Here is a 129573-nt window from a genome sequence, read left to right as displayed (position 1 = left end):
CCTCTGTTTCAGCCCCTCTGTTTCAGCCCCTCTGTTTCTCGCCCTCTGTTTCAGCCCCTCTGTATCTCGCCCTCAGTTTCAGCCACTCTGTTTCTCGCCCTCTGTTTCTCGCCCTCTGTTTCTCGCTCTCTGTTTCTCGCCCTCTGTTTCTCGCCCTCTGTTTCTCGCCCTCTGTTTCAGCCCCTCTGTTTCAGCCCCTCTATTTCTCGCCCTCTTTTTCAGCCCCTCTGTTTCAGCCCCTCTGTTTCAGCCCCTCTGTTTCAGCCCCTCTGTTTCTCGCCCTCTGTTTCACGCCCTCTGTTTCAGCCCCTCTGTTTCAGCCCCTCTGTTTCAGCCCCTCTGTTTCAGCCCTTCTGTTTCAGCCCCTCTGTTTCTCGCCCTCTGTTCCTCGCCCTCTGTTTCTCGCTCTCTGTTTCTCGCCCTCTGTTTCTCGCCCTCTGTTTCTCGCCCTCTGTTTCAGCCCCTCTGTTTCAGACCCTCTATTTCTCGTCCTCTGTTTCAGCCCCTCTGTTTCAGCCTCTCTGTTTCAGCCCCTCTGTTTCTGGCCCTCTGTTTCAGCCCCTCTGTTTCAGCCCCTCTGTTTCTCGCACTCTGTTTCTCGCCCTCTGTTTCAGCCCCTCTGTTTCAGCCCCTCTGTTTCAGCCCCTCAGTTTCTCACCCTCTGTTTCTCGCTCTCTGTTTCTCGCTCTCTGTTTCTCGCCATCTGTTTCTCGCCCTCTGTTTCATCCCCTGTGTTTCAGCCCCTCTGGGTCAGCCCCTCGGTTTCAGCCCCACTGTTTCTCGCCCTCTGTTTCAGCCCCTCTGTTTCTCGCCCTCTGTTTCAGCCCCTCTGTTTCAGCCCCTCTGTATCAGCCCCTCTGTTTCAGCCCCTCTGTTTCTCGCACTCTGTTTCTCGCACTCTGTTTCAGCCCCTCTGTTTCAGCCCCTCTGTTTCAGCCCCTCTGTTTCTCGCCCTCTGTTTCTCGCCCTCTGTTTCTCGCCCTCAGTATCTCGCTCTCTGTTTCTCGCCCTCTGTTTCTCGCCCTCTGTTTCAGCCCCTCTGTTTCAGCCCCTCTGTTTCAGCACCTCTGTTTCTCGCCCTCTGTTTCTCGCCCACTGTTTCTCGCCCTCTGTTTCAGCCCCTCTTTTTCAGCCCCTCTGCTTCAGCCCCTCTGTTTCAGCCCCTCTGTTTCTCGCCCTCTGTTTCAGCCCCTCTGTTTCCGCCCCTCTATTTCAGCCCCTCTGTTTCAGCCCCTCTGTTTCTCGCCCTCTGTTTCAGCCCCTCTGTTTCTCGCCCTCTGTTTCTCGCTCTCTGTTTCTCGCTCTCTGTTTCTCGCCCTCTGTTTCTCCCCCTCTGTTTCAGGCCCTCTGTTTCAGCCCCTCTGTTTCAGCCCAACTGTTTCAGCCCCTCTGTTTCTCGCCCTCTGTTTCAGCCCCTCTGTTTCAGCCCCTCTGTTTCTCGCCCTCTGTTTCAGCCCCTCTGTTTCAGCCCCTCTGTATCAGCCCCTCTGTTTCAGCCCCTCTGTTTCTCGCCCTCTGTTTCACGCCCTCTGTTTCAGCCCCTCTGTTTCAGCCCCTCTGTTTCAGCCCCTCTGTTTCAGCCCTTCTGTTTCAGCCCCTCTGTTTCTCGCCCTCTGTTCCTCGCCCTCTGTTTCTCGCTCTCTGTTTCTCGCCCTCTGTTTCTCGCCCTCTGTTTCTCGCCCTCTGTTTCAGCCCCTCTGTTTCAGCCCCTCTATTTCTCGCCCTCTTTTTCAGCCCCTCTGTTTCAGCCCCTCTGTTTCAGCCCCTCTGTTTCTGGCCCTCTGTTTCAGCCCCTCTGTTTCAGCCCCTCTGTTTCTCGCCCTCTGTTTCAGCCCCTCTGTTTCAGCCCCTCTGTTTCTCGCCCTCTGTTTCTCGCCCTCTGTTTCTAGCCCTCTCTTTCAGCCCCTCTGTTTCAGCCCCTCTGTTTCAGCCCCTCTGTTTCTCGCCCTCTGTTTCTCGCCCTCTGTTTCTCGCCCTCTGTTTCAGCCCCTCTGTTTCAGCCCCTCTGTTTCAGCCCCTCTGTTTCTCGCCCTCTGTTTCAGCCCCTCTGTTTCAGCCCCTCTGTTTCTCGCCCTCTGTTTCAGCCCCTCTGTTTCAGCCCCTCTGTATCAGCCCCTCTGTTTCAGCCCCTCTGTTTCTCGCCCTCTGTTTCTCGCCCTCTCTTTCAAACCCTCTGTTTCAGCCCGTCTGTTTCAGCCCCTCTGTTTCAGCCCCTCTGTTTCAGCCCCTCTTTTTCTCGCCCTCTGTTTCTCGCCCTCTGTTTCTCGCTCTCTGTTTCTCGCCCTCTGTTTCTCGCCCTGTGTTTCAGCCCCACTGTTTCAGCCCCACTGGTTCAGCCCCTCTGTTTCAGCCCCTCTGTTTCTCGTCCTGTGTTTCAGCCCCTCTGTTTCTCGCCCTCTGTTTCAGCCCCTCTGTTTCAGCCCCTCTGTATCAGCCCCTCTCTTTCAGCCCATCTGTTTCTCGCCCTCTGTTTCTAGCCCTCTCTTTCAGCCCCTCTGTTTCAGCCCCTCTGTTTCTCGCCCTCTGTTTCTCGCTTTCTGTTTCTCGCCCTCTGTTTCTCGCCCTCTGTTTCAGGCCCTCTGTTTCAGCCCCTCTGTTTCAGCCCAACTGTTTCAGCCCCTCTGTTTCTAGCCCTCTGTTTCAGCCCCTCTGTTTCAGCCCCTCTCTTTCAGCCCCTCTGTTTCAGCCCCTCGGTTTCTCGCCCTCTGTTTCTCGCTCTCTGTTTCTCGCCCTCTGTTTCTCGCCCTCTGTTTCTCGCCCTCTGTTTCAGCCCCTCTGTTTCAGCCCCTCTATTTCTCGCCCTCTGTTTCAGCCCCTCTGTTTCAGCCCCTCTGTTTCAGCCCCTCTGTTTCAGCCCCTCTGTTTCTCGCCCTCTGTTTCAGCCCCACTGTTTCAGCCCCTCTGTATCAGCCCCTCTGTTTCAGCCCCTCTGTTTCTCGCACTCTGTTTCTCGCCCTCTGTTTCAGCCCCTCTGTTTCAGCCCCTCTGTTTCAGCCCCTCTGTTTCAGCCCCTCAGTTTCTCACCCTCTGTTTCTCGCTCTCTGTTTCTCGCTCTCTGTTTCTCGCCCTCTGTTTCTCGCCCTCTGTTTCAGCCCCTGTGTTTCAGCCCCTCTGGGTCAGCCCCTCTGTTTCAGCCCCTCTGTTTCTCGCCCTCTGTTTCAGCCCCTCTGTTTCTCGCCCTCTGTTTCAGCCCCTCTGTTTCAGCCCCTCTGTATCAGCCCCTCTGTTTCAGCCCCTCTGTTTCTCGCCCTCTGTTTCTCGCCCTCTCTTTCAAACCCTCTGTTTCAGCCCGTCTGTTTCAGCCCCTCTGTTTCAGCCCCTCTTTTTCTCGCCCTCTGTTTCTCGCCCTCTGTTTCTCGCTCTCTGTTTCTCGCCCTCTGTTTCTCGCCCTGTGTTTCAGCCCCACTGTTTCAGCCCCACTGGTTCAGCCCCTCTGTTTCAGCCCCTCTGTTTCTCGTCCTGTGTTTCAGCCCCTCTGTTTCTCGCCCTCTGTTTCTCGCCCTCTGTTTCAGCCCCTCTGTATCAGCCCCTCTCTTTCAGCCCATCTGTTTCTCGCCCTCTGTTTCTAGCCCTCTCTTTCAGCCCCTCTGTTTCAGCCCCTCTGTTTCTCGCCCTCTGTTTCTCGCTTTCTGTTTCTCGCCCTCTGTTTCTCGCCCTCTGTTTCAGGCCCTCTGTTTCAGCCCCTCTGTTTCAGCCCAACTGTTTCAGCCCCTCTGTTTCTAGCCCTCTGTTTCAGCCCCTCTGTTTCAGCCCCTCTCTTTCAGCCCCTCTGTTTCAGCCCCTCGGTTTCTCGCCCTCTGTTTCTCGCTCTCTGTTTCTCGCCCTCTGTTTCTCGCCCTCTGTTTCTCGCCCTCTGTTTCAGCCCCTCTGTTTCAGCCCCTCTATTTCTCGCCCTCTGTTTCAGCCCCTCTGTTTCAGCCCCTCTGTTTCAGCCCCTCTGTTTCAGCCCCTCTGTTTCTCGCCCTCTGTTTCAGCCCCACTGTTTCAGCCCCTCTGTATCAGCCCTTCTGTTTCAGCCCCTCTGTTTCTCGCACTCTGTTTCTCGCCCTCTGTTTCAGCCCCTCTGTTTCAGCCCCTCTGTTTCAGCCCCTCTGTTTCAGCCCCTCAGTTTCTCACCCTCTGTTTCTCGCTCTCTGTTTCTCGCTCTCTGTTTCAGCCCCTCTGTTTCTCGCCCTCTGTTTCAGCCCCTCTGTTTCAGCCCCTCTGTATCAGCCCCTCTGTTTCAGCCCCTCTGTTTCTCGCACTCTGTTTCTCGCACTCTGTTTCAGCCCCTCTGGGTCAGCCCCTCTGTTTCAGCCCCTCTGTTTCTCGCCCTCTGTTTCAGCCCCTCTGTTTCTCGCCCTCTGTTTCAGCCCCTCTGTTTCAGCCCCTCTGTATCAGCCCCTCTGTTTCAGCCCCTCTGTTTCTCGCACTCTGTTTCTCGCACTCTGTTTCAGCCCCTCTGTTTCAGCCCCTCTGTTTCAGCCCCTCTGTTTCTCGCCCACTGTTTCTCGCCCTCTGTATCTCGCTCACTGTTTCTCGCCCTCTGTTTCTCGCCCTCTGTTTCAGCCCCTCTGTTTCAGCCCCTCTGTTTCAGCCCCTCTGTTTCTCGCCCTCTGTTTCTCGCCCACTGTTTCTCGCCCTCTGTTTCAGCCCCTCTTTTTCAGCCCCTCTGCTTCAGCCCCTCTGTTTCAGCCCCTCTGTATCTCGCCCTCTGTTTCAGCCCCTCTGTTTCCGCCCCTCTGTTTCAGCCCCTCTGTTTCAGCCCCTCTGTTTCTCGCCCTCTGTTTCAGCCCCTCTGTTTCTCGCCCTCTGTTTCTCGCTCTCTGTTTCTCGCTCTCTGTTTCTCGCCCTCTGTTTCTCCCCCTCTGTTTCAGCCCCTCTGTTTCAGCCCCTCTGGTTCAGCCGCTCTGTTTCAGCCCCTCTGTTTCTCGCCCTCTGTTTCAGCCCCTCTGTTTCTCGCCCTCTGTTTCAGCCCCTCTGTTTCAGCCCCTCTGTATCAGCCCCTCTGTTTCAGCCCCTCTGTTTCTCGCACTCTGTTTCTCGCCCTCTGTTTCAGCCCCTCTGTTTCAGCCCCTCTGTTTCAGCCCCTCTGTTTCAGCCCCTCTGTTTCTCGCCCTGTGTTTCTCGCCCTCTGTTTCTCGCCCTCTGTTTCTCGCTGTCTGTTTCTCGCCCTCTGTTTCTCGCCCTCTGTTTCAGCCCCTCTGTTTCAGCCCCTCTGTTTCAGCCCCTCTGTTTCTCGCCTTCTGTTTCTCGCCCACTGTTTCTCGCCCTCTGTTTCAGCCCTTCTGTTTCAGCCCCTCTGCTTCAGCCCCTCTGTTTCAGCCCCTCTGTTTCTCGCCCTCTGTTTCAGCCCCTCTGTTTCAGCCCCTCTGTTTCAGCCCCTCTGTTTCTCGCCCTCTGTTTCAGCCCCTCTGTTTCTCGCCCTCTGTTTCAGCCCCTCTGTTTCAGCCCCTCTGTATCAGCCCCTCTGTTTCAGCCCCTCTGTTTCTCGCACTCTGTTTCTCGCCCTCTGTTTCAGCCCCTCTGTTTCAGCCCCTCTGTTTCAGCCCCTCTGTTTCAGCCCCTCTGTTTCTCGCCCTCTGTTTCTCGCCCTCTGTTTCTCGCCCTCTGCTTCAGCCCCTCTGTTTCAGCCCCTCTGTTTCTCGCCTTCTGTTTCAGCCCCTCTGTTTCAGCCCCTCTGATTCAGCCCCTCTGTTTCAGCCCCTCTGTTTCTCGCCCTCTGTTTCAGCCCCACTGTATCTCGCCCTCTGTTTCAGCCCCTCTGTTTCTCGCCCTCTGTTTCTCGCTCTCTGTTTCTCGCCCTCTGTTTTTTCGCCCTCTGTTTCAGCCCCTTAGTTTCTCGCCCTCTGTTTCAGCCCCTCTGCGTCTCGCCCTCTGTTTCAGCCCCTCTGTTTCAGCCCCTCTGTTTCAGCCCCTCTGTTTCTCGCCCTCTGTTTAAGCCCCTCTGTTTCAGCCCCTCTGTTTCTCGCCCTCTGTTTTAGCCCCTCTGTTTCAGCCCCTCTGTATCAGCCCCTCTGTTTCAGCCCCTCTGTTTCTCGCCCTCTGTTTCTCGCCCTCTCTTTCAAACCCTCTGTTTCAGCCCGTCTGTTTCAGCCCCTCTGTTTCAGCCCCTCTGTTTCAGCCCCTCTTTTTCTCGCCCTCTGTTTCTCGCTCTCTGTTTCTCGCTCTCTGTTTCTCGCCCTCTGTTTCTCGCCCTGTGTTTCAGCCCCTCTGTTTCAGCCCCACTGTTTCAGCCCCTCTGTTTCAGCCCCTCTGTTTCTCGTCCTGTGTTTCAGCCCCTCTGTTTCTCGCCCTCTGTTTCAGCCCCTCTGTTTCAGCCCCTCTGTATCAGCCCCTCTCTTTCAGCCCATCTGTTTCTCGCCCTCTGTTTCTAGCCCTCTCTTTCAGCCTCTCTGTTTCAGCCCCTCTGTTTCTCGCCCTCTGTTTCTCGCTTTCTGTTTCTCGCCCTCTGTTTCTCGCCCTCTGTTTCAGGCCCTCTGTTTCAGCCCCTCTGTTTCAGCCCAACTGTTTCAGCCCCACTGTTTCTAGCCCTCTGTTTCAGCCCCTCTGTTTCAGCCCCTCTCTTTCAGCCCCTCTGTTTCAGCCCCTCGGTTTCTCGGCCTCTGTTTCTCGCTTTCTGTTTCTCGCCCTCTGTATCTCGCCCTCTGTTTCAGGCCCTCTGTTTCAGCCCCTCTGTTTCAGCCCCTCTGTTTCTCGACCTCTGTTTCTCGCCCTCTGTTTCTCGCCCTCTGTTTCTCGCCCTCTGTTTCTCGCTCTCGGTTTCTCGCCCTCTGTTTCTCGCCCTCTGTTTCAGCCCCTCTGTTTCAGCCCCTCTGTTTCAGCCCCTCTGTTTCTCGCCCTCGGTTTCTCGCCCACTGTTTCTCGCCCTCTGTTTCAGCCCCTCTGTTTCAGCCCCTCTGCTTCAGCCCCTCTGTTTCAGCCCCTCTGTTTCTCGCCCTCTGTTTCAGCCCCTCTGTTTCAGCCCCTCTGTTTCAGCCCCTCTGATTCTCGCCGTCTGTTTCAGCCCCTCTGTTTCTCGCTCTCTGTTTCAGCCCCTCTGCTTCAGCCCCTCTGTTTCAGCCGCTCTGTTTCTCGCCCTCTGTTTCAGCCCGTCTGTTTCAGCCCCTCTGTTTCAGCCCCTCTGTTTCAGCCCCTCTGTTTCTCGCCCTCTGTTTCTAGCCCTCTGTTTCTCGCTCTCTGTTTCTCGCCCTCTGTTTCTCGCCCTGTGTTTCAGCCCCTCTGTTTCAGCCCCACTGGTTCAGCCCCTCTGTTTCAGCCCCTCTGTTTCTCGCCCTGTGTTTCAGCCCCTCTGTTTCTCGCCCTCTGTTTCAGCCCCTCTGTTTCAGCCCCTCTGTATCAGCCCCTCTGTTTCAGCAAATCTGTTTCTCGCCCTCTGTTTCTCGCTTTCTGTTTCTCGACCTCTGTTTCTCGCCCTCTGTTTCAGCCCCTCTGTTTCATCCCCTCTGTTTCAGCCCCTCTGTTTCTCGCCCTTTGTTTCTCGCCCACTGTTTCTCGCCCTCTGTTTCAGGCCCTCTGTTTCAGCCCCTCTGCTTCAGCCCCTCTTTTTCAGCCCCTCTGTTTCTCGCCTTCTGTTTCAGCCCCTCTGTTTCAGCCCCTCTGTTTCAGCCCCTCTGTTTCAGCCCCTCTGTTTCTCGCCCTCTGTTTCAGCCCCTCTGTATCTCGCCCTCTGTTTCAGCCCCTCTGTTTCTCGCCCTCTGTTTCTCGCTCTCTGTTTCTCGCCCTCTGTTTTTTCGCCCTCTGTTTCAGCCCCTTAGTTTCTCGCCCTCTGTTTCAGCCCCTCTGCGTCTCGCCCTCTGTTTCAGCCCCTCTGTTTCAGCCCCTCTGTTTCAGCCCCTCTGTTTCTCGCCCTCTGTTTAAGCCCCTCTGTTTCAGCCCCTCTGTTTCTCGCCCTCTGTTTCAGCCCCTCTGTTTCAGCCCCTCTGTATCAGCCCCTCTGTTTCAGCCCCTCTGTTTCTCGCCCTCTGTTTCTGGCCCTCTCTTTCAAACCCTCTGTTTCAGCCCGTCTGTTTCAGCCCCTCTGTTTCAGCCCCTCTGTTTCAGCCCCTCTGTTTCTCGCCCTCTGTTTCTGGCCCTCTGTTTCTCGCTCTCTGTTTCTCGCCCTCTGTTTCTCGCTCTGTGTTTCAGCCCCTCTGTTTCAGCCCCACTGGTTCAGCCCCTCTGTTTCAGCCCCTCTGTTTCTCGTCCTGTGTTTCTGCCCCTCTGTTTCTCGCCCTCTGTTTCAGCCCCTCTGTTTCAGCCCCTCTGTATCAGCCCCTCTCTTTCAGCCCATCTGTTTCTCGCCCTCTGTTTCTAGCCCTCTCTTTCAGCCCCTCTGTTTCAGCCCCTCTGTTTCTCGCCCTCTGTTTCTCGCTTTCTGTTTCTCGCCCTCTGTTTCTCGCCCTCTGTTTCAGGCCCTCTGTTTCAGCCCCTCTGTTTCAGCCCAACTGTTTCAGCCCCTCTGTTTCTAGCCCTCTGTTTCAGCCCCTCTGTTTCAGCCCCACTCTTTCAGCCCCTCTGTTTCAGCCCCTCGGTTTCTCGCCCTCTGTTTCTCGCTTTCTGTTTCTCGCCCTCTGTTTCTCGCCCTCTGTTTCAGGCCCTCTGTTTCAGCCCCTCTGTTTCAGCCCCTCTGTTTCACCCCCTCTGTTTCTCGCCCTATGTTTCTCGCCCTCTGTTTCTCGCCCTCTGTTTCTCGCTCTCGGTTTCTCGCCCTCTGTTTCTCGCCCTCTGTTTCAGCCCCTCTGTTTCAGCCCCTCTGTTTCAGCCCCTCTGTTTCTCGCCCTCGGTTTCTCGCCCACTGTTTCTCGCCCTCTGTTTCAGCCCCTCTGTTTCAGCCCCTCTGCTTCAGCCCCTCTGTTTCAGCCCCTCTGTTTCTCGCCCTCTGTTTCAGCCCCTCTGTTTCAGCCCCTCTGTTTCAGCCCCTCTGATTCTCGCCCTCTGTTTCAGCCCCTCTGTTTCTCGCCCTCTGTTTCAGCCCCTCAGCTTCAGCCCCTCTGTTTCAGCCCCTCTGTTTCTCGCCCTCTGTTTCAGCCCGTCTGTTTCAGCCCCTCTGTTTCAGCCCCTCTGTTTCACCCCCTCTGTTTCTCGCCCTCTGTTTCTAGCCCTCTGTTTCTCGCTCTCTGTTTCTCGCCCTCTGTTTCTCGCCCTGTGTTTCAGCCCCTCTGTTGCAGCCCCACTGGTTCAGCCCCTCTGTTTCAGCCCCTCTGTTTCTCGCCCTGTGTTTCAGCCCCTCTGTTTCTCGCCCTCTGTTTCAGCCCCTCTGTTTCAGCCCCTCTGTATCAGCCCCTCTGTTTCAGCCCATCTGTTTCTCGCCCTCTGTTTCTCGCTTTCTGTTTCTCGACCTCTGTTTCTCGCCCTCTGTTTCAGCCCCTCTGTTTCATCCCCTCTGTTTCAGCCCCTCTATTTCTCGCCCTCTGTTTCTCGCCCACTGTTTCTCGCCCTCTGTTTCAGGCCCTCTGTTTCAGCCCCTCTGTTTCAGCCCAACTGTTTCAGCCCCTCTGTTTCTCGCCCTCTGTTTCAGCTCCTCTGTTTCAGCCCATCTGTTTCTCGCCCTCTGTTTCAGCCCCTCTGTTTCAGCCCCTCTGTATCAGCCCCTCTGTTTCAGCCCCTCTGTTTCTCGCCCTCTGTTTCACGCCCTCTGTTTCAGCCCCTCTGTTTCAGCCCCTCTGTTTCAGCCCCTCTGTTTCAGCCCTTCTGTTTCAGCCCCTCTGTTTCTCGCCCTCTGTTTCTCGCCCTCTGTTTCTCGCTCTCTGTTTCTCGCCCTCTGTTTCTCGCCCTCTGTTTCTCGCCCTCTGTTTCAGCCCCTCTGTTTCAGCCCCCCTATTTCTCGCCCTCTGTTTCAGCCCCTCTGTTTCAGCCCCTCTGTTTCACACCCTCTGTTTCTGGCCCTCTGTTTCAGCCCCTCTGTTTCAGCCCCTCTGTTTCTCGCCCTCTGTTTCAGCCCCTCTGTTTCAGCCCCTCTGTATCAGCCCGTCTGTTTCAGCCCCTCTGTTTCTCGCACTCTGTTTCTCGCCCTCTGTTTCTGCCCCTCTGTTTCAGCCCCTCTGTTTCAGCCCCTCTGTTTCAGCCCCTCAGTTTCTCACCCTCTGTTTCTCGCTCTCTGTTTCTCGCTCTCTGTTTCTCGCCCTCTGTTTCTCGCCCTCTGTTTCAGCCCCTGTGTTTCAGCCCCTCTGGGTCAGCCCCTCTGTTTCAGCCCCTCTGTTTCTCGCCCTCTGTTGCAGCCCCTCTGTTTCTCGCCCTCTGTTTCAGCCCCTCTGTTTCAGCCCCTCTGTATCAGCCCCTCTGTTTCAGCCCCTCTGTTTCTCGCACTCTGTTTCTCGCACTCTGTTTCAGCCCCTCTGTTTCAGCCCCTCTGTATCAGCCCCTCTGTTTCTCGCCCTCTGTTTCTCGCCCTCTGTTTCTCGCCCTCTGTATCTCGCTCTCTGTTTCTCGCCCTCTGTTTCTAGCCCTCTGTTTCTCGCTCTCTGTTTCTCGCCCTCTGTTTCTCGCCCTGTGTTTCAGCCCCTCTGTTTCAGCCCCACTGGTTCAGCCCCTCTGTTTCAGCGCCTCTGTTTCTCGCCCTGTGTTTCAGCCCCTCTGTTTCTCGCCCTTTGTTTCAGCCCCTCTGTTTCAGCCCCTCTGTATCAGCCCCTCTGTTTCAGCCCATCTGTTTCTCGCCCTCTGTTTCTAGCCCTCTCTTTCAGCCCCTCTGTTTCAGCCCCTCTGTTTCAGCCCCTCTGTTTCTCGCCCTCTGTTTCTCGCTTTCTGTTTCTCGACCTCTGTTTCTCGCCCTCTGTTTCAGCCCCTCTGTTTCATCCCCTCTGTTTCAGCCCCTCTGTTTCTCGCCCTCTGTATCTCGCCCACTGTTTCTCGCCCTCTGTTTCAGGCCCTCTGTTTCAGCCCCTCTGTTTCAGCCCAACTGTTTCAGCCCCTCTGTTTCTCGCCCTCTGTTTCAGCCCCTCTGTTTCAGCCCCTCTGTTTCTCGCCCTCTGTTTCAGCTCCTCTGTTTCAGCCCCTCTGTATCAGCCCCTCTGTTTCAGCCCCTCTGCTTCAGCCCCTCTGTTTCACGCCCTCTGTTTCAGCCCCTCTGTTTCAGCCCCTCTGTTTCAGCCCCTCTGTTTCAGCCCTTCTGTTTCAGCCCCTCTGTTTCTCGACCTCTGTTTCTCGCCCTCTGTTTCTCGCTCTCTGTTTCTCGCCCTCTGTTTCTCGCCCTCTGTTTCTCGCCCTCTGTTTCAGCCCCTCTGTTTCAGCCCCTCTATTTCTCGCCCTCTGTTTCAGCCCCTCTGTTTCAGTCCCTCTGTTTCAGCCCCTCTGTTTCTGGCCCTCTGTTTCAGGCCCTCTGTTTCAGCCCCTCTGTTTCAGCCCCTCTGTTTCAGCCCCTCTGTTTCTCGCCCTCTGTTTCTCGCCCTCTGTTTCTCGCCCTCTGTTTCTCGCTCTCGGTTTCTCGCCCTCTGTTTCTCGCCCTCTGTTTCAGCCCCTCTGTTTCAGCCGCTCTGTTTCAGCCCCTCTGTTTCTCGCCCTCGGTTTCTCGCCCACTGTTTCTCGCCCTCTGTTTCAGCCCCTATGTTTCAGCCCCTCTGCTTCAGCCCCTCTGTTTCAGCCCCTCTGTTTCTCGCCCTCTGTTTCAGCCCCTCTGTTTCAGCCCCTCTGTTTCAGCCCCTCTGATTCTCGCCCTCTGTTTCAGCCCCTCTGTTTCTCGCCCTCTGTTTCAGCCCCTCTGCTTCACCCCCTCTGTTTCAGCCCCTCTGTTTCTCGCCCTCCGTTTCAGACCGTCTGTTTCAGCCCATCTGTTTCAGCCCCTCTGTTTCACCCCCTCTGTTTCTCGCCCTCTGTTTCTAGCCCTCTGTTTCTCGCTCTCTGTTTCTCGCCCTCTGTTTCTCGCCCTGTGTTTCAGCCCCTCTGTTTCAGCCCCACTGGTGCAGCCCCTCTGTTTCAGCCCCTCTGTTTCTCGCCCTGTGTTTCAGCCCCTCTGTTTCTCGCCCTCTGTTTCAGCCCCTCTGTTTCAGCCCCTCTGTATCAGCCCCTCTGTTTCAGCCCATCTGTTTCTCGCCCTCTGTTTCTCGCTTTCTGTTTCTCGACCTCTGTTTCTCGCCCTCTGTTTCAGCCCCTCTGTTTCATCCCCTCTGTTTCAGCCCCTCTGTTTCTCGCCCTCTGTTTCTCGCCCACTGTTTCTCGCCCTCTGTTTCAGGCCCTCTGTTTCAGCCCCTCTGTTTCAGCCCAACTGTTTCAGCCCCTCTGTTTCTCGCCCTCTGTTTCAGCCCCTCTGTTTCAGCCCCTCTGTTTCTCGCCCTCTGTTTCAGCCCCTCTGTTTCAGCCCCTCTGTATCAGCCCCTCTGTTTCAGCCCCTCTGTTTCTCGCCCAATGTTTCACGCCCTCTGTTTCAGCCCCTCTGTTTCAGCCCCTCTGTTTCAGCCCCTCTGTTTCAGCCCTTCTGTTTCAGCCCCTCTGTTTCTCGCCCTCTGTTTCTCGCCCTCTGTTTCTCGCTCTCTGTTTCTCGCCCTCTGTTTCTCGCCCTCTGTTTCTCGCCCTCTGTTTCAGCCCCTCTGTCTCAGCCCCTCTATTTGTCGCCCTCTGTTTCAGCCCCTCTGTTTCAGCCCCTCTGTTTCAGCCCCTCAGTTTCTCACCCTCTGTTTCTCGCTCTCTGTTTCTCGCTCTCTGTTTCTCGCCCTCTGTTTCTCGCCCTCTGTTTCTCGCCCTCTGTTTCAGCCCCTCTGTTTCATCCCCTCTGTTTCAGCCCCTCTGTTTCTCGCCCTCTGTTTCTCGCCCACTGTTTCTCGCCCTCTGTTTCAGGCCCTCTGTTTCAGCCCCTCTGTTTCAGCCCAACTGTTTCAGCCCCTCCGTTTCTCGCCCTCTGTTTCAGCCCCTCTGTTTCACCCCCTCTGTTTCTCGCCCTCTGTTTCAGCCCCTCTGTTTCAGCCCCTCTGTATCAGCCCCTCTGTTTCAGCCCCTCTGTTTCTCGCCCTCTGTTTCACGCCCTCTGTTTCAGCACCTCTGTTTCAGCCCCTCTGTTTCAGCCCCTCTGTTTCAGCCCTTCTGTTTCAGCCCCTCTGTTTCTCGCCCTCTGTTTCTCGCCCTCTGTTTCTCGCTCTCTGTTTCTCGCCCTCTGTTTCTCACCCTCTGTTTCTCGCCCACTGTTTCAGCCGCTCTGTTTCAGCCCCTCTGTTTCTCGCCCTCTGTTTCAGCCCCTCTGTTTAAGCCCCTCTGTTTCAGCCCCTCTGTTTCTGGCCCTCTGTTTCAGCCCCTCTGTTTCAGCCCCTCTGTTTCTCGCCCTCTGTTTCAGCCCCTCTGTTTCAGCCCCTCTGTATCAGCCCCTCTGTTTCAGCCCCTCTGTTTCTCGCACTCTGTTTCTCGCCCTCTGTTTCAGCCCCTCTGTTTCAGCCCCTCTGTTTCAGCCCCTCTGTTTCAGCCCCTCAGTTTCTCTCCCTCTGTTTCTCGCTCTCTGTTTCTCGCACTCTGTTTCTCGCCCTCTGTTTCTCGCCCTCTGTTTCAGCCCCTGTGTTTCAGCCCCTCTGGGTCAGCCCCTCTGTTTAAGCCCCTCTGTTTCACGCCCTCTGTTTCAGCCCCTCTGTTTCTCGCCCTCTGTTTCAGCCCCTCTGTTTCAGCCCCTCTGTATCAGCCCCTCTGTTTCTCGCACTCAGTTTCTCGCACTCTGTTTCAGCCCCTCTGTTTCGGCCCCTCTGTTTCGGCCCCTCTGTTTCTGCCCCTCTGTTTCTCGCCCTCTGTTTCTCGCCCTCTGTTTCTCGCCCTCTGTATCTCGCTCTCTGTTTCTCGCCCTCTGTTTCTCACCCACTGTTTCAGCCCCTCTGTTTCAGCCCCTCTGTTTCAGCCCCTCTGTTTCTCGCCCTCTGTTTCTCGCCCACTGTTTCTCGCCCTCTGTTTCAGCCCCTCTTTTTCAGCCCCTCTGCTTCAGCCCCTCTGTTTCAGCCCCTCTGTTTCTCGCCCTCTGTTTCAGCCCCTCTGTGTCCGCCCCTCTGTTTCAGCCCCTCTGTTTCAGCCCCTCTGTTTCTCGCCCTCTGTTTCAGCCCCTCTGTTTCTCGCCCTCTGTTTCTCGCTCTCTGTTTCTCGCTCTCTGTTTCTCGCCCTCTGTTTCTCCCCCTCTGTTTCAGCCCCTCAGTTTCTGCCCCTCTGGTTCAGCCGCTCTGTTTCAGCCCCTCTGTTTCTCGCCCTCTGTTTCAGCCCCTCTGTTTCTCGCCCTCTGTTTCAGCCCCTCTGTTTCAGCCCCTCTGTATCAGCCCCTCTGTTTCAGTCCCTCTGTTTCTCGCACTCTGTTCCTCGCCCTCTCTTTCAGCCCCTCTGTTTCAGCCCCTCTGTTTCAGCCCCTCTGTTTCAGCCCCTCTGTTTCTCGCCCTCTGTTTCTCGCCCTCTGTTTCTCGCCCTCTGTTTCTCGCTCTCTGTTTCTCGCCCTCTGTTTCTCGCCCTCTGTTTCAGCCACTCTGTTTCAGCCCCTCTGTTTCAGCCCCTCTGTTTCTCGCCCTCTGTGTCTCGCCCACTGTTTCTCGCCCTCTGTTTCAGCCCCTCTGTTTCAGCCCCTCTGCTTCAGCCCCTCTGTTTCAGCCCCTCTGTTTCTCGCCCTCTGTTTCAGCCCCTCTGTTTCAGCCCCTCTGTTTCAGCCCCTCTGTTTCTCGCCCTCTGTTTCAGCCCCTCTGTTTCTCGCCCTCTGTTTCAGCCCCTCTGTTTCAGCCCCTCTGTATCAGCCCCTCTGTTTCAGCCCCTCTGTTTCTCGCACTCTGTTTCTCGCCCTCTGTTTCAGCCCCTCTGTTTCAGCCCCTCTGTTTCAGCCCCTCTGTTTCAGCCCCTCTGTTTCTCGCCCTCTGTTTCTCGCTCTCTGTTTCTCGCTCTCTGTTTCTCGCCCTCTGTTTTTTCGCCCTCTGTTTCAGCCCCTCTGTTTCTCGCCCTCTGTTTCAGCCCCTCTGCTTCTCGCCCTCTGTTTCAGCCCCTCTGTTTCAGCCCCTCTGTTTCAGCCCCTCTGTTTCACGCCCTCTGTTTCAGCCCCTCTGTTTCAGCCCCTCTGTTTCTCGCCCTCTGTTTCAGCCCCTCTGTTTCAGCCCCTCTGTATCAGCCCCTCTGTTTCAGCCCCTCTGTTTCTCGCCCTCTGTTTCTCGCCCTCTCTTTCAAACCCTCTGTTTCAGCCCGTCTGTTTCAGCCCCTCTGTTTCAGCCCCTCTGTTTCAGCCCCTCTGTTTCTCGACCTCTGTTCCTAGCCCTCTGTTTCAGCCCCTCTGTTTCAGCCCCTCTCTTTCAGCCCCTCTGTTTCAGCCCCTCTGTTTCTCGCCCTCTGTTTCTCGCTTTCTGTTTCTCGCCCTCTGTTTCTCGCCCTCTGTTTCAGGCCCTCTGTTTCAGCCCCTCTGTTTCAGCCCCTCTGTTTCAGCCCCTCTGTTTCTCGCCATCTGTTTCTCGCCCTCTGTTTCTCGCCCTCTGTTTCTCGCTCTCTGTTTCTCGCCCTCTGTTTCTCGCCCTCTTTTTCAGCCCCTCTGTTTCAGCCCCTCTGTTTCAGCCCCTCTGTTTCAGCCCCTCTGTTTCTCGCCCTCTGTTTCTCGCTTTCTGTTTCTCGCCCTCTGTTTCTCGCCCTCTGTTTCAGCCCCTCTGTTTCATCCCCTCTGTTTCAGCCCCTCTGTTTCTCGCCCTCTGTTTCTCGCCCACTGTTTCTCGCCCTCTGTTTCAGGCCCTCTGTTTCAGCCCCTCTGTTTCAGCCCAACTGTTTCAGCCCCTCCGTTTCTCGCCCTCTGTTTCAGCCCCTCTGTTTCAGCCCCTCTGTTTCTCGCCCTCTGTTTCAGCCCCTCTGTTTCAGCCCCTCTGTATCAGCCCCTCTGTTTCAGCCCCTCTGTTTCTCGCCCTCTGTTTCACGCCCTCTGTTTCAGCACCTCTGTTTCAGCCCCTCTGTTTCAGCCCCTCTGTTTCAGCCCTTCTGTTTCAGCCCCTCTGTTTCTCGCCCTCTGTTTCTCGCCCTCTGTTTCTCGCTCTCTGTTTCTCGCCCTCTGTTTCTCACCCTCTGTTTCTCGCCCTCTGTTTCAGCCGCTCTGTTTCAGCCCCTCTGTTTCTCGCCCTCTGTTTCAGCCCCTCTGTTTAAGCCCCACTGTTTCAGCCCCTCTGTTTCTGGCCCTCTGTTTCAGCCCCTCTGTTTCAGCCCCTCTGTTTCTCGCCCTCTGTTTCAGCCCCTCTGTTTCAGCCCCTCTGTATCAGCCCCTCTGTTTCAGCCCCTCTGTTTCTCGCACTCTGTTTCTCGCCCTCTGTTTCAGCCCCTCTGTTTCAGCCCCTCTGTTTCAGCCCCTCAGTTTCTCTCCCTCTGTTTCTCGCTCTCTGTTTCTCGCTCTCTGTTTCTCGCCCTCTGTTTCTCGCCCTCTGTTTCAGCCCCTGTGTTTCAGCCCCTCTGGGTCAGCCCCTCTGTTTAAGCCCCTCTGTTTCTCGCCCTCTGTTTCAGCCCCTCTGTTTCTCGCCCTCTGTTTCAGCCCCTCTGTTTCAGCCCCTCTGTATCAGCCCCTCTGTTTCTCGCACTCAGTTTCTCGCACTCTGTTTCAGCCCCTCTGTTTCGGCCCCTCTGTTTCGGCCCCTCTGTTTCTGCCCCTCTGTTTCTCGCCCTCTGTTTCTCGCCCTCTGTTTCTCGCACTCTGTATCTCGCTCTCTGTTTCTCGCCCTCTGTTTCTCGCCCACTGTTTCAGCCCCTCTGTTTCAGCCCCTCTGTTTCAGCCCCTCTGTTTCTCGCCCTCTGTTTCTCGCCCACTGTTTCTCGCCCTCTGTTTCAGCCCCTCTTTTTCAGCCCCTCTGCTTCAGCCCCTCTGTTTCAGCCCCTCTGTTTCTCGCCCTCTGTTTCAGCCCCTCTGTGTCCGCCCCTCTGTTTCAGCCCCTCTGTTTCAGCCCCTCTGTTTCTCGCCCTCTGTTTCAGCCCCTCTGTTTCTCGCCCTCTGTTTCTCGCTCTCTGTTTCTCGCTCTCTGTTTCTCGCCCTCTGTTTCTCCCCCTCTGTTTCAGCCCCTCAGTTTCAGCCCCTCTGGTTCAGCCGCTCTGTTTCAGCCCCTCTGTTTCTCGCCCTCTGTTTCAGCCCCTCTGTTTCTCGCCCTCTGTTTCAGCCCCTCTGTTTCAGCCCCTCTGTATCAGCCCCTCTGTTTCAGTCCCTCTGTTTCTCGCACTCTGTTCCTCGCCCTCTGTTTCAGCCCCTCTGTTTCAGCCCCTCTGTTTCAGCCCCTCTGTTTCAGCCCCTCTGTATCAGCCCCTCTGTTTCTCGCACTCAGTTTCTCGCACTCTGTTTCAGCCCCTCTGTTTCGGCCCCTCTGTTTCGGCCCCTCTGTTTCTGCCCCTCTGTTTCTCGCCCTCTGTTTCTCGCCCTCTGTTTCTCGCCCTCTGTATCTCGCTCTCTGTTTCTCGCCCTCTGTTTCTCGCCCACTGTTTCAGCCCCTCTGTTTCAGCCCCTCTGTTTCAGCCCCTCTGTTTCTCGCCCTCTGTTTCTCGCCCACTGTTTCTCGCCTCTGTTTCAGCCCCTCTTTTTCAGCCCCTCTGCTTCAGCCCCTCTGTTTCAGCCCCTCTGTTTCTCGCCCTCTGTTTCAGCCCCTCTGTGTCCGCCCCTCTGTTTCAGCCCCTCTGTTTCAGCCCCTCTGTTTCTCGCCCTCTGTTTCAGCCCCTCTGTTTCTCGTTCTCTGTTTCTCGCTCTCTGTTTCTCGCTCTCTGTTTCTCGCCCTCTGTTTCTCCCCCTCTGTTTCAGCCCCTCAGTTTCAGCCCCTCTGGTTCAGCCGCTCTGTTTCAGCCCCTCTGTTTCTCGCCCTCTGTTTCAGCCCCTCTGTTTCTCGCCCTCTGTTTCAGCCCCTCTGGTTCAGCCCCTCTGTATCAGCCCCTCTGTTTCAGTCCCTCTGTTTCTCGCACTCTGTTCCTCGCCCTCTGTTTCAGCCCCTCTGTTTCAGCCCCTCTGTTTCAGCCCCTCTGTTTCAGCCCCTCTGTTTCTCGCCCTCTGTTTCTCGCCCTCTGTTTCTCGCCCTCTGTTTCTCGCTCTCTGTTTCTCGCCCTCTGTTTCTCGCCTTCTGTTTCAGCCCCTCTGTTTCAGCCCCTCTGTTTCAGCCCCTCTGTTTCTCGCCCTCTGTTTCTCGCCCACTGTTTCTCGCCCTCTGTTTCAGCCCCTCTGTTTCAGCCCCTCTGCTTCAGCCCCTCTGTTTCAGCCCCTCTGTTTCTCGCCCTCTGTTTCAGCCCCTCTGTTTCAGCCCCTCTGTTTCAGCCCCTCTGTTTCTCGCCCTCTGTTTCAGCCCCTCTGTTTCTCGCCCTCTGTTTCAGCCCCTCTGTTTCAGCCCCTCTGTATCAGCCCGTCTGTTTCAGCCCCTCTGCTTCTCGCTCTCTGTTTCTCGCCCTCTGTTTCAGCCCCTCTGTTTCAGCCCCTCTGTTTCAGCCCCTCTGTTTCAGCCCCTCTGTTTCTCGCCCTCTGTTTCTCGCTCTCTGTTTCTCGCTCTCTGTTTCTCGCCCTCTGTTTTTTCGCCCTCTGTTTCAGCCCCTCTGTTCCTCGCCCTCTGTTTCAGCCCCTCTGCTTCTCGCCCTCTGTTTCAGCCCCTCTGTTTCAGCCCCTCTGTTTCAGCCCCTCTGTTTCTCGCCCTCTGTTTCAGCCCCTCTGTTTCAGCCCCTCTCTTTCTCGCCCTCTGTTTCAGCCCCTCTGTTTCAGCCCCTCTGTATCAGCCCCTCTGTTTCAGCCCCTCTGTTTCTCGCCCTCTGTTTCTCGCCCTCTCTTTCAAACCCTCTGTTTCAGCCCGTCTGTTTCAGCCCCTCTGTTTCAGCCCCTATGTTTCAGCCCCTCTGTTTCTCGCCCTCTGTTTCTAGCCCTCTGTTTCTCGCTCTCTGTTTCTCGCCCTCTGTTTCTCGCCCTGTGTTTCAGCTCCTCTGTTTCAGCCCCACTGGTTCAGCCCCTTTGTTTCAGCCCCTCTGTTTCTCGCCCTGTGTTTCAGCCCCTCTGTTTCTCGCCCTCTGTTTCAGCCCCTCTGTTTCAGCCCCTCTGTATCAGCCCCTCTGTTTCAGCCCATCTGTTTCTCGCCCTCTGTTTCTAGCCCTCTCTTTCAGCCCCTCTGTTGCAGCCCCTCTGTTTCAGCCCCTCTGTTTCTCGCCCTCTGTTTCTCGCTTTCTGTTTCTCCACCACTGTTTCTCGCCCTCTGTTTCAGCCCCTCTGTTTCATCCCCTCTGTTTCAGCCCCTCTGTTTCTCGCCCTCTGTTTCTCGCCCACTGTTTCTCGCCCTCTGTTTCAGGCCCTCTGTTTCAGCCCCTCTGTTTCAGCCCAACTGTTTCAGCCCCTCTGTTTCTCGCCCTCTGTTTCAGCCCCTCTGTTTCAGCCCCTCTGTTTCTCGCCCTCTGTTTCAGCCCCTCTGTTTCAGCCCCTCTGTATCAGACCCTCTGTTTCAGCCCCTCTGTTTCTCGCCCTCTGTTTCACGCCCTCTGTTTCAGCCCCTCTGTTTCAGCCCCTCTGTTTCAGCCCCTCTGTTTCAGCCCTTCTGTTTCAGCCCCTCTGTTTCTCGCCCTCTGTTTCTCGCCCTCTGTTTCTCGCTCTCTGTTTCTCGCCCTCTGTTTCTCGCCCTCTGTTTCTCGCCCTCTGTTTCAGCCCCTCTGTTTCAGCCCCTCTATTTCTCGCCCTCTTTTTCAGCCCCTCTGTTTCAGCCCCTCTGTTTCAGCCCCTCTGTTTCTGGCCCTCTGTTTCAGCCCCTCTGTTTCAGCCCCTCTGTTTCTCGCCCTCTGTTTCAGCCCCTCTGTTTCAGCCCCTCTGTATCAGCCCCTCTGTTTCAGCCCCCCTGTTTCTCGCACTCTGTTTCTCGCCCTCTGTTTCAGCCCCTCTGTTTCAGCCCCTCTGTTTAGCCCCTCTGTTTCAGCCCCTCAGTTTCTCACCCTCTGTTTCTCGCTCTCTGTTTCTCGCTCTCTGTTTCTCGCCCTCTGTTTCTCGCCCTCTGTTTCAGCCCCTGTGTTTCAGCCCCTCTGGGTCAGCCCCTCTGTTTCAGCCCCTCTGTTTCTCGCCCTCTGTTTCAGCCCCTCTGTTTCTCGCCCTCTGTTTCAGCCCCTCTGTTTCAGCCCCTCTGTATCAGCCGCTCTGTTTCAGCCCCTCTGTTTCTCGCACTCTGTTTCTCGCACTCTGTTTCTCGCCCTCTGTATCTCGCTCTCTGTTTCTCGCCCTCTGTTTCTCGCCCTCTGTTTCAGCCCCTCTGTTTCAGCCCCTCTGTTTCAGCCCCTCTGTTTCTCGCCCTCTGTTTCTCGCCCACTGTTTCTCGCCCTCTGTTTCAGCCCCTCTTTTTCAGCCCCTCTGCTTCAGCCCCTCTGTTTCAGCCCCTCTGTTTCTCGCCCTCTGTTTCAGCCCCTCTGTTTCCGCCCCTCTGTTTCAGCCCCTCTGTTTCAGCCCCTCTGTTTCTCGCCCTCTGTTTCAGCCCCTCTGTTTCTCGCCCTCTGTTTCTCGCTCTCTGTTTCTCGCTCTCTGTTTCTCGCCCTCTGTTTCTCCCCCTCTGTTTCAGCCCCTCTGTTTCAGCCCCTCTGGTTCAGCCGCTCTGTTTCAGTCCCTCTGTTTCTCGCCCTCTGTTTCAGCCCCTCTGTTTCTCGACCTCTGTTTCAGCCCCTCTGTTTCAGCCCCTCTGTATCAGCCCCTCTGTTTCAGCCCTTCTGTTTCTCGCCCTCTGTTTCAGCCCCTCTGTTTCAGCCCCTCTGTTTCAGCCCCTCTGTTTCAGCCCCTCTGTTTCTCGCCCTCTGTTTCTCGCCCTCTGTTTCTCGCCCTCTGTTTCTCGCTCTCTGTTTCTCGCCCTCTGTTTCACGCCCTCTGTTTCAGCCCCTCTGTTTCAGCCCCTCTGTTTCAGCCCCTCTGTTTCTCGCCCTCTGTTTCTCGCCCACTGTTTCTCGCCCTCTGTTTCAGCCCCTCTGTTTCAGCCCCTCTGCTTCAGCCCCTCTGTTTCAGCCCCTCTGTTTCTTGCCCTCTGTTTCAGCCCCTCTGTTTCAGCCCCTCTGTTTCAGCCCCTCTGTTTCTCGCCCTCTGTTTCAGCCCCTCTGTTTCTCGCCCTCTGTTTCAGCCCCTCTGTTTCAGCCCATCTGTATCAGCCCCTCTGTTTCAGCCCCTCTGTTTCTCGCACTCTGTTTCTCGCCCTCTGTTTCAGCCCCTCTGTTTCAGCCCCTCTGTTTCAGCCCCTCTGTTTCAGCCACTCTGTTTCTCGCCCTCTGTTTCTCGCCCTCTGTTTCGCGCCCTCTGTTTCTCGCTCTCTGTTTCTCGCCCTCTGTTTCTCGCCCTCTGTTTCAGCCCATCTGTTTCAGCCCCTCTGTTTCAGCACCTCTGTTTCTCGCCCTCTGTTTCTCGCCCACTGTTTCTCGCCCACTGTTTCAGCCCCTCTGTTTCAGCCCCTCTGCTTCAGCCCCTCTGTTTCAGCCCCTCTGTTTCTCGCCTTCTGTTTCAGCCCCTCTGTTTCAGCCCCTCTGTTTCAGCCCCTCTGTTTCAGCCCCTCTGTTTCTCGCCCTCTGTTTCAGCCCCTCTGTTTCTCGCACTCTGTTTCAGCCCCTCTGTTTCTCTCCCTCTGTTTCTCGCTTTCTGTTTCTCGCTCTCTGTTTCTCGCCCTCTGTTTTTTCGCCCTCTGTTTCAGCCCCTTAGTTTCTCGCCCTCTGTTTCAGCCCCTCTGCGTCTCGCCCTCTGTTTCAGCCCCTCTGTTTCAGCCCCTCTGTTTCAGCCCCTCTGTTTCTCGCCCTCTGTTTCAGCCCCTCTGTTTCAGCCCCTCTGTTTCTCGCCCTCTGTTTCAGCCCCTCTGTTTCAGCCCCTCTGTATCAGCCCCTCTGTTTCAGCCCCTCTGTTTCTCGCCCTCTGTTTCTCGCCCTCTCTTTCAAACCCTCTGTTTCAGCCCGTCTGTTTCAGCCCCTCTGTTTCAGCCCCTCTGTTTCAGCCCCTCTGTTTCTCGCCCTCTGTTTCTAGCCCTCTGTTTCTCGCTCTCTGTTTCTCGCCCTCTGTTTCTCGCCCTGTGTTTCAGCCCCTCTGTTTCAGCCCCACTGGTTCAGCCCCTCTGTATCAGTCCCTCTCTTTCAGCCCATCTGTTTCTCGCCCTCTGTTTCTAGCCCTCTCTTTCAGCCCCTCTGTTTCAGCCCCTCTGTTTCTCGCCCTCTGTTTCTCGCCCTCTGTTTCAGGCCCTCTGTTTCAGCCCCTCTGTTTCAGCCCAACTGTTTCAGCCCCTCTGTTTCTCGCCCTCTGTTTCTCGCCCACTGTTTCTCGCCCTCTGTTTCAGGCCCTCTGTTTCAGCCCCTCTGTTTCAGCCCAACTGTTTCAGCCCCTCTGTTTCTCGCCCTCTGTTTCAGCCCCTCTGTTTCAGCCCCTCTGTTTCTCGCCCTCTGTTTCAGCCCCTCTGTTTCAGCCCCTCTGTATCAGCCCCTCTGTTTCAGCCCCTCTGTTTCTCGCCCTCTGTTTCACGCCCTCTGTTTCAGCCCCTCTGTTTCAGCCCCTCTGTTTCAGCCCCTCTGTTTCAGCCCTTCTGTTTCAGCCCCTCTGTTTCTCGCCCTCTGTTCCTCGCCCTCTGTTTCTCGCTCTCTGTTTCTCGCCCTCTGTTTCTCGCCCTCTGTTTCTCGCCCTCTGTTTCAGCCCCTCTGTTTCAGCCCCTCTATTTCTCGCCCTCTGTTTCAGCCCCTCTGTTTCAGCCTCTCTGTTTCAGCCCCTCTGTTTCTGGCCCTCTGTTTCAGCCCCTCTGTTTCAGCCCCTCTGTTTCTCGCCCTCTGTTTCAGCCCCTCTGTTTCAGCCCCTCTGTATCAGCCCCTCTGTTTCAGCCCCTCTGTTTCTCGCACTCTGTTTCTCGCCCTCTGTTTCAGCCCCTCTGTTTCAGCCCCTCTGTTTCAGCCCCTCAGTTTCTCACCCTCTGTTTCTCGCTCTCTGTTTCTCGCTCTCTGTTTCTCGCCCTCTGTTTCTCGCCCTCTGTTTCAGCCCCTGTGTTTCAGCCCCTCTGGGTCAGCCCCTCGGTTTCAGCCCCTCTTTTTCTCGCCCTCTGTTTCAGCCCCTCTGTTTCTCGCCCTCTGTTTCAGCCCCTCTGTTTCAGCCCCTCTGTATCAGCCCCTCTGTTTCAGCCCCTCTGTTTCTCGCACTCTGTTTCTCGCACTCTGTTTCAGCCCCTCTGTTTCAGCCCCTCTGTTTCAGCCCCTCTGTTTCTCGCCCTCTGTTTCTCGCCCTCTGTTTCTCGCACTCTGTATCTCGCTCTCTGTTTCTCGCCCTCTGTTTCTCGCCCTCTGTTTCAGCCCCTCTGTTTCAGCCCCTCTGTTTCAGCACCTCTGTTTCTCGCCCTCTGTTTCTCGCCCACTGTTTCTCGCCCTCTGTTTCAGCCCCTCTTTTTCAGCCCCTCTGCTTCAGCCCCTCTGTTTCAGCCCCTCTGTTTCTCGCCCTCTGTTTCAGCCCCTCTGTTTCCGCCCCTCTATTTCAGCCCCTCTGTTTCAGCCCCTCTGTTTCTCGCCCTCTGTTTCAGCCCCTCTGTTTCTCGCCCTCTGTTTCTCGCTCTCTGTTTCTCGCTCTCTGTTTCTCGCCCTCTGTTTCTCCCCCTCTGTTTCAGGCCCTCTGTTTCAGCCCCTCTGTTTCAGCCCAACTGTTTCAGCCCCTCTGTTTCTCGCTCTCTGTTTCAGCCCCTCTGTTTCAGCCCCTCTGTTTCTCGCCCTCTGTTTCAGCCCCTCTGTTTCAGCCCCTCTGTATCAGCCCCTCTGTTTCAGCCCCTCTGTTTCTCGCCCTCTGTTTCAAACCCTCTGTTTCAGCCCCTCTGTTTCAGCCCCTCTGTTTCAGCCCCTCTGTTTCAGCCCTTCTGTTTCAGCCCCTCTGTTTCTCGCCCTCTGTTTCTCGCCCTCTGTTTCTCGCTCTCTGTTTCTCGCCCTCTGTTTCTCGCCCTCTGTTTCTCGCCCTCTGTTTCAGCCCCTCTGTTTCAGCCCCTCTATTTCTCGCCCTCTTTTTCAGCCCCTCTGTTTCAGCCCCTCTGTTTCAGCCCCTCTGTTTCAGCCCCTCTGTTTCTCGCCCTCTGTTTCACGCCCTCTGTTTCAGCCCCTCTGTTTCAGCCCCTCTGTTTCAGCCCCTCTGTTTCAGCCCTTCTGTTTCAGCCCCTCTGTTTCTCGCCCTCTGTTCCTCGCCCTCTGTTTCTCGCTCTCTGTTTCTCGCCCTCTGTTTCTCGCCCTCTGTTTCTCGCCCTCTGTTTCAGCCCCTCTGTTTCAGACCCTCTATTTCTCGCCCTCTGTTTCAGCCCCTCTGTTTCAGCCTCTCTGTTTCAGCCCCTCTGTTTCTGGCCCTCTGTTTCAGCCCCTCTGTTTCAGCCCCTCTGTTTCTCGCCCTCTGTTTCAGCCCCTCTGTTTCAGCCCCTCTGTATCAGCCCCTCTGTTTCAGCCCCTCTGTTTCTTGCACTCTGTTTCTCGCCCTCTGTTTCAGCCCCTCTGTTTCAGCCCCTCTGTTTCAGCCCCTCAGTTTCTCACCCTCTGTTTCTCGCTCTCTGTTTCTCGCTCTCTGTTTCTCGCCATCTGTTTCTCGCCCTCTGTTTCAGCCCCTGTGTTTCAGCCCCTCTGGGTCAGCCCCTCGGTTTCAGCCCCACTGTTTCCCGCCCTCTGTTTCAGCCCCTCTGTTTCTCGCCCTCTGTTTCAGCCCCTCTGTTTCAGCCCCTCTGTATCAGCCCCTCTGTTTCAGCCCCTCTGTTTCTCGCACTCTGTTTCTCGCACTCTGTTTCAGCCCCTCTGTTTCAGCCCCTCTGTTTCAGCCCCTCTGTTTCTCGCCCTCTGTTTCTCGCCCTCTGTTTCTCGCCCTCAGTATCTCGCTCTCTGTTTCTCGCCCTCTGTTTCTCGCCCTCTGTTTCAGCCCCTCTGTTTCAGCCCCTCTGTTTCAGCACCTCTGTTTCTCGCCCTCTGTTTCTCGCCCACTGTTTCTCGCCCTCTGTTTCAGCCCCTCTTTTTCAGCCCCTCTGCTTCAGCCCCTCTGTTTCAGCCCCTCTGTTTCTCGCCCTCTGTTTCAGCCCCTCTGTTTCCGCCCCTCTATTTCAGCCCCTCTGTTTCAGCCCCTCTGTTTCTCGCCCTCTGTTTCAGCCCCTCTGTTTCTCGCCCTCTGTTTCTCGCTCTCTGTTTCTCGCTCTCTGTTTCTCGCCCTCTGTTTCTCCCCCTCTGTTTCAGGCCCTCTGTTTCAGCCCCTCTGTTTCAGCCCAACTGTTTCAGCCCCTCTGTTTCTCGCCCTCTGTTTCAGCCCCTCTGTTTCAGCCCCTCTGTTTCTCGCCCTCTGTTTCAGCCCCTCTGTTTCAGCCCCTCTGTATCAGCCCCTCTGTTTCAGCCCCTCTGTTTCTCGCCCTCTGTTTCACGCCCTCTGTTTCAGCCCCTCTGTTTCAGCCCCTCTGTTTCAGCCCCTCTGTTTCAGCCCTTCTGTTTCAGCCCCTCTGTTTCTCGCCCTCTGTTCCTCGCCCTCTGTTTCTCGCTCTCTGTTTCTCGCCCTCTGTTTCTCGCCCTCTGTTTCTCGCCCTCTGTTTCAGCCCCTCTGTTTCAGCCCCTCTATTTCTCGCCCTCTTTTTCAGCCCCTCTGTTTCAGCCCCTCTGTTTCAGCCCCTCTGTTTCTGGCCCTCTGTTTCAGCCCCTCTGTTTCAGCCCCTCTGTTTCTCGCCCTCTGTTTCAGCCCCTCTGTTTCAGCCCCTCTGTTTCTCGCCCTCTGTTTCTCGCCCTCTGTTTCTAGCCCTCTCTTTCAGCCCCTCTGTTTCAGCCCCTCTGTTTCAGCCCCTCTGTTTCTCGCCCTCTGTTTCTCGCCCTCTGTTTCTCGCCCTCTGTTTCAGCCCCTCTGTTTCAGCCCCTCTGTTTCAGCCCCTCTGTTTCTCGCCCTCTGTTTCAGCCCCTCTGTTTCAGCCCCTCTGTTTCTCGCCCTCTGTTTCAGCCCCTCTGTTTCAGCCCCTCTGTATCAGCCCCTCTGTTTCAGCCCCTCTGTTTCTCGCCCTCTGTTTCTCGCCCTCTCTTTCAAACCCTCTGTTTCAGCCCGTCTGTTTCAGCCCCTCTGTTTCAGCCCCTCTGTTTCAGCCCCTCTTTTTCTCGCCCTCTGTTTCTCGCCCTCTGTTTCTCGCTCTCTGTTTCTCGCCCTCTGTTTCTCGCCCTGTGTTTCAGCCCCACTGTTTCAGCCCCACTGGTTCAGCCCCTCTGTTTCAGCCCCTCTGTTTCTCGTCCTGTGTTTCAGCCCCTCTGTTTCTCGCCCTCTGTTTCAGCCCCTCTGTTTCAGCCCCTCTGTATCAGCCCCTCTCTTTCAGCCCATCTGTTTCTCGCCCTCTGTTTCTAGCCCTCTCTTTCAGCCCCTCTGTTTCAGCCCCTCTGTTTCTCGCCCTCTGTTTCTCGCTTTCTGTTTCTCGCCCTCTGTTTCTCGCCCTCTGTTTCAGGCCCTCTGTTTCAGCCCCTCTGTTTCAGCCCAACTGTTTCAGCCCCTCTGTTTCTAGCCCTCTGTTTCAGCCCCTCTGTTTCAGCCCCTCTCTTTCAGCCCCTCTGTTTCAGCCCCTCGGTTTCTCGCCCTCTGTTTCTCGCTCTCTGTTTCTCGCCCTCTGTTTCTCGCCCTCTGTTTCTCGCCCTCTGTTTCAGCCCCTCTGTTTCAGCCCCTCTATTTCTCGCCCTCTGTTTCAGCCCCTCTGTTTCAGCCCCTCTGTTTCAGCCCCTCTGTTTCAGCCCCTCTGTTTCTCGCCCTCTGTTTCAGCCCCACTGTTTCAGCCCCTCTGTATCAGCCCCTCTGTTTCAGCCCCTCTGTTTCTCGCACTCTGTTTCTCGCCCTCTGTTTCAGCCCCTCTGTTTCAGCCCCTCTGTTTCAGCCCCTCTGTTTCAGCCCCTCAGTTTCTCACCCTCTGTTTCTCGCTCTCTGTTTCTCGCTCTCTGTTTCTCGCCCTCTGTTTCTCGCCCTCTGTTTCAGCCCCTGTGTTTCAGCCCCTCTGGGTCAGCCCCTCTGTTTCAGCCCCTCTGTTTCTCGCCCTCTGTTTCAGCCCCTCTGTTTCTCGCCCTCTGTTTCAGCCCCTCTGTTTCAGCCCCTCTGTATCAGCCCCTCTGTTTCAGCCCCTCTGTTTCTCGCCCTCTGTTTCTCGCCCTCTCTTTCAAACCCTCTGTTTCAGCCCGTCTGTTTCAGCCCCTCTGTTTCAGCCCCTCTGTTTCAGCCCCTCTTTTTCTCGCCCTCTGTTTCTCGCCCTCTGTTTCTCGCTCTCTGTTTCTCGCCCTCTGTTTCTCGCCCTGTGTTTCAGCCCCACTGTTTCAGCCCCACTGGTTCAGCCCCTTTGTTTCAGCCCCTCTGTTTCTCGTCCTGTGTTTCAGCCCCTCTGTTTCTCGCCCTCTGTTTCAGCCCCTCTGTTTCAGCCCCTCTGTATCAGCCCCTCTCTTTCAGCCCATCTGTTTCTCGCCCTCTGTTTCTAGCCCTCTCTTTCAGCCCCTCTGTTTCAGCCCCTCTGTTTCTCGCCCTCTGTTTCTCGCTTTCTGTTTCTCGCCCTCTGTTTCTCGCCCTCTGTTTCAGGCCCTCTGTTTCAGCCCCTCTGTTTCAGCCCAACTGTTTCAGCCCCTCTGTTTCTAGCCCTCTGTTTCAGCCCCTCTGTTTCAGCCCCTCTCTTTCAGCCCCTCTGTTTCAGCCCCTCGGTTTCTCGCCCTCTGTTTCTCGCTCTCTGTTTCTCGCCCTCTGTTTCTCGCCCTCTGTTTCTCGCCCTCTGTTTCAGCCCCTCTGTTTCAGCCCCTCTATTTCTCGCCCTCTGTTTCAGCCCCTCTGTTTCAGCCCCTCTGTTTCAGCCCCTCTGTTTCAGCCCCTCTGTTTCTCGCCCTCTGTTTCAGCCCCACTGTTTCAGCCCCTCTGTATCAGCCCCTCTGTTTCAGCCCCTCTGTTTCTCGCACTCTGTTTCTCGCCCTCTGTTTCAGCCCCTCTGTTTCAGCCCCTCAGTTTCTCACCCTCTGTTTCTCGCTCTCTGTTTCTCGCTCTCTGTTTCTCGCCCTCTGTTTCTCGCCCTCTGTTTCAGCCCCTGTGTTTCAGCCCCTCTGGGTCAGCCCCTCTGTTTCAGCCCCTCTGTTTCTCGCCCTCTGTTTCAGCCCCTCTGTTTCTCGCCCTCTGTTTCAGCCCCTCTGTTTCAGCCCCTCTGTATCATCCCCTCTGTTTCAGCCCCTCTGTTTCTCGCACTCTGTTTCTCGCACTCTGTTTCAGCCCCTCTGTTTCAGCCCCTCTGTTTCAGCCCCTCTGTTTCTCGCCCACTGTTTCTCGCCCTCTGTATCTCGCTCACTGTTTCTCGCCCTCTGTTTCTCGCCCTCTGTTTCAGCCCCTCTGTTTCAGCCCCTCTGTTTCAGCCCCTCTGTTTCTCGCCCTCTGTTTCTCGCCCACTGTTTCTCGCCCTCTGTTTCAGCCCCTCTTTTTCAGCCCCTCTGCTTCAGCCCCTCTGTTTCAGCCCCTCTGTTTCCGCCCCTCTGTTTCAGCCCCTCTGTTTCAGCCCCTCTGTTTCTCGCCCTCTGTTTCAGCCCCTCTGTTTCTCGCCCTCTGTTTCTCGCTCTCTGTTTCTCGCTCTCTGTTTCTCGCCCTCTGTTTCTCCCCCTCTGTTTCAGCCCCTCTGTTTCAGCCCCTCTGGTTCAGCCGCTCTGTTTCAGCCCCTCTGTTTCTCGCCCTCTGTTTCAGCCCCTCTGTTTCTCGCCCTCTGTTTCAGCCCCTCTGTTTCAGCCCCTCTGTATCAGCCCCTCTGTTTCAGCCCCTCTGTTTCTCGCACTCTGTTTCTCGCCCTCTGTTTCAGCCCCTCTGTTTCAGCCCCTCTGTTTCAGCCCCTCTGTTTCAGCCCCTCTGTTTCTCGCCCTGTGTTTCTCGCCCTCTGTTTCTCGCCCTCTGTTTCTCGCTGTCTGTTTCTCGCCCTCTGTTTCTCGCCCTCTGTTTCAGCCCCTCTGTTTCAGCCCCTCTGTTTCAGCCCCTCTGTTTCTCGCCTTCTGTTTCTCGCCCACTGTTTCTCGCCCTCTGTTTCAGCCCTTCTGTTTCAGCCCCTCTGCTTCAGCCCCTCTGTTTCAGCCCCTCTGTTTCTCGCCCTCTGTTTCAGCCCCTCTGTTTCAGCCCCTCTGTTTCAGCCCCTCTGTTTCTCGCCCTCTGTTTCAGCCCCTCTGTTTCTCGCCCTCTGTTTCAGCCCCTCTGTTTCAGCCCCTCTGTATCAGCCCCTCTGTTTCAGCCCCTCTGTTTCTCGCACTCTGTTTCTCGCCCTCTGTTTCAGCCCCTCTGTTTCAGCCCCTCTGTTTCAGCCCCTCTGTTTCAGCCCCTCTGTTTCTCGCCCTCTGTTTCTCGCCCTCTGTTTCTCGCCCTCTGCTTCAGCCCCTCTGTTTCAGCCCCTCTGTTTCTCGCCTTCTGTTTCAGCCCCTCTGTTTCAGCCCCTCTGATTCAGCCCCTCTGTTTCAGCCCCTCTGTTTCTCGCCCTCTGTTTCAGCCCCACTGTATCTCGCCCTCTGTTTCAGCCCCTCTGTTTCTCGCCCTCTGTTTCTCGCTCTCTGTTTCTCGCCCTCTGTTTTTTCGCCCTCTGTTTCAGCCCCTTAGTTTCTCGCCCTCTGTTTCAGCCCCTCTGCGTCTCGCCCTCTGTTTCAGCCCCTCTGTTTCAGCCCCTCTGTTTCAGCCCCTCTGTTTCTCGCCCTCTGTTTAAGCCCCTCTGTTTCAGCCCCTCTGTTTCTCGCCCTCTGTTTTAGCCCCTCTGTTTCAGCCCCTCTGTATCAGCCCCTCTGTTTCAGCCCCTCTGTTTCTCGCCCTCTGTTTCTCGCCCTCTCTTTCAAACCCTCTGTTTCAGCCCGTCTGTTTCAGCCCCTCTGTTTCAGCCCCTCTGTTTCAGCCCCTCTTTTTCTTGCCCTCTGTTTCTCGCTCTCTGTTTCTCGCTCTCTGTTTCTCGTCCTCTGTTTCTCGCCCTGTGTTTCAGCCCCTCTGTTTCAGCCCCACTGTTTCAGCCCCTCTGTTTCAGCCCCTCTGTTTCTCGTCCTGTGTTTCAGCCCCTCTGTTTCTCGCCCTCTGTTTCAGCCCCTCTGTTTCAGCCCCTCTGTATCAGCCCCTCTCTTTCAGCCCATCTGTTTCTCGCCCTCTGTTTCTAGCCCTCTCTTTCAGCCTCTCTGTTTCAGCCCCTCTGTTTCTCGCCCTCTGTTTCTCGCTTTCTGTTTCTCGCCCTCTGTTTCTCGCCCTCTGTTTCAGGCCCTCTGTTTCAGCCCCTCTGTTTCAGCCCAACTGTTTCAGCCCCACTGTTTCTAGCCCTCTGTTTCAGCCCCTCTGTTTCAGCCCCTCTCTTTCAGCCCCTCTGTTTCAGCCCCTCGGTTTCTCGGCCTCTGTTTCTCGCTTTCTGTTTCTCGCCCTCTGTATCTCGCCCTCTGTTTCAGGCCCTCTGTTTCAGCCCCTCTGTTTCAGCCCCTCTGTTTCAGCCCCTCTGTTTCTCGCCCTCTGTTTCTCGCCCTCTGTTTCTCGCCCTCTGTTTCTCGCTCTCGGTTTCTCGCCCTCTGTTTCTCGCCCTCTGTTTCAGCCCCTCTGTTTCAGCCCCTCTGTTTCAGCCCCTCTGTTTCTCGCCCTCGGTTTCTCGCCCACTGTTTCTCGCCCTCTGTTTCAGCCCCTCTGTTTCAGCCCCTCTGCTTCAGCCCCTCTGTTTCAGCCCCTCTGTTTCTCGCCCTCTGTTTCAACCCCTCTGTTTCAGCCCCTCTGTTTCAGCCCCTCTGATTCTCGCCGTCTGTTTCAGCCCCTCTGTTTCTCGCTCTCTGTTTCAGCCCCTCTGCTTCAGCCCCTCTGTTTCAGCCGCTCTGTTTCTCGCCCTCTGTTTCAGCCCGTCTGTTTCAGCCCCTCTGTTTCAGCCCCTCTGTTTCAGCCCCTCTGTTTCTCGCCCTCTGTATCTAGCCCTCTGTTTCTCGCTCTCTGTTTCTCGCCCTCTGTTTCTCGCCCTGTGTTTCAGCCCCTCTGTTTCAGCCCCACTGGTTCAGCCCCTCTGTTTCAGCCCCTCTGTTTCTCGCCCTGTGTTTCAGCCCCTCTGTTTCTCGCCCTCTGTTTCAGCCCCTCTGTTTCAGCCCCTCTGTATCAGCCCCTCTGTTTCAGCAAATCTGTTTCTCGCCCTCTGTTTCTCGCTTTCTGTTTCTCGACCTCTGTTTCTCGCCCTCTGTTTCAGCCCCTCTGTTTCATCCCCTCTGTTTCAGCCCCTCTGTTTCTCGCCCTTTGTTTCTCGCCCACTGTTTCTCGCCCTCTGTTTCAGGCCCTCTGTTTCAGCCCCTCTGATTCAGCCCCTCTTTTTCAGCCCCTCTGTTTCTCGCCTTCTGTTTCAGCCCCTCTGTTTCAGCCCCTCTGTTTCAGCCCCTCTGTTTCAGCCCCTCTGTTTCTCGCCCTCTGTTTCAGCCCCTCTGTATCTCGCCCTCTGTTTCAGCCCCTCTGTTTCTCGCCCTCTGTTTCTCGCCCTCTGTTTCTCGCTCTCTGTTTCTCGCCCTCTGTTTCTCGCCCTCTGTTTCTCGCCCTGTGTTTCAGCCCCTCTGTTTCAGCCCCTCTATTTCTCGCCCTCTTTTTCAGCCCCTCTGTTTCAGCCCCTCTGTTTCAGCCCCTCTGTTTCAGCCCCTCTGTTTCTCGCCCTCTGTTTCACGCCCTCTGTTTCAGCCCCTCTGTTTCAGCCCCTCTGTTTCAGCCCCTCTGTTTCAGCCCTTCTGTTTCAGCCCCTCTGTTTCTCGCCCTCTGTTCCTCGCCCTCTGTTTCTCGCTCTCTGTTTCTCGCCCTCTGTTTCTCGCCCTCTGTTTCTCGCCCTCTGTTTCAGCCCCTCTGTTTCAGACCCTCTATTTCTCGTCCTCTGTTTCAGCCCCTCTGTTTCAGCCTCTCTGTTTCAGCCCCTCTGTTTCTGGCCCTCTGTTTCAGCCCCTCTGTTTCAGCCCCTCTGATTCTCGCACTCTGTTTCTCGCCCTCTGTTTCAGCCCCTCTGTTTCAGCCCCTCTGTTTCAGCCCCTCAGTTTCTCACCCTCTGTTTCTCGCTCTCTGTTTCTCGCTCTCTGTTTCTCGCCATCTGTTTCTCGCCCTCTGTTTCATCCCCTGTGTTTCAGCCCCTCTGGGTCAGCCCCTCGGTTTCAGCCCCACTGTTTCTCGCCCTCTGTTTCAGCCCCTCTGTTTCTCGCCCTCTGTTTCAGCCCCTCTGTTTCAGCCCCTCTGTATCAGCCCCTCTGTTTCAGCCCCTCTGTTTCTCGCACTCTGTTTCTCGCACTCTGTTTCAGCCCGTCTGTTTCAGCCCCTCTGTTTCAGCCCCTCTGTTTCTCGCCCTCTGTTTCTCGCCCTCTGTTTCTCGCCCTCAGTATCTCGCTCTCTGTTTCTCGCCCTCTGTTTCTCGCCCTCTGTTTCAGCCCCTCTGTTTCAGCCCCTCTGTTTCAGCACCTCTGTTTCTCGCCCTCTGTTTCTCGCCCACTGTTTCTCGCCCTCTGTTTCAGCCCCTCTTTTTCAGCCCCTCTGCTTCAGCCCCTCTGTTTCAGCCCCTCCGTTTCTCGCCCTCTGTTTCAGCCCCTCTGTTTCCGCCCCTCTATTTCAGCCCCTCTGTTTCAGCCCCTCTGTTTCTCGCCCTCTGTTTCAGCCACTCTGTTTCTCGCCCTCTGTTTCTCGCTCTCTGTTTCTCGCTCTCTGTTTCTCGCCCTCTGTTTCTCCCCCTCTGTTTCAGGCCCTCTGTTTCAGCCCCTCTGTTTCAGCCCAACTGTTTCAGCCCCTCTGTTTCTCGCCCTCTGTTTCAGCCCCTCTGTTTCAGCCCCTCTGTTTCTCGCCCTCTGTTTCAGCCCCTCTGTTTCAGCCCCTCTGTATCAGCCCCTCTGTTTCAGCCCCTCTGTTTCTCGCCCTCTGTTTCACGCCCTCTGTTTCAGCCCCTCTGTTTCAGCCCCTCTGTTTCAGCCCCTCTGTTTCAGCCCTTCTGTTTCAGCCCCTCTGTTTCTCGCCCTCTGTTCCTCGCCCTCTGTTTCTCGCTCTCTGTTTCTCGCCCTCTGTTTCTCGCCCTCTGTTTCTCGCCCTCTGTTTCAGCCCCTCTGTTTCAGCCCCTCTATTTCTCGCCCTCTTTTTCAGCCCCTCTGTTTCAGCCCCTCTGTTTCAGCCCCTCTGTTTCTGGCCCTCTGTTTCAGCCCCTCTGTTTCAGCCCCTCTGTTTCTCGCCCTCTGTTTCAGCCCCTCTGTTTCAGCCCCTCTGTTTCTCGCCCTCTGTTTCTCGCCCTCTGTTTCTAGCCCTCTCTTTCAGCCCCTCTGTTTCAGCCCCTCTGTTTCAGCCCCTCTGTTTCTCGCCCTCTGTTTCTCGCCCTCTGTTTCTCGCCCTCTGTTTCAGCCCCTCTGTTTCAGCCCCTCTGTTTCAGCCCCTCTGTTTCTCGCCCTCTGTTTCAGCCCCTCTGTTTCAGCCCCTCTGTTTCTCGCCCTCTGTTTCAGCCCCTCTGTTTCAGCCCCTCTGTATCAGCCCCTCTGTTTCAGCCCCTCTGTTTCTCGCCCTCTGTTTCTCGCCCTCTCTTTCAAACCCTCTGTTTCAGCCCGTCTGTTTCAGCCCCTCTGTTTCAGCCCCTCTGTTTCAGCCCCTCTTTTTCTCGCCCTCTGTTTCTCGCCCTCTGTTTCTCGCTCTCTGTTTCTCGCCCTCTGTTTCTCGCCCTGTGTTTCAGCCCCACTGTTTCAGCCCCACTGTTTCAGCCCCTCTGTTTCAGCCCCTCTGTTTCTCGTCCTGTGTTTCAGCCCCTCTGTTTCTCGCCCTCTGTTTCAGCCCCTCTGTTTCAGCCCCTCTGTATCAGCCCCTCTCTTTCAGCCCATCTGTTTCTCGCCCTCTGTTTCTAGCCCTCTCTTTCAGCCCCTCTGTTTCAGCCCCTCTGTTTCTCGCCCTCTGTTTCTCGCTTTCTGTTTCTCGCCCTCTGTTTCTCGCCCTCTGTTTCAGGCCCTCTGTTTCAGCCCCTCTGTTTCAGCCCAACTGTTTCAGCCCCTCTGTTTCTAGCCCTCTGTTTCAGCCCCTCTGTTTCAGCCCCTCTCTTTCAGCCCCTCTGTTTCAGCCCCTCGGTTTCTCGCCCTCTGTTTCTCGCTCTCTGTTTCTCGCCCTCTGTTTCTCGCCCTCTGTTTCTCGCCCTCTGTTTCAGCCCCTCTGTTTCAGCCCCTCTATTTCTCGCCCTCTGTTTCAGCCCCTCTGTTTCAGCCCCTCTGTTTCAGCCCCTCTGTTTCAGCCCCTCTGTTTCTCGCCCTCTGTTTCAGCCCCACTGTTTCAGCCCCTCTGTATCAGCCCCTCTGTTTCAGCCCCTCTGTTTCTCGCACTCTGTTTCTCGCCCTCTGTTTCAGCCCCTCTGTTTCAGCCCCTCTGTTTCAGCCCCTCTGTTTCAGCCCCTCTGTTTCAGCCCCTCTGTTTCTCGCTCTCTGTTTCTCGCTCTCTGTTTCTCGCCCTCTGTTTCTCGCCCTCTGTTTCAGCCCCTGTGTTTCAGCCCCTCTGGGTCAGCCCCTCTGTTTCAGCCCCTCTGTTTCTCGCCCTCTGTTTCAGCCCCTCTGTTTCTCGCCCTCTGTTTCAGCCCCTCTGTTTCAGCCCCTCTGTATCAGCCCCTCTGTTTCAGCCCCTCTGTTTCTCGCCCTCTGTTTCTCGCCCTCTCTTTCAAACCCTCTGTTTCAGCCCGTCTGTTTCAGCCCCTCTGTTTCAGCCCCTCTTTTTCTCGCCCTCTGTTTCTCGCCCTCTGTTTCTCGCTCTCTGTTTCTCGCCCTCTGTTTCTCGCCCTGTGTTTCAGCCCCACTGTTTCAGCCCCACTGGTTCAGCCCCTCTGTTTCAGCCCCTCTGTTTCTCGTCCTGTGTTTCAGCCCCTCTGTTTCTCGCCCTCTGTTTCAGCCCCTCTGTTTCAGCCCCTCTGTATCAGCCCCTCTCTTTCAGCCCATCTGTTTCTCGCCCTCTGTTTCTAGCCCTCTCTTTCAGCCCCTCTGTTTCAGCCCCTCTGTTTCTCGCCCTCTGTTTCTCGCTTTCTGTTTCTCGCCCTCTGTTTCTCGCCCTCTGTTTCAGGCCCTCTGTTTCAGCCCCTCTGTTTCAGCCCAACTGTTTCAGCCCCTCTGTTTCTAGCCCTCTGTTTCAGCCCCTCTGTTTCAGCCCCTCTCTTTCAGCCCCTCTGTTTCAGCCCCTCGGTTTCTCGCCCTCTGTTTCTCGCTCTCTGTTTCTCGCCCTCTGTTTCTCGCCCTCTGTTTCTCGCCCTCTGTTTCAGCCCCTCTGTTTCAGCCCCTCTATTTCTCGCCCTCTGTTTCAGCCCCTCTGTTTCAGCTCCTCTGTTTCAGCCCCTCTGTTTCAGCCCCTCTGTTTCTCGCCCAATGTTTCAGCCCCACTGTTTCAGCCCCTCTGTATCAGCCCTTCTGTTTCAGCCCCTCTGTTTCTCGCACTCTGTTTCTCGCCCTCTGTTTCAGCCCCTCTGTTTCAGCCCCTCTGTTTCAGCCCCTCTGTTTCAGCCCCTCAGTTTCTCACCCTCTGTTTCTCGCTCTCTGTTTCTCGCTCTCTGTTTCTCGCCCTCTGTTTCTCGCCCTCTGTTTCAGCCCCTGTGTTTCAGCCCCTCTGGGTCAGCCCCTCTGTTTCAGCCCCTCTGTTTCTCGCCCTCTGTTTCAGCCCCTCTGTTTCTCGCCCTCTGTTTCAGCCCCTCTGTTTCAGCCCCTCTGTATCAGCCCCTCTGTTTCAGCCCCTCTGTTTCTCGCACTCTGTTTCTCGCACTCTGTTTCAGCCCCTCTGTTTCAGCCCCTCTGTTTCAGCCCCTCTGTTTCTCGCCCACTGTTTCTCGCCCTCTGTATCTCGCTCACTGTTTCTCGCCCTCTGTTTCTCGCCCTCTGTTTCAGCCCCTCTGTTTCAGCCCCTCTGTTTCAGCCCCTCTGTTTCTCGCCCTCTGATTCTCGCCCACTGTTTCTCGCCCTCTGTTTCAGCCCCTCTTTTTCAGCCCCTCTGCTTCAGCCCCTCTGTTTCAGCCCCTCTGTATCTCGCCCTCTGTTTCAGCCCCTCTGTTTCCGCCCCTCTGTTTCAGCCCCTCTGTTTCAGCCCCTCTGTTTCTCGCCCTCTGTTTCAGCCCCTCTGTTTCTCGCCCTCTGTTTCTCGCTCTCTGTTTCTCGCTCTCTGTTTCTCGCCCTCTGTTTCTCCCCCTCTGTTTCAGCCCCTCTGTTTCAGCCCCTCTGGTTCAGCCGCTCTGTTTCAGCCCCTCTGTTTCTCGCCCTCTGTTTCAGCCCCTCTGTTTCTCGCCCTCTGTTTCAGCCCCTCTGTTTCAGCCCCTCTGTATCAGCCCCTCTGTTTCAGCCCCTCTGTTTCTCGCACTCTGTTTCTCGCCCTCTGTTTCAGCCCCTCTGTTTCAGCCCCTCTGTTTCAGCCCCTCTGTTTCAGCCCCTCTGTTTCTCGCCCTGTGTTTCTCGCCCTCTGTTTCTCGCCCTCTGTTTCTCGCTGTCTGTTTCTCGCCCTCTGTTTCTCGCCCTCTGTTTCAGCCCCTCTGTTTCAGCCCCTCTGTTTCAGCCCCTCTGTTTCTCGCCTTCTGTTTCTCGCCCACTGTTTCTCGCCCTCTGTTTCAGCCCTTCTGTTTCAGCCCCTCTGCTTCAGCCCCTCTGTTTCAGCCCCTCTGTTTCTCGCCCTCTGTTTCAGCCCCTCTGTTTCAGCCCCTCTGTTTCAGCCCCTCTGTTTCTCGCCCTCTGTTTCAGCCCCTCTGTTTCTCGCCCTCTGTTTCAGCCCCTCTGTTTCAGCCCCTCTGTATCAGCCCCTCTGTTTCAGCCCCTCTGTTTCTCGCACTCTGTTTCTCGCCCTCTGTTTCAGCCCCTCTGTTTCAGCCCCTCTGTTTCAGCCCCTCTGTTTCAGCCCCTCTGTTTCTCGCCCTCTGTTTCTCGCCCTCTGTTTCTCGCCCTCTGCTTCAGCCCCTCTGTTTCAGCCCCTCTGTTTCTCGCCTTCTGTTTCAGCCCCTCTGTTTCAGCCCCTCTGATTCAGCCCCTCTGTTTCAGCCCCTCTGTTTCTCGCCCTCTGTTTCAGCCCCACTGTATCTCGCCCTCTGTTTCAGCCCCTCTGTTTCTCGCCCTCTGTTTCTCGCTCTCTGTTTCTCGCCCTCTGTTTTTTCGCCCTCTGTTTCAGCCCCTTAGTTTCTCGCCCTCTGTTTCAGCCCCTCTGCGTCTCGCCCTCTGTTTCAGCCCCTCTGTTTCAGCCCCTCTGTTTCAGCCCCTCTGTTTCTCGCCCTCTGTTTAAGCCCCTCTGTTTCAGCCCCTCTGTTTCTCGCCCTCTGTTTTAGCCCCTCTGTTTCAGCCCCTCTGTATCAGCCCCTCTGTTTCAGCCCCTCTGTTTCTCGCCCTCTGTTTCTCGCCCTCTCTTTCAAACCCTCTGTTTCAGCCCGTCTGTTTCAGCCCCTCTGTTTCAGCCCCTCTGTTTCAGCCCCTCTTTTTCTCGCCCTCTGTTTCTCGCTCTCTGTTTCTCGCTCTCTGTTTCTCGCCCTCTGTTCCTCGCCCTGTGTTTCAGCCCCTCTGTTTCAGCCCCACTGTTTCAGCCCCTCTGTTTCAGCCCCTCTGTTTCTCGTCCTGTGTTTCAGCCCCTCTGTTTCTCGCCCTCTGTTTCAGCCCCTCTGTTTCAGCCCCTCTGTATCAGCCCCTCTCTTTCAGCCCATCTGTTTCTCGCCCTCTGTTTCTAGCCCTCTCTTTCAGCCTCTCTGTTTCAGCCCCTCTGTTTCTCGCCCTCTGTTTCTCGCTTTCTGTTTCTCGCCCTCTGTTTCTCGCCCTCTGTTTCAGGCCCTCTGTTTCAGCCCCTCTGTTTCAACCCAACTGTTTCAGCCCCACTGTTTCTAGCCCTCTGTTTCAGCCCCTCTGTTTCAGCCCCTCTCTTTCAGCCCCTCTGTTTCAGCCCCTCGGTTTCTCGGCCTCTGTTTCTCGCTTTCTGTTTCTCGCCCTCTGTATCTCGCCCTCTGTTTCAGGCCCTCTGTTTCAGCCCCTCTGTTTCAGCCCCTCTATTTCTCGCCCTCTGTTTCTCGCCCTCTGTTTCTCGCCCTCTGTTTCTCGCCCTCTGTTTCTCGCTCTCGGTTTCTCGCCCTCTGTTTCTCGCCCTCTGTTTCAGCCCCTCTGTTTCAGCCCCTCTGTTTCAGCCCCTCTGTTTCTCGCCCTCGGTTTCTCGCCCACTGTTTCTCGCCCTCTGTTTCAGCCCCTCTGTTTCAGCCCCTCTGCTTCAGCCCCTCTGTTTCAGCCCCTCTGTTTCTCGCCCTCTGTTTCAGCCCCTCTGTTTCAGCCCCTCTGTTTCAGCCCCTCTGTATCAGCCCCTCTGTTTCAGCCCCTCTGTTTCTCGCCCTCTGTTTCTCGCCCTCTCTTTCAAACCCTCTGTTTCAGCCCGTCTGTTTCAGCCCCTCTGTTTCAGCCCCTCTTTTTCTCGCCCTCTGTTTCTCGCCCTCTGTTTCTCGCTCTCTGTTTCTCGCCCTCTGTTTCTCGCCCTGTGTTTCAGCCCCACTGTTTCAGCCCCACTGGTTCAGCCCCTCTGTTTCAGCCCCTCTGTTTCTCGTCCTGTGTTTCAGCCCCTCTGTTTCTCGCCCTCTGTTTCAGCCCCTCTGTTTCAGCCCCTCTGTATCAGCCCCTCTCTTTCAGCCCATCTGTTTCTCGCCCTCTGTTTCTAGCCCTCTCTTTCAGCCCCTCTGTTTCAGCCCCTCTGTTTCTCGCCCTCTGTTTCTCGCTTTCTGTTTCTCGCCCTCTGTTTCTCGCCCTCTGTTTCAGGCCCTCTGTTTCAGCCCCTCTGTTTCAGCCCAACTGTTTCAGCCCCTCTGTTTCTAGCCCTCTGTTTCAGCCCCTCTGTTTCAGCCCCTCTCTTTCAGCCCCTCTGTTTCAGCCCCTCGGTTTCTCGCCCTCTGTTTCTCGCTCTCTGTTTCTCGCCCTCTGTTTCTCGCCCTCTGTTTCTCGCCCTCTGTTTCAGCCCCTCTGTTTCAGCCCCTCTATTTCTCGCCCTCTGTTTCAGCCCCTCTGTTTCAGCCCCTCTGTTTCAGCCCCTCTGTTTCAGCCCCTCTGTTTCTCGCCCAATGTTTCAGCCCCACTGTTTCAGCCCCTCTGTATCAGCCCTTCTGTTTCAGCCCCTCTGTTTCTCGCACTCTGTTTCTCGCCCTCTGTTTCAGCCCCTCTGTTTCAGCCCCTCTGTTTCAGCCCCTCTGTTTCAGCCCCTCAGTTTCTCACCCTCTGTTTCTCGCTCTCTGTTTCTCGCTCTCTGTTTCTCGCCCTCTGTTTCTCGCCCTCTGTTTCAGCCCCTGTGTTTCAGCCCCTCTGGGTCAGCCCCTCTGTTTCAGCCCCTCTGTTTCTCGCCCTCTGTTTCAGCCCCTCTGTTTCTCGCCCTCTGTTTCAGCCCCTCTGTTTCAGCCCCTCTGTATCAGCCCCTCTGTTTCAGCCCCTCTGTTTCTCGCACTCTGTTTCTCGCACTCTGTTTCAGCCCCTCTGTTTCAGCCCCTCTGTTTCAGCCCCTCTGTTTCTCGCCCACTGTTTCTCGCCCTCTGTATCTCGCTCACTGTTTCTCGCCCTCTGTTTCTCGCCCTCTGTTTCAGCCCCTCTGTTTCAGCCCCTCTGTTTCAGCCCCTCTGTTTCTCGCCCTCTGTTTCTCGCCCACTGTTTCTCGCCCTCTGTTTCAGCCCCTCTTTTTCAGCCCCTCTGCTTCAGCCCCTCTGTTTCAGCCCCTCTGTATCTCGCCCTCTGTTTCAGCCCCTCTGTTTCCGCCCCTCTGTTTCAGCCCCTCTGTTTCAGCCCCTCTGTTTCTCGCCCTCTGTTTCAGCCCCTCTGTTTCTCGCCCTCTGTTTCTCGCTCTCTGTTTCTCGCTCTCTGTTTCTCGCCCTCTGTTTCTCCCCCTCTGTTTCAGCCCCTCTGTTTCAGCCCCTCTGGTTCAGCCGCTCTGTTTCAGCCCCTCTGTTTCTCGCCCTCTGTTTCAGCCCCTCTGTTTCTCGCCCTCTGTTTCAGCCCCTCTGTTTCAGCCCCTCTGTATCAGCCCCTCTGTTTCAGCCCCTCTGTTTCTCGCACTCTGTTTCTCGCCCTCTGTTTCAGCCCCTCTGTTTCAGCCCCTCTGTTTCAGCCCCTCTGTTTCAGCCCCTCTGTTTCTCGCCCTGTGTTTCTCGCCCTCTGTTTCTCGCCCTCTGTTTCTCGCTGTCTGTTTCTCGCCCTCTGTTTCTCGCCCTCTGTTTCAGCCCCTCTGTTTCAGCCCCTCTGTTTCAGCCCCTCTGTTTCTCGCCTTCTGTTTCTCGCCCACTGTTTCTCGCCCTCTGTTTCAGCCCTTCTGTTTCAGCCCCTCTGCTTCAGCCCCTCTGTTTCAGCCCCTCTGTTTCTCGCCCTCTGTTTCAGCCCCTCTGTTTCAGCCCCTCTGTTTCAGCCCCTCTGTTTCTCGCCCTCTGTTTCAGCCCCTCTGTTTCTCGCCCTCTGTTTCAGCCCCTCTGTTTCAGCCCCTCTGTATCAGCCCCTCTGTTTCAGCCCCTCTGTTTCTCGCACTCTGTTTCTCGCCCTCTGTTTCAGCCCCTCTGTTTCAGCCCCTCTGTTTCAGCCCCTCTGTTTCAGCCCCTCTGTTTCTCGCCCTCTGTTTCTCGCCCTCTGTTTCTCGCCCTCTGCTTCAGCCCCTCTGTTTCAGCCCCTCTGTTTCTCGCCTTCTGTTTCAGCCCCTCTGTTTCAGCCCCTCTGATTCAGCCCCTCTGTTTCAGCCCCTCTGTTTCTCGCCCTCTGTTTCAGCCCCACTGTATCTCGCCCTCTGTTTCAGCCCCTCTGTTTCTCGCCCTCTGTTTCTCGCTCTCTGTTTCTCGCCCTCTGTTTTTTCGCCCTCTGTTTCAGCCCCTTAGTTTCTCGCCCTCTGTTTCAGCCCCTCTGCGTCTCGCCCTCTGTTTCAGCCCCTCTGTTTCAGCCCCTCTGTTTCAGCCCCTCTGTTTCTCGCCCTCTGTTTAAGCCCCTCTGTTTCAGCCCCTCTGTTTCTCGCCCTCTGTTTTAGCCCCTCTGTTTCAGCCCCTCTGTATCAGCCCCTCTGTTTCAGCCCCTCTGTTTCTCGCCCTCTGTTTCTCGCCCTCTCTTTCAAACCCTCTGTTTCAGCCCGTCTGTTTCAGCCCCTCTGTTTCAGCCCCTCTGTTTCAGCCCCTCTTTTTCTCGCCCTCTGTTTCTCGCTCTCTGTTTCTCGCTCTCTGTTTCTCGCCCTCTGTTTCTCGCCCTGTGTTTCAGCCCCTCTGTTTCAGCCCCACTGTTTCAGCCCCTCTGTTTCAGCCCCTCTGTTTCTCGTCCTGTGTTTCAGCCCCTCTGTTTCTCGCCCTCTGTTTCAGCCCCTCTGTTTCAGCCCCTCTGTATCAGCCCCTCTCTTTCAGCCCATCTGTTTCTCGCCCTCTGTTTCTAGCCCTCTCTTTCAGCCTCTCTGTTTCAGCCCCTCTGTTTCTCGCCCTCTGTTTCTCGCTTTCTGTTTCTCGCCCTCTGTTTCTCGCCCTCTGTTTCAGGCCCTCTGTTTCAGCCCCTCTGTTTCAGCCCAACTGTTTCAGCCCCACTGTTTCTAGCCCTCTGTTTCAGCCCCTCTGTTTCAGCCCCTCTCTTTCAGCCCCTCTGTTTCAGCCCCTCGGTTTCTCGGCCTCTGTTTCTCGCTTTCTGTTTCTCGCCCTCTGTATCTCGCCCTCTGTTTCAGGCCCTCTGTTTCAGCCCCTCTGTTTCAGCCCCTCTGTTTCTCGCCCTCTGTTTCTCGCCCTCTGTTTCTCGCCCTCTGTTTCTCGCCCTCTGTTTCTCGCTCTCGGTTTCTCGCCCTCTGTTTCTCGCCCTCTGTTTCAGCCCCTCTGTTTCAGCCCCTCTGTTTCAGCCCCTCTGTTTCTCGCCCTCGGTTTCTCGCCCACTGTTTCTCGCCCTCTGTTTCTCGCCCTGTGTTTCAGCCCCTCTGTTTCAGCCCCACTGGTTCAGCCCCTCTGTTTCAGCCCCTCTGTTTCTCGCCCTGTGTTTCAGCCCCTCTGTTTCTCGCCCTCTGTTTCAGCCCCTCTGTTTCAGCCCCTCTGTATCAGCCCCTCTGTTTCAGCAAATCTGTTTCTCGCCCTCTGTTTCTCGCTTTCTGTTTCTCGACCTCTGTTTCTCGCCCTCTGTTTCAGCCCCTCTGTTTCATCCCCTCTGTTTCAGCCCCTCTGTTTCTCGCCCTTTGTTTCTCGCCCACTGTTTCTCGCCCTCTGTTTCAGGCCCTCTGTTTCAGCCCCTCTGCTTCAGCCCCTCTTTTTCAGCCCCTCTGTTTCTCGCCTTCTGTTTCAGCCCCTCTGTTTCAGCCCCTCTGTTTCAGCCCCTCTGTTTCAGCCCCTCTGTTTCTCGCCCTCTGTTTCAGCCCCTCTGTATCTCGCCCTCTGTTTCAGCCCCTCTGTTTCTCGCCCTCTGTTTCTCGCTCTCTGTTTCTCGCCCTCTGTTTTTTCGCCCTCTGTTTCAGCCCCTTAGTTTCTCGCCCTCTGTTTCAGCCCCTCTGCGTCTCGCCCTCTGTTTCAGCCCCTCTGTTTCAGCCCCTCTGTTTCAGCCCCTCTGTTTCTCGCCCTCTGTTTAAGCCCCTCTGTTTCAGCCCCTCTGTTTCTCGCCCTCTGTTTCAGCCCCTCTGTTTCAGCCCCTCTGTATCAGCCCCTCTGTTTCAGCCCCTCTGTTTCTCGCCCTCTGTTTCTCGCCCTCTCTTTCAAACCCTCTGTTTCAGCCCGTCTGTTTCAGCCCCTCTGTTTCAGCCCCTCTGTTTCAGCCCCTCTGTTTCTCGCCCTCTGTTTCTGGCCCTCTGTTTCTCGCTCTCTGTTTCTCGCCCTCTGTTTCTCGCCCTGTGTTTCAGCCCCTCTGTTTCAGCCCCACTGGTTCAGCCCCTCTGTTTCAGCCCCTCTGTTTCTCGTCCTGTGTTTCTGCCCCTCTGTTTCTCGCCCTCTGTTTCAGCCCCTCTGTTTCAGCCCCTCTGTATCAGCCCCTCTCTTTCAGCCCATCTGTTTCTCGCCCTCTGTTTCTAGCCCTCTCTTTCAGCCCCTCTGTTTCAGCCCCTCTGTTTCTCGCCCTCTGTTTCTCGCTTTCTGTTTCTCGCCCTCTGTTTCTCGCCCTCTGTTTCAGGCCCTCTGTTTCAGCCCCTCTGTTTCAGCCCAACTGTTTCAGCCCCTCTGTTTCTAGCCCTCTGTTTCAGCCCCTCTGTTTCAGCCCCACTCTTTCAGCCCCTCTGTTTCAGCCCCTCGGTTTCTCGCCCTCTGTTTCTCGCTTTCTGTTTCTCGCCCTCTGTTTCTCGCCCTCTGTTTCAGGCCCTCTGTTTCAGCCCCTCTGTTTCAGCCCCTCTGTTTCAGCCCCTCTGTTTCTCGCCCTATGTTTCTCGCCCTCTGTTTCTCGCCCTCTGTTTCTCGCTCTCGGTTTCTCGCCCTCTGTTTCTCGCCCTCTGTTTCAGCCCCTCTGTTTCAGCCCCTCTGTTTCAGCCCCTCTGTTTCTCGCCCTCGGTTTCTCGCCCACTGTTTCTCGCCCTCTGTTTCAGCCCCTCTGTTTCAGCCCCTCTGCTTCAGCCCCTCTGTTTCAGCCCCTCTGTTTCTCGCCCTCTGTTTCAGCCCCTCTGTTTCAGCCCCTCTGTTTCAGCCCCTCTGATTCTCGCCCTCTGTTTCAGCCCCTCTGTTTCTCGCCCTCTGTTTCAGCCCCTCAGCTTCAGCCCCTCTGTTTCAGCCCCTCTGTTTCTCGCCCTCTGTTTCAGCCCGTCTGTTTCAGCCCCTCTGTTTCAGCCCCTCTGTTTCACCCCCTCTGTTTCTCGCCCTCTGTTTCTAGCCCTCTGTTTCTCGCTCTCTGTTTCTCGCCCTCTGTTTCTCGCCCTGTGTTTCAGCCCCTCTGTTGCAGCCCCACTGGTTCAGCCCCTCTGTTTCAGCCCCTCTGTTTCTCGCCCTGTGTTTCAGCCCCTCTGTTTCTCGCCCTCTGTTTCAGCCCCTCTGTTTCAGCCCCTCTGTATCAGCCCCTCTGTTTCAGCCCATCTGTTTCTCGCCCTCTGTTTCTCGCTTTCTGTTTCTCGACCTCTGTTTCTCGCCCTCTGTTTCAGCCCCTCTGTTTCATCCCCTCTGTTTCAGCCCCTCTATTTCTCGCCCTCTGTTTCTCGCCCACTGTTTCTCGCCCTCTGTTTCAGGCCCTCTGTTTCAGCCCCTCTGTTTCAGCCCAACTGTTTCAGCCCCTCTGTTTCTCGCCCTCTGTTTCAGCTCCTCTGTTTCAGCCCATCTGTTTCTCGCCCTCTGTTTCAGCCCCTCTGTTTCAGCCCCTCTGTATCAGCCCCTCTGTTTCAGCCCCTCTGTTTCTCGCCCTCTGTTTCACGCCCTCTGTTTCAGCCCCTCTGTTTCAGCCCCTCTGTTTCAGCCCCTCTGTTTCAGCCCTTCTGTTTCAGCCCCTCTGTTTCTCGCCCTCTGTTTCTCGCCCTCTGTTTCTCGCTCTCTGTTTCTCGCCCTCTGTTTCTCGCCCTCTGTTTCTCGCCCTCTGTTTCAGCCCCTCTGTTTCAGCCCCCCTATTTCTCGCCCTCTGTTTCAGCCCCTCTGTTTCAGCCCCTCTGTTTCACACCCTCTGTTTCTGGCCCTCTGTTTCAGCCCCTCTGTTTCAGCCCCTCTGTTTCTCGCCCTCTGTTTAAGCCCCTCTGTTTCAGCCCCTCTGTATCAGCCCGTCTGTTTCAGCCCCTCTGTTTCTCGCACTCTGTTTCTCGCCCTCTGTTTCTGCCCCTCTGTTTCAGCCCCTCTGTTTCAGCCCCTCTGTTTCAGCCCCTCAGTTTCTCACCCTCTGTTTCTCGCTCTCTGTTTCTCGCTCTCTGTTTCTCGCCCTCTGTTTCTCGCCCTCTGTTTCAGCCCCTGTGTTTCAGCCCCTCTGGGTCAGCCCCTCTGTTTCAGCCCCTCTGTTTCTCGCCCTCTGTTGCAGCCCCTCTGTTTCTCGCCCTCTGTTTCAGCCCCTCTGTTTCAGCCCCTCTGTATCAGCCCCTCTGTTTCAGCCCCTCTGTTTCTCGCACTCTGTTTCTCGCACTCTGTTTCAGCCCCTCTGTTTCAGCCCCTCTGTATCAGCCCCTCTGTTTCTCGCCCTCTGTTTCTCGCCCTCTGTTTCTCGCCCTCTGTATCTCGCTCTCTGTTTCTCGCCCTCTGTTTCTAGCCCTCTGTTTCTCGCTCTCTGTTTCTCGCCCTCTGTTTCTCGCCCTGTGTTTCAGCCCCTCTGTTTCAGCCCCACTGGTTCAGCCCCTCTGTTTCAGCCCCTCTGTTTCTCGCCCTGTGTTTCAGCCCCTCTGTTTCTCGCCCTCTGTTACAGCCCCTCTGTTTCAGCCCCTCTGTATCAGCCCCTCTGTTTCAGCCCATCTGTTTCTCGCCCTCTGTTTCTAGCCCTCTCTTTCAGCCCCTCTGTTTCAGCCCCTCTGTTTCAGCCCCTCTGTTTCTCGCCCTCTGTTTCTCGCTTTCTGTTTCTCGACCTCTGTTTCTCGCCCTCTGTTTCAGCCCCTCTGTTTCATCCCCTCTGTTTCAGCCCCTCTGTTTCTCGCCCTCTGTATTTCGCCCACTGTTTCTCGCCCTCTGTTTCAGGCCCTCTGTTTCAGCCCCTCTGTTTCAGCCCAACTGTTTCAGCCCCTCTGTTTCTCGCCCTCTGTTTCAGCCCCTCTGTTTCAGCCCCTCTGTTTCTCGCCCTCTGTTTCAGCTCCTCTGTTTCAGCCCCTCTGTATCAGCCCCTCTGTTTCAGCCCCTCTGCTTCAGCCCCTCTGTTTCACGCCCTCTGTTTCAGCCCCTCTGTTTCAGCCCCTCTGTTTCAGCCCCTCTGTTTCAGCCCTTCTGTTTCAGCCCCTCTGTTTCTCGACCTCTGTTTCTCGCCCTCTGTTTCTCGCTCTCTGTTTCTCGCCCTCTGTTTCTCGCCCTCTGTTTCTCGCCCTCTGTTTCAGCCCCTCTGTTTCAGCCCCTCTATTTCTCGCCCTCTGTTTCAGCCCCTCTGTTTCAGTCCCTCTGTTTCAGCCCCTCTGTTTCTGGCCCTCTGTTTCAGGCCCTCTGTTTCAGCCCCTCTGTTTCAGCCCCTCTGTTTCAGCCCCTCTGTTTCTCGCCCTCTGTTTCTCGCCCTCTGTTTCTCGCCCTCTGTTTCTCGCTCTCGGTTTCTCGCCCTCTGTTTCTCGCCCTCTGTTTCAGCCCCTCTGTTTCAGCCGCTCTGTTTCAGCCCCTCTGTTTCTCGCCCTCGGTTTCTCGCCCACTGTTTCTCGCCCTCTGTTTCAGCCCCTATGTTTCAGCCCCTCTGCTTCAGCCCCTCTGTTTCAGCCCCTCTGTTTCTCGCCCTCTGTTTCAGCCCCTCTGTTTCAGCCCCTCTGATTCTCGCCCTCTGTTTCAGCCCCTCTGTTTCTCGCCCTCTGTTTCAGCCCCTCTGCTTCACCCCCTCTGTTTCAGCCCCTCTGTTTCTCGCCCTCCGTTTCAGACCGTCTGTTTCAGCCCATCTGTTTCAGCCCCTCTGTTTCACCCCCTCTGTTTCTCGCCCTCTGTTTCTAGCCCTCTGTTTCTCGCTCTCTGTTTCTCGCCCTCTGTTTCTCGCCCTGTGTTTCAGCCCCTCTGTTTCAGCCCCACTGGTTCAGCCCCTCTGTTTCAGCCCCTCTGTTTCTCGCCCTGTGTTTCAGCCCCTCTGTTTCTCGCCCTCTGTTTCAGCCCCTCTGTTTCAGCCCCTCTGTATCAGCCCCTCTGTTTCAGCCCATCTGTTTCTCGCCCTCTGTTTCTCGCTTTCTGTTTCTCGACCTCTGTTTCTCGCCCTCTGTTTCAGCCCCTCTGTTTCATCCCCTCTGTTTCAGCCCCTCTGTTTCTCGCCCTCTGTTTCTCGCCCACTGTTTCTCGCCCTCTGTTTCAGGCCCTCTGTTTCAGCCCCTCTGTTTCAGCCCAACTGTTTCAGCCCCTCTGTTTCTCGCCCTCTGTTTCAGCCCCTCTGTTTCAGCCCCTCTGTTTCTCGCCCTCTGTTTCAGCCCCTCTGTTTCAGCCCCTCTGTATCAGCCCCTCTGTTTCAGCCCCTCTGTTTCTCGCCCAATGTTTCACGCCCTCTGTTTCAGCCCCTCTGTTTCAGCCCCTCTGTTTCAGCCCCTCTGTTTCTAGCCCTCTGTTTCAGCCCCTCTGTTTCAGCCCCTCTCTTTCAGCCCCTCTGTATCAGCCCCTCGGTTTCTCGCCCTCTGTTTCTCGCTTTCTGTTTCTCGCCCTCTGTTTCTCGCCCTCTGTTTCACGCCCTCTGTTTCAGCCCCTCTGTTTCAGCCCCTCTGTTTCAGCCCCTCTGTTTCTCGCACTCTGTTTCTCGCCCTCTGTTTCAGCCCCTCTGTTTCAACCCCTCTGTTTCAGCCCCTCTGTTTCAGCCCCTCAGTTTCTCACCCTCTGTTTCTCGCTCTCTGTTTCTCGCTCTCTGTTTCTCGCCCTCTGTTTCTCGCCCTCTGTTTCAGCCCCTGTGTTTCAGCCCCTCTGGGTCAGCCCCTCTGTTTCAGCCCCTCTGTTTCTCGCCCTCTGTTTCAGCCCCTCTGTTTCTCGCCCTCTGTTTCAGCCCCTCTGTTTCAGCCCCTCTGTATCAGCCCCTCTGTTTCAGCCCCTCTGTTTCTCGCACTCTGTTTCTCGCACTCTGTTTCAGCCCCTCTGTTTCTCGCACTCTGTTTCTCGCCCTCTGTTTCAGCCCCTCTGTTTCAGCCCCTCCGTTTCAGCCCCTCTGTTTCAGCCCCTCAGTTTCTCGCCCTCTGTTTCTCGCTCTCTGTTTCTCGCTCTCTGTTTCTCGCCCTCTGTTTCTCGCCCTCTGTTTCAGCCCCTCTGTTTCAGCCCCTCTGTTTCAGCCCCTCTGTTTCTGGCCCTCTGTTTCAGCCCCTCTGTTTCAGCCCCTCTGTTTCTCGCCCTCTGTTTCAGCCCCTCTGTTTCAGCCCCTCTGTATCAGCCCCTCTGTTTCTCGCCCTCTGTTTCTGGCCCTCTGTTTCTCGCTCTCTGTTTCTCGCCCTCTGTTTCTCGCCCTGTGTTTCAGCCCCTCTGTTTCCGCCCCACTGGTTCAGCCCCTCTGTTTCAGCCCCTCTGTTTCTCGCCCTGTGTTTCAGCCCCTCTGTTTCTCGCCCTCTGTTTCAGCCCCTCTGTTTCAGCCCCTCTGTATCAGCCCCTCTGTTTCAGCCCATCTGTTTCTCGCCCTCTGTTTCTAGCCCTCTCTTTCAGCCCCTCTGTTTCAGCCCCTCTGTTTCAGCCCCTCTGTTTCTCGCCCTCTGTTTCTCGCTTTCTGTTTCTCGACCTCTGATTCTCGCCCTCTGTTTCAGCCCCTCTGTTTCATCCCCTCTGTTTCAGCCCCTCTGTTTCTCGCCCTCTGTTTCTCGCCCACTGTTTCTCGCCCTCTGTTTCAGGCCCTCTGTTTCAGCCCCTCTGTTTCAGCCCAACTGTTTCAGCCCCTCTGTTTCTCGCCCTCTGTTTCAGACCCTCTGTTTCAGCCCCTCTGTTTCTCGCCCTCTGTTTCAGCCCCTCTGTTTCAGCCCCTCTGTATCAGCCCCTCTGTTTCAGCCCATCTGTTTCTCGCCCTCTGTTTCACGCCCTCTGTTTCAGCCCCTCTGTTTCAGCCCCTCTGTTTCAGCCCCTCTGTTTCAGCCCTTCTGTTTCAGCCCCTCTGTTTCTCGCCCTCTGTTTCTCGCCCTCTGTTTCACGCTCTCTGTTTCTCGCCCTCTGTTTCTCGCCCTCTGTTTCTCGCCCTCTGTTTCAGCCCCTCTGTTTCAGCCCCTCTATTTCTCGCCCTCTGTTTCAGCCCCTCTGTTTCAGCCCCTCTGTTTCAGCCCCTCTGTTTCTGGCCCTCTGTTTCAGCCCCTCTGTTTCAGCCCCTCTGTTTCTCGCCCTCTGTTTCAGCCCCTCTGTTTCAGCCCCTCTGTATCAGCCCCTCTGTTTCAGCCCCTCTGTTTCTCGCACTCTGTTTCTCGCCCTCTGTTTCAGCCCTTCTGTTTCAGCCCCTCTGTTTCAGCCCCTCAGTTTCTCACCCTCTGTTTCTCGCTCTCTGTTTCTCGCTCTCTGTTTCTCGCCATCTGTTTCTCGCCCTCTGTTTCAGTCCCTGTGTTTCAGCCGCTCTGGGTCAGCCCCTCTGTTTCAGCCCCTCTGTTTCTCGCCCTCTGTTTCAGCCCCTCTGTTTCTCGCCCTCTGTTTCAGCCCCTCTGTTTCAGCCCCTCTGTATCAGCCCCTCTGTTTCAGCCCCTCTGTTTCTCGCACTCTGTTTCTCGCCCTCTGTTTCAGCCCCTATGTTTCAGCCCCTCTGTTTCAGCCCCTCTGTTTCTCGCCCTCTGTTTCTCGCCCTCTGTTTCTCGCCCTCTGTATCTCGCTCTCTGTTTCTCGCCCTCTGTTTCTCGCCTCTGTTTCAGCCCCTCTGTTTCAGCCCCTCTGTTTCAGCCCCTCTGTTTCTCGCCCTCTGTTTCTCGCCCACTGTTTCTCGCCCTCTGTTTCAGCCCCTCTTTTTCAGCCCCTCTGCTTCAGCCCCTCTGTTTCAGCCCCTCTGTATCTCGCCCTCTGTTCCGGCCCCTCTGTTTCCGCCCCTCTGTTTCAGCCCCTCTGTTTCAGCCCCTCTGTTTCTCGCCCTCTGTTTCAGCCCCTCTGTTTCTCGCCCTCTGTTTCTCGCTCTCTGTTTCTGGCTCTCTGTTTCTCGCCGTCTGTTTCTCCCCCTCTGTTTCAGCCCCTCTGTTTCAGCCCCTCTGGTTCAGCCGCTCTGTTTCAGCCCCTCTGTTTCTCGCCCTCTGTTTCAGCCCCTCTGTTTCTCGCCCTCCTTTTCAGCCACTCTGTTTCAGCCCCTCTGTATCAGCCCCACTGTTTCAGCCCCTCTGTTTCTCGCACTCTGTTTCTCGCCTTCTGTTTCAGCCCCTCTGTTTCAGCCCCTCTGTTTCAGCCCCTCTGTTTCAGCCCCTCTGTTTCTCGCCCTCTGTTTCTCGCCCTCTGTTTCTCGCCCTCTGTTTCTCGCTCTCTGTTTCTCGCCCTCTGTTTCTCGCCCTCTGTTTCAGCCCCTCTGTTTCAGCCCCTCTGTTTCAGCCCCTCTGTTTCTCGCCCTCTGTTTCTCGCCCACTGTTTCTCGCCCTCTGTTTCAGCCCCTCTGTTTCAGCCCCTCTGCTTCAGCCCCTCTGTTTCAGCCCCTATGTTTCTCGCCCTCTGTTTCAGCCCCTCTGTTTCAGCCCCTCTGTTTCAGCCCCTCTGTTTCTCGCCCTCTGTTTCAGCCCCTCTGTTTCTCGCCCTCTGTTTCAGCCCCTCTGTTTCAGCCCCTCTGTATCAGCCCCTCTGTTTCAGCCCCTCTGTTTCTCGCACTCTGTTTCTCGCCCTCTGTTTCAGCCACTCTGTTTCAGCCCCTCTGTTTCAGCCCCTCTGTTTCAGCCCCTCTGTTTCTCGCCCTCTGTTTCTCGCCCTTTGTTTCTCGCCCTCTGCTTCCCCCTCTGTTTCACCCCCTCTTTTTCTCGCCTTCTGTTTCAGCCCCACTGTTTCAGCCCCTCTGTTTCAGCCCCTCTGTTTCAGCCCCTCTGTTTCTCGCCCTCTGTTTCAGCCCCTCTGTTTCTCGCCCTCTGTTTCAGCCCCTCTGTTTCTCGCCCTCTGTTTCTCGCTCTCTGTTTCTCGCTCTCTGTTTCTCGCCCTCTGTTTTTTCGCCCTCTGTTTCAGCCCCTTAGTTTCTCGCCCTCTGTTTCAGCCCCTCTGCGTCTCGCCCTCTGTTTCAGCCCCTCTGTTTCAGCCCCTCTGTTTCAGCCCCTCTGTTTCTCGCCCTCTGTTTCAGCCCCTCTGTTTCAGCCCCTCTGTTTCTCGCCCTCTGTTTCAGCCCCTCTGTTTCAGCCCCTCTGTATCAGCCCCTCTGTTTCAGCCCCTCTGTTTCTCGCACTCTGTTTCTCGCCCTCTCTTTCAGCCCCTCTCTTTCAGCCCCTCTGTTTCAGCCCCTCTGTTTCAGCCCCTCTGTTTCTCGCCCTCTGTTTCAGCCCCTCTGTTTCAGCCCCTCTGTTTCTCGCCCTCTGTTTCAGCCCCTCTGTTTCAGCCCCTCTGTATCAGCCCCTCTCTTTCAGCCCATCTGTTTCTCGCCCTCTGTTTCTAGCCCTCTCTTTCAGCCCCTCTGTTTCAGCCCCTCTGTTTCTCGCCCTCTGTTTCTCGCTTTCTGTTTCTCGCCCTCTGTTTCTCGCCCTCTGTTTCAGGCCCTCTGTTTCAGCCCCTCTGTTTCAGCCCAACTGTTTCAGCCCCTCTGTTTCTAGCCCTCTGTTTCAGCCCCTCTGTTTCAGCCCCTCTCTTTCAGCCCCTCTGTATCAGCCCCTCGGTTTCTCGCCCTCTGTTTCTCGCTTTCTGTTTCTCGCCCTCTGTTTCTCGCCCTCTGTTTCACGCCCTCTGTTTCAGCCCCTCTGTTTCAGCCCCTCTGTTTCAGCCCCTCTGTTTCTCGCCCTCTGTTTCTCGCCCTCTGTTTCTCGCCCTCTGTTTCTCGCTCTCTGTTTCTCGCCCTCTGTTTCTCGCCCTCTGTTTCAGCCCCTCTGTTTCAGCCCCTCTGTTTCTCGCCCTCGGTTTCTCGCCCACTGTTTCTCGCCCTCTGTTTCAGCCCCTCTGTTTCAGCCCCTCTGCTTCAGCCCCTCTGTTCCAGCCCCTCTGTTTCTCGCCCTCTGTTTCAGCCCCTCTGTTTCAGCCCCTCTGTTTCAGCCCCTCTGATTCTCGCCCTCTGTTTCAGCCCCTCTGTTTCTCGCCCTCTGTTTCAGCCCCTCTGCTTCAGCCCCTCTGTTTCAGCCCCTCTGTTTCTCGCCCTCTGTTTCAGCCCGTCTGTTTCAGCCCCTCTGTTTCAGCCCCTCTGTTTCAGCCCCTCTGTTTCTCGCCCTCTGTTTCTAGCCCTCTGTTTCTCGCTCTCTGTTTCTCGCCCTCTGTTTCTCGCCCTGTGTTTCAGCCCCTCTGTTTCAGCCCCACTGGTTCAGCCCCTCTGTTTCAGCCCCTCTGTTTCTCGCCCTGTGTTTCAGCCCCTCTGTTTCTCGCCCTCTGTTTCAGCCCCTCTGTTTCAGCCCCTCTGTATCAGCCCCTCTGTTTCAGCCCATCTGTTTCTCGCCCTCTGTTTCTAGCCCTCTCTTTCAGCCCCTCTGTTTCAGCCCCTCTGTTTCAGCCCCTCTGTTTCTCGCCCTCTGTTTCTCGCTTTCTGTTTCTCGACCTCTGTTTCTCGCCGTCTGTTTCAGCCCCTCTGTATCAGCCCCTCTGTTTCAGCCCCTCTGTTTCTCGCACTCTGTTTCTCGCACTCTGTTTCAGCCCCTCTGTTTCAGCCCCTCTGTATCAGCCCCTCTGTTTCTCGCCCTCTGTTTCTCGCCCTCTGTTTCTCGCCCTCTGTATCTCGCTCTCTGTTTCTCGCCCTCTGTTTCTAGCCCTCTGTTTCTCGCTCTCTGTTTCTCGCCCTCTGTTTCTCGCCCTGTGTTTCAGCCCCTCTGTTTCAGCCCCACTGGTTCAGCCCCTCTGTTTCAGCCCCTCTGTTTCTCGCCCTGTGTTTCAGCCCCTCTGTTTCTCGCCCTCTGTTACAGCCCCTCTGTTTCAGCCCCTCTGTATCAGCCCCTCTGTTTCAGCCCATCTGTTTCTCGCCCTCTGTTTCTAGCCCTCTCTTTCAGCCCCTCTGTTTCAGCCCCTCTGTTTCAGCCCCTCTGTTTCTCGCCCTCTGTTTCTCGCTTTCTGTTTCTCGACCTCTGTTTCTCGCCCTCTGTTTCAGCCCCTCTGTTTCATCCCCTCTGTTTCAGCCCCTCTGTTTCTCGCCCTCTGTATTTCGCCCACTGTTTCTCGCCCTCTGTTTCAGGCCCTCTGTTTCAGCCCCTCTGTTTCAGCCCCTCTGTTTCTCGCCCTCTGTTTCAGCTCCTCTGTTTCAGCCCCTCTGTATCAGCCCCTCTGTTTCAGCCCCTCTGCTTCAGCCCCTCTGTTTCACGCCCTCTGTTTCAGCCCCTCTGTTTCAGCCCCTCTGTTTCAGCCCCTCTGTTTCAGCCCTTCTGTTTCAGCCCCTCTGTTTCTCGACCTCTGTTTCTCGCCCTCTGTTTCTCGCTCTCTGTTTCTCGCCCTCTGTTTCTCGCCCTCTGTTTCTCGCCCTCTGTTTCAGCCCCTCTGTTTCAGCCCCTCTATTTCTCGCCCTCTGTTTCAGCCCCTCTGTTTCAGTCCCTCTGTTTCAGCCCCTCTGTTTCTGGCCCTCTGTTTCAGGCCCTCTGTTTCAGCCCCTCTGTTTCAGCCCCTCTGTTTCAGCCCCTCTGTTTCTCGCCCTCTGTTTCTCGCCCTCTGTTTCTCGCCCTCTGTTTCTCGCTCTCGGTTTCTCGCCCTCTGTTTCTCGCCCTCTGTTTCAGCCCCTCTGTTTCAGCCGCTCTGTTTCAGCCCCTCTGTTTCTCGCCCTCGGTTTCTCGCCCACTGTTTCTCGCCCTCTGTTTCAGCCCCTATGTTTCAGCCCCTCTGCTTCAGCCCCTCTGTTTCAGCCCCTCTGTTTCTCGCCCTCTGTTTCAGCCCCTCTGTTTCAGCCCCTCTGATTCTCGCCCTCTGTTTCAGCCCCTCTGTTTCTCGCCCTCTGTTTCAGCCCCTCTGCTTCACCCCCTCTGTTTCAGCCCCTCTGTTTCTCGCCCTCCGTTTCAGACCGTCTGTTTCAGCCCATCTGTTTCAGCCCCTCTGTTTCACCCCCTCTGTTTCTCGCCCTCTGTTTCTAGCCCTCTGTTTCTCGCTCTCTGTTTCTCGCCCTCTGTTTCTCGCCCTGTGTTTCAGCCCCTCTGTTTCAGCCCCACTGGTTCAGCCCCTCTGTTTCAGCCCCTCTGTTTCTCGCCCTGTGTTTCAGCCCCTCTGTTTCTCGCCCTCTGTTTCAGCCCCTCTGTTTCAGCCCCTCTGTATCAGCCCCTCTGTTTCAGCCCATCTGTTTCTCGCCCTCTGTTTCTCGCTTTCTGTTTCTCGACCTCTGTTTCTCGCCCTCTGTTTCAGCCCCTCTGTTTCATCCCCTCTGTTTCAGCCCCTCTGTTTCTCGCCCTCTGTTTCTCGCCCACTGTTTCTCGCCCTCTGTTTCAGGCCCTCTGTTTCAGCCCCTCTGTTTCAGCCCAACTGTTTCAGCCCCTCTGTTTCTCGCCCTCTGTTTCAGCCCCTCTGTTTCAGCCCCTCTGTTTCTCGCCCTCTGTTTCAGCCCCTCTGTTTCAGCCCCTCTGTATCAGCCCCTCTGTTTCAGCCCCTCTGTTTCTCGCCCAATGTTTCACGCCCTCTGTTTCAGCCCCTCTGTTTCAGCCCCTCTGTTTCAGCCCCTCTGTTTCTAGCCCTCTGTTTCAGCCCCTCTGTTTCAGCCCCTCTCTTTCAGCCCCTCTGTATCAGCCCCTCGGTTTCTCGCCCTCTGTTTCTCGCTTTCTGTTTCTCGCCCTCTGTTTCTCGCCCTCTGTTTCACGCCCTCTGTTTCAGCCCCTCTGTTTCAGCCCCTCTGTTTCAGCCCCTCTGTTTCTCGCACTCTGTTTCTCGCCCTCTGTTTCAGCCCCTCTGTTTCAACCCCTCTGTTTCAGCCCCTCTGTTTCAGCCCCTCAGTTTCTCACCCTCTGTTTCTCGCTCTCTGTTTCTCGCTCTCTGTTTCTCGCCCTCTGTTTCTCGCCCTCTGTTTCAGCCCCTGTGTTTCAGCCCCTCTGGGTCAGCCCCTCTGTTTCAGCCCCTCTGTTTCTCGCCCTCTGTTTCAGCCCCTCTGTTTCTCGCCCTCTGTTTCAGCCCCTCTGTTTCAGCCCCTCTGTATCAGCCCCTCTGTTTCAGCCCCTCTGTTTCTCGCACTCTGTTTCTCGCACTCTGTTTCAGCCCCTCTGTTTCTCGCACTCTGTTTCTCGCCCTCTGTTTCAGCCCCTCTGTTTCAGCCCCTCCGTTTCAGCCCCTCTGTTTCAGCCCCTCAGTTTCTCGCCCTCTGTTTCTCGCTCTCTGTTTCTCGCTCTCTGTTTCTCGCCCTCTGTTTCTCGCCCTCTGTTTCAGCCCCTCTGTTTCAGCCCCTCTGTTTCAGCCCCTCTGTTTCTGGCCCTCTGTTTCAGCCCCTCTGTTTCAGCCCCTCTGTTTCTCGCCCTCTGTTTCAGCCCCTCTGTTTCAGCCCCTCTGTATCAGCCCCTCTGTTTCTCGCCCTCTGTTTCTGGCCCTCTGTTTCTCGCTCTCTGTTTCTCGCCCTCTGTTTCTCGCCCTGTGTTTCAGCCCCTCTGTTTCCGCCCCACTGGTTCAGCCCCTCTGTTTCAGCCCCTCTGTTTCTCGCCCTGTGTTTCAGCCCCTCTGTTTCTCGCCCTCTGTTTCAGCCCCTCTGTTTCAGCCCCTCTGTATCAGCCCCTCTGTTTCAGCCCATCTGTTTCTCGCCCTCTGTTTCTAGCCCTCTCTTTCAGCCCCTCTGTTTCAGCCCCTCTGTTTCAGCCCCTCTGTTTCTCGCCCTCTGTTTCTCGCTTTCTGTTTCTCGACCTCTGATTCTCGCCCTCTGTTTCAGCCCCTCTGTTTCATCCCCTCTGTTTCAGCCCCTCTGTTTCTCGCCCTCTGTTTCTCGCCCACTGTTTCTCGCCCTCTGTTTCAGGCCCTCTGTTTCAGCCCCTCTGTTTCAGCCCAACTGTTTCAGCCCCTCTGTTTCTCGCCCTCTGTTTCAGACCCTCTGTTTCAGCCCCTCTGTTTCTCGCCCTCTGTTTCAGCCCCTCTGTTTCAGCCCCTCTGTATCAGCCCCTCTGTTTCAGCCCATCTGTTTCTCGCCCTCTGTTTCACGCCCTCTGTTTCAGCCCCTCTGTTTCAGCCCCTCTGTTTCAGCCCCTCTGTTTCAGCCCTTCTGTTTCAGCCCCTCTGTTTCTCGCCCTCTGTTTCTCGCCCTCTGTTTCACGCTCTCTGTTTCTCGCCCTCTGTTTCTCGCCCTCTGTTTCTCGCCCTCTGTTTCAGCCCCTCTGTTTCAGCCCCTCTATTTCTCGCCCTCTGTTTCAGCCCCTCTGTTTCAGCCCCTCTGTTTCAGCCCCTCTGTTTCTGGCCCTCTGTTTCAGCCCCTCTGTTTCAGCCCCTCTGTTTCTCGCCCTCTGTTTCAGCCCCTCTGTTTCAGCCCCTCTGTATCAGCCCCTCTGTTTCAGCCCCTCTGTTTCTCGCACTCTGTTTCTCGCCCTCTGTTTCAGCCCTTCTGTTTCAGCCCCTCTGTTTCAGCCCCTCAGTTTCTCACCCTCTGTTTCTCGCTCTCTGTTTCTCGCTCTCTGTTTCTCGCCATCTGTTTCTCGCCCTCTGTTTCAGTCCCTGTGTTTCAGCCGCTCTGGGTCAGCCCCTCTGTTTCAGCCCCTCTGTTTCTCGCCCTCTGTTTCAGCCCCTCTGTTTCTCGCCCTCTGTTTCAGCCCCTCTGTTTCAGCCCCTCTGTATCAGCCCCTCTGTTTCAGCCCCTCTGTTTCTCGCACTCTGTTTCTCGCCCTCTGTTTCAGCCCGTATGTTTCAGCCCCTCTGTTTCAGCCCCTCTGTTTCTCGCCCTCTGTTTCTCGCCCTCTGTTTCTCGCCCTCTGTATCTCGCTCTCTGTTTCTCGCCCTCTGTTTCTCGCCTCTGTTTCAGCCCCTCTGTTTCAGCCCCTCTGTTTCAGCCCCTCTGTTTCTCGCCCTCTGTTTCTCGCCCACTGTTTCTCGCCCTCTGTTTCAGCCCCTCTTTTTCAGCCCCTCTGCTTCAGCCCCTCTGTTTCAGCCCCTCTGTATCTCGCCCTCTGTTCCGGCCCCTCTGTTTCCGCCCCTCTGTTTCAGCCCCTCTGTTTCAGCCCCTCTGTTTCTCGCCCTCTGTTTCAGCCCCTCTGTTTCTCGCCCTCTGTTTCTCGCTCTCTGTTTCTGGCTCTCTGTTTCTCGCCGTCTGTTTCTCCCCCTCTGTTTCAGCCCCTCTGTTTCAGCCCCTCTGGTTCAGCCGCTCTGTTTCAGCCCCTCTGTTTCTCGCCCTCTGTTTCAGCCCCTCTGTTTCTCGCCCTCCTTTTCAGCCACTCTGTTTCAGCCCCTCTGTATCAGCCCCACTGTTTCAGCCCCTCTGTTTCTCGCACTCTGTTTCTCGCCTTCTGTTTCAGCCCCTCTGTTTCAGCCCCTCTGTTTCAGCCCCTCTGTTTCAGCCCCTCTGTTTCTCGCCCTCTGTTTCTCGCCCTCTGTTTCTCGCCCTCTGTTTCTCGCTCTCTGTTTCTCGCCCTCTGTTTCTCGCCCTCTGTTTCAGCCCCTCTGTTTCAGCCCCTCTGTTTCAGCCCCTCTGTTTCTCGCCCTCTGTTTCTCGCCCACTGTTTCTCGCCCTCTGTTTCAGCCCCTCTGTTTCAGCCCCTCTGCTTCAGCCCCTCTGTTTCAGCCCCTATGTTTCTCGCCCTCTGTTTCAGCCCCTCTGTTTCAGCCCCTCTGTTTCAGCCCCTCTGTTTCTCGCCCTCTGTTTCAGCCCCTCTGTTTCTCGCCCTCTGTTTCAGCCCCTCTGTTTCAGCCCCTCTGTATCAGCCCCTCTGTTTCAGCCCCTCTGTTTCTCGCACTCTGTTTCTCGCCCTCTGTTTCAGCCACTCTGTTTCAGCCCCTCTGTTTCAGCCCCTCTGTTTCAGCCCCTCTGTTTCTCGCCCTCTGTTTCTCGCCCTTTGTTTCTCGCCCTCTGCTTCAGCCCCTCTGTTTCACCCCCTCTTTTTCTCGCCTTCTGTTTCAGCCCCACTGTTTCAGCCCCTCTGTTTCAGCCCCTCTGTTTCAGCCCCTCTGTTTCTCGCCCTCTGTTTCAGCCCCTCTGTTTCTCGCCCTCTGTTTCAGCCCCTCTGTTTCTCGCCCTCTGTTTCTCGCTCTCTGTTTCTCGCTCTCTGTTTCTCGCCCTCTGTTTTTTCGCCCTCTGTTTCAGCCCCTTAGTTTCTCGCCCTCTGTTTCAGCCCCTCTGCGTCTCGCCCTCTGTTTCAGCCCCTCTGTTTCAGCCCCTCTGTTTCAGCCCCTCTGTTTCTCGCCCTCTGTTTCAGCCCCTCTGTTTCAGCCCCTCTGTTTCTCGCCCTCTGTTTCAGCCCCTCTGTTTCAGCCCCTCTGTATCAGCCCCTCTGTTTCAGCCCCTCTGTTTCTCGCACTCTGTTTCTCGCCCTCTCTTTCAGCCCCTCTCTTTCAGCCCCTCTGTTTCAGCCCCTCTGTTTCAGCCCCTCTGTTTCTCGCCCTCTGTTTCAGCCCCTCTGTTTCAGCCCCTCTGTTTCTCGCCCTCTGTTTCAGCCCCTCTGTTTCAGCCCCTCTGTATCAGCCCCTCTCTTTCAGCCCATCTGTTTCTCGCCCTCTGTTTCTAGCCCTCTCTTTCAGCCCCTCTGTTTCAGCCCCTCTGTTTCTCGCCCTCTGTTTCTCGCTTTCTGTTTCTCGCCCTCTGTTTCTCGCCCTCTGTTTCAGGCCCTCTGTTTCAGCCCCTCTGTTTCAGCCCAACTGTTTCAGCCCCTCTGTTTCTAGCCCTCTGTTTCAGCTCCTCTGTTTCAGCCCCTCTCTTTCAGCCCCTCTGTATCAGCCCCTCGGTTTCTCGCCCTCTGTTCCGGCCCCTCTGTTTCCGCCCCTCTGTTTCAGCCCCTCTGTTTCAGCCCCTCTGTTTCTCGCCCTCTGTTTCAGCCCCTCTGTTTCTCGCCCTCTGTTTCTCGCTCTCTGTTTCTGGCTCTCTGTTTCTCGCCGTCTGTTTCTCCCCCTCTGTTTCAGCCCCTCTGTTTCAGCCCCTCTGGTTCAGCCGCTCTGTTTCAGCCCCTCTGTTTCTCGCCCTCTGTTTCAGCCCCTCTGTTTCTCGCCCTCCTTTTCAGCCACTCTGTTTCAGCCCCTCTGTATCAGCCCCACTGTTTCAGCCCCTCTGTTTCTCGCACTCTGTTTCTCGCCTTCTGTTTCAGCCCCTCTGTTTCAGCCCCTCTGTTTCAGCCCCTCTGTTTCAGCCCCTCTGTTTCTCGCCCTCTGTTTCTCGCCCTCTGTTTCTCGCCCTCTGTTTCTCGCTCTCTGTTTCTCGCCCTCTGTTTCTCGCCCTCTGTTTCAGCCCCTCTGTTTCAGCCCCTCTGTTTCAGCCCCTCTGTTTCTCGCCCTCTGTTTCTCGCCCACTGTTTCTCGCCCTCTGTTTCAGCCCCTCTGTTTCAGCCCCTCTGCTTCAGCCCCTCTGTTTCAGCCCCTATGTTTCTCGCCCTCTGTTTCAGCCCCTCTGTTTCAGCCCCTCTGTTTCAGCCCCTCTGTTTCTCGCCCTCTGTTTCAGCCCCTCTGTTTCTCGCCCTCTGTTTCAGCCCCTCTGTTTCAGCCCCTCTGTATCAGCCCCTCTGTTTCAGCCCCTCTGTTTCTCGCACTCTGTTTCTCGCCCTCTGTTTCAGCCACTCTGTTTCAGCCCCTCTGTTTCAGCCCCTCTGTTTCAGCCCCTCTGTTTCTCGCCCTCTGTTTCTCGCCCTTTGTTTCTCGCCCTCTGCTTCAGCCCCTCTGTTTCACCCCCTCTTTTTCTCGCCTTCTGTTTCAGCCCCACTGTTTCAGCCCCTCTGTTTCAGCCCCTCTGTTTCAGCCCCTCTGTTTCTCGCCCTCTGTTTCAGCCCCTCTGTTTCTCGCCCTCTGTTTCAGCCCCTCTGTTTCTCGCCCTCTGTTTCTCGCTCTCTGTTTCTCGCTCTCTGTTTCTCGCCCTCTGTTTTTTCGCCCTCTGTTTCAGCCCCTTAGTTTCTCGCCCTCTGTTTCAGCCCCTCTGCGTCTCGCCCTCTGTTTCAGCCCCTCTGTTTCAGCCCCTCTGTTTCAGCCCCTCTGTTTCTCGCCCTCTGTTTCAGCCCCTCTGTTTCAGCCCCTCTGTTTCTCGCCCTCTGTTTCAGCCCCTCTGTTTCAGCCCCTCTGTATCAGCCCCTCTGTTTCAGCCCCTCTGTTTCTCGCACTCTGTTTCTCGCCCTCTCTTTCAGCCCCTCTCTTTCAGCCCCTCTGTTTCAGCCCCTCTGTTTCAGCCCCTCTGTTTCTCGCCCTCTGTTTCAGCCCCTCTGTTTCAGCCCCTCTGTTTCTCGCCCTCTGTTTCAGCCCCTCTGTTTCAGCCCCTCTGTATCAGCCCCTCTCTTTCAGCCCATCTGTTTCTCGCCCTCTGTTTCTAGCCCTCTCTTTCAGCCCCTCTGTTTCAGCCCCTCTGTTTCTCGCCCTCTGTTTCTCGCTTTCTGTTTCTCGCCCTCTGTTTCTCGCCCTCTGTTTCAGGCCCTCTGTTTCAGCCCCTCTGTTTCAGCCCAACTGTTTCAGCCCCTCTGTTTCTAGCCCTCTGTTTCAGCCCCTCTGTTTCAGCCCCTCTCTTTCAGCCCCTCTGTATCAGCCCCTCGGTTTCTCGCCCTCTGTTTCTCGCTTTCTGTTTCTCGCCCTCTGTTTCTCGCCCTCTGTTTCACGCCCTCTGTTTCAGCCCCTCTGTTTCAGCCCCTCTGTTTCAGCCCCTCTGTTTCTCGCCCTCTGTTTCTCGCCCTCTGTTTCTCGCCCTCTGTTTCTCGCTCTCTGTTTCTCGCCCTCTGTTTCTCGCCCTCTGTTTCAGCCCCTCTGTTTCAGCCCCTCTGTTTCTCGCCCTCGGTTTCTCGCCCACTGTTTCTCGCCCTCTGTTTCAGCCCCTCTGTTTCAGCCCCTCTGCTTCAGCCCCTCTGTTCCAGCCCCTCTGTTTCTCGCCCTCTGTTTCAGCCCCTCTGTTTCAGCCCCTCTGTTTCAGCCCCTCTGATTCTCGCCCTCTGTTTCAGCCCCTCTGTTTCTCGCCCTCTGTTTCAGCCCCTCTGCTTCAGCCCCTCTGTTTCAGCCCCTCTGTTTCTCGCCCTCTGTTTCAGCCCGTCTGTTTCAGCCCCTCTGTTTCAGCCCCTCTGTTTCAGCCCCTCTGTTTCTCGCCCTCTGTTTCTAGCCCTCTGTTTCTCGCTCTCTGTTTCTCGCCCTCTGTTTCTCGCCCTGTGTTTCAGCCCCTCTGTTTCAGCCCCACTGGTTCAGCCCCTCTGTTTCAGCCCCTCTGTTTCTCGCCCTGTGTTTCAGCCCCTCTGTTTCTCGCCCTCTGTTTCAGCCCCTCTGTTTCAGCCCCTCTGTATCAGCCCCTCTGTTTCAGCCCATCTGTTTCTCGCCCTCTGTTTCTAGCCCTCTCTTTCAGCCCCTCTGTTTCAGCCCCTCTGTTTCAGCCCCTCTGTTTCTCGCCCTCTGTTTCTCGCTTTCTGTTTCTCGACCTCTGTTTCTCGCCGTCTGTTTCAGCCCCTCTGTTTCATCCCCTCTGTTTCAGCCCCTCTGTTTCTCGCCCTCTGTTTCTCGCCCACTGTTTCTCGCCCTCTCTTTCAGGCCCTCTGTTTCAGCCCCTCTGTTTCAGCCCAACTGTTTCAGCCCCTCTGTTTCTCGCCCACTGTTTCAGCCCCTCTGTTTCAGCCCCTCTGTTTCTCGCCCTCTGTTTCAGCCCCTCTGTTTCAGCCCCTCTGTATCAGCCCCTCTGTTTCAGCCCCTCTGTTTCTCGCCCTCTGTTTCACGCCCTCTGTTTCAGCCCCTCTGTTTCAGCCCCTCTGTTTCAGCCCCTCTGTTTCAGCCCTTCTGTTTCAGCCCCTCTGTTTCTCGCCCTCTGTTTCTCGCTCTCTGTTTCTCGCCCTCTGTTTCTCGCCCTCTGTTTCAGCCCCTCTGTTTCAGCCCCTCTGTTTCTCGCCCTCGGTTTCTCGCCCACTGTTTCTCGCCCTCTGTTTCAGCCCCTCTGTTTCAGCCCCTCTGCTTCAGCCCCTCTGTTCCAGCCCCTCTGTTTCTCGCCCTCTGTTTCAGCCCCTCTGTTTCAGCCCCTCTGTTTCAGCCCCTCTGATTCTCGCCCTCTGTTTCAGCCCCTCTGTTTCTCGCCCTCTGTTTCAGCCCCTCTGCTTCAGCCCCTCTGTTTCAGCCCCTCTGTTTCTCGCCCTCTGTTTCAGCCCGTCTGTTTCAGCCCCTCTGTTTCAGCCCCTCTGTTTCAGCCCCTCTGTTTCTCGCCCTCTGTTTCTAGCCCTCTGTTTCTCGCTCTCTGTTTCTCGCCCTCTGTTTCTCGCCCTGTGTTTCAGCCCCTCTGTTTCAGCCCCACTGGTTCAGCCCCTCTGTTTCAGCCCCTCTGTTTCTCGCCCTGTGTTTCAGCCCCTCTGTTTCTCGCCCTCTGTTTCAGCCCCTCTGTTTCAGCCCCTCTGTATCAGCCCCTCTGTTTCAGCCCATCTGTTTCTCGCCCTCTGTTTCTAGCCCTCTCTTTCAGCCCCTCTGTTTCAGCCCCTCTGTTTCAAGCCCTCTGTTTCTCCCTTTCTGTTTCTCGACCTCTGTTTCTCGCCGTCTGTTTCAGCCCCTCTGTTTCATCCCCTCTGTTTCAGCCCCTCTGTTTCTCGCCCTCTGTTTCTCGCCCACTGTTTCTCGCCCTCTGTTTCAGGCCCTCTGTTTCAGCCCCTCTGTTTCAGCCCAACTGTTTCAGCCCCTCTGTTTCTCGCCCACTGTTTCAGCCCCTCTGTTTCAGCCCCTCTGTTTCTCGCCCTCTGTTTCAGCCCCTCTGTTTCAGCCCCTCTGTTTCAGCCCCTCTGTTTCTCGCCCTCTGTTTCAGCCCCTCTGTTTCTCGCCCTCTGTTTCTCGCTCTCTGTTTCTCGCCCTCTGTTTCTCGCCCTCTCTTTCAGCCCCACTGTTTCAGCCACCCTGTTTCAGCCCCTCTGTTTCAGCCCCTCTGTTTCAGCCCCTCTGTTTCAGCCGCTCTGTTTCTCCCCCTCTGTTTCTCGCCCTCTGTTTCAGCCCCTCTGTTTCACCTCCTCTGTTTCAGCCCCTCTGTTTCAGACCCACTGTTTCAGCCGCTCTGTTTCTCCCCCTCTGTTTCTCGCCCTCTGTTTCTCGCTCTCTGTTTCTCACCCTCTGTTTCTCGCCCTCTGTTTCAGCCTCTCTGTTTCAGCCCCTCTGTTTCAGCCCCTCTGTTTCTCGCCCTCTGTTTCAGCCCCTCTGTTTCTCGCCCTCTGTTTCAGCCCCTCTGTTTCAGCCCCTCTGTATCAGCCCCTCTGTTTCAGCCCCTCTGTTTCTCGCCCTTTGTTTCTCGCCCTCTGTTTCTCGCCCTCTGTTTCTCGTCCACTGTTTCAGCCCCTCTGTTTCAGCCCCTCTGTTTCAGCCCATCTGTTTAAGCCCCTCCGTTTCAGCCCCTCTGTTTCAGCCCCTCTGTTTCATCCCCTCTGTTTCAGCCCCTCTGTTTCTCGCCCTCTGTTTCTCGCCCTCTGTTTCAGCCCCTCTGTTACATCCCCTCTGTTTCAGCCCCTCTGTTTCAGCCCCTCTGTTTCTCGCCCTCTGTTTCAGCCCCTCTGTTTCTCGCCCTCTGTTTCTGCCCCTCTGTTTCAGCCCCTCTGTATCAGCCCCTCTGTTTCAGCCCCTCTGTTTGTCGCCCTCTGTTTCTCGCCCTCTGTTTCTCGCCCTCTGTTTCTCGTCCACTGTTTCAGCCCCTCTGTTTCACCCCCTCTGTTTCAGCCCATCTGTTTCAGCCCCTCCGTTTCAGCCCCTCTGTTTCAGCCCCTCTGTTTCAGCCCCTCTGTTTCAGCCCCTCTGTTTCTCGCCCTCTGTTTCTCGCTCTCTGTTTCTCGCCCTCTGTTTCAGCCCCTCTGTTTCTCGCCCACTGTTTCAGCCCCTCTGTTTCTCCCCAACTGTTTAAGCCCCTCTGTTTCACCTCTTCTGTTTCAGCCCCTCTATTTCAGCCTCTCTGTTTCAGCCCCTCTGTTTCTCCCCCTCAGTTTCTCGCCCGCTGTTTCTCGCTCTCTGTTTCTCACCCTCTGTTTCTCGCCCTCTGTTTCAGGCCCTCTGTTTCAGCCCCTCTGTTTCAGCCCTTCTGTTTCAGCCCCTCTGTTTCTCGCCCTCTGTTTCAGCCCCTCTGTTTCTCGCCCTCTGTTTCAGCCCCTCTGTTTCAGCCCCTCTGTATCAGCCCCTCCGTTTCAGCCCCTCTGTTTCAGCCCCTCTGTTTCAGCCCCTCTGTTTCTCGCCCTCTGTTTCAGCCCCTCTGTTTCTCGCCCTCTGTTTCAGCCCCTCTGTATCAGCCCCTTTGTTTCATCCCCTCTGTTTCTCGCCCTCTGTTTCTCGCCCTCTGTTTCAGCCCCTCTGTTTCAGCCCCTCTGTTTCAGCCCCTCTGATTCAGCCCCTCTGTTTCTCGCCCTCGGTTTCTCGCCCTCTGTTTCTCGCTCTCTGTTTCTCGCCCTCTGTTTCTCGCCCTCTCTTTCAGCCCCACTGTTTCAGCCCCTCTGTTTCAGCCCCTCTGTTTCAGCCCCTCTGTTTCTCGCCGTCTGTTTCAGCCCCTCTGTTTCTCGCCCTCTGTTTCCGCCCCTCTGTTTCAGCACCTCTGTATCAGCCCCTCTGTTTCAGCCCCTCTGTTTCTCGCCCTCTGTTTCTCGCCCTCTGTTTCTCGCCCTCTGTTTCTCGCTCTCTGTTTCTCGCCCTCTGTTTCTCGCTCTCTGTTTCAGCCCCTCTGTTTCAGCCCCTCTGTTTCAGCCCCTCTGTTTCTCGCCCTCTGTTTCTCGCCCACTGTTTCTCGCCCTCTGTTTCAGCCCCTCTGTTTCAGCCCCTCTGTTTCAGCCCCTCTGTTTCATCCCCTCTGTTTCTCGCCCTCTGTTTCAGCCCCTCTGTTTCAGCCCCTCTGTTTCAGCCCCTCTGTTTCAGCCCCTCTGTTTCTCGCCCTCTGTTTCAGCCCCTCTGTTTCTCGCCCTCTGTTTCAGCCCCTCTGTTTCTCGCCCTCTGTTTCAGCCCCTCTGTTTCAACCCCTCTGTTTCAGCCCCTCTGTTTCAGCCCCTCTGTTTCTCGCCCTCTTTTAATCGCCCTCTGTTTCTCGCTCTCTGTTTCTCGCCCTCTGTTTCTCGCCCTCTGTTTCTCGCCCTCTGTTTCAGACCCTCTGTTTCAGCCCCTCTGTTTCAGCCCCTCTGTTTCTCGCCCTCTGTTTCAGCCACTCTGTTTCACCCCCTCTGTTTCAGCCCCTCTGTTTCTCGCCCTCTGTTTCAGACCCTCTGTTTCAGCCCCTCTGTTTCATCCCCTCTGTTTCAGCCCCTCTGTTTCTCGCCCTCTGTTTCAGCCCCTCTGTTTCAGCCCCTCTGTTTCAGCCCCTCTGTTTCTCGACCTCTGTTTCAGCCCCACTGTTTCAGCCCCTCTGTTTCAGCCCCTCTGTTTCTCGCCCTCTGTTTCTCGCCCTCTGTTTCTCGCCCTCTGATTCTCGCCCTCTGTTTCTCGCCCTCTGTTTCAGCCCCTCTGTTTCAGCCCCTCTGTTTCTCGCCCTCTGTTTCTCGCCCTCTGTTTCTCGCCCTCTGTTTCAGCCCCTCTGTTTCAGCCCCTCTGTTTAAGCCCCTCTGTTTCAGCTCCTCTGTTTCTCGCCCTCTGTTTCTCGCCCATTGTTTCAGCCCCTCTGTTTCTCGCCCTCTGTTTCAGCCCCTCTCTTTCTCGCCCACTGTTTCAGCCCCTCTGTTTCAGCCCCTCTGTTTCAGCCCCTCTGTTTCTTGCCCTCTGTTTCAGCCCCTCTGTTTCAGTCCCTCTGTTTCTCGCCCTCTGTTTCAGTCCCTCTGTTGCAGCCCCTCTGTTTCAGCCCCTCTGTTTCAGCCCCTCTGTTTCAGCCCATCTGTTTCTCGCCCTCTGTTTCTCGCTCTCTGTTTCTCGCCCTCTGTTTCAGCCCCTCTGTTTCTCGCCATCTGTTTCAGCCCCTCTGTTTCACCTCCTCTGTTTCAGCCCCTCTGTTTCAGCCCCTCTGTTTCAGCTGCTCTGTTTCTCCCCCTCTGTTTCTCGAACTCTGTTTCTCGCTCTCTGTTTCTCACCCTCTGTTTCTCGCCCTCTGTTTCAGCCCCTCTGATTCAGCCCCTGTTTCAGCCCCTCTGTTTCTCGCCCTCTGTTTCAGCCCCTCTGTTTCTCGCCCTCTGTTTCAGCCCCTCTGTTTCAGCCGCTCTGTTTCACCTCCTCTGTTTCAGCCCCTCTGTTTCAGCCCCTCTGTTTCAGCTGCTCTGTTTCTCCCCCTCTGTTTCTCGCCCTCTGTTTCTCGCTCTCTGTTTCTCACCCTCTGTTTCTCGCCCTCTGTTTCAGCCCCTCTGTTTCAGCCCCTCTGTTTCAGCACCTCTGTTTCTCGCCCTCTGTTTCAGCCCCTCTGTTTCTCGCCCTCTGTTTCAGCCCCTCTGTTTCAGCCCCTCTGTTTCAGCCCCTCTGTATCAGCCCCTCTGTTTCAGCCCCTCTGTTTCTCGCCCTCAGTTTCTCGCTCTCTGTTTCTCACCCTCTGTTTCTCGACCTCTGTTTCAGCCTCTCTGTTTCAGCCCCTCTGTTTCAGCCCCTCTGTTTCTCGCCCTCTGTTTCAGCCCCTCTGTTTCTCGCCCTCTGTTTCAGCCCCTCTGTTTCAGCCCCTCTGTATCAGCCCCTCTGTTTCAGCCCCTCTGTATCAGCCCCTCTGTTTCAGCCCCTCTGTTTCTCGCCCTCAGTTTCTCGCTCTCTGTTTCTCACCCTCTGTTTCTCGCCCTCTGTTTCAGCCTCTCTGTTTCAGCCCCTCTGTTTCAGCCCCTCTGTTTCTCGCCCTCTGTTTCAGCCCCTCTGTTTCTCGCCCTCTGTTTCAGCCCCTCTGTTTCAGCCCCTCTGTATCAGCCCCTCTGTTTCAGCCCCTCTGTTTCTCGCCCTTTGTTTCTCGCCCTCTGTTTCTCGCCCTCTGTTTCTCGTCCACTGTTTCAGCCCCTCTGTTTCAGCCCCTCTGTTTCAGCCCATCTGTTTAAGCCCCTCCGTTTCAGCCCCTCTGTTTCAGCCCCTCTGTTTCAGCCCCTCTGTTTCAGCCCCTCTGTTTCTCGCCCTCTGCTTTCTCGCTCTCTGTTTCTCGCCCTCTGTTTCTCGCCCTCTGTTTCAGCCCCTCTGTTTCAGCCCCTCTGTTTCAGCCCCTATGTTTCAGCCCCTCTGTTTCTCGCCCTCTGTTTCAGCCCCTCTGTTTCTCGCCCTCTGTTTCTGCCCCTCTGTTTCAGCCCCTCTGTATCAGCCCCTCTGTTTCAGCCCCTCTGTTTGTCGCCCTCTGTTTCTCGCCCTCTGTTTCTCGCCCTCTGTTTCTCGTCCACTGTTTCAGCCCCTCTGTTTCACCCCCTCTGTTTCAGCCCATCTATTTCAGCCCCTCCGTTTCAGCCCCTCTGTTTCAGCCCCTCTGTTTCAGCCCCTCTGTTTCAGCCCCTCTGTTTCTCGCCCTCTGTTTCTCGCCCTCTGTTTCTCGCCCTCTGTTTCAGCCCCTCTGTTTCTCGCCCACTGTTTCAGCCCCTCTGTTTCTCCCCATCTGTTTAAGCCCCTCTGTTTCACCTCTTCTGTTTCAGCCCCTCTGTTTCAGCCCCTCTGTTTCAGCCCTCTGTTTCTCGCCCTCTGTTTCAGCCCCTCTGTTTCTCGCCCTCTGTTTCAGCCCCTCTGTATCAGCCCCTTTGTTTCAGCCCCTCTGTTTCTCGCCCTCTGTTTCTCGCCCTCTGTTTCAGCCCCTCTGTTTCAGCCCCTCTGTTTCAGCCCCTCTGTTTCAGCCCCTCTGATACAGCCCCTCTGTTTCTCGCCCACTGTTTCTCGCCCTCTGTTTCTCGCTCTCTGTTTCTCGCCCTCTGTTTCTCGCCCTCTCTTTCAGCCCCACTGTTTCAGCCCCTCTGTTTCAGCCCCTCTGTTTCAGCCCCTCTGTTTCAGCCGCTCTGTTTCTCCCCCTCTGTTTCTCGCCCTCTGTTTCAGCCCCTCTGTTTCACCTCCTCTGTTTCAGCCGCTCTGTTTCTCCCCCTCTGTTTCTCGCCCTATGTTTCAGCCCCTCTGTTTCTCGCCCTCTGTTTCAGCCCCTCTGTTTCTCGCCCTCTGTTTCTGCCCCTCTGTTTCAGCCCCTCTGTATCAGCCCCTCTGTTTCAGCCCCTCTGTTTGTCGCCCTCTGTTTCTCGCCCTCTGTTTCTCGCCCTCTGTTTCTCGTCCACTGTTTCAGCCCCTCTGTTTCACCCCCTCTGTTTCAGCCCATCTATTTCAGCCCCTCCGTTTCAGCCCCTCTGTTTCAGCCCCTCTGTTTCAGCCCCTCTGTTTCAGCCCCTCTGTTTCTCGCCCTCTGTTTCTCGCCCTCTGTTTCTCGCCCTCTGTTTCAGCCCCTCTGTTTCTCGCCCACTGTTTCAGCCCCTCTGTTTCTCCCCATCTGTTTAAGCCCCTCTGTTTCACCTCTTCTGTTTCAGCCCCTCTGTTTCAGCCCCTCTGTTTCAGCCCTCTGTTTCTCGCCCTCTGTTTCAGCCCCTCTGTTTCTCGCCCTCTGTTTCAGCCCCTCTGTATCAGCCCCTTTGTTTCAGCCCCTCTGTTTCTCGCCCTCTGTTTCTCGCCCTCTGTTTCAGCCCCTCTGTTTCAGCCCCTCTGTTTCAGCCCCTCTGTTTCAGCCCCTCTGATACAGCCCCTCTGTTTCTCGCCCACTGTTTCTCGCCCTCTGTTTCTCGCCCTCTGTTTCAGCCCCTCTGTTTCTCGCCCTCTGTTTCAGCCCCTCTGTTTCAGCCCCTCTGTATCAGCCCCTCTGTTTCAGCCCCTCTGTTTCTCGCCCTTTGTTTCTCGCCCTCTGTTTCTCGCCCTCTGTTTCTCGTCCACTGTTTCAGCCCCTCTGTTTCAGCCCCTCTGTTTCAGCCCATCTGTTTAAGCCCCTCCGTTTCAGCCCCTCTGTTTCAGCCCCTCTGTTTCAGCCCCTCTGTTTCAGCCCCTCTGTTTCTCGCCCTCTGCTTTCTCGCTCTCTGTTTCTCGCCCTCTGTTTCTCGCCCTCTGTTTCAGCCCCTCTGTTTCAGCCCCTCTGTTTCAGCCCCTATGTTTCAGCCCCTCTGTTTCTCGCCCTCTGTTTCAGCCCCTCTGTTTCTCGCCCTCTGTTTCTGCCCCTCTGTTTCAGCCCCTCTGTATCAGCCCCTCTGTTTCAGCCCCTCTGTTTGTCGCCCTCTGTTTCTCGCCCTCTGTTTCTCGCCCTCTGTTTCTCGTCCACTGTTTCAGCCCCTCTGTTTCACCCCCGCTGTTTCAGCCCATCTATTTCAGCCCCTCCGTTTCAGCCCCTCTGTTTCAGCCCCTCTGTTTCAGCCCCTCTGTTTCAGCCCCTCTGTTTCTCGCCCTCTGTTTCTCGCCCTCTGTTTCTCGCCCTCTGTTTCAGCCCCTCTGTTTCTCGCCCACTGTTTCAGCCCCTCTGTTTCTCCCCATCTGTTTAAGCCCCTCTGTTTCACCTCTTCTGTTTCAGCCCCTCTGTTTCAGCCCCTCTGTTTCAGCCCTCTGTTTCTCGCCCTCTGTTTCAGCCCCTCTGTTTCTCGCCCTCTGTTTCAGCCCCTCTGTATCAGCCCCTTTGTTTCAGCCCCTCTGTTTCTCGCCCTCTGTTTCTCGCCCTCTGTTTCAGCCCCTCTGTTTCAGCCCCTCTGTTTCAGCCCCTCTGTTTCAGCCCCTCTGATACAGCCCCTCTGTTTCTCGCCCACTGTTTCTCGCCCTCTGTTTCTCGCTCTCTGTTTCTCGCCCTCTGTTTCTCGCCCTCTCTTTCAGCCCCACTGTTTCAGCCCCTCTGTTTCAGCCCCTCTGTTTCAGCCCCTCTGTTTCAGCCGCTCTGTTTCTCCCCCTCTGTTTCTCGCCCTCTGTTTCAGCCCCTCTGTTTCACCTCCTCTGTTTCAGCCCCTCTGTTTCAGCCCCACTGTTTCAGCCGCTCTGTTTCTCCCCCTCTGTTTCTCGCCCTCTGTTTCTCGCTCTCTGTTTCTCACCCTCTGTTTCTCGCCCTCTGTTTCAGCCTCTCTGTTTCAGCCCCTCTGTTTCAGCCCCTCTGTTTCTCGCCCTCTGTTTCAGCCCCTCTGTTTCTCGCCCTCTGTTTCAGCCCCTCTGTTTCAGCCCCTCTGTATCAGCCCCTCTGTTTCAGCCCCTCTGTTTCTCGCCCTTTGTTTCTCGCCCTCTGTTTCTCGCCCTCTGTTTCTCGTCCACTGTTTCAGCCCCTCTGTTTCAGCCCCTCTGTTTCAGCCCATCTGTTTAAGCCCCTCCGTTTCAGCCCCTCTGTTTCAGCCCCTCTGTTTCATCCCCTCTGTTTCTGCCCCTCTGTTTCTCGCCCTCTGCTTTCTCGCTCTCTGTTTCTCGCCCTCTGTTTCTCGCCCTCTGTTTCAGACCCTCTGTTACATCCCCTCTGTTTCAGCCCCTCTGTTTCAGCCCCTCTGTTTCTCGCCCTCTGTTTCAGCCCCTCTGTTTCTCGCCCTCTGTTTCTCCCCTTCTGTTTCAGCCCCTCTGTATCAGCCCCTCTGTTTCAGCCCCTCTGTTTGTCGCCCTCTGTTTCTCGCCCTCTGTTTCTCGCCCTCTGTTTCTCGTCCACTGTTTCAGCCCCTCTGTTTCACCCCCTCTGTTTCAGCCCATCTGTTTCAGCCCCTCCGTTTCAGCCCCTCTGTTTCAGCCCCTCTGTTTCAGCCCCTCTGTTTCAGCCCCTCTGTTTCAGCCCCTCTGTTTCTCGCTCTCTGTTTCTCGCCCTCTGTTTCAGCCCCTCTGTTTCTCGCCCACTGTTTCAGCCCCTCTGTTTCTCCCCATCTGTTTAAGCCCCTCTGTTTCACCTCTTCTGTTTCAGCCCCTCTGTTTCAGCCCCTCTGTTTCAGCCCCTCTGTTTCTCGCCCTCTGTTTCAGCCCCTCTGTTTCAGCCCCTCTGTTTCAGCCCCTCTGTTTCTCGCCCTCTGGTTCAGACCCTCTGTTTCAGCCCCTCTGTTTCATCCCCTCTGTTTCAGCCCCTCTGTTTCTCGCCCTCTGTTTCAGCCCCTCTGTTTCAGCCCCTCTGTTTCAGCCCCTCTGTTTCTCGACCTCTGTTTCAGCCCCACTGTTTCAGCCCCTCTGTTTCAGCCCCTCTGTTTCTCGCCCTCTGTTTCTCGCCCTCTGTTTCTCGCCCTCTGATTCTCGCCCTCTGTTTCTCGCCCTCTGTTTCAGCCCCACTGTTTCAGCCCCTCTGTTTCTCGCCCTCTGTTTCTCGCCCTCTGTTTCTCGCCCTCTGTTTCAGCCCCTCTGTTTCAGCCCCTCTGTTTAAGCCCCTCTGTTTCAGCTCCTCTGTTTCTCGCCCTCTGTTTCTCGCCCATTGTTTCAGCCCCTCTGTTTCTCGCCCTCTGTTTCAGCCCCTCTCTTTCTCGCCCTCTGTTTCAGCCCCTCTGTTTCAGCCCCTCTGTTTCAGCCCCTCTGTTTCTTGCCCACTGTTTCAGCCCCTCTGTTTCAGTCCCTCTGTTTCTCGCCCTCTGTTTCAGCCCCTCTGTTTCAGCCCCTCTGTATCAGCCCCTCTGTTTCAGCCCCTCTGTTTCTCGCCCTCTGTTTCTCGCCCTCTGTTTCAGCCCCTCTGTTGCAGCCCCTCTGTTTCAGCCCCTCTGTTTCAGCCCCTCTGTTTCAGCCCATCTGTTTCTCGCCCTCTGTTTCTCGCTCTCTGTTTCTCGCCCTCTGTTTCAGCCCCTCTGTTTCTCGCCCACTGTTTCAGCCCCTCTGTTTCTCGCCATCTGTTTCAGCCCCTCTGTTTCACCTCCTCTGTTTCAGCCCCTCTGTTTCAGCCCCTCTGTTTCAGCTGCTCTGTTTCTCCCCCTCTGTTTCTCGAACTCTGTTTCTCGCTCTCTGTTTCTCACCCTCTGTTTCTCGCCCTCTGTTTCAGCCCCTCTGATTCAGCCCCTCTGTTTCAGCCCCTCTGTTTCTCGCCCTCTGTTTCAGCCCCTCTGTTTCTCGCCCTCTGTTTCAGCCCCTCTGTTTCAGCCCCTCTGTTTCACCTCCTCTGTTTCAGCCCCTCTGTTTCAGCCCCTCTGTTTCAGCTGCTCTGTTTCTCCCCCTCTGTTTCTCGCCCTCTGTTTCTCGCTCTCTGTTTCTCACCCTCTGTTTCTCGCCCTCTGTTTCAGCCCCTCTGTTTCAGCCCCTCTGTTTCAGCACCTCTGTTTCTCGCCCTCTGTTTCAGCCCCTCTGTTTCTCGCCCTCTGTTTCAGCCCCTCTGTTTCAGCCCCTCTGTTTCAGCCCCTCTGTATCAGCCCCTCTGTTTCAGCCCCTCTGTTTCTCGCCCTCAGTTTCTCGCTCTCTGTTTCTCACCCTCTGTTTCTCGCCCTCTGTTTCAGCCTCTCTGTTTCAGCCCCTCTGTTTCAGCCCCTCTGTTTCTCGCCCTCTGTTTCAGCCCCTCTGTTTCTCGCCCTCTGTTTCAGCCCCTCTGTTTCAGCCCCTCTGTATCAGCCCCTCTGTTTCAGCCCCACTGTATCAGCCCCTCTGTTTCAGCCCCTCTGTTTCTCGCCCTCAGTTTCTCGCTCTCTGTTTCTCACCCTCTGTTTCTCGCCCTCTGTTTCAGCCTCTCTGTTTCAGCCCCTCTGTTTCAGCCCCTCTGTTTCTCGCCCTCTGTTTCAGCCCCTCTGTTTCTCGCCCTCTGTTTCAGCCCCTCTGTTTCAGCCCCTCTGTATCAGCCCCTCTGTTTCAGCCCCTCTGTTTCTCGCCCTCTGTTTCTCGTCCACTGTTTCAGCCCCTCTGTTTCAGCCCCTCTGTTTCAGCCCATCTGTTTAAGCCCCTCCGTTTCAGCCCCTCTGTTTCAGCCCCTCTGTTTCAGCCCCTCTGTTTCAGCCCCTCTGTTTCTCGCCCTCTGCTTTCTCGCTCTCTGTTTCTCGCCCTCTGTTTCTCGCCCTCTGTTTCAGCCCCTCTGTTTCAGCCCCTCTGTTTCAGCCCCTCTGTTTCAGCCCCTCTGTTTCTCGCCCTCTGTTTCAGCCCCTCTGTTTCTCGCCCTCTGTTTCTGCCCCTCTGTTTCAGCCCCTCTGTATCAGCCCCTCTGTTTCAGCCCCTCTGTTTGTCGCCCTCTGTTTCTCGCCCTCTGTTTCTCGCCCTCTGTTTCTCGTCCACTGTTTCAGCCCCTCTGTTTCACCCCCTCTGTTTCAGCCCATCTGTTTCAGCCCCTCCGTTTCAGCCCCTCTGTTTCAGCCCCTCTGTTTCAGCCCCTCTGTTTCAGCCCCTCTGTTTCTCGCCCTCTGTTTCTCGCCCTCTGTTTCTCGCCCTCTGTTTCAGCCCCTCTGTTTCTCGCCCACTGTTTCAGCCCCTCTGTTTCTCCCCATCTGTTTAAGCCCCTCTGTTTCACCTCTTCTGTTTCAGCCCCTCTGTTTCAGCCTCTCTGTTTCAGCCCCTCTGTTTCTCCCCCTCAGTTTCTCGCCCGCTGTTTCTCTCTCTCTGTTTCTCACCCTCTGTTTCTCGCCCTCTGTTTCAGCCCCTCTGTTTCAGCCCCTCTGTTTCAGCCCTTCTGTTTCAGCCCCTCTGTTTCTCGCCCTCTGTTTCAGCCCCTCTGGTTCTCGCCCTCTGTTTCAGCCCCTCTGTTTCAGCCCCTCTGTATCAGCCCCTCCGTTTCAGCCCCTCTGTTTCAGCCCCTCTGTTTCAGCCCCTCTGTTTCTCGCCCTCTGTTTCAGCCCCTCTGTTTCTCGCCCTCTGTTTCAGCCCCTCTGTATCAGCCCCTCTGTTTCATCCCCTCTGTTTCTCGCCCTCTGTTTCTCGCCCTCTGTTTCAGCCCCTCTGTTTCAGCCCCTCTGTTTCAGCCCCTCTGTTTCAGCCCCTCTGATTCAGCCCCTCTGTTTCTCGCCCTCGGTTTCTCGCCCTCTGTTTCTCGCTCTCTGTTTCTCGCCCTCTGTTTCTCGCCCTCTCTTTCAGCCCCACTGTTTCAGCCCCTCTGTTTCAGCCCCTCTGTTTCAGCCCCTCTGTTTCTCGCCGTCTGTTTCAGCCCCTCTGTTTCTCGCCCTCTGTTTCAGCCCCTCTGTTTCAGCACCTCTGTATCAGCCCCTCTGTTTCAGCCCCTCTGTTTCTCGCCCTCTGTTTCTCGCCCTCTGTTTCTCGCCCTCTGTTTCTCGCTCTCTGTTTCTCGCCCTCTGTTTCTCGCTCTCTGTTTCAGCCCCTCTGTTTCAGCCCCTCTGTTTCAGCCCCTCTGTTTCTCGCCCTCTGTTTCTCGCCCACTGTTTCTCGCCCTCTGTTTCAGCCCCTCTGTTTCAGCCCCTCTGTTTCAGCCCCTCTGTTTCAGCCCCTCTGTTTCTCGCCCTCTGTTTCAGCCCCTCTGTTTCAGCCCCTCTGTTTCAGCCCCTCTGTTTCTGCCCCTCTGTTTCTCGCCCTCTGTTTCAGCCCCTCTGTTTCTCGCCCTCTGTTTCAGCCCCTCTGTTTCTCGCCCTCTGTTTCAGCCCCTCTGTTTGTCGCCCTCTGTTGCAGCCCCTCTGTTTCAGCCCCTCTGTTTCAACCCCTCTGTTTCAGGCCCTCTGTTTCAGCCCCTCTGTTTCTCGCCCTCTTTTTCTCGCCCTCTGTTTCTCGCCCTCTGTTTCTCGCCCTCTGTTTCTCGCCCTCTGTTTCTCGCCCTCTGTATCAGATCCTCTGTTTCAGCCCCTCTGTTTCAGCCCCTCTGTTTCTCGCCCTCTGTTTCAGCCCCTCTGTTTCAGCCCCTCTGTTTCAGCCCCTCTGTTTCTCGCCCTCTGGTTCAGACCCTCTGTTTCAGCCCCTCTGTTTCATCCCCTCTGTTTCAGCCCCTCTGTTTCTCGCCCTCTGTTTCAGCCCCTCTGTTTCAGCCCCTCTGTTTCAGCCCCTCTGTTTCTCGACCTCTGTTTCAGCCCCACTGTTTCAGCCCCTCTGTTTCAGCCCCTCTGTTTCTCGCCCTCTGTTTCTCGCCCTCTGTTTCTCGCCCTCTGATTTTCGCCCTCTGTTTCTCGCCCTCTGTTTCAGCCCCTCTGTTTCAGCCCCTCTGTTTCTCGCCCTCTGTTTCTCGCCCTCTGTTTCTCGCCCTCTGTTTCAGCCCCTCTGTTTCAGCCCCTCTGTTTAAGCCCCTCTGTTTCAGATCCTCTGTTTCTCGCCCTCTGTTTCTCGCCAATTGTTTCAGCCCCTCTGTTTCTCGCCCTCTGTTTCAGCCCCTCTCATTCTCGCCCTCTGTTTCAGCCCCTCTGTTTCAGCCCCTCTGTTTCAGCCCCTCTGTTTCTCGCCCTCTGTTTCAGCCCCTCTGTTTCAGTCCCTCTGTTTCTCGCCCTCTGTTTCAGCCCCTCTGTTTCAGCCCCTCTGTATCAGCCCCTCTGTTTCAGCCCCTCTGTTTCTCGCCCTCTGTTTCTCGCCCTCTGTTTCAGCCCCTCTGTTTCAGCCCCTCTGTTTCAGCCACTCTGTTTCAGCCCCTCTGTTTCAGCCCATCTGTTTCTCGCCCTCTGTTTCTCGCTCTCAGTTTCTCGCCCTCTGTTTCAGCCCCTCTGTTTCTCGCCCACTGTTTCAGCCCCTCTGTTTCTCGCCATCTGTTTCAGCCCCTCTGTTTCACCTCTTCTGTTTCAGCCCCTCTGTTTCAGCCCCTCTGTTTCAGCTGCTCTGTTTCTCCCCCTCTGTTTCTCGAACTCTGTTTCTCGCTCTCTGTTTCTCACCCTCTGTTTCTCGCCCTCTGTTTCAGCCCCTCTGTTTCAGCCCCTCTGTTTCAGCCCCTCTGTTTCTCGCCCTCTGTTTCAGCCCCTCTGTTTCTCGCCCTCTGTTTCAGCCCCTCTGTTTCAGCCCCTCTGTTTCAGCTGCTCTGTTTCTCCCCCTCTGTTTCTCGCCCTCTGTTTCTCGCTCTCTGTTTCTCACCCTCTGTTTCTCGCCCTCTGTTTCAGCCCCTCTGTTTCAGCCCCTCTGTTTCAGCACCTCTGTTTCTCGCCCTCTGTTTCAGCCCCTCTGTTTCTCGCCCTCTGTTTCAGCCCCTCTGTTTCAGCCCCTCTGTTTCAGCCCCTCTGTATCAGCCCCTCTGTTTCAGCCCCTCTGTTTCGCGCCCTCAGTTTCTCGCACTCTGTTTCTCGCCCTCTGTTTGTCGCCCTCTGTTTCAGCACCTCTGTTTCAGCCCCTCTGTTTCAGCCCATCTGTTTAAGCCCCTCCGTTTCAGCCCCTCTGTTTCAGCCCCTCTGTATCAGCCCCTCTGTTTCAGCCCCTCTGTTTCTCGCCCTCTGTTTCTCGCCCTCTGTTTCAGCCCCTCTGTTGCAGCCCCTCTGTTTCAGCCCCTCTCTTTCTCGCCCTCTGTTTCAGCCCCTCTGTTAGAGCCCCTCTGTTTCAGCCCCTCTGTTTCTCGCCCTCTGTTTCAGCCCCTCTGTTTCAGTCCCTTTGTTTCTCGCCCTCTGTTTCAGCCCCTCTGTTTCAGCCCCTCTGTATCAGCCCCTCTGTGTCAGCCCCTCTGTTTCAGCCCCTCTGTTTCTCGCCCTCTGTTTCTCGCCCTCTGTTTCAGCCCCTCTGTTTCAGCCCCTCTGTTTCAGCCCCTCTGTTTCAGCCCCTCTGTTTCTCGCCCACTGTTTCTCGCCCTCTGTTTCTCGCTCTCTGTTTCTCGCCCTCTGTTTCTCGCCCTCTGTTTCAGCCCCTCTGTTTCAGCCCCTCTGTTTCAGCCCCTCTGTTTCTCGCCCTCTGTTTCAGCCCCTCTCTTTCAGCCCCTCTGTTTCTCGCCCTCTGTTTCAGCCCCTCTGTTTCAGCCCCTCTGTATCAGCCCCTCTGTTTCAGCCCCTCTGTTTCTAGCCCTCTGTTTCTCGCCCTCTGTTTCTCGCCCTCTGTTTCAGCCCCTCTGTTTCAGCCCCTCTGTTTCAGCCCCTCTGTTTCAGCCCATCTGTTTCTCGCCCTCTGTTTCTCGCTCTCTGTTTCTCGCCCTCTGTTTCTCGCCCTCTGTTTCAGCCCCTCTGTTTCTCGCCCTCTGTTTCAGCCCCTCTGTTTCAACCTCTCTGTTTCAGCTCCTCTGTTTCTCGCCCTCTGTTTGTCGCCCTCTGTTTCAGCACCTCTGTTTCTCGCACTCTGTTTCAGTCCCTCTGTTTCTCGCCCTCTGTTTCAGCCCCTCTGTTTCAGGCCCTCTGTTTCAGCCCCTCTGTTTCTCGCCCTCTGTTTCAGCCCCACTGTTTCTCGCCGACTGTTTCAGCCCCTCTGTTTCTCGCTCTCTGTTTCTCGCCCTCTGTTCCTGGCCCTCTGTTTCAGCCCCTCTGTTTCAGCCCCTTTGGTTCGGCCCCTCTCTTTCAGCCCCTCTGTTTCTCGCCCTCTGTTTCAGCCCCTCTGTTTCTCGCCCTCTGTTTCAGCCCCTCTGTTTCTCGCCCTCTGTTTCAGCCCCACTGTTTCAGCCCCTCTGTTTCAGCCCCTCTGTTTCAGCCCCTCTGTTTCTCGTACTCTGTGTCTCGCCATCTGTTTCTCGCCCTCTGTTTCTCGCCCTCTGTTTCAGCCCCTCTGTTTCAGCCCCTCTGTTTCAGCCCCTCTGTTTCTCGCCCTCTGTTTCAGCCCCTCTGTTTCAGCCCCTCTGTTTCTCGCCCTCTGTTTCAGCCCCTCTGTTTCAGCCCCTCTGTATCAGCCCCTTGTTTCAGCCCCTCTGTTTCTAGCCCTCTTTTTCTCGCCCTCTTTTTCTCGCCCTCTGTTTCAGCCCCTCTGTTTCAGCCCCTCTGTTTCAGACCCTCTGTTTCTCGCTCTCTGTTTCTCGCCCTCTGTTTCTCGCCCTCTGTTTCAGCCCCGCTGTTTCTCGCCCTCTGTTTCAGCCCCTCTGTTTCAACCCCTCTGTTTCAGCTCCTCTGATTCTCGCCCTCTGTTTGTCGCCCTCTGTTTCAGCACCTCTGTTTCTCGCACTCTGTTTCTCGCCCTCTGTTTCAGTCCCTCTGTTTCTCGCCCTCTGTTTCAGCCCCTCTGTTTCAGCCCCTCTGTTTCAGCTGCTCTGTTTCTCCCCCTCTGTTTCTCGCCCTCTGTTTCTCGCTCTCTGTTTCTCACCCTCTGTTTCTCGCCCTCTGTTTCAGCCCCTCTGTTTCAGCCCCTTTGTTTCAGCACCTCTGTTTCTCGCCCTCTGTTTCAGCCCCTCTGTTTCTCGCCCTCTGTTTCTGCCCCTCTGTTTCAGCACCTCTGTTTCAGCCCCTCTGTATCAGCCCCTCTGTTTCAGCCCCGCTGTTTCGCGCCCTCAGTTTCTCGCACTCTGTTTCTCGCCCTCTGTTTCTCGTCCACTGTTTCAGCCCCTCTGTTTCAGCCCCTCTGTTTCAGCCCATCTGTTTAAGCCCCTCCGTTTCAGCCCCTCTGTTTCAGCCCCTCTGTATCAGCCCCTCTGTTTCAGCCCCTCTGTTTCAGCCCCTCTGTTTCTCGCCCTCTGTTTCTCACCCTCTGTTTCAGCCCCTCTGTTGCAGCCCCTCTGTTTCAGCCCCTCTCTTTCTCGCCCTCTGTTTCAGCCCCTCTGTTTCAGCCCCTCTGTTTCAGCCCCTCTGTTTCTCGCCCTCTGTTTCAGCCCCTCTGTTTCAGTCCCTTTGTTTCTCGCCCTCTGTTTCAGCCCCTCTGTTTCAGCCCCTCTGTATCAGCCCCTCTGTGTCAGCCCCTCTGTTTCAGCCGCTCTGTTTCTCGCCCTCTGTTTCTCGCCCTCTGTTTCAGCCCCTCTGTTTCAGCCCCTCTGTTTCAGCCCCTCTGTTTCAGCCCCTCTGTTTCTCGCCCTCTGTTTCTCGCCCTCTGTTTCTCGCTCTCTGTTTCTCGCCCTCTGTTTCTCGCCCTCTGTTTCAGCCCCTCTGTTTCAGCCCCTCTGTTTCAGCCCCTCTGTTTCTCGCCCTCTGTTTCAGCCCCTCTGTTTCTCGCCCTCTGTTTCAGCCACTCTGTTTCAGCCCCTCTGTTTCAGCCCCTCTCTTTCAGCCCCTCTGTTTCTCGCCCTCTGTTTCAGCCCCTCTGTTTCAGCCCCTCTGTATCAGCCCCTCTGTTTCAGCCCCTCTGTTTCTAGCCCTCTGTTTCTCGCCCTCTGTTTCTCGCCCTCTGTTTCAGCCCCTCTGTTTCAGCCCCTCTGTTTCAGCCCCTCTGTTTCAGCCCATCTGTTTCTCGCCCTCTGTTTCTCGCTCTCTGTTTCTCGCCCTCTGTTTCTCGCCCTCTGTTTCAGCCCCTCTGTTTCTCGCCCTCTGTTTCAGCCCCTCTGTTTCAACCTCTCTGTTTCAGCTCCTCTGTTTCTCGCCCTCTGTTTGTCGCCCTCTGTTTCAGCACCTCTGTTTCTCGCACTCTGTTTCAGTCCCTCTGTTTCTCGCCCTCTGTTTCAGCCCCTCTGTTTCAGGCCCTCTGTTTCAGCCCCTCTGTTTCTCGCCCTCTGTTTCAGCCCCACTGTTTCTCGCCGACTGTTTCAGCCCCTCTGTTTCTCGCTCTCTGTTTCTCGCCCTCTGTTCCTGGCCCTCTGTTTCAGCCCCTCTGTTTCAGCCCCTTTGGTTCGGCCCCTCTCTTTCAGCCCCTCTGTTTCTCGCCCTCTGTTTCAGCCTCTCTGTTTCTCGCCCTATGTTTCAGCCCCTCTGTTTCAGCCCCTCTCTATCAGCCCCCCTGTTTCAGCCCCTCTGTTTCTCGCCCTCTGTTTCTCGCCCTCTCTTTCAGCCCCTCTGTTTCAGCCCCTCTCTTTCAGCCCCTCTGTTTCAGCCCCTCTGTTTCTCGTACTCTGTGTCTCGCCCTCTGTTTCTCGCTTTCTGTTTCTCGCCCTCTGTTTCTCGCCCTCTGTTTCAGCCCCTCTGTTTCAGCCCCTCTGTTTCAGCCCCTCTGTTTCTCGCCCTCTGTTTCAGCCCCTCTGTTTCTCGCCCTCTGTTTCAGCCCCACTGTTTCAGCCCCTCTGTTTCAGCCCCTCTGTTTCAGCCCCTCTGTTTCTCGTACTCTGTGTCTCGCCATCTGTTTCTCGCTTTCTGTTTCTCGCCCTCTGTTTCTCGCCCTCTGTTTCAGCCCCTCTGTTTCAGCCCCTCTGTTTCAGCCCCTCTGTTTCTCGCCCTCTGTTTCAGCCCCTCTGTTTCAGCCCCTCTGTTTCTCGCCCTCTGTTTCAGCCCCTCTGTTTCAGCCCCTCTGTATCAGCCCCTTGTTTCAGCCCCTCTGTTTCTAGCCCTCTTTTTCTCGCCCTCTTTTTCTCGCCCTCTGTTTCAGCCCCTCTGTTTCAGCCCCTCTGTTTCAGACCCTCTGTTTCTCGCTCTCTGTTTCTCGCCCTCTGTTTCTCGCCCTCTGTTTCAGCCCCGCTGTTTCTCGCCCTCTGTTTCAGCCCCTCTGTTTCAACCCCTCTGTTTCAGCTCCTCTGTTTCTCGCCCTCTGTTTGTCGCCCGCTGTTTCAGCACCTCTGTTTCTCGCACTCTGTTTCTCGCCCTCTGTTTCAGTCCCTCTGTTTCTCGCCCTCTGTTTCAGCCCCTCTGTTTCAGCCCCTCTGTTTCTCGCCCTCTGTTTCTCGCCCTCTGTTTCTCGCCCTCTGTTTCAGCCCCTCTGTTTCAGCCCCTCTGTTTAAGCCCCTCTGTTTCAGATCCTCTGTTTCTCGCCCTCTGTTTCTCGCCCATTGTTTCAGCCCCTCTGTTTCTCGCCCTCTGTTTCAGCCCCTCTCATTCTCGCCCTCTGTTTCAGCCCCTCTGTTTCAGCCCCTCTGTTTCAGCCCCTCTGTTTCTCGCCCTCTGTTTCAGCCCCTCTGTTTCAGTCCCTCTGTTTCTCGCCCTCTGTTTCAGCCCCTCTGTTTCAGCCCCTCTGTATCAGCCCCTCTGTTTCAGCCCCTCTGTTTCTCGCCCTCTGTTTCTCGCCCTCTGTTTCAGCCCCTCTGTTTCAGCCCCTCTGTTTCAGCCACTCTGTTTCAGCCCCTCTGTTTCAGCCCATCTGTTTCTCGCCCTCTGATTCTCGCCCTCTGTTTCTCGCCCTCTGTTTCAGCCCCTCTGTTTCAGCCCCTCTGTTTCTCGCCCTCTGTTTCTCGCCCTCTGTTTCTCGCCCTCTGTTTCAGCCCCTCTGTTTCAGCCCCTCTGTTTAAGCCCCTCTGTTTCAGATCCTCTGTTTCTCGCCCTCTGTTTCTCGCCCATTGTTTCAGCCCCTCTGTTTCTCGCCCTCTGTTTCAGCCCCTCTCATTCTCGCCCTCTGTTTCAGCCCCTCTGTTTCAGCCCCTCTGTTTCAGCCCCTCTGTTTCTCGCCCTCTGTTTCAGCCCCTCTGTTTCAGTCCCTCTGTTTCTCGCCCTCTGTTTCAGCCCCTCTGTTTCAGCCCCTCTGTATCAGCCCCTCTGTTTCAGCCCCTCTGTTTCTCGCCCTCTGTTTCTCGCCCTCTGTTTCAGCCCCTCTGTTTCAGCCCCTCTGTTTCAGCCACTCTGTTTCAGCCCCTCTGTTTCAGCCCATCTGTTTCTCGCCCTCTGTTTCTCGCTCTCAGTTTCTCGCCCTCTGTTTCAGCCCCTCTGTTTCTCGCCCACTGTTTCAGCCCCTCTGTTTCTCGCCATCTGTTTCAGCCCCTCTGTTTCACCTCTTCTGTTTCAGCCCCTCTGTTTCAGCCCCTCTGTTTCAGCTGCTCTGTTTCTCCCCCTCTGTTTCTCGAACTCTGTTTCTCGCTCTCTGTTTCTCACCCTCTGTTTCTCGCCCTCTGTTTCAGCCCCTCTGTTTCAGCCCCTCTGTTTCAGCCCCTCTGTTTCTCGCCCTCTGTTTCAGCCCCTCTGTTTCTCGCCCTCTGTTTCAGCCCCTCTGTTTCAGCCCCTCTGTTTCAGCTGCTCTGTTTCTCCCCCTCTGTTTCTCGCCCTCTGTTTCTCGCTCTCTGTTTCTCACCCTCTGTTTCTCGCCCTCTGTTTCAGCCCCTCTGTTTCAGCCCCTCTGTTTCAGCACCTCTGTTTCTCGCCCTCTGTTTCAGCCCCTCTGTTTCTCGCCCTCTGTTTCAGCCCCTCTGTTTCAGCCCCTCTGTTTCAGCCCCTCTGTATCAGCCCCTCTGTTTCAGCCCCTCTGTTTCGCGCCCTCAGTTTCTCGCACTCTGTTTCTCGCCCTCTGTTTGTCGCCCTCTGTTTCAGCACCTCTGTTTCAGCCCCTCTGTTTCAGCCCATCTGTTTAAGCCCCTCCGTTTCAGCCCCTCTGTTTCAGCCCCTCTGTATCAGCCCCTCTGTTTCAGCCCCTCTGTTTCTCGCCCTCTGTTTTTCGCCCTCTGTTTCAGCCCCTCTGTTGCAGCCCCTCTGTTTCAGCCCCTCTCTTTCTCGCCCTCTGTTTCAGCCCCTCTGTTTCAGCCCCTCTGTTTCAGCCCCTCTGTTTCTCGCCCTCTGTTTCAGCCCCTCTGTTTCAGTCCCTTTGTTTCTCGCCCTCTGTTTCAGCCCCTCTGTTTCAGCCCCTCTGTATCAGCCCCTCTGTGTCAGCCCCTCTGTTTCAGCCCCTCTGTTTCTCGCCCTCTGTTTCTCGCCCTCTGTTTCAGCCCCTCTGTTTCAGCCCCTCTGTTTCAGCCCCTCTGTTTCAGCCCCTCTGTTTCTCGCCCTCTGTTTCTCGCCCTCTGTTTCTCGCTCTCTGTTTCTCGCCCTCTGTTTCTCGCCCTCTGTTTCAGCCCCTCTGTTTCAGCCCCTCTGTTTCAGCCCCTCTGTTTCTCGCCCTCTGTTTCAGCCCCTCTGTTTCTCGCCCTCTGTTTCAGCCACTCTGTTTCAGCCCCTCTGTTTCAGCCCCTCTGTTTCTCGCCCTCTGTTTCAGCCCCTCTCTTTCAGCCCCTCTGTTTCTCGCCCTCTGTTTCAGCCCCTCTGTTTCAGCCCCTCTGTATCAGCCCCTCTGTTTCAGCCCCTCTGTTTCTAGCCCTCTGTTTCTCGCCCTCTGTTTCTCGCCCTCTGTTTCTCGCTCTCTGTTTCTCGCCCTCTGTTTCTCGCACTCTGTTTCAGTCCCTCTGTTTCTCGCCCTCTGTTTCAGCCCCTCTGTTTCAGGCCCTCTGTTTCAGCCCCTCTGTTTCTCGCCCTCTGTTTCAGCCCCACTGTTTCTCGCCGACTGTTTCAGCCCCTCTGTTTCTCGCTCTCTGTTTCTCGCCCTCTGTTCCTGGCCCTCTGTTTCAGCCCCTCTGTTTCAGCCCCTTTGGTTCGGCCCCTCTCTTTCAGCCCCTCTGTTTCTCGCCCTCTGTTTCAGCCTCTCTGTTTCTCGCCCTATGTTTCAGCCCCTCTGTTTCAGCCCCTCTCTATCAGCCCCCCTGTTTCAGCCCCTCTGTTTCTCGCCCTCTGTTTCTCGCCCTCTCTTTCAGCCCCTCTGTTTCAGCCCCTCTCTTTCAGCCCCTCTGTTTCAGCCCCTCTGTTTCTCGTACTCTGTGTCTCGCCCTCTGTTTCTCGCTTTCTGTTTCTCGCCCTCTGTTTCTCGCCCTCTGTTTCAGCCCCTCTGTTTCAGCCCCTCTGTTTCAGCCCCTCTGTTTCTCGCCCTCTGTTTCAGCCCCTCTGTTTCTCGCCCTCTGTTTCAGCCCCACTGTTTCAGCCCCTCTGTTTCAGCCCCTCTGTTTCAGCCCCTCTGTTTCTCGTACTCTGTGTCTCGCCATCTGTTTCTCGCTTTCTGTTTCTCGCCCTCTGTTTCTCGCCCTCTGTTTCAGCCCCTCTGTTTCAGCCCCTCTGTTTCAGCCCCTCTGTTTCTCGCCCTCTGTTTCAGCCCCTCTGTTTCAGCCCCTCTGTTTCTCGCCCTCTGTTTCAGCCCCTCTGTTTCAGCCCCTCTGTATCAGCCCCTTGTTTCAGCCCCTCTGTTTCTAGCCCTCTTTTTCTCGCCCTCTTTTTCTCGCCCTCTGTTTCAGCCCCTCTGTTTCAGCCCCTCTGTTTCAGACCCTCTGTTTCTCGCTCTCTGTTTCTCGCCCTCTGTTTCTCGCCCTCTGTTTCAGCCCCGCTGTTTCTCGCCCTCTGTTTCAGCCCCTCTGTTTCAACCCCTCTGTTTCAGCTCCTCTGTTTCTCGCCCTCTGTTTGTCGCCCGCTGTTTCAGCACCTCTGTTTCTCGCACTCTGTTTCTCGCCCTCTGTTTCAGTCCCTCTGTTTCTCGCCCTCTGTTTCAGCCCCTCTGTTTCAGCCCCTCTGTTTCTCGCCCTCTGTTTCTCGCCCTCTGTTTCTCGCCCTCTGTTTCAGCCCCTCTGTTTCAGCCCCTCTGTTTAAGCCCCTCTGTTTCAGATCCTCTGTTTCTCGCCCTCTGTTTCTCGCCCATTGTTTCAGCCCCTCTGTTTCTCGCCCTCTGTTTCAGCCCCTCTCATTCTCGCCCTCTGTTTCAGCCCCTCTGTTTCAGCCCCTCTGTTTCAGCCCCTCTGTTTCTCGCCCTCTGTTTCAGCCCCTCTGTTTCAGTCCCTCTGTTTCTCGCCCTCTGTTTCAGCCCCTCTGTTTCAGCCCCTCTGTATCAGCCCCTCTGTTTCAGCCCCTCTGTTTCTCGCCCTCTGTTTCTCGCCCTCTGTTTCAGCCCCTCTGTTTCAGCCCCTCTGTTTCAGCCACTCTGTTTCAGCCCCTCTGTTTCAGCCCATCTGTTTCTCGCCCTCTGATTCTCGCCCTCTGTTTCTCGCCCTCTGTTTCAGCCCCTCTGTTTCAGCCCCTCTGTTTCTCGCCCTCTGTTTCTCGCCCTCTGTTTCTCGCCCTCTGTTTCAGCCCCTCTGTTTCAGCCCCTCTGTTTAAGCCCCTCTGTTTCAGATCCTCTGTTTCTCGCCCTCTGTTTCTCGCCCATTGTTTCAGCCCCTCTGTTTCTCGCCCTCTGTTTCAGCCCCTCTCATTCTCGCCCTCTGTTTCAGCCCCTCTGTTTCAGCCCCTCTGTTTCAGCCCCTCTGTTTCTCGCCCTCTGTTTCAGCCCCTCTGTTTCAGTCCCTCTGTTTCTCGCCCTCTGTTTCAGCCCCTCTGTTTCAGCCCCTCTGTATCAGCCCCTCTGTTTCAGCCCCTCTGTTTCTCGCCCTCTGTTTCTCGCCCTCTGTTTCAGCCCCTCTGTTTCAGCCCCTCTGTTTCAGCCACTCTGTTTCAGCCCCTCTGTTTCAGCCCATCTGTTTCTCGCCCTCTGTTTCTCGCTCTCAGTTTCTCGCCCTCTGTTTCAGCCCCTCTGTTTCTCGCCCACTGTTTCAGCCCCTCTGTTTCTCGCCATCTGTTTCAGCCCCTCTGTTTCACCTCTTCTGTTTCAGCCCCTCTGTTTCAGCCCCTCTGTTTCAGCTGCTCTGTTTCTCCCCCTCTGTTTCTCGAACTCTGTTTCTCGCTCTCTGTTTCTCACCCTCTGTTTCTCGCCCTCTGTTTCAGCCCCTCTGTTTCAGCCCCTCTGTTTCAGCCCCTCTGTTTCTCGCCCTCTGTTTCAGCCCCTCTGTTTCTCGCCCTCTGTTTCAGCCCCTCTGTTTCAGCCCCTCTGTTTCAGCTGCTCTGTTTCTCCCCCTCTGTTTCTCGCCCTCTGTTTCTCGCTCTCTGTTTCTCACCCTCTGTTTCTCGCCCTCTGTTTCAGCCCCTCTGTTTCAGCCCCTCTGTTTCAGCACCTCTGTTTCTCGCCCTCTGTTTCAGCCCCTCTGTTTCTCGCCCTCTGTTTCAGCCCCTCTGTTTCAGCCCCTCTGTTTCAGCCCCTCTGTATCAGCCCCTCTGTTTCAGCCCCTCTGTTTCGCGCCCTCAGTTTCTCGCACTCTGTTTCTCGCCCTCTGTTTGTCGCCCTCTGTTTCAGCACCTCTGTTTCAGCCCCTCTGTTTCAGCCCATCTGTTTAAGCCCCTCCGTTTCAGCCCCTCTGTTTCAGCCCCTCTGTATCAGCCCCTCTGTTTCAGCCCCTCTGTTTCTCGCCCTCTGTTTTTCGCCCTCTGTTTCAGCCCCTCTGTTGCAGCCCCTCTGTTTCAGCCCCTCTCTTTCTCGCCCTCTGTTTCAGCCCCTCTGTTTCAGCCCCTCTGTTTCAGCCCCTCTGTTTCTCGCCCTCTGTTTCAGCCCCTCTGTTTCAGTCCCTTTGTTTCTCGCCCTCTGTTTCAGCCCCTCTGTTTCAGCCCCTCTGTATCAGCCCCTCTGTGTCAGCCCCTCTGTTTCAGCCCCTCTGTTTCTCGCCCTCTGTTTCTCGCCCTCTGTTTCAGCCCCTCTGTTTCAGCCCCTCTGTTTCAGCCCCTCTGTTTCAGCCCCTCTGTTTCTCGCCCTCTGTTTCTCGCCCTCTGTTTCTCGCTCTCTGTTTCTCGCCCTCTGTTTCTCGCCCTCTGTTTCAGCCCCTCTGTTTCAGCCCCTCTGTTTCAGCCCCTCTGTTTCTCGCCCTCTGTTTCAGCCCCTCTGTTTCTCGCCCTCTGTTTCAGCCACTCTGTTTCAGCCCCTCTGTTTCAGCCCCTCTGTTTCTCGCCCTCTGTTTCAGCCCCTCTCTTTCAGCCCCTCTGTTTCTCGCCCTCTGTTTCAGCCCCTCTGTTTCAGCCCCTCTGTATCAGCCCCTCTGTTTCAGCCCCTCTGTTTCTAGCCCTCTGTTTCTCGCCCTCTGTTTCTCGCCCTCTGTTTCAGCCCCTCTGTTTCAGCCCCTCTGTTTCAGCCCCTCTGTTTCAGCCCATCTGTTTCTCGCCCTCTGTTTCTCGCTCTCTGTTTCTCGCCCTCTGTTTCTCGCCCTCTGTTTCAGCCCCTCTGTTTCTCGCCCTCTGTTTCAGCCCCTCTGTTTCAACCTCTCTGTTTCAGCTCCTCTGTTTCTCGCCCTCTGTTTGTCGCCCTCTGTTTCAGCACCTCTGTTTCTCGCACTCTGTTTCAGTCCCTCTGTTTCTCGCCCTCTGTTTCAGCCCCTCTGTTTCAGGCCCTCTGTTTCAGCCCCTCTGTTTCTCGCCCTCTGTTTCAGCCCCACTGTTTCTCGCCGACTGTTTCAGCCCCTCTGTTTCTCGCTCTCTGTTTCTCGCCCTCTGTTCCTGGCCCTCTGTTTCAGCCCCTCTGTTTCAGCCCCTTTGGTTCGGCCCCTCTCTTTCAGCCCCTCTGTTAATCGCCCTCTGTTTCAGCCTCTCTGTTTCTCGCCCTATGTTTCAGCCCCTCTGTTTCAGCCCCTCTCTATCAGCCCCCCTGTTTCAGCCCCTCTGTTTCTCGCCCTCTGTTTCTCGCCCTCTCTTTCAGCCCCTCTGTTTCAGCCCCTCTCTTTCAGCCCCTCTGTTTCAGCCCCTCTGTTTCTCGTACTCTGTGTCTCGCCCTCTGTTTCTCGCTTTCTGTTTCTCGCCCTCTGTTTCTCGCCCTCTGTTTCAGCCCCTCTGTTTCAGCCCCTCTGTTTCAGCCCCTCTGTTTCTCGCCCTCTGTTTCAGCCCCTCTGTTTCTCGCCCTCTGTTTCAGCCCCACTGTTTCAGCCCCTCTGTTTCAGCCCCTCTGTTTCAGCCCCTCTGTTTCTCGTACTCTGTGTCTCGCCATCTGTTTCTCGCTTTCTGTTTCTCGCCCTCTGTTTCTCGCCCTCTGTTTCAGCCCCTCTGTTTCAGCCCCTCTGTTTCAGCCCCTCTGTTTCTCGCCCTCTGTTTCAGCCCCTCTGTTTCAGCCCCTCTGTATCAGCCCCTTGTTTCAGCCCCTCTGTTTCTAGCCCTCTTTTTCTCGCCCTCTTTTTCTCGCCCTCTGTTTCAGCCCCTCTGTTTCAGCCCCTCTGTTTCAGACCCTCTGTTTCTCGCTCTCTGTTTCTCGCCCTCTGTTTCTCGCCCTCTGTTTCAGCCCCGCTGTTTCTCGCCCTCTGTTTCAGCCCCTCTGTTTCAACCCCTCTGTTTCAGCTCCTCTGTTTCTCGCCCTCTGTTTGTCGCCCTCTGTTTCAGCACCTCTGTTTCTCGCACTCTGTTTCTCGCCCTCTGTTTCAGTCCCTCTGTTTCTCGCCCTCTGTTTCAGCCCCTCTGTTTCAGCCCCTCTGTTTCAGCTGCTCTGTTTCTCCCCCTCTGTTTCTCGCCCTCTGTTTCTCGCTCTCTGTTTCTCACCCTCTGTTTCTCGCCCTCTGTTTCAGCCCCTCTGTTTCAGCCCCTTTGTTTCAGCACCTCTGTTTCTCGCCCTCTGTTTCAGCCCCTCTGTTTCTCGCCCTCTGTTTCTGCCCCTCTGTTTCAGCACCTCTGTTTCAGCCCCTCTGTATCAGCCCCTCTGTTTCAGCCCCGCTGTTTCGCGCCCTCAGTTTCTCGCACTCTGTTTCTCGCCCTCTGTTTCTCGTCCACTGTTTCAGCCCCTCTGTTTCAGCCCCTCTGTTTCAGCCCATCTGTTTAAGCCCCTCCGTTTCAGCCCCTCTGTTTCAGCCGCTCTGTATCAGCCCCTCTGTTTCAGCCCCTCTGTTTCTCGCCCTCTGTTTCTCACCCTCTGTTTCAGCCCCTCTGTTGCAGCCCCTCTGTTTCAGCCCCTCTCTTTCTCGCCCTCTGTTTCAGCCCCTCTGTTTCAGCCCCTCTGTTTCAGCCCCTCTGTTTCTCGCCCTCTGTTTCAGCCCCTCTGTTTCAGTCCCTTTGTTTCTCGCCCTCTGTTTCAGCCCCTCTGTTTCAGCCCCTCTGTATCAGCCCCTCTGTGTCAGCCCCTCTGTTTCAGCCGCTCTGTTTCTCGCCCTCTGTTTCTCGCCCTCTGTTTCAGCCCCTCTGTTTCAGCCCCTCTGTTTCAGCCCCTCTGTTTCAGCCCCTCTGTTTCTCGCCCTCTGTTTCTCGCCCTCTGTTTCTCGCTCTCTGTTTCTCGCCCTCTGTTTCTCGCCCTCTGTTTCAGCCCCTCTGTTTCAGCCCCTCTGTTTCAGCCCCTCTGTTTCTCGCCCTCTGTTTCAGCCCCTCTGTTTCTCGCCCTCTGTTTCAGCCACTCTGTTTCAGCCCCTCTGTTTCAGCCCCTCTGTTTCTCGCCCTCTGTTTCAGCCCCTCTCTTTCAGCCCCTCTGTTTCTCGCCCTCTGTTTCAGCCCCTCTGTTTCAGCCCCTCTGTATCAGCCCCTCTGTTTCAGCCCCTCTGTTTCTAGCCCTCTGTTTCTCGCCCTCTGTTTCTCGCCCTCTGTTTCACCCCCTCTGTTTCAGCCCCTCTGTTTCAGCCCCTCTGTTTCAGCCCATCTGTTTCTCGCCCTCTGTTTCTCGCTCTCTGTTTCTCGCCCTCTGTTTCTCGCCCTCTGTTTCAGCCCCTCTGTTTCTCGCCCTCTGTTTCAGCCCCTCTGTTTCAACCTCTCTGTTTCAGCTCCTCTGTTTCTCGCCCTCTGTTTGTCGCCCTCTGTTTCAGCACCTCTGTTTCTCGCACTCTGTTTCAGTCCCTCTGTTTCTCGCCCTCTGTTTCAGCCCCTCTGTTTCAGCCCCTCTGTTTCAGCCCCTCTGTTTCTCGCCCTCTGTTTCAGCCCCACTGTTTCTCGCCGACTGTTTCAGCCCCTCTGTTTCTCGCTCTCTGTTTCTCGCCCTCTGTTCCTGGCCCTCTGTTTCAGCCCCTCTGTTTCAGCCCCTTTGGTTCGGCCCCTCTCTTTCAGCACCTCTGTTTCTCGCCCTCTGTTTCAGCCTCTCTGTTTCTCGCCCTATGTTTCAGCCCCTCTGTTTCAGCCCCTCTCTATCAGCCCCCCTGTTTCAGCCCCTCTGTTTCTCGCCCTCTGTTTCTCGCCCTCTCTTTCAGCCCCTCTGTTTCAGCCCCTCTCTTTCAGCCCCTTTGTTTCAGCCCCTCTGTTTCTCGTACTCTGTGTCTCGCCCTCTGTTTCTCGCTTTCTGTTTCTCGCCCTCTGTTTCTCGCCCTCTGTTTCAGCCCCTCTGTTTCAGCCCCTCTGTTTCAGCCCCTCTGTTTCTCGCCCTCTGTTTCAGCCCCTCTGTTTCTCGCCCTCTGTTTCAGCCCCACTGTTTCAGCCCCTCTGTTTCAGCCCCTCTGTTTCAGCCCCTCTGTTTCTCGTACTCTGTGTCTCGCCATCTGTTTCTCGCTTTCTGTTTCTCGCCCTCTGTTTCTCGCCCTCTGTTTCAGCCCCTCTGTTTCAGCCCCTCTGTTTCAGCCCCTCTGTTTCTCGCCCTCTGTTTCAGCCCCTCTGTTTCAGCCCCTCTGTTTCTCGCCCTCTGTTTCAGCCCCTCTGTTTCAGACCCTCTGTATCAGCCCCTTGTTTCAGCCCCTCTGTTTCTAGCCCTCTTTTTCTCGCCCTCTTTTTCTCGCCCTCTGTTTCAGCCCCTCTGTTTCAGCCCCTCTGTTTCAGACCCTCTGTTTCTCGCTCTCTGTTTCTCGCCCTCTGTTTCTCGCCCTCTGTTTCAGCCCCGCTGTTTCTCGCCCTCTGTTTCAGCCCCTCTGTTTCAACCCCTCTGTTTCAGCTCCTCTGTTTCTCGCCCTCTGTTTGTCGCCCGCTGTTTCAGCACCTCTGTTTCTCGCACTCTGTTTCTCGCCCTCTGTTTCAGTCCCTCTGTTTCTCGCCCTCTGTTTCAGCCCCTCTGTTTCAGCCCCTCTGTTTCAGCTGCTCTGTTTCTCCCCCTCTGTTTCTCGCCCTCTGTTTCTCGCTCTCTGTTTCTCACCCTCTGTTTGTCGCCCTCTGTTTCAGCCCCTCTGTTTCAGCCCCTTTGTTTCAGCACCTCTGTTTCTCGCCCTCTGTTTCAGCCCCTCTGTTTCTCGCCCTCTGTTTCTGCCCCTCTGTTTCAGCCCCTCTGTTTCAGCCCCTCTGTATCAGCCCCTCTGTTTCAGCCCCTCTGTTTCGCGCCCTCAGTTTCTCGCACTCTGTTTCTCGCCCTCTGTTTCTCGTCGACTGTTTCAGCCCCTCTGTTTCAGCCCCTCTGTTCAAGCCCATCTGTTTAAGCCCCTCCGTTTCAGCCCCTCTGTTTCAGCCCCTCTGTATCAGCCCCTCTGTTTCAGCCCCTCTGTTTCTCGCCCTCTGTTTCTCGCCCTCTGTTTCAGCCCCTCTGTTGCAGCCCCTCTGTTTCAGCCCCTCTCTTTCTCGCCCTCTGTTTCAGCCCCTCTGTTTCAGCCCCTCTGTTTCAGCCCCTCTGTTTCTCGCCCTCTGTTTCAGCCCCTCTGTTTCAGTCCCTTTGTTTCTCGCCCTCTGTTTCAGCCCCTCTGTTTCAGCCCCTCTGTATCAGCCCCTCTGTGTCAGCCCCTCTGTTTCAGCCCCTCTGTTTCTCGCCCTCTGTTTCTCGCCCTCTGTTTCAGCCCCTCTGTTTCAGCCCCTCTGTTTCAGCCCCTCTGTTTCAGCCCCTCTGTTTCTCGCCCTCTGTTTCTCGCCCTCTGTTTCTCGCTCTCTGTTTCTCGCCCTCTGTTTCTCGCCCTCTGTTTCAGCCCCTCTGTTTCAGCCCCTCTGTTTCAGCCCCTCTGTTTCTCGCCCTCTGTTTCAGCCCCTCTGTTTCTCGCCCTCTGTTTCAGCCACTCTGTTTCAGCCCCTCTGTTTCAGCCCCTCTGTTTCAGCCCCTCTGTTTCTCGCCCTCTGTTTCAGCCCCTCTCTTTCAGCCCCTCTGTTTCTCGCCCTCTGTTTCATCCCCTCTGTTTCAGCCCCTCTGTATCAGCCCCTCTGTTTCAGCCCCTCTGTTTCTAGCCCTCTGTTTCTCGCCCTCTGTTTCTCGCCCTCTGTTTCACCCCCTCTGTTTCAGCCCCTCTGTTTCAGCCCCTCTGTTTCAGCCCATCTGTTTCTCGCCCTCTGTTTCTCGCTCTCTGTTTCTCGCCCTCTGTTTCTCGCCCTCTGTTTCAGCCCCTCTGTTTCTCGCCCTCTGTTTCAGCCCCTCTGTTTCAACCTCTCTGTTTCAGCTCCTCTGTTTCTCGCCCTCTGTTTGTCGCCCTCTGTTTCAGCACCTCTGTTTCTCGCACTCTGTTTCAGTCCCTCTGTTTCTCGCCCTCTGTTTCAGCCCCTCTGTTTCAGGCCCTCTGTTTCAGCCCCTCTGTTTCTCGCCCTCTGTTTCAGCCCCACTGTTTCTCGCCGACTGTTTCAGCCCCTCTGTTTCTCGCTCTCTGTTTCTCGCCCTCTGTTCCTGGCCCTCTGTTTCAGCCCCTCTGTTTCAGCCCCTCTGTTTCAGCCCCTCTGTTTCTAGCCCTCTGTTTCTCGCCCTCTGTTTCTCGCCCTCTGTTTCAGCCCCTCTGTTTCAGCCCCTCTGTTTCAGCCCCTCTGTTTCAGCTCATCTGTTTCTCGCCCTCTGTTTCTCGCTCTCTGTTTCTCGCCCTCTGTTTCTCGCCCTCTGTTTCAGCCCCTCTGTTTCTCGCCCTCTGTTTCAGCCCCTCTGTTTCAACCTCTCTGTTTCAGCTCCTCTGTTTCTCGCCCTCTGTTTGTCGCCCTCTGTTTCAGCACCTCTGTTTCTCGCACTCTGTTTCAGTCCCTCTGTTTCTCGCCCTCTGTTTCAGCCCCTCTGTTTCAGGCCCTCTGTTTCAGCCCCTCTGTTTCTCGCCCTCTGTTTCAGCCCCACTGTTTCTCGCCGACTGTTTCAGCCCCTCTGTTTCTCGCTCTCTGTTTCTCGCCCTCTGTTCCTGGCCCTCTGTTTCAGCCCTTCTGTTTCAGCCCCTTTGGTTCGGCCCCTCTGTTTCAGCCCCTCTGTTTCTCGCCCTCTGTTTCAGCCTCTCTGTTTCTCGCCCTATGTTTCAGCCCCTCTGTTTCAGCCCCTCTCTATCAGCCCCCCTGTTTCAGCCCCTCTGTTTCTCGCCCTCTGTTTCTCGCCCTCTCTTTCAGCCCCTCTGTTTCAGCCCCTCTCTTTCAGCCCCTCTGTTTCAGCCCCTCTGTTTCTCGTACTCTGTGTCTCGCCCTCTGTTTCTCGCTTTCTGTTTCTCGCCCTCTGTTTCTCGCCCTCTGTTTCAGCCCCTCTGTTTCAGCCCCTCTGTTTCAGTCCCTCTGTTTCTCGCCCTCTGTTTCAGCCCCTCTGTTTCTCGCCCTCTGTTTCAGCCCCACTGTTTCAGCCCCTCTGTTTCAGCCCCTCTGTTTCAGCCCCTCTGTTTCTCGTACTCTTTGTCTCGCCATCTGTTTCTCGCTTTCTGTTTCTCGCCCTCTGTTTCTCGCCCTCTGTTTCAGCCCCTCTGTTTCAGCCCCTCTGTTTCAGCCCCTCTGTTTCTCGCCCTCTGTTTCAGCCCCTCTGTTTCAGCCCCTCTGTTTCTCGCCCTCTGTTTCAGCCCCTCTGTTTCAGCCCCTCTGTATCAGCCCCTTGTTTCAGCCCCTCTGTTTCTAGCCCTCTTTTTCTCGCCCTCTTTTTCTCGCCCTCTGTTTCAGCCCCTCTGTTTCAGCCCCTCTGTTTCAGACCCTCTGTTTCTCGCTCTCTGTTTCTCGCCCTCTGTTTCTCGCCCTCTGTTTCAGCCCCGCTGTTTCTCGCCCTCTGTTTCAGCCCCTCTGTTTCAACCCCTCTGTTTCAGCTCCTCTGTTTCTCGCCCTCTGTTTGTCGCCCTCTGTTTCAGCACCTCTGTTTCTCGCACTCTGTTTCTCGCCCTCTGTTTCAGTCCCTCTGTTTCTCGCCCTCTGTTTCAGCCCCTCTGTTTCAGCCCCTCTGTTTCAGCTGCTCTGTTTCTCCCCCTCTGTTTCTCGCCCTCTGTTTCTCGCTCTCTGTTTCTCACCCTCTGTTTCTCGCCCTCTGTTTCAGCCCCTCTGTTTCAGCCCCTCTGTTTCAGCACCTCTGTTTCAGCACCTCTGTTTCTCGCCCTCTGTTTCAGCCCCTCTGTTTCTCGCCCTCTGTTTCTGCCCCTCTGTTTCAGCCCCACTGTTTCAGCCCCTCTGTTTCAGCCCCTCTGTTTCAGCCCCTCTGTTTCTCGTACTCTGTGTCTCGCCCTCTGTTTCTCGCTTTCTGTTTCTCGCCCTCTGTTTCTCGCCCTCTGTTTCAGCCCCTCTGTTTCAGCCCCTCTGTTTCAGCCCCTCTGTTTCTCGCCCTCTGTTTCAGCCCCTCTGTTTCAGCCCCTCTGTTTCTCGCCCTCTGTTTCAGCCCCTCTGTTTCAGCCCCTCTGTATCAGCCCCTTGTTTCAGCCCCTCTGTTTCTAGCCCTCTGTTTCTCGCCCTCTTTTTCTCGCCCTCTGTTTCAGCCCCTCTGTTTCAGCCCCTCTGTTTCAGACCCTCTGTTTCTCGCTCTCTGTTTCTCGCCCTCTGTTTCTCGCCCTCTGTTTCAGCCCCGCTGTTTCTCGCCCTCTGTTTCAGCCCCTCTGTTTCTCGCCCTCTGTTTCTCGCCCTCTGTTTCTCGCCCTCTGTTTGTCGCCCTCTGTTTCAGCACCTCTGTTTCTCGCTCTCTGTTTCTCTCCCTCTGTTCCTGGCCCTCTGTTTCAGCCCCTCTGTTTCAGCCCCTTTGGTTCGGCCCCTCTGTTTCAGCCCCTCTGTTTCTCGCCCTCTGTTTCAGCCTCTCTGTTTCTCGCCCTATGTTTCAGCCCCTCTGTTTCAGCCCCTCTCTATCAGCCCCCCTGTTTCAGCCCCTCTGTTTCTCGCCCTCTGTTTCTCGCCCTCTCTTTCAGCCCCTCTGTTTCAGCCCCTCTCTTTCAGCCCCTCTGTTTCAGCCCCTCTGTTTCTCGTACTCTGTGTCTCGCCCTCTGTTTCTCGCTTTCTGTTTCTCGCCCTCTGTTTCTCGCCCTCTGTTTCAGCCCCTCTGTTTCAGCCCCTCTGTTTCAGTCCCTCTGTTTCTCGCCCTCTGTTTCAGCCCCTCTGTTTCTCGCCCTCTGTTTCAGCCCCACTGTTTCAGCCCCTCTGTTTCAGCCCCTCTGTTTCAGCCCCTCTGTTTCTCGTACTCTTTGTCTCGCCATCTGTTTCTCGCTTTCTGTTTCTCGCCCTCTGTTTCTCGCCCTCTGTTTCAGCCCCTCTGTTTCAGCCCCTCTGTTTCAGCCCCTCTGTTTCTCGCCCTCTGTTTCAGCCCCTCTGTTTCAGCCCCTCTGTTTCTCGCCCTCTGTTTCAGCCCCTCTGTTTCAGCCCCTCTGTATCAGCCCCTTGTTTCAGCCCCTCTGTTTCTAGCCCTCTTTTTCTCGCCCTCTTTTTCTCGCCCTCTGTTTCAGCCCCTCTGTTTCAGCCCCTCTGATTCAGACCCTCTGTTTCTCGCTCTCTGTTTCTCGCCCTCTGTTTCTCGCCCTCTGTTTCAGCCCCGCTGTTTCTCGCCCTCTGTTTCAGCCCCTCTGTTTCAACCCCTCTGTTTCAGCTCCTCTGTTTCTCGCCCTCTGTTTGTCGCCCTCTGTTTCAGCACCTCTGTTTCTCGCACTCTGTTTCTCGCCCTCTGTTTCAGTCCCTCTGTTTCTCGCCCTCTGTTTCAGCCCCTCTGTTTCAGCCCCTCTGTTTCAGCTGCTCTGTTTCTCCCCCTCTGTTTCTCGCCCTCTGTTTCTCGCTCTCTGTTTCTCACCCTCTGTTTCTCGCCCTCTGTTTCAGCCCCTCTGTTTCAGCCCCTCTGTTTCAGCACCTCTGTTTCTCGCCCTCTGTTTCAGCCCCTCTGTTTCTCGCCCTCTGTTTCTGCCCCTCTGTTTCAGCCCCTCTGTTTCAGCCCCTCTGTATCAGCCCCTCTGTTTCAGCCCCTCTGTTTCGCGCCCTCAGTTTCTCGCACTCTGTTTCTCGCCCTCTGTTTCTCGTCCACTGTTTCAGCCCCTCTGTTTCAGCCCCTCTGTTTCAGCCCATCTGTTTAAGCCCCTCCGTTTCAGCCCCTCTGTTTCAGCCCCTCTGTATCAGCCCCTCTGTTTCAGCCCCTCTGTTTCTCGCCCTCTGTTTCTCGCCCTCTGTTTCAGCCCCTCTGTTGCAGCCCCTCTGTTTCAGCCCCTCTCTTTCTCGCCCTCTGTTTCAGCCCCTCTGTTTCAGCCCCTCTGTTTCAGCCCCTCTGTTTCTCGCCCTCTGTTTCAGCCCCTCTGTTTCAGTCCCTTTGTTTCTCGCCCTCTGTTTCAGCCCCTCTGTTTCAGCCCCTCTGTATCAGCCCCTCTGTGTCAGCCCCTCTGTTTCAGCCCCTCTGTTTCTCGCCCTCTGTTTCTCGCCCTCTGTTTCAGCCCCTCTGTTTCAGCCCCTCTGTTTCAGCCCCTCTGTTTCAGCCCCTCTGTTTCTCGCCCTCTGTTTCTCGCCCTCTGTTTCTCGCTCTCTGTTTCTCGCCCTCTGTTTCTCGCCCTCTGTTTCAGCCCCTCTGTTTCAGCCCCTCTGTTTCAGCCCCTCTGTTTCTCGCCCTCTGTTTCAGCCCCTCTGTTTCTCGCCCTCTGTTTCAGCCACTCTGTTTCAGCCCCTCTGTTTCAGCCCCTCTGTTTCAGCCCCTCTGTTTCTCGCCCTCTGTTTCAGCCCCTCTCTTTCAGCCCCTCTGTTTCTCGCCCTCTGTTTCAGCCCCTCTGTTTCAGCCCCTCTGTATCAGCCCCTCTGTTTCAGCCCCTCTGTTTCTAGCCCTCTGTTTCTCGCCCTCTGTTTCTCGCCCTCTGTTTCAGCCCCTCTGTTTCAGCCCCTCTGTTTCAGCCCCTCTGTTTCAGCCCATCTGTTTCTCGCCCTCTGTTTCTCGCTCTCTGTTTCTCGCCCTCTGTTTCTCGCCCTCTGTTTCAGCCCCTCTGTTTCTCGCCCTCTGTTTCAGCCCCTCTGTTTCAACCTCTCTGTTTCAGCTCCTCTGTTTCTCGCCCTCTGTTTGTCGCCCTCTGTTTCAGCACCTCTGTTTCTCGCACTCTGTTTCAGTCCCTCTGTTTCTCGCCCTCTGTTTCAGCCCCTCTGTTTCAGGCCCTCTGTTTCAGCCCCTCTGTTTCTCGCCCTCTGTTTCAGCCCCACTGTTTCTCGCCGACTGTTTCAGCCCCTCTGTTTCTCGCTCTCTGTTTCTCGCCCTCTGTTCCTGGCCCTCTGTTTCAGCCCCTCTGTTTCAGCCCCTTTGGTTCGGCCCCTCTGTTTCAGCCCCTCTGTTTCTCGCCCTCTGTTTCAGCCTCTCTGTTTCTCGCCCTATGTTTCAGCCCCTCTGTTTCAGCCCCTCTCTATCAGCCCCCCTGTTTCAGCCCCTCTGTTTCTCGCCCTCTGTTTCTCGCCCTCTCTTTCAGCCCCTCTGTTTCAGCCCCTCTCTTTCAGCCCCTCTGTTTCAGCCCCTCTGTTTCTCGTACTCTGTGTCTCGCCCTCTGTTTCTCGCTTTCTGTTTCTCGCCCTCTGTTTCTCGCCCTCTGTTTCAGCCCCTCTGTTTCAGCCCCTCTGTTTCAGCCCCTCTGTTTCTCGCCCTCTGTTTCAGCCCCTCTGTTTCTCGCCCTCTGTTTCAGCCCCACTGTTTCAGCCCCTCTGTTTCAGCCCCTCTGTTTCAGCCCCTCTGTTTCTCGTACTCTGTGTCTCGCCATCTGTTTCTCGCTTTCTGTTTCTCGCCCTCTGTTTCTCGCCCTCTGTTTCAGCCCCTCTGTTTCAGCCCCTCTGTTTCAGCCCCTCTGTTTCTCGCCCTCTGTTTCAGCCCCTCTGTTTCTGCCCCTCTGTTTCTCGCCCTCTGTTTCAGCCCCTCTGTTTCAGCCCCTCTGTATCAGCCCCTTGTTTCAGCCCCTCTGTTTCTAGCCCTCTGTTTCTCGCCCTCTTTTTCTCGCCCTCTGTTTCAGCCCCTCTGTTTCAGCCCCTCTGTTTCAGACCCTCTGTTTCTCGCTCTCTGTTTCTCGCCCTCTGTTTCTCGCCCTCTGTTTCAGCCCCGCTGTTTCTCGCCCTCTGTTTCAGCCCCTCTGTTTCAACCCCTCTGTTTCAGCTCCTCTGTTTCTCGCCCTCTGTTTGTCGCCCTCTGTTTCAGCACCTCTGTTTCTCGCACTCTGTTTCTCGCCCTCTGTTTCAGTCCCTCTGTTTCTCGCCCTCTGTTTCAGCCCCTCTGTTTCATCCCCTCTGTTTCAGCCCCTCTGTTTCTCGCCCTCTGTTTCAGCCCCTCTGTTTCTCGCCCTCTGTTTCAGCCCCTCTGTTTCTCGCTCTCTGTTTCTCGCCCTCTGTTCCTGACCCTCTGTTTCAGCCCCTCTGTTTCAGCCCCTCTGGTTCAGCCCCTCTGTTTCAGCCCCTCTGTTTCAGCCCCTCTGTTTCAGCCCATCTGTTTCTCGCCCTCTGTTTCTCGCCCTCTGTTTCTCGCCCTCTGTTTCTCGCCCTCTGTTTCAGCCCCTCTGTTTCTCGCCCTGTGTTTCAGCCCCTCTGTTTCAACCTCTCTGTTTCAGCTCCTCTGTTTCTCGCCCTCTGTTTGTCGCCCTCTGTTTCAGCACCTCTGTTTCTCGCACTCTGTTTCAGTCCCTCTGTTTCTCGCCCTCTGTTTCAGCCCCTCTGTTTCAGCCCCTCTGTTTCAGCCCCTCTGTTTCTCGCCCTCTGTTTCAGCCCCACTGTTTCTCGCCGACTGTTTCAGCCCCTCTGTTTCTCGCTCTCTGTTTCTCGCCCTCTGTTCCTGGCCCTCTGTTTCAGCCCCTCTGTTTCAGCCCCTCTGGTTCGGCCCCTCTGTTTCAGCCCCTCTGTTTCTCGCTCTCTGTTTCAGCCTCTCTGTTTCTCGCCCTATGTTTCAGCCCCTCTGTTTCAGCCCCTCTCTATCAGCCCCCCTGTTTCAGCCCCTCTGTTTCTCGCCCTCTGTTTCTCGCCCTCTCTTTCAGCCCCTCTGTTTCAGCCCCTCTCTTTCAGCCCCTCTGTTTCAGCCCCTGTTTCTCGTACTCTGTGTCTCGCCCTCTGTTTCTCGCTTTCTGTTTCTCGCCCTCTGTTTCTCGCCCTCTGTTTCAGCCCCTCTGTTTCAGCCCCTCTGTTTCAGCCCCTCTGTTTCTCGCCCTCTGTTTCAGCCCCTCTGTTTCTCGCCCTCTGTTTCAGCCCCACTGTTTCAGCCCCTCTGTTTCAGCCCCTCTGTTTCAGCCCCTCTGTTTCTCGTACTCTGTGTCTCGCCCTCTGTTTCTCGCTTTCTGTTTCTCGCCCTCTGTTTCTCGCCCTCTGTTTCAGCCCCTCTGTTTCAGCCCCTCTGTTTCAGCCCCTCTGTTTCTCGCCCTCTGTTTCAGCCCCTCTGTTTCAGCCCCTCTGTTTCTCGCCCTCTGTTTCAGCCCCTCTGTTTCAGCCCCTCTGTATCAGCCCCTTGTTTCAGCCCCTCTGTTTCTAGCCCTCTGTTTCTCGCCCTCTTTTTCTCGCCCTCTGTTTCAGCCCCTCTGTTTCAGCCCCTCTGTTTCAGACCCTCTGTTTCTCGCTCTCTGTTTCTCGCCCTCTGTTTCTCGCCCTCTGTTTCAGCCCCGCTGTTTCTCGCCCTCTGTTTCAGCCCCTCTGTTTCTCGCCCTCTGTTTCTCGCCCTCTGTTTCTCGCCCTCTGTTTGTCGCCCTCTGTTTCAGCACCTCTGTTTCTCGCTCTCTGTTTCTCGCCCTCTGTTCCTGGCCCTCTGTTTCAGCCCCTCTGTTTCAGCCCCTTTGGTTCGGCCCCTCTGTTTCAGCCCCTCTGTTTCTCGCCCTCTGTTTCAGCCTCTCTGTTTCTCGCCCTATGTTTCAGCCCCTCTGTTTCAGCCCCTCTCTATCAGCCCCCCTGTTTCAGCCCCTCTGTTTCTCGCCCTCTGTTTCTCGCCCTCTCTTTCAGCCCCTCTGTTTCAGCCCCTCTCTTTCAGCCCCTCTGTTTCAGCCCCTCTGTTTCAACCTCTCTGTTTCAGCTCCTCTGTTTCTCGCCCTCTGTTTGTCGCCCTCTGTTTCAGCACCTCTGTTTCTCGCCCTCTGTTTCAGCCCCTCTGTTTCAGGCCCTCTGTTTCAGCCCCTCTGTTTCTCGCCCTCTGTTTCAGCCCCACTGTTTCTCGCCGACTGTTTCAGCCCCTCTGTTTCTCGCTCTCTGTTTCTCGCCCTCTGTTCCTGGCCCTCTGTTTCAGCCCCTCTGTTTCAGCCCCTTTGGTTCGGCCCCTCTGTTTCAGCCCCTCTGTTTCTCGCCCTCTGTTTCAGCCTCTCTGTTTCTCGCCCTATGTTTCAGCCCCTCTGTTTCAGCCCCTCTCTATCAGCCCCCCTGTTTCAGCCCCTCTGTTTCTCGCCCTCTGTTTCTCGCCCTCTCTTTCAGCCCCTCTGTTTCAGCCCCTCTCTTTCAGCCCCTCTGTTTCAGCCCCTCTGTTTCTCGTACTCTGTGTCTCGCCCTCTGTTTCTCGCTTTCTGTTTCTCGCCCTCTGTTTCTCGCCCTCTGTTTCAGCCCCTCTGTTTCAGCCCCTCTGTTTCAGCCCCTCTGTTTCTCGCCCAATGTTTCAGCCCCTCTGTTTCTCGCCCTCTGTTTCAGCCCCACTGTTTCAGCCCCTCTGTTTCAGCCCCTCTGTTTCAGCCCCTCTGTTTCTCGTACTCTGTGTCTCGCCATCTGTTTCTCGCTTTCTGTTTCTCGCCCTCTGTTTCTCGCCCTCTGTTTCAGCCCCTCTGTTTCAGCCCCTCTGTTTCAGCCCCTCTGTTTCTCGCCCTCTGTTTCAGCCCCTCTGTTTCAGCCCCTCTGTTTCTCGCCCTCTGTTTCAGCCCCTCTGTTTCAGCCCCTCTGTATCAGCCCCTTGTTTCAGCCCCTCTGTTTCTAGCCCTCTGTTTCTCGCCCTCTTTTTCTCGCCCTCTGTTTCAGCCCCTCTGTTTCAGCCCCTCTGTTTCAGACCCTCTGTTTCTCGCTCTCTGTTTCTCGCCCTCTGTTTCTCGCCCTCTGTTTCAGCCCCGCTGTTTCTCGCCCTCTGTTTCAGCCCCTCTGTTTCAACCCCTCTGTTTCAGCTCCTCTGTTTCTCGCCCTCTGTTTGTCGCCCTCTGTTTCAGCACCTCTGTTTCTCGCACTCTGTTTCTCGCCCTCTGTTTCAGTCCCTCTGTTTCTCGCCCTCTGTTTCAGCCCCTCTGTTTCAGCCCCTCTGTTTCAGCTGCTCTGTTTCTCCCCCTCTGTTTCTCGCCCTCTGTTTCTCGCTCTCTGTTTCTCACCATCTGTTTCTCGCCCTCTGTTTCAGCCCCTCTGTTTCAGCCCCTCTGTTTCAGCACCTCTGTTTCTCGCCCTCTGTTTCAGCCCCTCTGTTTCTCGCCCTCTGTTTCAGCCCCTCTGTTTCAGCCCCTCTGTTTCAGCCCCTCTGTATCAGCCCCTCTGTTTCAGCCCCTCTGTTTCGCGCCCTCAGTTTCTCGCACTCTGTTTCTCGCCCTCTGTTTCTCGTCCACTGTTTCAGCCCCTCTGTTTCAGCCCCTCTGTTTCAGCCCATCTGTTTAAGCCCCTCCGTTTCAGCCCCTCTGTTTCAGCCCCTCTGTATCAGCCCCTCTGTATCAGCCCCTCTGTTTCTCGCCCTCTGTTTCTCGCCCTCTGTTTCAGCCCCTCTGTTGCAGCCCCTCTGTTTCAGCCCCTCTCTTTCTCGCCCTCTGTTTCAGCCCCTCTGTTTCAGCCCCTCTGATTCAGCCCCTCTGTTTCTCGCCCTCTGTTTCAGCCCCTCTGTTTCAGTCCCTTTGTTTCTCGCCCTCTGTTTCAGCCCCTCTGTTTCAGCCCCTCTGTATCAGCCCCTCTGTGTCAGCCCCTCTGTTTCAGCCCCTCTGTTTCTCGCCCTCTGTTTCTCGCCCGCTGTTTCAGCCCCTCTGTTTCAGCCCCTCTGTTTCAGCCCCTCTGTTTCAGCCCCTCTGTTTCTCGCCCTCTGTTTCTCGCTCTCTGTTTCTCGCCCTCTGTTTCTCGCCCTCTGTTTCAGCCCCTCTGTTTCAGCCCCTCTGTTTCAGCCCCTCTGTTTCTCGCCCTCTGTTTCAGCCCCTCTGTTTCTCGCCCTCTGTTTCAGCCACTCTGTTTCAGCCCCTCTGTTTCAGCCCCTCTGTTTCAGCCCCTCTGTTTCTCGCCCTCTGTTTCAGCCCCTCTCTTTCAGCCCCTCTGTTTCTCGCCCTCTGTTTCAGCCCCTCTGTTTCAGCCCCTCTGTATCAGCCCCTCTGTTTCAGCCCCTCTGTTTCTAGCCCTCTGTTTCTCGCCCTCTGTTTCTCGCCCTCTGTTTCAGCCCCTCTGTTTCAGCCCCTCTGTTTCAGCCCCTCTGTTTCAGCCCATCTGTTTCTCGCCCTCTGTTTCTCGCTCTCTGTTTCTCGCCCTCTGTTTCTCGCCCTCTGTTTCAGCGCCTCTGTTTCTCGCCCTCTGTTTCAGCCCCTCTGTTTCAACCTCTCTGTTTCAGCTCCTCTGTTTCTCGCCCTCTGTTTGTCGCCCTCTGTTTCAGCACCTCTGTTTCTCGCACTCTGTTTCAGTCCCTCTGTTTCTCGCCCTCTGTTTCAGCCCCTCTGTTTCAGGCCCTCTGTTTCAGCCCCTCTGTTTCTCGCCCTCTGTTTCAGCCCCACTGTTTCTCGCCGACTGTTTCAGCCCCTCTGTTTCTCGCTCTCTGTTTCTCGCCCTCTGTTCCTGGCCCTCTGTTTCAGCCCCTCTGTTTCAGCCCCTTTGGTTCGGCCCCTCTGTTTCAGCCCCTCTGTTTCTCGCCCTCTGTTTCAGCCTCTCTGTTTCTCGCCCTATGTTTCAGCCCCTCTGTTTCAGCCCCTCTCTATCAGCCCCCCTGTTTCAGCCCCTCTGTTTCTCGCCCTCTGTTTCTCGCCCTCTCTTTCAGCCCCTCTGTTTCAGCCCCTCTCTTTCAGCCCCTCTGTTTCAGCCCCTCTGTTTCTCGTACTCTGTGTCTCGCCCTCTGTTTCTCGCTTTCTGTTTCTCGCCCTCTGTTTCTCGCCCTCTGTTTCAGCCCCTCTGTTTCAGCCCCTCTGTTTCAGCCCCTCTGTTTCTCGCCCTCTGTTTCAGCCCCTCTGTTTCTCGCCCTCTGTTTCAGCCCCACTGTTTCAGCCCCTCTGTTTCAGCCCCTCTGTTTCAGCCCCTCTGTTTCTCGTACTCTGTGTCTCGCCATCTGTTTCTCGCTTTCTGTTTCTCGCCCTCTGTTTCTCGCCCTCTGTTTCAGCCCCTCTGTTTCAGCCCCTCTGTTTCAGCCCCTCTGTTTCTCGCCCTCTGTTTCAGCCCCTCTGTTTCAGCCCCTCTGTTTCTCGCCCTCTGTTTCAGCCCCTCTGTTTCAGCCCCTCTGTATCAGCCCCTTGTTTCAGCCCCTCTGTTTCTAGCCCTCTGTTTCTCGCCCTCTTTTTCTCGCCCTCTGTTTCAGCCCCTCTGTTTCAGCCCCTCTGTTTCAGACCCTCTGTTTCTCGCTCTCTGTTTCTCGCCCTCTGTTTCTCGCCCTCTGTTTCAGCCCCGCTGTTTCTCGCCCTCTGTTTCAGCCCCTCTGTTTCAACCCCTCTGTTTCAGCTCCTCTGTTTCTCGCCCTCTGTTTGTCGCCCTCTGTTTCAGCACCTCTGTTTCTCGCACTCTGTTTCTCGCCATCTGTTTCAGTCCCTCTGTTTCTCGCCCTCTGTTTCACCCCTCTGTTTCATCCCCTCTGTTTCAGCCCCTCTGTTTCTCGCCCTCTGTTTCAGCCCCTCTGTTTCTCGCCCTCTGTTTCAGCCCCTCTGTTTCTCGCTCTCTGTTTCTCGCCCTCTGTTCCTGACCCTCTGTTTCAGCCCCTCTGTTTCAGCCCCTCTGGTTCAGCCCCTCTGTTTCAGCCCCTCTGTTTCAGCCCCTCTGTTTCAGCCCATCTGTTTCTCGCCCACTGTTTCCCGCCCTCTGTTTCTCGCCCTCTGTTTCAGCCCCTCTGTTTCTCGCCCTGTGTTTCAGCCCCTCTGTTTCAACCTCTCTGTTTCAGCTCCTCTGTTTCTCGCCCTCTGTTTGTCGCCCTCTGTTTCAGCACCTCTGTTTCAGCCCCTCTGTTTCTCGCCGTCTGTTTCAGCCCCTCTGTTTCTCGCCCTCTGTTTCCGCCCCTCTGTTTCAGCACCTCTGTATCAGCCCCTCTGTTTCAGCCCCTCTGTTTCTCGCCCTCTGTTTCTCGCCCTCTGTTTCTCGCCCTCTGTTTCTCGCTCTCTGTTTCTCGCCCTCTGTTTCTCGCTCTCTGTTTCAGCCCCTCTGTTTCAGCCCCTCTGTTTCAGCCCCTCTGTTTCTCGCCCTCTGTTTCTCGCCCACTGTTTCTCGCCCTCTGTTTCAGCCCCTCTGTTTCAGCCCCTCTGTTTCAGCCCCTCTGTTTCATCCCCTCTGTTTCTCGCCCTCTGTTTCAGCCCCTCTGTTTCAGCCCCTCTGTTTCAGCCCCTCTGTTTCAGCCCCTCTGTTTCTCGCCCTCTGTTTCAGCCCCTCTGTTTCTCGCCCTCTGTTTCAGCCCCTCTGTTTCTCGCCCTCTGTTTCAGCCCCTCTGTTTCAACCCCTCTGTTTCAGCCCCTCTGTTTCAGCCCCTCTGTTTCTCGCCCTCTTTTAATCGCCCTCTGTTTCTCGCCCTCTGTTTCTCGCCCTCTGTTTCAGACCCTCTGTTTCAGCCCCTCTGTTTCAGCCCCTCTGTTTCTCGCCCTCTGTTTCAGCCACTCTGTTTCACCCCCTCTGTTTCAGCCCCTCTGTTTCTCGCCCTCTGTTTCAGACCCTCTGTTTCAGCCCCTCTGTTTCATCCCCTCTGTTTCAGCCCCTCTGTTTCTCGCCCTCTGTTTCAGCCCCTCTGTTTCAGCCCCTCTGTTTCAGCCCCTCTGTTTCTCGACCTCTGTTTCAGCCCCACTGTTTCAGCCCCTCTGTTTCAGCCCCTCTGTTTCTCGCCCTCTGTTTCTCGCCCTCTGTTTCACGCCCTCTGATTCTCGCCCTCTGTTTCTCGCCCTCTGTTTCAGCCCCTCTGTTTCAGCCCCTCTGTTTCTCGCCCTCTGTTTCTCGCCCTCTGTTTCTCGCCCTCTGTTTCAGCCCCTCTGTTTCAGCCCCTCTGTTTAAGCCCCTCTGTTTCAGCTCCTCTGTTTCTCGCCCTCTGTTTCTCGCCCATTGTTTCAGCCCCTCTGTTTCTCGCCCTCTGTTTCAGCCCCTCTCTTTCTCGCCCACTGTTTCAGCCCCTCTGTTTCAGCCCCTCTGTTTCAGCCCCTCTGTTTCTTGCCCTCTGTTTCAGCCCCTCTGTTTCAGTCCCTCTGTTTCTCGCCCTCTGTTTCAGTCCCTCTGTTGCAGCCCCTCTGTTTCAGCCCCTCTGTTTCAGCCCCTCTGTTTCAGCCCATCTGTTTCTCGCCCTCTGTTTCTCGCTCTCTGTTTCTCGCCCTCTGTTTCAGCCCCTCTGTTTCTCGCCCACTGTTTCAGCCCCTCTGTTTCTCGCCATCTGTTTCAGCCCCTCTGTTTCACCTCCTCTGTTTCAGCCCCTCTGTTTCAGCCCCTCTGTTTCAGCTGCTCTGTTTCTCCCCCTCTGTTTCTCGAACTCTGTTTCTCGCTCTCTGTTTCTCACCCTCTGTTTCTCGCCCTCTGTTTCAGCCCCTCTGATTCAGCCCCTGTTTCAGCCCCTCTGTTTCTCGCCCTCTGTTTCAGCCCCTCTGTTTCTCGCCCTCTGTTTCAGCCCCTCTGTTTCAGCCCCTCTGTTTCACCTCCTCTGTTTCAGCCCCTCTGTTTCAGCCCCTCTGTTTCAGCTGCTCTGTTTCTCCCCCTCTGTTTCTCGCCCTCTGTTTCTCGCTCTCTGTTTCTCACCCTCTGTTTCTCGCCCTCTGTTTCAGCCCCTCTGTTTCAGCCCCTCTGTTTCAGCACCTCTGTTTCTCGCCCTCTGTTTCAGCCCCTCTGTTTCTCGCCCTCTGTTTCAGCCCCTCTGTTTCAGCCCCTCTGTTTCAGCCCCTCTGTATCAGCCCCTCTGTTTCAGCCCCTCTGTTTCTCGCCCTCAGTTTCTCGCTCTCTGTTTCTCACCCTCTGTTTCTCGACCTCTGTTTCAGCCTCTCTGTTTCAGCCCCTCTGTTTCAGCCCCTCTGTTTCTCGCCCTCTGTTTCAGCCCCTCTGTTTCTCGCCCTCTGTTTCAGCCCCTCTGTTTCAGCCCCTCTGTATCAGCCCCTCTGTTTCAGCCCCTCTGTATCAGCCCCTCTGTTTCAGCCCCTCTGTTTCTCGCCCTCAGTTTCTCGCTCTCTGTTTCTCACCCTCTGTTTCTCGCCCTCTGTTTCAGCCTCTCTGTTTCAGCCCCTCTGTTTCAGCCCCTCTGTTTCTCGCCCTCTGTTTCAGCCCCTCTGTTTCTCGCCCTCTGTTTCAGCCCCTCTGTTTCAGCCCCTCTGTATCAGCCCCTCTGTTTCAGCCCCTCTGTTTCTCGCCCTTTGTTTCTCGCCCTCTGTTTCTCGCCCTCTGTTTCTCGTCCACTGTTTCAGCCCCTCTGTTTCAGCCCCTCTGTTTCAGCCCATCTGTTTAAGCCCCTCCGTTTCAGCCCCTCTGTTTCAGCCCCTCTGTTTCAGCCCCTCTGTTTCAGCCCCTCTGTTTCTCGCCCTCTGCTTTCTCGCTCTCTGTTTCTCGCCCTCTGTTTCTCGCCCTCTGTTTCAGCCCCTCTGTTTCAGCCCCTCTGTTTCAGCCCCTATGTTTCAGCCCCTCTGTTTCTCGCCCTCAGTTTCAGCCCCTCTGTTTCTCGCCCTCTGTTTCTGCCCCTCTGTTTCAGCCCCTCTGTATCAGCCCCTCTGTTTCAGCCCCTCTGTTTGTCGCCCTCTGTTTCTCGCCCTCTGTTTCTCGCCCTCTGTTTCTCGTCCACTGTTTCAGCCCCTCTGTTTCACCCCCTCTGTTTCAGCCCATCTATTTCAGCCCCTCCGTTTCAGCCCCTCTGTTTCAGCCCCTCTGTTTCAGCCCCTCTGTTTCAGCCCCTCTGTTTCTCGCCCTCTGTTTCTCGCCCTCTGTTTCTCGCCCTCTGTTTCAGCCCCTCTGTTTCTCGCCCACTGTTTCAGCCCCTCTGTTTCTCCCCATCTGTTTAAGCCCCTCTGTTTCACCTCTTCTGTTTCAGCCCCTCTGTTTCAGCCCCTCTGTTTCAGCCCTCTGTTTCTCGCCCTCTGTTTCAGCCCCTCTGTTTCTCGCCCTCTGTTTCAGCCCCTCTGTATCAGCCCCTTTGTTTCAGCCCCTCTGTTTCTCGCCCTCTGTTTCTCGCCCTCTGTTTCAGCCCCTCTGTTTCAGCCCCTCTGTTTCAGCCCCTCTGTTTCAGCCCCTCTGATACAGCCCCTCTGTTTCTCGCCCACTGTTTCTCGCCCTCTGTTTCTCGCTCTCTGTTTCTCGCCCTCTGTTTCTCGCCCTCTGTTTCAGCCCCACTGTTTCAGCCCCTCTGTTTCAGCCCCTCTGTTTCAGCCCCTCTGTTTCAGCCGCTCTGTTTCTCCCCCTCTGTTTCTCGCCCTCTGTTTCAGCCCCTCTGTTTCACCTCCTCTGTTTCAGCCCCTCTGTTTCAGCCCCACTGTTTCAGCCGCTCTGTTTCTCCCCCTCTGTTTCTCGCCCTCTGTTTCTCGCTCTCTGTTTCTCACCCTCTGTTTCTCGCCCTCTGTTTCAGCCTCTCTGTTTCAGCCCCTCTGTTTCAGCCCCTCTGTTTCTCGCCCTCTGTTTCAGCCCCTCTGTTTCTCGCCCTCTGTTTCAGCCCCTCTGTTTCAGCCCCTCTGTATCAGCCCCTCTGTTTCAGCCCCTCTGTTTCTCGCCCTTTGTTTCTCGCCCTCTGTTTCTCGCCCTCTGTTTCTCGTCCACTGTTTCAGCCCCTCTGTTTCAGCCCCTCTGTTTCAGCCCATCTGTTTAAGCCCCTCCGTTTCAGCCCCTCTGTTTCAGCCCCTCTGTTTCATCCCCTCTGTTTCTGCCCCTCTGTTTCTCGCCCTCTGCTTTCTCGCTCTCTGTTTCTCGCCCTCTGTTTCTCGCCCTCTGTTTCAGCCCCTCTGTTACATCCCCTCTGTTTCAGCCCCTCTGTTTCAGCCCCTCTGTTTCTCGCCCTCTGTTTCAGCCCCTCTGTTTCTCGCCCTCTGTTTCTCCCCTTCTGTTTCAGCCCCTCTGTATCAGCCCCTCTGTTTCAGCCCCTCTGTTTGTCGCCCTCTGTTTCTCGCCCTCTGTTTCTCGCCCTCTGTTTCTCGTCCACTGTTTCAGCCCCTCTGTTTCACCCCCTCTGTTTCAGCCCATCTGTTTCAGCCCCTCCGTTTCAGCCCCTCTGTTTCAGCCCCTCTGTTTCAGCCCCTCTGTTTCAGCCCCTCTGTTTCAGCCCCTCTGTTTCTCGCTCTCTGTTTCTCGCCCTCTGTTTCAGCCCCTCTGTTTCTCGCCCACTGTTTCAGCCCCTCTGTTTCTCCCCATCTGTTTAAGCCCCTCTGTTTCACCTCTTCTGTTTCAGCCCCTCTGTTTCAGCCCCTCTGTTTCAGCCCCTCTGTTTCTCGCCCTCTGTTTCAGCCCCTCTGTTTCAGCCCCTCTGTTTCAGCCCCTCTGTTTCTCGCCCTCTGGTTCAGACCCTCTGTTTCAGCCCCTCTGTTTCATCCCCTCTGTTTCAGCCCCTCTGTTTCTCGCCCTCTGTTTCTCGCTCTCTGTTTCTCGCCCTCTGTTTCTCGCCCTCTGTTTCAGCCCCTCTGTTTCTCGCCCTCTGTTTCAGCCCCACTGTTTCAACCCCTCTGTTTCAGCTCCTCTGTTTCTCGCCCTCTGTTTGTCGCCCTCTGTTTCAGCCCCTCTTTTTCTCGCACTCTGTTTCAGTCCCTCTGTTTCTCGCCCTCTGTTTCAGCCCCTCTGTTTCAGCGCCTCTGTTTCAGCCCCTCAGTTTCTCGCCCTCTGTTTCTCGCTCTCTGTTTCTCGCCCTCTGTTTCTCGCCCTCTGTTTCAGCCCCTCTGTTTCTCGCCCTCTGTTTCAGCCCCTCTGTTTCAACCCCTCTGTTTCAGCTCCTCTGTTTCTCGCCCTCTGTTTCTCGCCCTCTGTTTCAGCCCCACTGTTTCTCGCACTCTGTTTCAGTCCCTCTGTTTCTCGCCCTCTGTTTCAGCCCCTCTGTTTCAGCCCCTCTGTTTCATCCCCTCTGTATCTCGCCATCTGATTCAGCCCCTCTGTTTCAGCCCCTCTGTTTCTCGCCCTCTGTTTCAGCCCCTCTGTTTCAGCCCAACTGTATCAGCCCCACTGTTTCAGCCCCTCTGTTTCTCTCCCTCTGTTTCTCGCCCTCTGATTCAGCCCCTCTGTTTCAGCCCCTCTGTTTCAGCCTCTCTGTTTCAGCCCCTCTGTTTCTCGCCCTCTGTTTCTCGCCCTCTGTTTCTCGTCCACTGTTTCAGCCCCTCTGTTTCACCCCCTCTTTTTCAGCCCATCTGTTTCAGCCCCTCCGTTTCAGCCCCTCTGTTTCAGCCCCTCTGTTTCAGCCCCTCTGTTTCAGCCCCTCTGTTTCAGCCCCTCTGTTTCTCGCTCTCTGTTTCTCGCCCTCTGTTTCAGCCCCTCTGTTTCTCGCCCACTGTTTCAGCCCCTCTGTTTCTCCCCATCTGTTTAAGCCCCTCTGTTTCACCTCTTCTGTTTCAGCCCCTCTGTTTCAGCCCCTCTGTTTCAGCCCCTCTGTTTCTCGCCCTCTGTTTCAGCCCCTCTGTTTCAGCCCCTCTGTTTCAGCCCCTCTGTTTCTCGCCCTCTGGTTCAGACCCTCTGTTTCAGCCCCTCTGTTTCATCCCCTCTGTTTCAGCCCCTCTGTTTCTCGCCCTCTGTTTCAGCCCCTCTGTTTCAGCCCCTCTGTTTCAGCCCCTCTGTTTCTCGACCTCTGTTTCAGCCCCACTGTTTCAGCCCCTCTGTTTCAGCCCCTCTGTTTCTCGCCCTCTGTTTCTCGCCCTCTGTTTCTCGCCCTCTGATTCTCGCCCTCTGTTTCTCGCCCTCTGTTTCAGCCCCTCTGTTTCAGCCCCTCTGTTTCTCGCCCTCTGTTTCTCGCCCTCTGTTTCTCGCCCTCTGTTTCAGCCCCTCTGTTTCAGCCCCTCTGTTTAAGCCCCTCTGTTTCAGCTCCTCTGTTTCTCGCCCTCTGTTTCTCGCCCATTGTTTCAGCCCCTCTGTTTCTCGCCCTCTGTTTCAGCCCCTCTCTTTCTCGCCCTCTGTTTCAGCCCCTCTGTTTCAGCCCCTCTGTTTCAGCCCCTCTGTTTCTTGCCCACTGTTTCAGCCCCTCTGTTTCAGTCCCTCTGTTTCTCGCCCTCTGTTTCAGCCCCTCTGTTTCAGCCCCTCTGTATCAGCCCCTCTGTTTCAGCCCCTCTGTTTCTCGCCCTCTGTTTCTCGCCCTCTGTTTCAGCCCCTCTGTTGCAGCCCCTCTGTTTCAGCCCCTCTGTTTCAGCCCCTCTGTTTCAGCCCATCTGTTTCTCGCCCTCTGTTTCTCGCTCTCTGTTTCTCGCCCTCTGTTTCAGCCCCTCTGTTTCTCGCCCACTGTTTCAGCCCCTCTGTTTCTCGCCATCTGTTTCAGCCCCTCTGTTTCACCTCCTCTGTTTCAGCCCCTCTGTTTCAGCCCCTCTGTTTCAGCTGCTCTGTTTCTCCCCCTCTGTTTCTCGAACTCTGTTTCTCGCTCTCTGTTTCTCACCCTCTGTTTCTCGCCCTCTGTTTCAGCCCCTCTGATTCAGCCCCTCTGTTTCAGCCCCTCTGTTTCTCGCCCTCTGTTTCAGCCCCTCTGTTTCTCGCCCTCTGTTTCAGCCCCTCTGTTTCAGCCCCTCTGTTTCACCTCCTCTGTTTCAGCCCCTCTGTTTCAGCCCCTCTGTTTCAGCTGCTCTGTTTCTCCCCCTCTGTTTCTCGCCCTCTGTTTCTCGCTCTCTGTTTCTCACCCTCTGTTTCTCGCCCTCTGTTTCAGCCCCTCTGTTTCAGCCCCTCTGTTTCAGCACCTCTGTTTCTCGCCCTCTGTTTCAGCCCCTCTGTTTCTCGCCCTCTGTTTCAGCCCCTCTGTTTCAGCCCCTCTGTTTCAGCCCCTCTGTATCAGCCCCTCTGTTTCAGCCCCTCTGTTTCTCGCCCTCAGTTTCTCGCTCTCTGTTTCTCACCCTCTGTTTCTCGCCCTCTGTTTCAGCCTCTCTGTTTCAGCCCCTCTGTTTCAGCCCCTCTGTTTCTCGCCCTCTGTTTCAGCCCCTCTGTTTCTCGCCCTCTGTTTCAGCCCCTCTGTTTCAGCCCCTCTGTATCAGCCCCTCTGTTTCAGCCCCACTGTATCAGCCCCTCTGTTTCAGCCCCTCTGTTTCTCGCCCTCAGTTTCTCGCTCTCTGTTTCTCACCCTCTGTTTCTCGCCCTCTGTTTCAGCCTCTCTGTTTCAGCCCCTCTGTTTCAGCCCCTCTGTTTCTCGCCCTCTGTTTCAGCCCCTCTGTTTCTCGCCCTCTGTTTCAGCCCCTCTGTTTCAGCCCCTCTGTATCAGCCCCTCTGTTTCAGCCCCTCTGTTTCTCGCCCTTTGTTTCTCGCCCTCTGTTTCTCGCCCTCTGTTTCTCGTCCACTGTTTCAGCCCCTCTGTTTCAGCCCCTCTGTTTCAGCCCATCTGTTTAAGCCCCTCCGTTTCAGCCCCTCTGTTTCAGCCCCTCTGTTTCAGCCCCTCTGTTTCAGCCCCTCTGTTTCTCGCCCTCTGCTTTCTCGCTCTCTGTTTCTCGCCCTCTGTTTCTCGCCCTCTGTTTCAGCCCCTCTGTTTCAGCCCCTCTGTTTCAGCCCCTCTGTTTCAGCCCCTCTGTTTCTCGCCCTCTGTTTCAGCCCCTCTGTTTCTCGCCCTCTGTTTCTGCCCCTCTGTTTCAGCCCCTCTGTATCAGCCCCTCTGTTTCAGCCCCTCTGTTTGTCGCCCTCTGTTTCTCGCCCTCTGTTTCTCGCCCTCTGTTTCTCGTCCACTGTTTCAGCCCCTCTGTTTCACCCCCTCTGTTTCAGCCCATCTGTTTCAGCCCCTCCGTTTCAGCCCCTCTGTTTCAGCCCCTCTGTTTCAGCCCCTCTGTTTCAGCCCCTCTGTTTCTCGCCCTCTGTTTCTCGCCCTCTGTTTCTCGCCCTCTGTTTCAGCCCCTCTGTTTCTCGCCCACTGTTTCAGCCCCTCTGTTTCTCCCCATCTGTTTAAGCCCCTCTGTTTCACCTCTTCTGTTTCAGCCCCTCTGTTTCAGCCTCTCTGTTTCAGCCCCTCTGTTTCTCCCCCTCAGTTTCTCGCCCGCTGTTTCTCTCTCTCTGTTTCCCACCCTCTGTTTCTCGCCCTCTGTTTCAGCCCCTCTGTTTCAGCCCCTCTGTTTCAGCCCTTCTGTTTCAGCCCCTCTGTTTCTCGCCCTCTGTTTCAGCCCCTCTGGTTCTCGCCCTCTGTTTCAGCCCCTCTGTTTCAGCCCCTCTGTATCAGCCCCTCCGTTTCAGCCCCTCTGTTTCAGCCCCTCTGTTTCAGCCCCTCTGTTTCTCGCCCTCTGTTTCAGCCCCTCTGTTTCTCGCCCTCTGTTTCAGCCCCTCTGTATCAGCCCCTCTGTTTCATCCCCTCTGTTTCTCGCCCTCTGTTTCTCGCCCTCTGTTTCAGCCCCTCTGTTTCAGCCCCTCTGTTTCAGCCCCTCTGTTTCAGCCCCTCTGATTCAGCCCCTCTGTTTCTCGCCCTCGGTTTCTCGCCCTCTGTTTCTCGCTCTCTGTTTCTCGCCCTCTGTTTCTCGCCCTCTCTTTCAGCCCCACTGTTTCAGCCCCTCTGTTTCAGCCCCTCTGTTTCAGCCCCTCTGTTTCTCGCCGTCTGTTTCAGCCCCTCTGTTTCTCGCCCTCTGTTTCAGCCCCTCTGTTTCAGCACCTCTGTATCAGCCCCTCTGTTTCAGCCCCTCTGTTTCTCGCCCTCTGTTTCTCGCCCTCTGTTTCTCGCCCTCTGTTTCTCGCTCTCTGTTTCTCGCCCTCTGTTTCTCGCTCTCTGTTTCAGCCCCTCTGTTTCAGCCCCTCTGTTTCAGCCCCTCTGTTTCTCGCCCTCTGTTTCTCGCCCACTGTTTCTCGCCCTCTGTTTCAGCCCCTCTGTTTCAGCCCCTCTGTTTCAGCCCCTCTGTTTCAGCCCCTCTGTTTCTCGCCCTCTGTTTCAGCCCCTCTGTTTCAGCCCCTCTGTTTCAGCCCCTCTGTTTCTGCCCCTCTGTTTCTCGCCCTCTGTTTCAGCCCCTCTGTTTCTCGCCCTCTGTTTCAGCCCCTCTGTTTCTCGCCCTCTGTTTCAGCCCCTCTGTTTGTCGCCCTCTGTTGCAGCCCCTCTGTTTCAGCCCCTCTGTTTCAACCCCTCTGTTTCAGGCCCTCTGTTTCAGCCCCTCTGTTTCTCGCCCTCTTTTTCTCGCCCTCTGTTTCTCGCCCTCTGTTTCTCGCCCTCTGTTTCTCGCCCTCTGTTTCTCGCCCTCTGTATCAGATCCTCTGTTTCAGCCCCTCTGTTTCAGCCCCTCTGTTTCTCGCCCTCTGTTTCAGCCCCTCTGTTTCAGCCCCTCTGTTTCAGCCCCTCTGTTTCTCGCCCTCTGGTTCAGACCCTCTGTTTCAGCCCCTCTGTTTCATCCCCTCTGTTTCAGCCCCTCTGTTTCTCGCCCTCTGTTTCAGCCCCTCTGTTTCAGCCCCTCTGTTTCAGCCCCTCTGTTTCTCGACCTCTGTTTCAGCCCCACTGTTTCAGCCCCTCTGTTTCAGCCCCTCTGTTTCTCGCCCTCTGTTTCTCGCCCTCTGTTTCTCGCCCTCTGATTCTCGCCCTCTGTTTCTCGCCCTCTGTTTCAGCCCCTCTGTTTCAGCCCCTCTGTTTCTCGCCCTCTGTTTCTCGCCCTCTGTTTCTCGCCCTCTGTTTCAGCCCCTCTGTTTCAGCCCCTCTGTTTAAGCCCCTCTGTTTCAGATCCTCTGTTTCTCGCCCTCTGTTTCTCGCCAATTGTTTCAGCCCCTCTGTTTCTCGCCCTCTGTTTCAGCCCCTCTCATTCTCGCCCTCTGTTTCAGCCCCTCTGTTTCAGCCCCTCTGTTTCAGCCCCTCTGTTTCTCGCCCTCTGTTTCAGCCCCTCTGTTTCAGTCCCTCTGTTTCTCGCCCTCTGTTTCAGCCCCTCTGTTTCAGCCCCTCTGTATCAGCCCCTCTGTTTCAGCCCCTCTGTTTCTCGCCCTCTGTTTCTCGCCCTCTGTTTCAGCCCCTCTGTTTCAGCCCCTCTGTTTCAGCCACTCTGTTTCAGCCCCTCTGTTTCAGCCCATCTGTTTCTCGCCCTCTGTTTCTCGCTCTCAGTTTCTCGCCCTCTGTTTCAGCCCCTCTGTTTCTCGCCCACTGTTTCAGCCCCTCTGTTTCTCGCCATCTGTTTCAGCCCCTCTGTTTCACCTCTTCTGTTTCCGCCCCTCTGTTTCAGCCCCTCTGTTTCAGCTGCTCTGTTTCTCCCCCTCTGTTTCTCGAACTCTGTTTCTCGCTCTCTGTTTCTCACCCTCTGTTTCTCGCCCTCTGTTTCAGCCCCTCTGTTTCAGCCCCTCTGTTTCAGCCCCTCTGTTTCTCGCCCTCTGTTTCAGCCCCTCTGTTTCTCGCCCTCTGTTTCAGCCCCTCTGTTTCAGCCCCTCTGTTTCAGCTGCTCTGTTTCTCCCCCTCTGTTTCTCGCCCTCTGTTTCTCGCTCTCTGTTTCTCACCCTCTGTTTCTCGCCCTCTGTTTCAGCCCCTCTGTTTCAGCCCCTCTGTTTCAGCACCTCTGTTTCTCGCCCTCTGTTTCAGCCCCTCTGTTTCTCGCCCTCTGTTTCAGCCCCTCTGTTTCAGCCCCTCTGTTTCAGCCCCTCTGTATCAGCCCCTCTGTTTCAGCCCCTCTGTTTCGCGCCCTCAGTTTCTCGCACTCTGTTTCTCGCCCTCTGTTTGTCGCCCTCTGTTTCAGCACCTCTGTTTCAGCCCCTCTGTTTCAGCCCATCTGTTTAAGCCCCTCCGTTTCAGCCCCTCTGTTTCAGCCCCTCTCTATCAGCCCCTCTGTTTCAGCCCCTCTGTTTCTCGCCCTCTGTTTCTCGCCCTCTGTTTCAGCCCCTCTGTTGCAGCCCCTCTGTTTCAGCCCCTCTCTTTCTCGCCCTCTGTTTCAGCCCCTCTGTTAGAGCCCCTCTGTTTCAGCCCCTCTGTTTCTCGCCCTCTGTTTCAGCCCCTCTGTTTCAGTCCCTTTGTTTCTCGCCCTCTGTTTCAGCCCCTCTGTTTCAGCCCCTCTGTATCAGCCCCTCTGTGTCAGCCCCTCTGTTTCAGCCCCTCTGTTTCTCGCCCTCTGTTTCTCGCCCTCTGTTTCAGCCCCTCTGTTTCAGCCCCTCTGTTTCAGCCCCTCTGTTTCAGCCCCTCTGTTTCTCGCCCTCTGTTTCTCGCCCTCTGTTTCTCGCTCTCTGTTTCTCGCCCTCTGTTTCTCGCCCTCTGTTTCAGCCCCTCTGTTTCAGCCCCTCTGTTTCAGCCCCTCTGTTTCTCGCCCTCTGTTTCAGCCCCTCTCTTTCAGCCCCTCTGTTTCTCGCCCTCTGTTTCAGCCCCTCTGTTTCAGCCCCTCTGTATCAGCCCCTCTGTTTCAGCCCCTCTGTTTCTAGCCCTCTGTTTCTCGCCCTCTGTTTCTCGCCCTCTGTTTCAGCCCCTCTGTTTCAGCCCCTCTGTTTCAGCCCCTCTGTTTCAGCCCATCTGTTTCTCGCCCTCTGTTTCTCGCTCTCTGTTTCTCGCCCTCTGTTTCTCGCCCTCTGTTTCAGCCCCTCTGTTTCTCGCCCTCTGTTTCAGCCCCTCTGTTTCAACCTCTCTGTTTCAGCTCCTCTGTTTCTCGCCCTCTGTTTGTCGCCCTCTGTTTCAGCACCTCTGTTTCTCGCACTCTGTTTCAGTCCCTCTGTTTCTCGCCCTCTGTTTCAGCCCCTCTGTTTCAGGCCCTCTGTTTCAGCCCCTCTGTTTCTCGCCCTCTGTTTCAGCCCCACTGTTTCTCGCCGACTGTTTCAGCCCCTCTGTTTCTCGCTCTCTGTTTCTCGCCCTCTGTTCCTGGCCCTCTGTTTCAGCCCCTCTGTTTCAGCCCCTTTGGTTCGGCCCCTCTCTTTCAGCCCCTCTGTTTCTCGCCCTCTGTTTCAGCCTCTCTGTTTCTCGCCCTATGTTTCAGCCCCTCTGTTTCAGCCCCTCTCTATCAGCCCCCCTGTTTCAGCCCCTCTGTTTCTCGCCCTCTGTTTCTCGCCCTCTCTTTCAGCCCCTCTGTTTCAGCCCCTCTCTTTCAGCCCCTCTGTTTCAGCCCCTCTGTTTCTCGTACTCTGTGTCTCGCCCTCTGTTTCTCGCTTTCTGTTTCTCGCCCTCTGTTTCTCGCCCTCTGTTTCAGCCCCTCTGTTTCAGCCCCTCTGTTTCAGCCCCTCTGTTTCTCGCCCTCTGTTTCAGCCCCTCTGTTTCTCGCCCTCTGTTTCAGCCCCACTGTTTCAGCCCCTCTGTTTCAGCCCCTCTGTTTCAGCCCCTCTGTTTCTCGTACTCTGTGTCTCGCCATCTGTTTCTCGCTTTCTGTTTCTCGCCCTCTGTTTCTCGCCCTCTGTTTCAGCCCCTCTGTTTCAGCCCCTCTGTTTCAGCCCCTCTGTTTCTCGCCCTCTGTTTCAGCCCCTCTGTTTCAGCCCCTCTGTTTCTCGCCCTCTGTTTCAGCCCCTCTGTTTCAGCCCCTCTGTATCAGCCCCTTGTTTCAGCCCCTCTGTTTCTAGCCCTCTTTTTCTCGCCCTCTTTTTCTCGCCCTCTGTTTCAGCCCCTCTGTTTCAGCCCCTCTGTTTCAGACCCTCTGTTTCTCGCTCTCTGTTTCTCGCCCTCTGTTTCTCGCCCTCTGTTTCAGCCCCGCTGTTTCTCGCCCTCTGTTTCAGCCCCTCTGTTTCAACCCCTCTGTTTCAGCTCCTCTGTTTCTCGCCCTCTGTTTGTCGCCCTCTGTTTCAGCACCTCTGTTTCTCGCACTCTGTTTCTCGCCCTCTGTTTCAGTCCCTCTGTTTCTCGCCCTCTGTTTCAGCCCCTCTGTTTCAGCCCCTCTGTTTCAGCTGCTCTGTTTCTCCCCCTCTGTTTCTCGCCCTCTGTTTCTCGCTCTCTGTTTCTCACCCTCTGTTTCTCGCCCTCTGTTTCAGCCCCTCTGTTTCAGCCCCTTTGTTTCAGCACCTCTGTTTCTCGCCCTCTGTTTCAGCCCCTCTGTTTCTCGCCCTCTGTTTCTGCCCCTCTGTTTCAGCACCTCTGTTTCAGCCCCTCTGTATCAGCCCCTCTGTTTCAGCCCCGCTGTTTCGCGCCCTCAGTTTCTCGCACTCTGTTTCTCGCCCTCTGTTTCTCGTCCACTGTTTCAGCCCCTCTGTTTCAGCCCCTCTGTTTCAGCCCATCTGTTTAAGCCCCTCCGTTTCAGCCCCTCTGTTTCAGCCCCTCTGTATCAGCCCCTCTGTTTCAGCCCCTCTGTTTCTCGCCCTCTGTTTCTCACCCTCTGTTTCAGCCCCTCTGTTGCAGCCCCTCTGTTTCAGCCCCTCTCTTTCTCGCCCTCTGTTTCAGCCCCTCTGTTTCAGCCCCTCTGTTTCAGCCCCTCTGTTTCTCGCCCTCTGTTTCAGCCCCTCTGTTTCAGTCCCTTTGTTTCTCGCCCTCTGTTTCAGCCCCTCTGTTTCAGCCCCTCTGTATCAGCCCCTCTGTGTCAGCCCCTCTGTTTCAGCCGCTCTGTTTCTCGCCCTCTGTTTCTCGCCCTCTGTTTCAGCCCCTCTGTTTCAGCCCCTCTGTTTCAGCCCCTCTGTTTCAGCCCCTCTGTTTCTCGCCCTCTGTTTCTCGCCCTCTGTTTCTCGCTCTCTGTTTCTCGCCCTCTGTTTCTCGCCCTCTGTTTCAGCCCCTCTGTTTCAGCCCCTCTGTTTCAGCCCCTCTGTTTCTCGCCCTCTGTTTCAGCCCCTCTGTTTCTCGCCCTCTGTTTCAGCCACTCTGTTTCAGCCCCTCTGTTTCAGCCCCTCTCTTTCAGCCCCTCTGTTTCTCGCCCTCTGTTTCAGCCCCTCTGTTTCAGCCCCTCTGTATCAGCCCCTCTGTTTCAGCCCCTCTGTTTCTAGCCCTCTGTTTCTCGCCCTCTGTTTCTCGCCCTCTGTTTCAGCCCCTCTGTTTCAGCCCCTCTGTTTCAGCCCCTCTGTTTCAGCCCATCTGTTTCTCGCCCTCTGTTTCTCGCTCTCTGTTTCTCGCCCTCTGTTTCTCGCCCTCTGTTTCAGCCCCTCTGTTTCTCGCCCTCTGTTTCAGCCCCTCTGTTTCAACCTCTCTGTTTCAGCTCCTCTGTTTCTCGCCCTCTGTTTGTCGCCCTCTGTTTCAGCACCTCTGTTTCTCGCACTCTGTTTCAGTCCCTCTGTTTCTCGCCCTCTGTTTCAGCCCCTCTGTTTCAGGCCCTCTGTTTCAGCCCCTCTGTTTCTCGCCCTCTGTTTCAGCCCCACTGTTTCTCGCCGACTGTTTCAGCCCCTCTGTTTCTCGCTCTCTGTTTCTCGCCCTCTGTTCCTGGCCCTCTGTTTCAGCCCCTCTGTTTCAGCCCCTTTGGTTCGGCCCCTCTCTTTCAGCCCCTCTGTTTCTCGCCCTCTGTTTCAGCCTCTCTGTTTCTCGCCCTATGTTTCAGCCCCTCTGTTTCAGCCCCTCTCTATCAGCCCCCCTGTTTCAGCCCCTCTGTTTCTCGCCCTCTGTTTCTCGCCCTCTCTTTCAGCCCCTCTGTTTCAGCCCCTCTCTTTCAGCCCCTCTGTTTCAGCCCCTCTGTTTCTCGTACTCTGTGTCTCGCCCTCTGTTTCTCGCTTTCTGTTTCTCGCCCTCTGTTTCTCGCCCTCTGTTTCAGCCCCTCTGTTTCAGCCCCTCTGTTTCAGCCCCTCTGTTTCTCGCCCTCTGTTTCAGCCCCTCTGTTTCTCGCCCTCTGTTTCAGCCCCACTGTTTCAGCCCCTCTGTTTCAGCCCCTCTGTTTCAGCCCCTCTGTTTCTCGTACTCTGTGTCTCGCCATCTGTTTCTCGCTTTCTGTTTCTCGCCCTCTGTTTCTCGCCCTCTGTTTCAGCCCCTCTGTTTCAGCCCCTCTGTTTCAGCCCCTCTGTTTCTCGCCCTCTGTTTCAGCCCCTCTGTTTCAGCCCCTCTGTTTCTCGCCCTCTGTTTCAGCCCCTCTGTTTCAGCCCCTCTGTATCAGCCCCTTGTTTCAGCCCCTCTGTTTCTAGCCCTCTTTTTCTCGCCCTCTTTTTCTCGCCCTCTGTTTCAGCCCCTCTGTTTCAGCCCCTCTGTTTCAGACCCTCTGTTTCTCGCTCTCTGTTTCTCGCCCTCTGTTTCTCGCCCTCTGTTTCAGCCCCGCTGTTTCTCGCCCTCTGTTTCAGCCCCTCTGTTTCAACCCCTCTGTTTCAGCTCCTCTGTTTCTCGCCCTCTGTTTGTCGCCCGCTGTTTCAGCACCTCTGTTTCTCGCACTCTGTTTCTCGCCCTCTGTTTCAGTCCCTCTGTTTCTCGCCCTCTGTTTCAGCCCCTCTGTTTCAGCCCCTCTGTTTCTCGCCCTCTGTTTCTCGCCCTCTGTTTCTCGCCCTCTGTTTCAGCCCCTCTGTTTCAGCCCCTCTGTTTAAGCCCCTCTGTTTCAGATCCTCTGTTTCTCGCCCTCTGTTTCTCGCCCATTGTTTCAGCCCCTCTGTTTCTCGCCCTCTGTTTCAGCCCCTCTCATTCTCGCCCTCTGTTTCAGCCCCTCTGTTTCAGCCCCTCTGTTTCAGCCCCTCTGTTTCTCGCCCTCTGTTTCAGCCCCTCTGTTTCAGTCCCTCTGTTTCTCGCCCTCTGTTTCAGCCCCTCTGTTTCAGCCCCTCTGTATCAGCCCCTCTGTTTCAGCCCCTCTGTTTCTCGCCCTCTGTTTCTCGCCCTCTGTTTCAGCCCCTCTGTTTCAGCCCCTCTGTTTCAGCCACTCTGTTTCAGCCCCTCTGTTTCAGCCCATCTGTTTCTCGCCCTCTGATTCTCGCCCTCTGTTTCTCGCCCTCTGTTTCAGCCCCTCTGTTTCAGCCCCTCTGTTTCTCGCCCTCTGTTTCTCGCCCTCTGTTTCTCGCCCTCTGTTTCAGCCCCTCTGTTTCAGCCCCTCTGTTTAAGCCCCTCTGTTTCAGATCCTCTGTTTCTCGCCCTCTGTTTCTCGCCCATTGTTTCAGCCCCTCTGTTTCTCGCCCTCTGTTTCAGCCCCTCTCATTCTCGCCCTCTGTTTCAGCCCCTCTGTTTCAGCCCCTCTGTTTCAGCCCCTCTGTTTCTCGCCCTCTGTTTCAGCCCCTCTGTTTCAGTCCCTCTGTTTCTCGCCCTCTGTTTCAGCCCCTCTGTTTCAGCCCCTCTGTATCAGCCCCTCTGTTTCAGCCCCTCTGTTTCTCGCCCTCTGTTTCTCGCCCTCTGTTTCAGCCCCTCTGTTTCAGCCCCTCTGTTTCAGCCACTCTGTTTCAGCCCCTCTGTTTCAGCCCATCTGTTTCTCGCCCTCTGTTTCTCGCTCTCAGTTTCTCGCCCTCTGTTTCAGCCCCTCTGTTTCTCGCCCAATGTTTCAGCCCCTCTGTTTCTCGCCATCTGTTTCAGCCCCTCTGTTTCACCTCTTCTGTTTCAGCCCCTCTGTTTCAGCCCCTCTGTTTCAGCTGCTCTGTTTCTCCCCCTCTGTTTCTCGAACTCTGTTTCTCGCTCTCTGTTTCTCACCCTCTGTTTCTCGCCCTCTGTTTCAGCCCCTCTGTTTCAGCCCCTCTGTTTCAGCCCCTCTGTTTCTCGCCCTCTGTTTCAGCCCCTCTGTTTCTCGCCCTCTGTTTCAGCCCCTCTGTTTCAGCCCCTCTGTTTCAGCTGCTCTGTTTCTCCCCCTCTGTTTCTCGCCCTCTGTTTCTCGCTCTCTGTTTCTCACCCTCTGTTTCTCGCCCTCTGTTTCAGCCCCTCTGTTTCAGCCCCTCTGTTTCAGCACCTCTGTTTCTCGCCCTCTGTTTCAGCCCCTCTGTTTCTCGCCCTCTGTTTCAGCCCCTCTGTTTCAGCCCCTCTGTTTCAGCCCCTCTGTATCAGCCCCTCTGTTTCAGCCCCTCTGTTTCGCGCCCTCAGTTTCTCGCACTCTGTTTCTCGCCCTCTGTTTGTCGCCCTCTGTTTCAGCACCTCTGTTTCAGCCCCTCTGTTTCAGCCCATCTGTTTAAGCCCCTCCGTTTCAGCCCCTCTGTTTCAGCCCCTCTGTATCAGCCCCTCTGTTTCAGCCCCTCTGTTTCTCGCCCTCTGTTTTTCGCCCTCTGTTTCAGCCCCTCTGTTGCAGCCCCTCTGTTTCAGCCCCTCTCTTTCTCGCCCTCTGTTTCAGCCCCTCTGTTTCAGCCCCTCTGTTTCAGCCCCTCTGTTTCTCGCCCTCTGTTTCAGCCCCTCTGTTTCAGTCCCTTTGTTTCTCGCCCTCTGTTTCAGCCCCTCTGTTTCAGCCCCTCTGTATCAGCCCCTCTGTGTCAGCCCCTCTGTTTCAGCCCCTCTGTTTCTCGCCCTCTGTTTCTCGCCCTCTGTTTCAGCCCCTCTGTTTCAGCCCCTCTGTTTCAGCCCCTCTGTTTCAGCCCCTCTGTTTCTCGCCCTCTGTTTCTCGCCCTCTGTTTCTCGCTCTCTGTTTCTCGCCCTCTGTTTCTCGCCCTCTGTTTCAGCCCCTCTGTTTCAGCCCCTCTGTTTCAGCCCCTCTGTTTCTCGCCCTCTGTTTCAGCCCCTCTGTTTCTCGCCCTCTGTTTCAGCCACTCTGTTTCAGCCCCTCTGTTTCAGCCCCTCTGTTTCTCGCCCTCTGTTTCAGCCCCTCTCTTTCAGCCCCTCTGTTTCTCGCCCTCTGTTTCAGCCCCTCTGTTTCAGCCCCTCTGTATCAGCCCCTCTGTTTCAGCCCCTCTGTTTCTAGCCCTCTGTTTCTCGCCCTCTGTTTCTCGCCCTCTGTTTCAGCCCCTCTGTTTCAGCCCCTCTGTTTCAGCCCCTCTGTTTCAGCCCATCTGTTTCTCGCCCTCTGTTTCTCGCTCTCTGTTTCTCGCCCTCTGTTTCTCGCCCTCTGTTTCAGCCCCTCTGTTTCTCGCCCTCTGTTTCAGCCCCTCTGTTTCAACCTCTCTGTTTCAGCTCCTCTGTTTCTCGCCCTCTGTTTGTCGCCCTCTGTTTCAGCACCTCTGTTTCTCGCACTCTGTTTCAGTCCCTCTGTTTCTCGCCCTCTGTTTCAGCCCCTCTGTTTCAGGCCCTCTGTTTCAGCCCCTCTGTTTCTCGCCCTCTGTTTCAGCCCCACTGTTTCTCGCCGACTGTTTCAGCCCCTCTGTTTCTCGCTCTCTGTTTCTCGCCCTCTGTTCCTGGCCCTCTGTTTCAGCCCCTCTGTTTCAGCCCCTTTGGTTCGGCCCCTCTCTTTCAGCCCCTCTGTTTCTCGCCCTCTGTTTCAGCCTCTCTGTTTCTCGCCCTATGTTTCAGCCCCTCTGTTTCAGCCCCTCTCTATCAGCCCCCCTGTTTCAGCCCCTCTGTTTCTCGCCCTCTGTTTCTCGCCCTCTCTTTCAGCCCCTCTGTTTCAGCCCCTCTCTTTCAGCCCCTCTGTTTCAGCCCCTCTGTTTCTCGTACTCTGTGTCTCGCCCTCTGTTTCTCGCTTTCTGTTTCTCGCCCTCTGTTTCTCGCCCTCTGTTTCAGCCCCTCTGTTTCAGCCCCTCTGTTTCAGCCCCTCTGTTTCTCGCCCTCTGTTTCAGCCCCTCTGTTTCTCGCCCTCTGTTTCAGCCCCACTGTTTCAGCCCCTCTGTTTCAGCCCCTCTGTTTCAGCCCCTCTGTTTCTCGTACTCTGTGTCTCGCCATCTGTTTCTCGCTTTCTGTTTCTCGCCCTCTGTTTCTCGCCCTCTGTTTCAGCCCCTCTGTTTCAGCCCCTCTGTTTCAGCCCCTCTGTTTCTCGCCCTCTGTTTCAGCCCCTCTGTTTCAGCCCCTCTGTATCAGCCCCTTGTTTCAGCCCCTCTGTTTCTAGCCCTCTTTTTCTCGCCCTCTTTTTCTCGCCCTCTGTTTCAGCCCCTCTGTTTCAGCCCCTCTGTTTCAGACCCTCTGTTTCTCGCTCTCTGTTTCTCGCCCTCTGTTTCTCGCCCTCTGTTTCAGCCCCGCTGTTTCTCGCCCTCTGTTTCAGCCCCTCTGTTTCAACCCCTCTGTTTCAGCTCCTCTGTTTCTCGCCCTCTGTTTGTCGCCCTCTGTTTCAGCACCTCTGTTTCTCGCACTCTGTTTCTCGCCCTCTGTTTCAGTCCCTCTGTTTCTCGCCCTCTGTTTCAGCCCCTCTGTTTCAGCCCCTCTGTTTCAGCTGCTCTGTTTCTCCCCCTCTGTTTCTCGCCCTCTGTTTCTCGCTCTCTGTTTCTCACCCTCTGTTTCTCGCCCTCTGTTTCAGCCCCTCTGTTTCAGCCCCTTTGTTTCAGCACCTCTGTTTCTCGCCCTCTGTTTCAGCCCCTCTGTTTCTCGCCCTCTGTTTCTGCCCCTCTGTTTCAGCACCTCTGTTTCAGCCCCTCTGTATCAGCCCCTCTGTTTCAGCCCCGCTGTTTCGCGCCCTCAGTTTCTCGCACTCTGTTTCTCGCCCTCTGTTTCTCGTCCACTGTTTCAGCCCCTCTGTTTCAGCCCCTCTGTTTCAGCCCATCTGTTTAAGCCCCTCCGTTTCAGCCCCTCTGTTTCAGCCCCTCTGTATCAGCCCCTCTGTTTCAGCCCCTCTGTTTCTCGCCCTCTGTTTCTCACCCTCTGTTTCAGCCCCTCTGTTGCAGCCCCTCTGTTTCAGCCCCTCTCTTTCTCGCCCTCTGTTTCAGCCCCTCTGTTTCAGCCCCTCTGTTTCAGCCCCTCTGTTTCTCGCCCTCTGTTTCAGCCCCTCTGTTTCAGTCCCTTTGTTTCTCGCCCTCTGTTTCAGCCCCTCTGTTTCAGCCCCTCTGTATCAGCCCCTCTGTGTCAGCCCCTCTGTTTCAGCCGCTCTGTTTCTCGCCCTCTGTTTCTCGCCCTCTGTTTCAGCCCCTCTGTTTCAGCCCCTCTGTTTCAGCCCCTCTGTTTCAGCCCCTCTGTTTCTCGCCCTCTGTTTCTCGCCCTCTGTTTCTCGCTCTCTGTTTCTCGCCCTCTGTTTCTCGCCCTCTGTTTCAGCCCCTCTGTTTCAGCCCCTCTGTTTCAGCCCCTCTGTTTCTCGCCCTCTGTTTCAGCCCCTCTGTTTCTCGCCCTCTGTTTCAGCCACTCTGTTTCAGCCCCTCTGTTTCAGCCCCTCTGTTTCTCGCCCTCTGTTTCAGCCCCTCTCTTTCAGCCCCTCTGTTTCTCGCCCTCTGTTTCAGCCCCTCTGTTTCAGCCCCTCTGTATCAGCCCCTCTGTTTCAGCCCCTCTGTTTCTAGCCCTCTGTTTCTCGCCCTCTGTTTCTCGCCCTCTGTTTCAGCCCCTCTGTTTCAGCCCCTCTGTTTCAGCCCCTCTGTTTCAGCCCATCTGTTTCTCGCCCTCTGTTTCTCGCTCTCTGTTTCTCGCCCTCTGTTTCTCGCCCTCTGTTTCAGCCCCTCTGTTTCTCGCCCTCTGTTTCAGCCCCTCTGTTTCAACCTCTCTGTTTCAGCTCCTCTGTTTCTCGCCCTCTGTTTGTCGCCCTCTGTTTCAGCACCTCTGTTTCTCGCACTCTGTTTCAGTCCCTCTGTTTCTCGCCCTCTGTTTCAGCCCCTCTGTTTCAGGCCCTCTGTTTCAGCCCCTCTGTTTCTCGCCCTCTGTTTCAGCCCCACTGTTTCTTCCGACTGTTTCAGCCCCTCTGTTTCTCGCTCTCTGTTTCTCGCCCTCTGTTCCTGGCCCTCTGTTTCAGCCCCTCTGTTTCAGCCCCTTTGGTTCGGCCCCTCTCTTTCAGCCCCTCTGTTTCTCGCCCTCTGTTTCAGCCTCTCTGTTTCTCGCCCTATGTTTCAGCCCCTCTGTTTCAGCCCCTCTCTATCAGCCCCCCTGTTTCAGCCCCTCTGTTTCTCGCCCTCTGTTTCTCGCCCTCTCTTTCAGCCCCTCTGTTTCAGCCCCTCTCTTTCAGCCCCTCTGTTTCAGCCCCTCTGTTTCTCGTACTCTGTGTCTCGCCCTCTGTTTCTCGCTTTCTGTTTCTCGCCCTCTGTTTCTCGCCCTCTGTTTCAGCCCCTCTGTTTCAGCCCCTCTGTTTCAGCCCCTCTGTTTCTCGCCCTCTGTTTCAGCCCCTCTGTTTCTCGCCCTCTGTTTCAGCCCCACTGTTTCAGCCCCTCTGTTTCAGCCCCTCTGTTTCAGCCCCTCTGTTTCTCGTACTCTGTGTCTCGCCATCTGTTTCTCGCTTTCTGTTTCTCGCCCTCTGTTTCTCGCCCTCTGTTTCAGCCCCTCTGTTTCAGCCCCTCTGTTTCAGCCCCTCTGTTTCACCTCTTCTGTTTCAGCCCCTCTGTTTCAGCCCCTCTGTTTCAGCTGCTCTGTTTCTCCCCCTCTGTTTCTCGAACTCTGTTTCTCGCTCTCTGTTTCTCACCCTCTGTTTCTCGCCCTCTGTTTCAGCCCCTCTGTTTCAGCCCCTCTGTTTCAGCCCCTCTGTTTCTCGCCCTCTGTTTCAGCCCCTCTGTTTCTCGCCCTCTGTTTCAGCCCCTCTGTTTCAGCCCCTCTGTTTCAGCTGCTCTGTTTCTCCCCCTCTGTTTCTCGCCCTCTGTTTCTCGCTCTCTGTTTCTCACCCTCTGTTTCTCGCCCTCTGTTTCAGCCCCTCTGTTTCAGCCCCTCTGTTTCAGCACCTCTGTTTCTCGCCCTCTGTTTCAGCCCCTCTGTTTCTCGCCCTCTGTTTCAGCCCCTCTGTTTCAGCCCCTCTGTTTCAGCCCCTCTGTATCAGCCCCTCTGTTTCAGCCCCTCTGTTTCGCGCCCTCAGTTTCTCGCACTCTGTTTCTCGCCCTCTGTTTGTCGCCCTCTGTTTCAGCACCTCTGTTTCAGCCCCTCTGTTTCAGCCCATCTGTTTAAGCCCCTCCGTTTCAGCCCCTCTGTTTCAGCCCCTCTCTATCAGCCCCTCTGTTTCAGCCCCTCTGTTTCTCGCCCTCTGTTTCTCGCCCTCTGTTTCAGCCCCTCTGTTGCAGCCCCTCTGTTTCAGCCCCTCTCTTTCTCGCCCTCTGTTTCAGCCCCTCTGTTAGAGCCCCTCTGTTTCAGCCCCTCTGTTTCTCGCCCTCTGTTTCAGCCCCTCTGTTTCAGTCCCTTTGTTTCTCGCCCTCTGTTTCAGCCCCTCTGTTTCAGCCCCTCTGTATCAGCCCCTCTGTGTCAGCCCCTCTGTTTCAGCCCCTCTGTTTCTCGCCCTCTGTTTCTCGCCCTCTGTTTCAGCCCCTCTGTTTCAGCCCCTCTGTTTCAGCCCCTCTGTTTCAGCCCCTCTGTTTCTCGCCCTCTGTTTCTCGCCCTCTGTTTCTCGCTCTCTGTTTCTCGCCCTCTGTTTCTCGCCCTCTGTTTCAGCCCCTCTGTTTCAGCCCCTCTGTTTCAGCCCCTCTGTTTCTCGCCCTCTGTTTCAGCCCCTCTCTTTCAGCCCCTCTGTTTCTCGCCCTCTGTTTCAGCCCCTCTGTTTCAGCCCCTCTGTATCAGCCCCTCTGTTTCAGCCCCTCTGTTTCTAGCCCTCTGTTTCTCGCCCTCTGTTTCTCGCCCTCTGTTTCAGCCCCTCTGTTTCAGCCCCTCTGTTTCAGCCCCTCTGTTTCAGCCCATCTGTTTCTCGCCCTCTGTTTCTCGCTCTCTGTTTCTCGCCCTCTGTTTCTCGCCCTCTGTTTCAGCCCCTCTGTTTCTCGCCCTCTGTTTCAGCCCCTCTGTTTCAACCTCTCTGTTTCAGCTCCTCTGTTTCTCGCCCTCTGTTTGTCGCCCTCTGTTTCAGCACCTCTGTTTCTCGCACTCTGTTTCAGTCCCTCTGTTTCTCGCCCTCTGTTTCAGCCCCTCTGTTTCAGGCCCTCTGTTTCAGCCCCTCTGTTTCTCGCCCTCTGTTTCAGCCCCACTGTTTCTCGCCGACTGTTTCAGCCCCTCTGTTTCTCGCTCTCTGTTTCTCGCCCTCTGTTCCTGGCCCTCTGTTTCAGCCCCTCTGTTTCAGCCCCTTTGGTTCGGCCCCTCTCTTTCAGCCCCTCTGTTTCTCGCCCTCTGTTTCAGCCTCTCTGTTTCTCGCCCTATGTTTCAGCCCCTCTGTTTCAGCCCCTCTCTATCAGCCCCCCTGTTTCAGCCCCTCTGTTTCTCGCCCTCTGCTTCTCGCCCTCTCTTTCAGCCCCTCTGTTTCAGCCCCTCTCTTTCAGCCCCTCTGTTTCAGCCCCTCTGTTTCTCGTACTCTGTGTCTCGCCCTCTGTTTCTCGCTTTCTGTTTCTCGCCCTCTGTTTCTCGCCCTCTGTTTCAGCCCCTCTGTTTCAGCCCCTCTGTTTCAGCCCCTCTGTTTCTCGCCCTCTGTTTCAGCCCCTCTGTTTCTCGCCCTCTGTTTCAGCCCCACTGTTTCAGCCCCTCTGTTTCAGCCCCTCTGTTTCAGCCCCTCTGTTTCTCGTACTCTGTGTCTCGCCATCTGTTTCTCGCTTTCTGTTTCTCGCCCTCTGTTTCTCGCCCTCTGTTTCAGCCCCTCTGTTTCAGCCCCTCTGTTTCAGCCCCTCTGTTTCTCGCCCTCTGTTTCAGCCCCTCTGTTTCAGCCCCTCTGTTTCTCGCCCTCTGTTTCAGCCCCTCTGTTTCAGCCCCTCTGTATCAGCCCCTTGTTTCAGCCCCTCTGTTTCTAGCCCTCTTTTTCTCGCCCTCTTTTTCTCGCCCTCTGTTTCAGCCCCTCTGTTTCAGCCCCTCTGTTTCAGACCCTCTGTTTCTCGCTCTCTGTTTCTCGCCCTCTGTTTCTCGCCCTCTGTTTCAGCCCCGCTGTTTCTCGCCCTCTGTTTCAGCCCCTCTGTTTCAACCCCTCTGTTTCAGCTCCTCTGTTTCTCGCCCTCTGTTTGTCGCCCTCTGTTTCAGCACCTCTGTTTCTCGCACTCTGTTTCTCGCCCTCTGTTTCAGTCCCTCTGTTTCTCGCCCTCTGTTTCAGCCCCTCTGTTTCAGCCCCTCTGTTTCAGCTGCTCTGTTTCTCCCCCTCTGTTTCTCGCCCTCTGTTTCTCGCTCTCTGTTTCTCACCCTCTGTTTCTCGCCCTCTGTTTCAGCCCCTCTGTTTCAGCCCCTTTGTTTCAGCACCTCTGTTTCTCGCCCTCTGTTTCAGCCCCTCTGTTTCTCGCCCTCTGTTTCTGCCCCTCTGTTTCAGCACCTCTGTTTCAGCCCCTCTGTATCAGCCCCTCTGTTTCAGCCCCGCTGTTTCGCGCCCTCAGTTTCTCGCACTCTGTTTCTCGCCCTCTGTTTCTCGTCCACTGTTTCAGCCCCTCTGTTTCAGCCCCTCTGTTTCAGCCCATCTGTTTAAGCCCCTCCGTTTCAGCCCCTCTGTTTCAGCCCCTCTGTATCAGCCCCTCTGTTTCAGCCCCTCTGTTTCTCGCCCTCTGTTTCTCACCCTCTGTTTCAGCCCCTCTGTTGCAGCCCCTCTGTTTCAGCCCCTCTCTTTCTCGCCCTCTGTTTCAGCCCCTCTGTTTCAGCCCCTCTGTTTCAGCCCCTCTGTTTCTCGCCCTCTGTTTCAGCCCCTCTGTTTCAGTCCCTTTGTTTCTCGCCCTCTGTTTCAGCCCCTCTGTTTCAGCCCCTCTGTATCAGCCCCTCTGTGTCAGCCCCTCTGTTTCAGCCGCTCTGTTTCTCGCCCTCTGTTTCTCGCCCTCTGTTTCAGCCCCTCTGTTTCAGCCCCTCTGTTTCAGCCCCTCTGTTTCAGCCCCTCTGTTTCTCGCCCTCTGTTTCTCGCCCTCTGTTTCTCGCTCTCTGTTTCTCGCCCTCTGTTTCTCGCCCTCTGTTTCAGCCCCTCTGTTTCAGCCCCTCTGTTTCAGCCCCTCTGTTTCTCGCCCTCTGTTTCAGCCCCTCTGTTTCTCGCCCTCTGTTTCAGCCACTCTGTTTCAGCCCCTCTGTTTCAGCCCCTCTCTTTCAGCCCCTCTGTTTCTCGCCCTCTGTTTCAGCCCCTCTGTTTCAGCCCCTCTGTATCAGCCCCTCTGTTTCAGCCCCTCTGTTTCTAGCCCTCTGTTTCTCGCCCTCTGTTTCTCGCCCTCTGTTTCAGCCCCTCTGTTTCAGCCCCTCTGTTTCAGCCCCTCTGTTTCAGCCCATCTGTTTCTCGCCCTCTGTTTCTCGCTCTCTGTTTCTCGCCCTCTGTTTCTCGCCCTCTGTTTCAGCCCCTCTGTTTCTCGCCCTCTGTTTCAGCCCCTCTGTTTCAACCTCTCTGTTTCAGCTCCTCTGTTTCTCGCCCTCTGTTTGTCGCCCTCTGTTTCAGCACCTCTGTTTCTCGCACTCTGTTTCAGTCCCTCTGTTTCTCGCCCTCTGTTTCAGCCCCTCTGTTTCAGGCCCTCTGTTTCAGCCCCTCTGTTTCTCGCCCTCTGTTTCAGCCCCACTGTTTCTCGCCGACTGTTTCAGCCCCTCTGTTTCTCGCTCTCTGTTTCTCGCCCTCTGTTCCTGGCCCTCTGTTTCAGCCCCTCTGTTTCAGCCCCTTTGGTTCGGCCCCTCTCTTTCAGCCCCTCTGTTTCTCGCCCTCTGTTTCAGCCTCTCTGTTTCTCGCCCTATGTTTCAGCCCCTCTGTTTCAGCCCCTCTCTATCAGCCCCCCTGTTTCAGCCCCTCTGTTTCTCGCCCTCTGTTTCTCGCCCTCTCTTTCAGCCCCTCTGTTTCAGCCCCTCTCTTTCAGCCCCTCTGTTTCAGCCCCTCTGTTTCTCGTACTCTGTGTCTCGCCCTCTGTTTCTCGCTTTCTGTTTCTCGCCCTCTGTTTCTCGCCCTCTGTTTCAGCCCCTCTGTTTCAGCCCCTCTGTTTCAGCCCCTCTGTTTCTCGCCCTCTGTTTCAGCCCCTCTGTTTCTCGCCCTCTGTTTCAGCCCCACTGTTTCAGCCCCTCTGTTTCAGCCCCTCTGTTTCAGCCCCTCTGTTTCTCGTACTCTGTGTCTCGCCATCTGTTTCTCGCTTTCTGTTTCTCGCCCTCTGTTTCTCGCCCTCTGTTTCAGCCCCTCTGTTTCAGCCCCTCTGTTTCAGCCCCTCTGTTTCTCGCCCTCTGTTTCAGCCCCTCTGTTTCAGCCCCTCTGTATCAGCCCCTTGTTTCAGCCCCTCTGTTTCTAGCCCTCTTTTTCTCGCCCTCTTTTTCTCGCCCTCTGTTTCAGCCCCTCTGTTTCAGCCCCTCTGTTTCAGACCCTCTGTTTCTCGCTCTCTGTTTCTCGCCCTCTGTTTCTCGCCCTCTGTTTCAGCCCCGCTGTTTCTCGCCCTCTGTTTCAGCCCCTCTGTTTCAACCCCTCTGTTTCAGCTCCTCTGTTTCTCGCCCTCTGTTTGTCGCCCTCTGTTTCAGCACCTCTGTTTCTCGCACTCTGTTTCTCGCCCTCTGTTTCAGTCCCTCTGTTTCTCGCCCTCTGTTTCAGCCCCTCTGTTTCAGCCCCTCTGTTTCAGCTGCTCTGTTTCTCCCCCTCTGTTTCTCGCCCTCTGTTTCTCGCTCTCTGTTTCTCACCCTCTGTTTCTCGCCCTCTGTTTCAGCCCCTCTGTTTCAGCCCCTTTGTTTCAGCACCTCTGTTTCTCGCCCTCTGTTTCAGCCCCTCTGTTTCTCGCCCTCTGTTTCTGCCCCTCTGTTTCAGCACCTCTGTTTCAGCCCCTCTGTATCAGCCCCTCTGTTTCAGCCCCGCTGTTTCGCGCCCTCAGTTTCTCGCACTCTGTTTCTCGCCCTCTGTTTCTCGTCCACTGTTTCAGCCCCTCTGTTTCAGCCCCTCTGTTTCAGCCCATCTGTTTAAGCCCCTCCGTTTCAGCCCCTCTGTTTCAGCCCCTCTGTATCAGCCCCTCTGTTTCAGCCCCTCTGTTTCTCGCCCTCTGTTTCTCACCCTCTGTTTCAGCCCCTCTGTTGCAGCCCCTCTGTTTCAGCCCCTCTCTTTCTCGCCCTCTGTTTCAGCCCCTCTGTTTCAGCCCCTCTGTTTCAGCCCCTCTGTTTCTCGCCCTCTGTTTCAGCCCCTCTGTTTCAGTCCCTTTGTTTCTCGCCCTCTGTTTCAGCCCCTCTGTTTCAGCCCCTCTGTATCAGCCCCTCTGTGTCAGCCCCTCTGTTTCAGCCGCTCTGTTTCTCGCCCTCTGTTTCTCGCCCTCTGTTTCAGCCCCTCTGTTTCAGCCCCTCTGTTTCAGCCCCTCTGTTTCAGCCCCTCTGTTTCTCGCCCTCTGTTTCTCGCCCTCTGTTTCTCGCTCTCTGTTTCTCGCCCTCTGTTTCTCGCCCTCTGTTTCAGCCCCTCTGTTTCAGCCCCTCTGTTTCAGCCCCTCTGTTTCTCGCCCTCTGTTTCAGCCCCTCTGTTTCTCGCCCTCTGTTTCAGCCACTCTGTTTCAGCCCCTCTGTTTCAGCCCCTCTGTTTCTCGCCCTCTGTTTCAGCCCCTCTCTTTCAGCCCCTCTGTTTCTCGCCCTCTGTTTCAGCCCCTCT

The sequence above is a fragment of the Stegostoma tigrinum genome, assembly GCF_030684315.1.
Source record: "Stegostoma tigrinum isolate sSteTig4 chromosome 35 unlocalized genomic scaffold, sSteTig4.hap1 SUPER_35_unloc_1, whole genome shotgun sequence".
Classification (NCBI taxonomy): Eukaryota; Metazoa; Chordata; class Chondrichthyes; order Orectolobiformes; family Stegostomatidae; genus Stegostoma; species Stegostoma tigrinum.
Note: the sequence above shows the minus strand (reverse complement) of the source record.